Raw genomic sequence first — 122,280 nt, 5'->3', positions numbered from 1 at the left:
GAGAGGTTTACACATTCATCAGCAGATAAAGGCAAATGAACTTTTCTCAGGAAATTGTCCTTAATTTATTCCACAGTGTTACTCTTCTGTGCCCCAAGTCTGAGCCTTCTTTAATTATGAATTTGTCCCTCATTTAATGTGGTCTCTCTCTGTTGCTACAGATTGTGAGGTTTAGTGAGAAGAGGCACCCCCTTTCTGGCTTGTCCTTTTCTGGGCTGGGGAAGTGGAGGTATGGCAGTGGTTTGATACGTTTCAAGATGTTCTCAACTTGACAGTGATGCCCAGCTAAAAGCACGTACTCCAGACCCATGCCTCCTCGTTTTTTTTTTTTTTTTTTTTACTCATGTCTCCCATCTCGTGTTCTCCGAGGAGACTCAGACTGAAGGGAGAAATAGAAAGAAAACCCTGTATCAGCAAGTACCCAAGGAAATGACCAAAACCATACAGGTGAGAACAAATAGAAATGTTTCTGTGGAGCCGGTGTCTCAGGATTGGGCACAAAGGACAAAGAAAAGCTAGGGGCTTGGTGTCTAAGAACTGTGACCCAGGCTCGGTCCTGCCACACTTACTCCAAAATGTAGGGACTGGGTTTCTCAGCTTTCTTTGTAAACTGGAGTGTGACCCAGTACCTGCCCACAAGCAGGGGAATGACTCAAGGTCAGGCACATAGTAGTAGACAAAGCATTTACCAACAGCTTCCTTTGGGGGAAGGCCTTGGATTTTCTAGGTGACTAGACACCATGTTCATTCAAAGGAGGAGTAGCCCATCAGGATAGCCTACTCTTCTTAAAGTCCAGAGGCCTCAGGATCAGGGGATCTGAGACTGCATCCACCCATTCAGTCATAAAATTATCAAACTCACTTCTTGGTTAAAACCGTAGATCCTACCCTCAATGAATGCAATGCCCATGGTGAGACCCATGGATCCAAGGTACCTCAGATGCTGTAATGCTAGTCCTCTGTCTCGCTGTGGCTCTGTGACCACAGACTTTTCCTCATCTCCTGTGAAGATGAACTGCTGAATATTCTGGTTATGATTTCCCATGCTTGTTGCTTTAACTTTTCAAATAGAGTGCACAGGGACTTCTTTAGGGTTTTGCCCCGGGGAATTAATATAGTGGCAAGATTCTGAAGAGACTTAAGGAAAATACTTGCTGAATAAATTAAAAACATAAACAAATGGAACAATGTATTAATATTGTGCCCTTGAATTTTGCCCATAAGTGGTATCCAAGGCCCTAAAATGTTAGAGGGGCTTCCTGGAGCAACTGAGATCTAGACTGGGTTTTGGAGAATCAATTATTGGGCTAGTGACAGGTGTTGTCAGGACTGCGAATAGCATTGACATTAAGTATAAAATATTTCAGATGATGAGAGCAACTTGGTGGATGTAGGATGCTGACAGGGACAGAGTGATGGAAAGAAGGGAGATGAACAGTGTAAGAAAAATGTGCATCACTCAATCCTGGCCCATACATTGTAATATACATGTCTATGACTGTTATATATATGTTCTCAGTGTATCTCCTTTTCTTTGTATAGGAGCCAATTGTTGCAAGTAGGCCTGTGCCTCGTCCCCTCACCCTATACTAGTGATGGCGAAGTGGAGCCTGCACGTTACAGAAAGTCCTCGGGTCGGTGTGCAGATGGGGAAACTGAGGCAGGAAGGGGCAAAACAAGATCGCTGAGGGAGATTTTTTTGTCTGGATAGGTAATTTTGTGGCTATGTGGTGAAGAACATGAAACACAAGAAAAGCTTATGTAAGAACTTGCCTAAGTCAAAGGTTGGGACCATGATGGACAACACACCAGGTAGCTGTGGTGGAAGGAGGAGGAGCTCATTCTTCAGGTAAAGAATGTGGGGGAGACTGGCTGCATCGTGGGCTGGGCAGATGGAGAGGGAGGGGTCTGTTTGACTCACAGGTTTCAGGAAACAGGGATGCTGCTAATACCTGGAAGATAAGGACTTCCGAGTCAAGCTGGCAGGTTTTAGAGTGTTAACAGAGATGGGAAAACTTTAGTTTTTGAGGTGTGTGGCACACACAAGTGAGAGGTTCTTCCTGCGATTCTACATTCTTCTGGGTACCTGCCAGAGCCAGGGTGGTTGTCTGAAGTAAGGAGCACCCCCAGAACATCGAAGCCCTTGGTCTTGGTACCTGGACCCTTCTCAGACCCAGGAGGTAGTACTGAAAACTGCTTCCTTCAGGTGACAGCGTTGGACCTGGCCCCATCTTTTTGGGCTTGGGAGTGTGCGCCCAAGAGCCTCGCGGTGCCCTTGCTAAACTTGGGGAGAACAAGGGGTTGACTCTTGGCCTGTCATTTTTCTCCCTCGGTGATCTTGGAAAAACTTGCTTTGGCCCTTCCTGCCTCAGTTTCCCCATCGGCACACAGACCCGAGGACCTTCTGTAACCTGCAGGCGCCAGTTCGCCATCACTACCATAGGGGTGACGGGAAGAGGCGCAGGTTGCTCTGGCGCCTTCCTAGTCCGATGTCACCCCGGAGGCTCGCAAGCAAGGAGGCGAGGAGCCAGCTGTGAAGAGGCAGAGCTGCCGGGGTGAGACCGGACGAGCTGGGTCGGGATCAGCGCCGACTCCGCGCCTGGGGGCCTAGGCTCGAGCTCAGGGCGCCCTCCCCGCGCGTGCCGCGTTTCTGACACCGTCAGAACAAAAGTGGCCGTCTGCTCTGCGCCCTTAGCGTCTCGCAGGCCGGGCCCAGCGCCGCAGCCCGTCCCCTCACGCACTGCCGCCGCGCCTTCGACCCTTCCACCCGAGCGCGCTCGGCTCTTTCCGCCGCGGCCGGCGCAGGTGGAGGGGGCGGGGCGGGGGCCGTGCGTGGTGACGCCGCGGGGGGTGACGTACAGGCGTGCCCCGCCCCCTCCCCCTCCCCGTTCAGGCTCTGGAAAGAGAAGAAAAAAAACTTTCTTTTTTTTTTAATTGAGGAATCAACAGCCGCCATCTTGTCGCGGATCCGACCGGGGCTTCGAGCGCGATCTACTCGGCCCCGCCGGTCCCGGGCCCCACAACCGCCCGCGCACCCCGCTCCGCCTGGCCGGCCCGCTCCGCCCGGCCCTCGGCGCCCGCCCCGGCGGCCCCGCTCGCCTCTCGTCTCGGCCTCCCGGAGCCCGGCGGCGGCGGCGGCCGCGGCGGCGGCGGCACGGGGTGGGGGGGCCGCGGCGCGGCGGCGGCCCCGCTCGGCGCATTGTTTTTCCTCACGGCGGCGGCGGGCCGCGGGCGGGCGGCGGAGCCCAGAGCCCCCCGGTTGTCCGGCCGCGGGCGAATTCATTAAGTGGGGCGCGCGCGGGGGGGGGGGCGGCGAGGCGGCGGCGGCGGTACCACCATGTTCCCGGGCGCCGCCTGAGCCGCGGGGCCGGGCGCCGTCGCTGCCAGCCGGGCCCGCGGAGGCGGCCGGGCCGCTTAGGTGCCCGGGCCGCGGAGTGTCGCGCTCGGGAGGCGGGCAGGGGATGAGGGGGCCGCGGCCGGCGGCGGCGGCGGCGGCCGGGGGCGGGCGGTGAGCGCTGCGGGGCGCTGTTGCTGAGGCTGAGATTTGGCCGCCGCCTCCCCCACCCGGCCTGCGCCCTCCGCGGCCCGGCCCGCGCTCCTGCGCTCGCTCCTCGCTGGCTCGCCTGCTCGCAGCCGCCGGCCCGACCCCCGTCCGGGCCGCGTCGCGCCGCCCGCGCTCAGGGCTGTTTCCGCGAGCAGGTGAAGATGGCCGAGAACTTGCTGGACGGACCGCCCAACCCCAAACGAGCCAAACTCAGCTCACCCGGCTTCTCCGCGAATGACAGCACAGGTGAGGCTGGGGCTAGCTAGACTCGCTGTCAGAGTCCGCGGCGGGGAGGGAGCTGAGGGTCGCAGTGGCGGGAGACTCGGTCCCGGGCCTTGGGATGCGCTTCCCTGCTGGGGAGGAAAAGTGAAGCGGGGGCGCGGCCGAGTGTCAGCATGCGTGGCCGGCCGGGATGACAGCGGAGGGGACCTTGGAGGTTCGGAGTGAGAGAATGCGACCAGAGGTAATGAGGGCTTTCAGGATCGGACCCCCACTCTAGGCTGTGCAGTCGCGGACGCAGCTACTGCCTTCTTACGAGTTGCTACTGAGAAGTTTCTTGGAATGTGTTGCTTGGGAAAACGCGTAGTGGTTATTTAGAAACTCTTGATTTTTTTTTTTTTTTTGATCACCTAGTATTTTTTTTTCAAAACCCCAAACCTCATGTGCGAGTTGTCATCAAAGTTGCTGTGGTGTCTTTCATTTACATATGTAACCTTAAAAAGAAGCTAGCAGGCTTTTAAACGTCCATTTGGGCTCCAGTTTGCCTTTGAGGTATGGTTTTACAGTGGAGATGAAAAATTAAAAAAATTAAGGACTTTAAATCTTTCGGGGGGGGCGCGGGAAGCAAAATACTCTTAAATCTTTTTCCCCGGCTCACTAAATAGCTTCCATGTAAACTTTCTTAGGTGATCGTATCGGGTCTCCAAGAGTTTTCTGTTCATTCAGTAATTCAGAGTACTTCTGGACAGCTCTGTGCTAACCTTGCCAATTATTCGTATTTCCTCGTTTAAGCTCTCCTTCAAAATAAAAACTTGTGTGTGGTGCTGCGAACAATGCCGACTCAGCCGGCTCAGCGCAGCTAGCATTTCTCCAGTACGTACTTGTAGTTGTAGCGGCATCTGAAAATCAGTTTCTGATGAATGGGTCCAAATCAAATTACATTGCTGCCTGCAGATTGGTGCTAGACACAGATGATCAAGTTCTGGAACTCTTTATGTGACTTTAAACAAGTGTATTAAAAAATATTTCTACTGTTAAAACAAAACTTAGATTTCATGGCTCCAGTTTGAATACTGTTCTTGGAATCCAGTCATGAAAGTTAATGTAGAAATGAGAAGGGAATGTTCTCACTCCGCCATCATTTTTCAGAAGAGTTTTGTTGACTTAAAATTTGTTGAGCAGTAGGAAGGAGTAATGAAATGATTCACAGGTAGGTAGGGAAAAATCACTAATGGTACTTTTCTTTTTAAATGACAAGTTGTTTGATATTTATTTTCATAAAAATCTTACTTATTGAGGAAAAAAAATCTTGAAACAGTGGTTTAGGTACACCTGTGTAGAGCTTTCTTGCTCTAGTAATCTTGTTCTGCTTGAGCCAGAAGACTGTAATCATGTGAAATGTAGATCGTACCAGACAAGTTTCATCCTGAAGTTTATTCTCTGACACTGGTAACTTGAAGACTTTTCAGCTTTGCTGTTACTGAGTGAGATTGTTGTAGATTTTTTTTCTTAAAAGTGGGGCAAATTAGTAAGACCACAGAAAGACCTGTAGTATCTTATACAGAGGTTTAGAAGATCGAACCCAAAAGATGCCTTTTCTTCTTCCTTCTCCTCCTCCTCTTCCTTTTCCTCTTCTTCCTCCTCTTCTTCCTTCTCTCCTCTTCTTCCTCCTCCTCCTCCTTTCAGTGTAGCTTCTCTTACTGGATTGTCAGACACTTACTTACTGTACTGCTAACCAGAGCAGAACTCATCAGATAGGATGTTCTGCACTTAAGCACCTTGTCTCTTTCCCTTTCCATTTTTTACCCAGGAGAAGCAGAAGAGTACTTTCACATTTACAAATATATGAAACAAAGAGTAGTAGTTTCTAATGATTCTGATGTAAATGATCAAAGAATAAGATGGCATTCATATTTGAGTCTTTGATTACGTGAAATGCAACATCACATTGTCTTGAAAGGGAGTAAGGGTGCACTCTGAGGAAGGAGCCATTATTTGAATATATTAAACAAGGTGAAACTTTGTTAAGAATAACTGTTAGTCTACGATCTGTAACAAGATAAGACAGACCTTAAAGATGTAAATTAAGCAAATAAATGGCTGAGGTATTTATGTTAAATGTGTTTAAAGCAGTGAAGGCTGGGACAGAGATAAAAGGATAATGTTGAGAAAAATTGAACTTTGTTTTGTTAAGGGGATCTGGGCTAGGGTAGGCAAGGTGTGTGTTCTGAGCACAAGATCAAATTTGAGGGAAGGGAAGCAAGGAGAGGGAGCAGAGAGCCCTAGACTTTGAAACAGCTGATACTTAAACTATAGTGATAAAAGGCCACATCTTTGGGGACTGTGTTGTGAATCCATCAAGTACATTTTAGTTGTGTTTCTAGGGATGGTAGTGGGTGGAGAAGAGAGTGCCCTTGATAAAGAAGGGAGTCTACTAGGCCTACAGTGTACTTGAAGGGGAGTGTCCATGTGTGCATAAACCACTCCACTAGGGGCCAGGCAGCATCTGAGTGATGATCTCCTTTGTTACTTACGATGAGGAAGAACATACAGAGAAGGTGCCTGGCGGAGGGTAGCAAGAGGAAGGGGAAACTGCCTTTCACCCTACCACAGGCAGTTCTGGACTGGCAGAGTCAGATGGTATCAGATGTTGGTGAAATACTATTTTCTTGTTCTATGTTGAAGTGTTAAGCGCTTTGTAAGAAGCAGGGAACTTTGTGTTAAAAGTACGTAGTTGGTCATGTATTTTGGAAACTTTCTCTTAATATGTCCAAATTAGAATTTTTTGACACCATGGATTCATGATTGAACAGTAGAGAAGAAATAAATATTCAGGCAAGTAGACTTTTTTTTTCCTTTTTTTTTTTTTTTCTTTAGACAGGGTTTCTCTGTGTAGCCCTGGCTGTCCTGGAACTCACTCTGTAGACCAGGCTGGCCTCGAACTCAGAAATCCGCCTGCCTCTGCCTCCCAAGTGCTGGGATTAAAGGCATGTGCCACCACTGCCCAGCTAAGTAGACTTTTTTTTTAACATACAAAATTGGCAGTTCATACATTTATGAAGGTAGTTTTTTCACTGTTTATATTTTTTGTTTGGTTTGTCTGTTTTTTGTTTTTGAGGCCAATTAGTTCAGACTGGCTTGGAATTCGCTATGTGAACTCTCGATCCTTCTGCCTCAACCTTTTAATTTAAGTACTAGTATTATAGGCATACGTTATCACACTTAGTGACTTGGGAAAATTTACAGTAAACTTTGTGTTTACAAATAAACCATTTAAAAAGTGTTAGGGCCAGTAAGATGGTTCAGTGGGTCAAGAAAAGTACTTGCCATGTGAGCCTAGTGATCTGAGTTCCGTTCCCAGAACCCATACAAAGGTGGAAGGAGAGAACTGACTCCACAGAGTGTCCTCCAACCTTTAGGTGTGACACCACGTCATGAACTTGCACTCACTCTCTTGCTCACACATAATAAAATTTTATAGAAAGTTTTAAATTTGTTTTTTTCTTTTTTTTGAAAATCAAATAACAGGTATATTTTAGCTTGTGCTGTGGCCCTAAACTCTTGTGGTTGTATTTTATTGTGCCTGTGCCTTTTATTTTTTTAAAAAAAATACCCCTCCCCTTTTTCTTCTTTGAAACAAGGTGATGATGTATCCAGGACTGACATAAAATTGACTCTATATACTAGACTGACCTCAAATTTGTGATTCTCCTGCCTCAGCCTCCTAAGTATTACTGGCATTGCAGGCATGCTCTGTGATCACTAACAAAAAGTTCCTTTTTCAAGAGGCATAGTCTCACTGTGTTGTTTGGGCCAACCTCAACTCCTAGAATCTAGTGAGTCTCTTGCTTCAGCCTTCTGAGAAGCTACAGATGTCTTTAAATGCAGTTGGAAAGTGTATTTAAGAGCCTGTGGTAAATGTGATTAACTACTAACATCTTTTTGCTGGTAAATGGTGATCTTCATTGTGTGCAGTCCTTTATGTATCAGACAGTACTTTTCCCTAAAGCCATCTCAGCAGCAAATGAAGAGAAGCTGCATTTACTGCTGTTTTCTAGATGAGGACCCATGACTTACTCCAGAGCTTTAGACAGAACCAAACCTAGATGGTTAAAAGTCCTAGATTCAGGTGAGATGGCTCAGCATGTAAAGACATTTGCTGCCAAGCCTGAAAATTTGAGTTTGATCCCAGTCCTGCACATGGTGGAGGGAGAGAACTGACTCTTGAAAGTTGTCCTCTGACCTTTATACATGGGTTATGACATATTCATGTCTTTGTATATATGTACACACAAAAAATAGTTAAATGTAATAATATATTTAAAATGAACATCATAGGAATTTATTTTAGACATTTGTACCTCTAAAGAGTTTACTTGATTTTGAGGCTGGAGAGAAGGTTCAGTGGTTCAATTCCCTGCACCCACCTGGCAGCTAGCAACTGCTTATAACTCCAGTTTTAGGGGCTCTGGACTCTATAGATACTGCATGCACTTGCTACACAGATATACATGCAGGCAAAACACCCATACACATAAAAAAAGTTTTTCTGACTCATGGTCAGTGATATTTGCCAGGTTTCAGTAGCATTCACTTCAGCTGGTGAATTAAAAATTGTGCATTAAAAATGGCACATACCTGTAATTCCAGTACTCTAGGGTCTAAGACAGGAGGGGGCTAACCTAGGCAACATTATGAGTTCTGGACAACCTTGTGCTACAAGGCATTCTTAGTCTCTCTGTTTGCCTCTGTCTGTCTGCTTCTCCCTCCCTCCTTCCTCCTCTGTCTTATACATGCACAAACACATGCAGTACTTTTCAGAAAAATCTACAACGTATGGTCCTTATTATACTTTATTATTGTCTTGACTAAATAGGAGGTTAGAAGTTTTTATCAGGTAGGACTGTGTCCTTGCCATGAAAGTGTGAACCTTTTGGGTTCAGGGACGGGCTGCACTGGTAGCTCTTCAGACAAATACGGTGTAACTGTGAAGCACACCACTGGTAACTGCATACTGTCAAAGCAAAGAGCAGGGTTCTGTAATTACTGTACTTTTCTTTTTGTTTTCTCCTCCTCTTCCTTCCTTCTCTCTCTCTCTCTCTCTCTCTCTCTCTCTCTCTTTCTTTCTTTCTTTCTTTCTTTCTTTCTTTCTGAGACAGGGTTTCTCTGTGTAGCCCTGGCTGTCCTGGAACTCATTCTGTAGACCAGGCTGGCCTCAAACTCAGAAATCCACCTGCCTCTGCCTCCCAAGTGCTGGGATTAAAGACGTGAGCCACCACTGCCCAGCTATTTTTCATTTTCTTGAGACAGGATTTCATGTAGTTTAGACTGGCCATGAATTCCTGATGTTTCTGCTGTCACCTCCTGAGTTGCTGGGATTACAGATATGCTCTACTGTACTGCACTTGATTTGGTAACAGAACTAAAAATGGCTTATAAAGGAGCTGAGGCTTTATTTCTGCAGTTGGGAATCGATGCTTAGGTTGTAAGCCAGTAGTTTACCATTGTGGTTGGCTCTCAGAGTACCCCATTATATAGGACTCTGCAAATGCTGGGTTTCAGTGTTTTTATTTCATGTTTGAAAACAAAACAGTTTAAAATGAGGTGATTAATATGCTTTTCTTTGTTCAGATGAAATATTACGGGTGTGTAAAGCTTGTTACCTTAGTTCTTGGGTTTCATTAATGAGGGTGTTACCTGTCTATCTTACTCAGATCAGCACTTGGTCTGTATTTCGGGAAATTAAAGGGCACAAAAGGTGTTTCTCAAAAGGGGGGAGAAAAGGCTGGAGCTGGAGAGATGGCTCAGTGGCCAGCCTGGCCTGGTCTACAGACTGAGTTCCAGGACAGCCAGGGCTACATAGAGAAACTCTGTCTTGAAAAACCAAATAACTAAACTAAACAAACAAATAATAACTTAAGGGGTTTGTGCCCCATTGAGGTTAGTTCTAGCCTAAGAATTTTGGTTTTAGTCTCTCAGAGCTTGTGCTGGTGGGTACTGTGCACCTTCAAAGATCACACCTGAACTTCCCAACCTTCCTGCAGCTCATCAGCACCAGTAATACCCCTCAGACCCTTGACATGATGCATGGATCAGTAAACAACTTCTGTAAAAGACCAGAGAGGACGTATTTCTGGCTCTGTGGGGCATCTGGTCTCTTGCTCTAACAGTTGTACTCTGTCATTTTGGCAAGAACTCAGCCATAGATAGTATGTAGGCACTGTTGTCTCCTTTTAAACTTTATTGAAAAATTTAGCACCTGGAGAATTTTCCCTTGTTCTATAGCTTGATGATGTGAGTGGCATGGGACTCATGGTCTAAGCACCACCCATTTGGGAGTACTGGCCTGCTGTGCCCATTCCCAGCTGGGCATAGCAGTAGCACATGTTTTCTGAGACTTTTGCATCTGACCTGGACAGTGACTAGTAGGTAGGGTAGGATGACCACTTCGCAATTAAGAGGATCTCTTTTGATTTGTTGTTGCTGTTTTTGTCCTGTAATAGCTTTACATACGGTATTTGAAATCTGATACATTTTTTTAAAAGTTTTTTATTTATATGAATGTACTGTAGCTTCAGACACATCAGAAGAGGGCATCTGATCTTATTACAAATAAATGGTTGTGAGCCACCATGTGGTTGCTGGGAATTGAACTCAGGACCTGTGGAAGAGCAGTCAGTGCTCTTCACTGCTGAGCTGCCTCCCCAGCCCCTGAAATCAAATAAATTTAACAAGAAGCCCAGTAACTTCTTGTGGCTTTGTTCTTTTGCTGGCCATTTTGGTTCTTTTTGTAGCTCACAGCATTCTTTTCACTCCTACCATGTCACCTCAAGTCCTCAGCATCCTCCCTTTTTGTGAAACTAGATGGTGAGTGGCTCTTGTTAGAGCTGGTACAGATGTGCCACAGTTAACCCACTGGCACTGAGTACAACACAAGGAGGCTCACTTACACAGTAGGCCCTTAGGAGATGTTTGAGGTAAATGCTCCTAGTTTTCTCCTAAGACTCTGCTTTTACACTACTTGTCACCAGTCTTTGGCTCTCTCTCTCACACACACACACACTTGCGCTCTCTCTCTCTCTCTCTCTCTCTTGCTCTTTCTTTTTTTCTTTCTTTTAATTTTAAGTGTCACATCTCAATGTTCTCACCATTGATAACCTACCTGGTGAGTTTTGGACAGGTCTCAACTCTCTAACCTCAGTTTTCTCATTTGTAAAATGGAATGATGATTATATTAGTATTACAGTATTGTCTGAGGTGATGTCTGGAAAATTGCTGGCCTGGAGGAAATGCTCAATGAACAAGAGTTGACCCTGTATTTACTAGGGTATGTGGATGTGCCTTGTCTTCTGGGGATTTTTTGGGGATGCTAATCTGATCAGAATGTTAATGGCTGGAAACTATAGTAACTATGCCATGTTATCACACATTCCCATGTGTAGCCATGTCTACCCTCACTGGATATATAACCAGAATTCTGTAATTGGTACTATTTCATTTTCACTTTTTAAATGTAAGATTTATTTATTTATTTATGTATATCATGTGTTTTACCTGCATGTATGTTTGTGTACCATGTTTGCCCATTGCCCTTGGTGGCCAGAAGAGGACATCAAATCACCTGGGATTGGAGTTATAGATGGCCCTGTGGGTGTTGGGAATTGGATGCAGATCCTTTGGAAGAACAGCTGGCTAAGCCATCTCTCCAGCCCCTTAATTTTTTAAAACTAGAAACATGATAGCTATTGGAAATTTAAAATCTTAAAAACTTAAGTGTTCTGTAAACCCTGATAATTTTGAAACTTATTTCATGGATTTCATAAGTCTCAGATATGTGATACTATTCTGTTCCTTACTACTCTTGTGTTTAAAATGCAGTCTGAGATACCTGTTAGGCATTAACACTGTACAGAAGATTTTTGGTGATTCCTTTCAGTGGCTCAGAACTGTGTTCACTCAAACTTGGAAGCAAAACTAAGAAAATACAAAATGCAATTTAAGTGTGAAAATGTGGAAAGAGCAATCTAGAAGGGATGTATTTATTCCCTACTGTTCTGAACGCCTCAGTGTGTAGAATCCCAGGAAGCTGAGCTGAGGTCAGTGGTTTGGTAGTCTTCTCAGGTCTTGCTTAGCCTTGTACCATAGTGCTAATCAGTCAGTTGGGGGAGCCAACTGTTTTCCCAGATTTATGTATATCATGTGTTTTACCTGCATGTATGGTACACAAACATACATGCAGGTAAAACACATGATTTACGTAAATAAATAAATCTTACATTTAAAAAGTGAAAATGAAATAGTACCAATTACAGAATTCTGGTTATATATCCAGTGAGGGTAGACATGGCTACACATGGGAATGTGTGATAACATGGCATAGTTACGATAGTTTCCAGCCATTAACATTCTGATCAGATTAGCATCCCCGAAAAATCCCCAGAAGACAAGGCACATCCACATACCCTAGTAAATGTTTTCTTCATGGCTGGAACTGGGACCCTGACCGTGACTTTTTGTCTTAGATGTCACATACACATAGAAAGATATCTCTTGTATAACTCTTCTTCTGGTTGGTCTTGGATGTCCCTTAGAAGCCTTCATATTCCTGGGCATGCCCTCTGTCCTCTGATGTAATCCAATGTTAGTTCATGTACCCTTGCCCTTCATTCATTCCTGTTGTTTTGTTGTTGTTTTGTTTTTTTTCTTTTTGTTTTTGAGACAGGGTTTCTATGTAGTCCTGGCTGTCCTAGAATTTACTATGTAGATAGACCAGGGCAGCTTCAGATGTACAGAGATCCACCTGCCCTTGCATTAAAGCTGTGTGCTACCACAGCTGGCTCCCCTTCATCCATTTTTTTCCTTACATAATATATCCTGATTATGGTTTCTCTTCCATATACTCCTTCCAGGTCCTCTCACCTCCCTTGTCATTCCCATTCAGTCATATTAGAAAACAACCAGGCTTCTAAGGGGCGATAATAAAATAAAATATAATACAAGAAAAGAAAAAGTAACACGTCAGAATATGACAAAAGGAAACAAGCCACAAGGAATAGATACAGACCCTCTTGTTCACACACTCAGAATCCTATAAAAGCACTAAACTGGAAGCCATAATCTATATCAAAAAAGACAGGGGCAGGTCCTGCGCATGCTCCCTCAGTCTGTGTGTGGTTTATAGAGCCTTGTTTCTGTGGGCCCTCCATCCACTCAGGCTCTTACACTCTTTCTGCTTCCTCTTTCACAGGGTTCTCTGAGACCTGAGGAGGAATTTGATGGAGATAATCCCGTTTAGGGTTGAGTATTCCAGGGTCTCTCTCTGACTCTGGCTGTGAGCCTCTGTATTGTTCCCAGATGCTGCAGGAGGAAGCTTCTCATGATGGCTGAGCAAGGCACTGATTTATGAGTATAGCAGAATGTCACTAGGAATTATTTTATTACTCATTCTTTTAGTAGAACAGTAGTATTTGATTTTACCCCAGGTCCCTGGGCTATCTAGTTTCAGGTTCTTGGTCGTCCAAGTAGTATCACTTACTGATTTTGTCATGGAGTGGATCTTAAGTCAAATATGATATTGGTTAGTTGTTCTACAAGCTTTGTGCCACCATTGCACTAGCATATCTTATAGGCAAGACACCATTGTAGACCAGAGGGTTTGTGATTGAGTTGGTGTATAAGTTTTTCCTTTTGTATTGTTAAGAATACTTAAGATACTAGCATGTAGGGGTGAAGGCTCCATGTAGGCACCAGCTTGTCTTCTCCATGTTCAGTGAGTTGTGTAACTGTTGTCTTCGGCAATAGGGCCTTCCTGTTGCAGTATATCTCCAACCCCAATAAGCCTGTGAAAAAACACACAGCTCAGTTACAATATTTATAACCTGCACACCTAGATTGGGCAGATTTACCACCACACTACTCTTACTTCCGCCTAGGAGATGTCTTGCTACTTGTGGCTTCTCCGGGCCCTGTGGTTCTGCTCCATCTTCCTTTCACCTCCTCTTCCTCTGTCTTCTTCCTCCTTTTCCTCTTCCACCCCCCTTTCCTTTACCTAAGGAGAGAGGATAGAAAAGAGGAAAGGAAAGGTAGAAATCCCTGAGTCTAAGCTCTTTAGTTTCCTCCTTGTCCACAGCTACAACATTTGTAAATATCCCTTAAAAATGACAACATACCTATAACCCATAAAATAACCAGAACCATTCACCCCAGCCTAAGGGACTTGGGCTGACAACTCTCCATACTTCTTTCTGTTCAGTAGGGCGGTGAGAAATTCTTAAAAGGGGTGGAGAGGAGTAGGAAGGTTAGAAACTTTGGTTAGACATAACAAAGCTAGCTTTAGCTTTTTTAGCATGCAGTCTCTGCATGCTTAGAAGACTTTATTTTTAAATAGCAGCGAAATATTCTATTGTATAAATGTGCCACTTTTTTTTTTTTAATCCAGTCATCTGTTGAGTGATATCTAGGTTGTTTCCAATTTCTGGCTGTTATGAATAAAGCAGTAATGAACATGGATGAGCAAGTGTCCTCGTGGTAGGATGAAGCATCTTTTGGGTATATGCCCAAGAGTAGTACAGCTGGATCTTGACATAGGTTGATTCCCATCTTCTGAGGAACTACTGATTTCCATAGTGGGTGTACAAGTTCATAGTTCTACCAGCAATGGATAGGTGTTTCCCTTACTCTGCATCCTTGCCAGCATAAGCTGTTACTTGCGTTATTGATCTTAGCCATTCTGATTGGTATAAAATGAAATCTCAGTAGTTCTGATTTGAATTTCTCTGATTGTACATGTTGAACATTTCTTTAAGTGCTTCTCAGCCATTGAACATTCTGTTTAAATCTATACTCCATTTTTAATTGGCTTTTTAAAAAAATTTTTATTTTACATATATGAGTGCACTTAGCTGTCTTCAGACACACCAGAAGAGGGCATCTGATCCCATTACACATGGTTGTGAGCCATCATGTGCTTGCTGGGAACTGAACTCAGGACCTCTGTAAGAGCAGTCAGTGCCATCTCTCCAGCCCCCAAGGATTATTTGTTTTCTTGATACGTAGTTCTTTATATATGTGAGTTCTTTATATATGTGATATTAGGACTCTAGTGGATGTGTAGTTGGTAGAAATCTTTCCCATTCTATAGGCTGCCACTTTGTCTGGATGATAGTGTCTTTTGCCATGCAGAAACTTTTTCATTTCATGAGGTCCCATTTATTAATTGTTGACCTTGTTGTCTATGCTAATGGTGTTCTGTTCAGAAAGTCTTTCTTGCGCCATTGAGTTCAAGAATATTCCCTACTTTTCTGTTCCCTACTTTTCAGGTTCAGTGTATCTGGTTTTATGTTGAGGTCTCTCATCTATTTGTAGTTGAGTTTTGTGCAGGGTGGTAGATATGGAAGGAACTATGTGAATTTTTATACATGCAGCCATCCAGTTTGACCAGCACCATTTGTTAGAGATGCTGTCTTTTTTCCAGTGTTTATTTCTGGCTTGTATGTAAAAAAAAAGCAGGTGTCCATCAGTATGGGTTAATGAAGTCTGAACCTTCCGTTTGATTCTGTTGATCACATTTCTGTTTTTGTGTCAGTACCATGCTGTTTTTATTACTAAGGTGCTGTAGTATAATTTGAAGTTGGCGATGGCCCTCACCTGATTGCTTCTTGGAACATATCTGTCAGACCTGCCCTGTCCTGACCTCTTGCTTTTTATAGGGAAAAAGATCATGCCTTCCTATTAGTCTCAAGCTTACTTTTAAGAGAAAAACTCGTACTTTGATGCTGAAATGTGTACCACTCACTGCTCTGATAGTTGTGGAGCTTTTGCATATTCTACTTGCCTTGGGTAGTCCTGAGAGTCCTGCATGGGTGCTCCTCAGCTTGCTTGGACCTTCTTGAATGGTTCTGGCCAGTGTACTTCATAGACACAGAAAATGGGGTGTGGAAGGCTTGGAAGTGAGTGAAGTGCCCTTGCCCTTTTAATTTCTAGACAGTATATAAAGAAAGACTGTAGCTGTACTAGAAAAGCTATTGGGGTCTTTTCTGGTTCCCTTACTAGGAAGACTGTTTTTGAGTTCTGTGTTTAAAAGTTGAATTCCTACTAAAACTTACTGTTAAGAAATACTTGAATATTATCTCTAGTGACATTTCCCCCCAGTGTTTTGTTTCTGTTAATCAAAAAGAATGTTTAGTTGAAACATTGCTGAGGATAGTAAACTTTGCAGTGAAAATCTTTTTTCTTTCACCTCTTAAGTGTCCAATATGTTATGTTTGGGAATCTCTTAATTTGCCAATCTTTACCTGTGCCTTGTTTTTATAATAACAATGTATACACAAGGTATTTCAATTAATGTTTTGAATTCAAACAGCTTGTAATACAGAGAATGGTCTGTTTAATGGGGCTATACAGTTCTCTTGTAATATAAATTATTTTAAAATAGAAAAGTTTCCTCTCTTAGTTCCCCTAAATAGTTCTGCGTTTTCCACTACCACCTATACATGTTTACTATTTGATTACTTTGTCTGTGTGTGGGGATGTGGTGTGGGTGTGTGTGGATGTATGTGTGCCATGACACTTGTGGAGGTCAGAGGACATGTGGGAGTTTTTTCTTCCTCTGTTAAATGGTCCCATGGATTAAACTGGGGTTATCAGGTTTGGCTGCAGGGCCTTTACTTGCTGAGTCATTTGCCAGCCTCCCCTTGCTAACTTTACAGTTAGCATAGCCAACGAAACAGCAGAAAAATAGGATAACCTATGGAGAAGGCTGGGGTAACATTTATATAGAATTTAATAGGTTTGGGATTTGATTATGAGTTGAATGATGACACTCAGGATGTATAGAAATCCATCAATAAGTAGGGTTTGCATTGATAGTTATGGACTATGAAAGCTTGACCCAGTTCTTTTGGATTAAAATATTTGGAGTATTTGTCACCTGATTAAAAGTAGAACCTTCTAAGCATGACTCAGAGTTGAAGGAAATGTCAGAGCTTTTTATACTGAGAGCCAGCCATGTGTGCTTGGGAGGGAGCCCTGGCTTTGGCTCAGTGGACATGGAAGTTTTGCTCCCAGCTCAGCAGCTCTGTGACTGGGGCCAGAAGCTTCACATGTTAGTCTTGGGGACAAAGGGAGGAGGCAGAGCTCTCTAAAAGGGAGCTTCCCCTTGCAGCATTCTACCTGCATAGTTTGATTAGCCTTGTGTGTATTAGGCTGTTATGGAGCTTGGTATGTAGCCAGTTGAGGCAGCTATTATTGTTTAATTAATTGAGAACGTAGTGGACATTACTTACCTCTGGGACCAGGGAGGATGGGGTGATTGATACAGGGATGAGGCCCTGACCCAGACCTAAACCTATATTGCTTCTCACTAGGACATTGTGGTAAATTGCTGTCTTTCCCTGTTTCACTTTCCGTGTCATATGGGGTCTAGTGCAGTTTCAGCTCCAGTCTGTAGAAAGAATGAACTAAGAGCTAAGATTCAGAAATCCTACTTAAACAAGCAATTGTGTGGCTCACTTTACTCTATCTGTTCTTTATTGGGAAATTGAACTCTAATTAAGTGGAACTGGTTTCTCATTATAGTTTCAGAACAAAGGTTTTATATGGGTTAGGACTTACAGAGTAAAAGGAAATCTGAGTGTAGAGAAATTTTAAACATTGGGAGAGAGAGACAGACAGAGACAGACAGAGACACAGGCCTTGGGCTCCTTGTGCAACTTGTCAGGTGGGCTTTTTGAGAGGAGTGCCAGTAAGACCTTAGTCATTCCTCATGACCTTAGTCAATCCATTCATCCATGGATTTCGAGGGAGCATGTCCAGCTCCGTAGTAGTATTGTGGGGTTTCCTCATCCTTTCAGACTCAGTGATGGGAAGTTCTTTCATTGGGAGTTATTATTTTTCCATTCTCTTCTATATTTGAGCTATGGAGATGTATGGCTTTTTACTAGCAAAATTTGTCCCACAGTGGACCAAGAATTTTCCCTTTAATTTGCGGGTGTCATTACAAATTAAGACTTACAACCTAGTTAACAGCTAATACTGAAAATAAAACCAAAGGTATATGTAAACTATAGGGTCCTATACACTGATGATCAGGTGTTGTTTGTAGAGCCATGGTTGATCTTTTTATGAAACCTATTCAGGGACCATGAAGATGATAGGAAGAGAAGTCAGTGTGTTGTAGTTCTCATGATGGCCTTCTTAGTGCCTGAAGTGTGGGGAAAGGGGCTGGATATTGCCTTTGTTCAGATGACGTTGGTGATCTAGAGTCTAGATCAGTGTTGTTCAGTAGGAGTTAAAAGCCCACATGTACTACCATCAAGTACTTGAAATAAGTCTGATATAAGAACTATTCAATTTTATTAAGTTATTTCTTTACTTTTAGTTGTTTGAGACAGGGTTTTTTAGTAGCCCAGGCTTGCCTCAAACTCACTGAGTAGCTGAGATTTGCCTTGAACTTCTGATTCATTTGCCCCCACCTTTTAAGTGCTACACTTTTATGTGTAGGCCACTGTGCCGGGCTAAATTTTTAAAGTTTTGAAAACAGTTAAGTAGATGGCTTTGTGTAACCAGGGGCCATTGTTCTTAACAGTGCATCTCTAAGTGCATTTGCTTCTTGTATTTGTCTAGAGTTATCTTTAAGATAAATGACTTCAAGACAAAAATCCTTTTAAAAATGGAGGATACTTTGAGAAATACTCATGGCTTAGGTTAATTTTTCAGTGTTATTAACTGGGGTAATAGTTGTTATACTATGGTGTGGGCCCTGGTTGATTGAGTGACAAGACAGACCTAGACTCTGCCTTCATGGGTGTACTCACGCTGGAGAAAGCAGATCTTGGGCAGTCTTCTGTTACAGCACTCAGAGTGGAGCACTGAGTTTGTGTTAACACCAGATGGGGCAGAACTCACTCTGAAGGGTCTTGTGGGCTGAGACCTGAGGATGAAGAGATTGCAGTTGGTTCTTTTCTGGGCATGGGGAACAGCATAGATGTCAAGTGTGAAGGTATAACTCGTTGAACACTTTAATAATAATTTGGAAAAAATTCAGTTTTGTTCTTGCCTTGTTTACTGGACCACCCTAATTAGGAACCTTCAATGGCTTCTGGGACCATGGGCACAGGTGGTGCAGTTTTACCCTCGGAGTTGGTTTCAGCTCCACCATTTCATTGTTTTAGCCAACAAATATTTTGGTGCTTGTTGTGTTTATTTGTGAGGGGTGGAGATGGATGTTTGGCCGGGTCATGATGATAACCAAGGTACAAAAGCTGAAGTTCTTGCCTGGTGGAACTGAATTGAGTGGTATGGCTAGCCAGTTTGCCAATTCCCAGCAGTGCCTTTATCATCTCTCTACCTCTCCCAAAAGGTTTATTTTGTTATTTATACATGTGTATGCCTGTCTTGTCCCTCTGGATCACCAGGGTCCACATCACAGTATGACAACCTTTTCCTTAGTGAATAACCCTAAGAAACTAACATAAGCCATGCATATAAAGAAAACTCACTTTAAAACTCTCTCTTCTCTTCTCTTCTCTTCTCTTTTCTTTTCTTTCTTTTTTTTTTTCGAGACAGGGTTTCTCTGTGTAGCCCTGGCTGTCCTGGAACTCACTCTGTAGACCAGGCTGGCCTTGAACTCAGAAATCCACCTGCCTCTGCCTCCCAAGTGCTGGGATTAAAGGCTTTTTCTCTCTCATTTAGAGCTGTACTGTGCACCCCTAAGCATGTTACAAATGGCTTCTTTATACACTACCCTTGTACATGCTGGCCTATGGTAAACACACTTTACTGATGGATCTTAGAAGAATTAGAAGTATTAATATTGCAGGAGTAGGTAGGCCCCATTCTATCTTCTTTTTTAGTTTCTCACTGATGCATTACTGGACCAGTGTCTGTTTTTTTTTTTTTTTAAATGATGTCAGAGTTTTGGATATGAACAATATTTATAGTTCCATCTTTTAGAAAAAAAGTGTTACATGTAGATTGTCGTATTTATTTAGAAAAAAATTAATCCATCCTTAAAGTAATTCCCCCCCCATCATTTTAAGCCCATGTGAAAACAATATTTAAAGCTAATATTGAATCTATTTCAGGTTTTATTCTTTTAATAGCAAAGTCCAGCTGGAACTTGGAGCACCTGGAGCCCCTTCATTTGTTATCATGGGTTTGGAAGCTCATCACTGGGCCTGAGCAGCCTACAGTGAGGAGATCACCTTAAAAATACCAGTTTCCATAACTACTTACACTAGTAGTTTACAAGGCTCAGAAGTCAGGAGTGAAGTCTTCCTCCATTCTTCACCTCATATCTCTCAGGTGGCAGACAGGTGTTCCCTCTTCCTTCTTTCTCCTCACCTTTTCATTCCTGACCAAGGTAGTGTGTTTTGTACATGTGTCAGTACGTGAAGAGCTGTCATAGCATCTTCTAGTCTTGGTGTTTTACTGTTTGAGCTCCCACTGATGGATGTTTCAGTATTTCTAATTTTTTTCTTTCACAAACAGTGGTTTAATGTATAGCCCTATGAAGTTAAATGTGCAAATAAACCTGTAGAACAGGCAGATCCTAGATGTGATTGTTAGTTAAAAGCCGTGTGCATTTGTAATTTTTTCTCAGGTTTCTTTTTAAATTAAAAAATTACATTTGTTTACTTATTTGTAAGTAAACACAGCAGGGCCATCTGTGAAGGTGAGAGGATAACTCTTGGGACTGGGTTCTCTCACCAGGTGTATCCTGTGGACTGTGCTCAGGTTCTTGGCCTCAGTGGTAGGCATCACTTGCCCTGTCATTGTTGCTGTGTGTATGTGTATGTGTCTGCCTGCCTCCTCCCTCCCCCTCTCCCCCTCTTCCCCTCCCCCTCCCCCTCTCCCCCCCTCTCCCCCTCTCCCCCTCTCCCCCTCTCCCCCTCTCCCCCTCTCCCTCTCTCCCTCTCTCCCTCTCTCCCTCTCTCCCTTTCCTCCTCTCCCACCCCCGCCCCCTCCCCCTGCTCCACCCCCTCCCCCTCTTTCTCTCTTTCTCTCTTTTTCTCTTTCTTCTGTTCTGTAGCCTGTCTTGGAACTGTCTTGGCTATCTTGGAACTTTTTGGTAGATCAGGCTGACCTTGAACTTACAGATCTGCCTTCTGAGTGCTGAGATTAAAGGTATGTGCCACCATCTCTGGCTTAAACTTAATTCTTTAAAAACACATTTGTTGTGTGTATATGTAGATGTGTGTATGGGTGTGCACATTGCCATTTTTCCAGTGGAAGAGAACAGCTTGTAAAAAGTCAGTTTTCTTCTATTATCATGTGGGGGTCCCAGGAATTAAACTTAGGTTGTCAGGTATCCCTGACCTGCATTTGTAATTAAAATTATTGGTGTGCACATGCGTGCCATGACACATGTGGAAGTTAGAGGACAACTTTGGAATTGGTTCTCTCTTTTCCACTCGTGTGGATTTGGGGAGTTGAACTCAGATTGTCAGACTTGTGTGGCAAGCAGTTTTGCCTCTTGAGCTAGTTTGCTGTTTCTATAATTTTGATTTAATCAGATTTTCCTCCAAAAGCATGTATGTCAATGAAGTCTTAAAGCTTTATAAAAACAGCACGTGTGTGCTCAGTGTCAACATCGCTAAGTGGTCTATTTATATTTGTTGACACAGTTTAGTAATTAATACAGGTTTTTTTCTTTTTAGTTTTTAGACATGGTTTTATTATTTAGTTCAGGTTGTTCTTGAACTTTTGGTGATCCTCCTGCTTCAGTCTTTAATGCTGAGGTATTGTAGATCCCCTAACAGCACACAGAGCTCAATGCTCAGTTACTTCAGCTGACAATTTTCTGCCCTTCTGTGCCTCTGAACTTTTATGGGGGGAGGAGATGTTTTGAGACACAGACTGGTCTGGAACTTGCAGCAGCCTTAGCCTCCCGTGACACCTCCTAAGATACCACAGCCAATAATAGTTTCTTATGTATTTATTTACTCATTTATTATTGCTGTCATTGTAGTGTTGGGAATTGAACCCAAGGCCTTTCACATACGAGACAAAGCTTTCTATACCACAGAGACATCCCTGTGTTTAATGTATTATTTTTGTGCTTAATGGATTGATTTCATGTTTTGGACACTCAGTAGCCCATGTATACTTCTATATTGTGACACCTAAATTTGTTTAACATCCAGGATATGTTCTTGTCCTTTTCTCCTGATTTGATGTTGCTACCTGCTTGTTTTGTAACTCATGGCTATTGGCCTAAAGACTTAGCCTACTGTCCCCTTATTTAAGTGGCTGCAGAGTCTGAGTTCGCCAGGCAGGCATCTGGATCTGTGTGTTCACTTCTGTAGGGGTACATTTATAGCTGAGCTCACATTCCTCTTCTTCCAGGACTGTTCTTGACAAGATAACCATCTCTCCAGCAATTGGTTGAGTTGTAGCTTGAGCAGGTACCTGGTTATAATATTTCCCTGAGGTCTGAGTTCCCTTTAGCCATGCTGGCAGAAAACAGCCCCTTTTTCCTATCCTAGTTCCAGACAATCACCATAACTAGTAGGGTCACCATCCTTGTATTTATGAAGGTTTTTCTCTATTCGTCAGGGAGGTAGTGGACACACTATGTTGAAATAAACTTAAGCTGTGTTAGTCGTCTGAATGGCATTTGTGTATGTCTGTTAAGTCTACAGAATGAATATAGGAGGATGATAGTTTTTAGGATTTGATGGTTTAGGGCTTGACAAGTAACATTCAGATAAGTCAGCCTTGGGTTATTAAATTTTGATTTGTTTTATAACAAGGTCTTGTTAAGTAGTCCAGGCTGGCCTTGAACTGAAGATTCTCTTGCTTCCATCTCCTTAAAGATCTGTATTGTGGGCTTGCATTAACATACTTTGCTTGTCTTGGATTTTAAGATTTACTTATTTATTTTTTTATGTATATGAGTACACTGTAGCTGTCTTCAGACACACCAGAAGAGGGCGTCAGATGCCATTACAGGTGGTTGTGAACCACCACGTGGTTGCTGGGAATTGAACTCAGGACCTCTGGAATTGCAGTCAGTGTTCTTAACCATTGAGTTATCTCTCTAACCTGTTGTCTTGGATTCTTTAAGTGGAAAGTTAAACAGTGTTCATGAAACAAGCTTTCCTGTTACCCTAGTGGTCATGACATGCATCTGAGAGAAACAAAATGCTCATATTTGATAATCATATAAAATAGACTTTATCTTTTCCAAGTCAAATCTTAAAAATTGTATTATGTTTTCTGCTTTCTTTCTTTTTATTTATTTATTTATTTATTTAATATTTTATTTACATTTAAGATGCCATCTGCTTTCCACATTTCCCCTCCCTAGAACACCCCGTCCCATGCCCCCACTTTCCTTTTTGCTTTTATACGATTTTTAAAAAAATGTTAATCAAAGGATTTATAAGTTTAGTAATGCTCAATCAGAAGCGTAAACCAATACCCAACCTAGATATAAAAACTATCTTTGACTGGTGGAGACATGTGAACATCTGCCTCCATGCCCCCGCTCTCTTTCTCTCATCACCTAGCTTCTTTTCTTCATCTTCTCTCCTTGTTCCATCTCTTCTTCTCAGTACTCCTTCCCACTTAGCTCCTCCTACATATCACTCTTCCTGTTAAAGTAGAACTTTTCTCTCAAAATACAATTAGAGCATATTTATTTCTAATTGTACCAGTGAGGTACAAGATAGTCCTAATACCCAGTCCATCATTCTGTTGACTAACCAGAACCTCTGTCATCTCTTCTAACTAAAACACTTATTTTTGATCCTGGCTTTTTGGCTTTAGAATGAATGTCAGCTGAAAACCATCTACTCAGATCTTTTCTCTCAAAGTAAATAGCCAGGATTGGTTATGAGACTATAGGTCTTCAACCCCATCAGAAATCCAGAATGACTGCGTTAACTGAAGTTATGGGAAGCACTAAGCATAGCTTCTAAAACTTAGCCAATTTATAGAGACCACTGAACACCTGAGAAGCCCCTATACTACCGAACGTTGGAGCATCAAATCTTCAGCCTTCTGGCCCAGAATCATCTGACAGACCTTAGTGATGCAGGATTATTAAGGGCTGATTACTCTGTCTAGGCAGATATAATCAGTCGACTATTCTGCATGTGTGTCCTTTTCTGGACAGTAATTTGTCTGTAGATGGAGAGAGGCAATTCTTGCCTAGTGGCTGTCACCACACAACTGGAGTATCTCCAAGGATGCTCAATTTCTTCTTAGAATCCACGACAGGAAGCTGTCAGGAGCAGACAGGTCTCATTTTTAACCACATTAAAAATTGTATTAAGTATGTTTTCTGCTTTCTTTATATTTATGTTGAGACTGGGTCTTACACTCTAATCCTGCTCCCTTGGGGCTTTCTGTGTAACACTGCTTGGCCTCAGCCATGTTGGCAAGCCTCAGCCTCCTAGCTAGGGTTTTAGGTATTAATCAGCACTATACCTGACTTGAAAGTGGAAAAGTGGATTTAAAAAGTTTTTTTTATACATTATTAAGAGTGTGTAGTGTACATGTATACATCATGTAGGTTCTGGGGAGCACGTTTACTTTGTCAAGCTTGTCAGGAGACACTTTTTCCCAATGAGTCATTTTTGCCAACCCTGTAAAGCACATTTTTAAAACTAGGTATTTCCTCTGTGATTTACACTATACTTTGTAAGGTTCTGTGTTTTATTCAGTGATTACATACAATGAATACCTTGCTTGGTTTTCTTCTGTTCACTTGCAGTAGTGTAGTGTGTGTCTGATATAAATACTTTAAGTACTTTTGAGGTGGCTTGTCACCTTAGAGTGCCTCTGGATGGAGTCTTCTGTAACATGACTTATCAAACACTGACATAAACCTGGCAAGTCATTTCTGTAAAGGGGACTGTCCAGGGCAGGTGTCTTGTGCTCCACTTTAGGGAGGGCTAGGGAAGGAACCCACTGTCAACCATAGTGGAGTCAATCTAACAGATTTGTTATTCTGAGGAGAGATGAAACTTTTTACACAAGTCACTATTAAAATGAAAAGCTGGGCATGGTGGTACATGCCTTTAATTCCAGCTCTTGGGAAACAGAGATAAAAGAATATCTTAACTTCGAGGCCAGCCTGGTCTACATAGTGAGTTCCAAGATATTGTGAGATCCTGTCTCAAAAAACAAACAACCAATAAAGTAAACAGACAAACAACAAAAAAAAAAAAACCAAAAACAACCAACCAAACAAGCCAGAATTAATTAAAACGTTAGTATTCTGTAATAATTATATGGTAGCATGTCTGCATAAAAGCCTGAATTACAGAAGATTTTAGAGAGATTTGCTTTAATTATTTCTTAACAGTCACTGAGAAAAAGTTCACTGTCTTTTGGGAACTTGTATAATTGCATGGATAAACTGCCATAGTTGCTGATAAAACTGCTTCCTTCTACCCCATCATTTCAAGAATTATTCCATTATATATTTGTATAATTACTAAGGATGTCCAAGTCTAAGTAAGCCTCATTTCTTCTAGAATGGCTACAAGTCATTCAGGCTGAGAATATTCTCAGCTATATATTGAGCTATAAAGAATATAGTAGTCATTGGCCCTGCTCTGTACAGGGGTGAGTGCTGGGACCTTGACAGTTATGGTCTTAAGTTGAGCCAATAATGTTTATTAAGCTCTTACTACATGCTAGGCTCGATGTACCCAGTTAATTATTGAGTTCCCTCATCTGGTATCCTGTAGACAGTTTGCCTGTATACTCTCATCTTGCCAAGGAAAGCATGATGAGTTCGGGAGGCAGCAGTGGTGATGATTGTTGTCATTTGAACCTAGACCCACTGGGACTCTTCTTCACTACACCAGACAGCCCTTCCTGTTTGTGTATAAAGAGTCACATTTGAGAAAGTACAGCATGGTCCCCATGAAAGATTTTAAAAGAATTTGAGAGGAACACTTTGGTAGTCAGTTATAGTACAAGTGAATGTCAAAAGAAAACCTAGAGGATTTTGAAAAATGAAAGAAAGCAGCTACTTAGCTATCTTTAAATGTGTCCTTTTATAGTATGTCTTATTCCAAGTCTTTTTTGAGACAGGGTTTCTCTGTGTAGCCCTGGCTGTCCTGGAACTCACTCTGTAGACCAGGCTGGCCTCAAACTCTTTATTCCAAGTCTTTTGCCAAAAAAATGTTTTAATTTGAGCCAACTGTGGCATATGCCTTTAATCCTAGCACTTGGGAGGCAGAGGCAGGCTATCTCTTGAGTTTGAGGCGAACGTAGTCTATATAGTCAGACCAGCTAGAGTTACACAATAAGACACTGTCTCAAACAAACAGAAACTCCCAAAACAAGCCCCGAATTTTAAAATTAACAAAATATATTTATTTTGTTATATATGGTAAAATATATATTTTATACATATGTGTATGTATATCTGTGTTTGTGTGTGTGTGTGTGTTTTGGACTGGTTTAATTGAGTTAGTAGACATGCATTACCTCACATTGTACCCATAATTTGGGAATTAAAAAATTTCTTTTTAGTTTTCCAGGGTGGTGCAGTAGAGAAGTGTTCAGCTTTTAAAAGATTTGAAAGGAACACTTCAGTAGTCAGTTATAGTATAAATAAATGTTAAAACCTAGAGGATTCTGAAAAATGAAAAAAGTAGATATTTTCACAGATATAGAAAGAAACAAAGAATGAGTGGAGAGACGAAATACTCCCAAGAAATGACTTCAGTCCTGCAATTAGGGGAAATATGAGTGTAATAAAACAGTCTTGGGCTGGAGAGATGGTTCAACAGTTAGGAACTTTTGCTGCTTTTATAGAGGATACAGTTTAGTTCCCAGCATTCACACTGGTTGGTTTACAACAAGTGACATGCAACTCACCTCTAGGGGATCCAGTGCCCCTTTTTTTGTTATCTGAAGTCATATGCATTTGTGTGTACAGACCTCTTCCCTTCACATACACATAGTTAAAATGGAAAAAAACCCACATCATCTATTTCTCTCACTACCATTTCTTCCTCTATGGCTAGCCTTTGTGTCAGCCTCAGGATCTAGGATCATAGATGCTGAGGTGTAGCCATAGAGTGAAGGATTTCACTAACTGAACTATCTCCCAAGCCCCTATTTTTATTGATTATTTGACTTTGTTTTTTTGAGTTTTGAGGCAGTGTCTCGTGTAGCATCGACTGGTTTTGAACTCTTGATTTTCCTCTCATCACCTTTCAAGTGCTGGGATTATGTATGCTGTGCTAGGCAAGAAAAGAGGATATTTTAGAAACCCAGAGAAGGTGTTTTGTGTGATTTGATGGCTGGTATAGGTTTGTAACTGCTGTCAGATATTGTTGGCTGCACACATTGATTCAGCCACTTAACCTGCCTTTCTGTTGATTGTTTGGGGTTCTGAGAATTTAATTCAGGACCTTGAATATGCTAGACAAGTGTTCTACTGCTGAGCCGTATCTTTAACCAATTTTATTTTATTATTTTTGGTAAATTGACAAAACCTTGAGCTTTCGATTCTGTCTCAGCCCCCTGAATAACTTGGATTACAATTGTGTATTTCTGCACTTGGGTCTTTTTAAGGACAGTCTCATTGTGTTGGTAATCCTCTGGATTCTGCCGTCTAAGTGGCTAATACTGTAGTCACAGGCCTTTGTGCTTGGCCAATCCTGGTGGTTGATTCTGTGAAATGAACAGTTTTATTTTCTCTTAATATCTGGCAGTAGTTTTTCACTGTTAAATTTGAGATACTGATGTTTCTGTCATTGTCTTTTTCTTTTCCTTCATTCCTTCTCCTCTTCCCTTTTCCTTACCTCCTTCTCCCCCTCTCCCCACCCTTCTCTCTCCTCCTTCCCCTCTTCTTTCCCCTCCATCTTACGTTTCTTTTCTTTCTCTTGGGTTTGTTCTGGCTCTTCTATACAGAGTCTTGCTTTGTAGCCCAGACTGGTCTGTACCTTGTAGTCCTGTAACTAGCCTTGTCAGTGCTGGGACTATAGATGTGTACCCACCTCTTCTGGCTCACAGCTCAGGTAGGGTACCATTTTGAGTGTTCTGAAGTGATTGGTACCTACCTGAGCAAGGTCTACAGACATGATTTGGGTTTCTGAACTAGCAGTGAAGTGTCCTTTGTTTATTTTACTTGGCTGTGGCTTTGTGTCCTAAGTCCTTATACTTTCCTCTTTCCACATATGTACCTCCTTGGCTTCACAGTGCTTCAGTAGAAATGGGGAAACTGTAGCTCATTTTCTAGTGTATCAGCTTATTTAAAGGGATTGATTGCAAGTTGATAAGACAGGAAGCCTCATCATTGGGAACATTCTTGTCTGTAGCCCTGAAGTGTGACAAGAGATGTTGGAATTGGATGTGTGACCTCGACTTCTGCTCAAGGAATAGGTCCTGGAAGGAGGTGCCCTTTTGTCTGTGCAGCTTGAGCTTTGCATTCTCCCAGGGCTTTGGTGATTGTATCTGGGATTGGAAATGGTAGTTCTGAGCTGACACTTAGCCAGCCCTGGGTTTGTTCTGGCTCTTCTTACTTAGGGACTAAAGATGGGTTAGATTATTGTCTCTCAACTCATTGGTGGGACACTTATGTGCAGAAAGCCTAGGTGTGCTTTGTCACACAGCTATGTACTGGCGCCCCACTTTCACACATAATCGAGGCTGAGGCAGACAGATCTCTGTGAGTTAAGTCAGCCTGGTCTACATACCTACTTTGTGAGTTCCAAGCCAGTCAGGAGTACATAGTGAGATGCTGGCTCAACACAAACAAAACAAAACAAACCAACCACACACACACACACACACACACACACACACACACACACAAAAACCAAAAACCAAAGCCACACCTAAGACAATTAGTTGTACACAAATTCATATGTTTTAACTGGTAAATGAGGATGCAGTAATTGCTCAACTCTTGCCACACCCAAACTGCTGTAAATGTTTGGATTGTTGCACCCTTTAATCCCAGCATTTAGGAGACAGAGGCAGGTGAATCTCTTGAGTTCTAGTCCAGCCTGGTATACAGAGTGAGTTCCAGGACAGCCAGGACTACACAGAGAAAAGTGATCAACAAAGACAAAATGGGAACAGGTTAGTAAAAACTGAAACCAAGGTAATTATTAGGGAAAGCACCATTCACAATAATAAAAGTGTGCATTTGTTAAGTAGTAGAATACTATGTAAGTGGAAACTGGTCTGATTGTTGAGCGGTGGAGTGTAGGCAAATAGTAAAGATACAAAATTGTTAGAGTGAATTTGTACTTAAGGTTTTTTGTTTTGGTTTTTGGTTTTTGGTTTTTTTGTTTGTTTGTTTGTTTGTTTTGGTTTTTAGATTGGGCTTGACTATGTACCCCTGGCTGTTTTGGAACTCACAGAGATTCCTCTGCTCCTGTCTACCCCTTGGACATGGGACATTAAAGGTGTGTATCATCACACCTCTTTGTCTTCAGGGGATTATAAATTAACCCCTGTCTGTGGCACCAGATTTTCTAGTCCATCTTTTGTCATTTTGTAACTCTTTCATGTGATTGTCTTTTCTTTGTAGATGAGGTGTTAGAATGAAGAAAAGAAATAGTTTGTACCAATGGCCAGGTGTTAAGTGTTAAGTAGAGACCTGAACTCTTGGCTTCAGCTTTTCCGTTGCTCTCTATCAAGCAGGGGCCCTGATATGGCCCTTAGGAATTTACTGGAACATTTCTTTTGGCTTTATTTCCTGTTCTTTGTCTTCATCTCCCTCTTTGGGGAAGAATGCTTAAAATGCTTACAAGAGTACATAGAAAATTTTTAGGTTGCCACAAACTTAACATATTTGAATTGTGTTTGCTGAATGAATCACCGTGTTTGACATGGTCTCCTCATCCTCATCCCAGGCAGATTGGAAGGAAACCTGATTTTGCCATAATACTTAACTGGTTTGGATGAAGTTCCATTTTCTTGGTAAAGGATTGAGGAGAACTACATTGAAAAAGGGAGTTTGAAGAAGTGCTGGCTGAAGCTGGAGTCTAGTGCTGATTAGTCAGGAGAGTCTTCTGGCTTGTCTGCCCTTCCAGGATCAGATTCCCTTCTTGAAATTGACCCTGAAGAGGCACCTTGTATGAAGGAATTTCTGCAAAAACAATTGGCTGGAAAGATAGCTCAGTTAAGAATGGGTACTGGTGTTGGCCAGTACCCAAGCGTATCCAGCACTCAAGAGGCAGAGGCAGACAGACCTCTTGAGTTCAAGTCCAGTCTGGTCTACATACATTCTAGGACAGCCAGGGCCACACAGTGAAACTCAGTCTTACCCATTTCCCCACCCCCACCCCCCACCCCCCCAAAAAAAGAAGGACATATACTCTTGCAAAGGAGTTTGGTCCCAAACACCCATATTGAGTGTCTTATTCCAGCTCTTCTCTGGTTCCCTCCTGTACTGAACGAATGTATACACCTCTCTTCCTGCTACATACACATAATTAAAAATGAAGCTTTTTTTTTTTTTTTTAAGCACTAAATAGAGAGTAAGTGTGAACCTGTGTGTGCATGTGTGTGTGTCAGAGAGAGAAATGTTGTAGGATGGGGAAGCAAAGTCTGGAAGGCACCACATAAAATATTACCTGTAGTAGAAAGGGCTTATTATGAATTTGACAAGTGTATGTGACTATGTATAAAAAGATGTTCTTAGATGACATACTGAAGTCCTTATTCCTGTTCACAACTTAGTCTGTAGTACTGCAAAACCCATCTACCTGTGTGTGCTCCTTCTGCAATTAGTACCTCACTCAGTATAATCAAGTGGGAATATACAGCTATGTGGTAGAACTGGCTTGCTAGGCTAGTAGGTTCAGAGAATGTTAGGGGTTAAAAAGGGACTTGGCACTTCTGTAGGGAAAGCCTAAAGAAAGTCTGCATAGTTATGGTTGAGTATCTGTGTAGAGCTGGGAGTGTGGTTTCCAGCCAAGAGCGGATACAGAAGGATTACTGATCTACATGGCATCTCTAGCTTGTGTTAATGGCTAAAAAATAGTGTGTATTCAGAGGTACTGGCTAAAACAACCAAATCAAAAGTACAGGTAAATGGTTTTAACTCTACAAAGTGTATTTTCTCATAAAACAAGATACTTGAAGGTAGGAAGTTCCAGGAATAGATAATTCAACAGTCTAGACTTTACCAATTCATTTGTTAAAAATACTTACTTTGGCTGGGCAGTGGTGGCACATGCCTTTAATCCTAGCACCTGAGGCAGAGACAGGTAGGTCCCTGAGTTCAAAGACAGCCTGGGCTACACAGAGAAACCTTTTTTTGAAAAATCAAACTAAACCAAAACTTTTTTTTTCTTTTTTTTATTGGTTATTTTATTTATTAACATTTCAAATGTTATCCCAGTTTTCCCCCTCACAAACACCCTGTCTTTCCCCCACCCCCATTTTATTTCTTAATTTTGTGTGTGTATGTGTGCACATGTGCACTCCTGTGAAGGACGAAAGCATTAGATCCCCTTGGAGTTGGAGTTACAGGCTCTTCTGAGCTGTCTGATGTGGGTTCTGGTACTTAAACTTGGAATCTGGAAGACCAGTGCATGGTCTTAACTACTGAGCCACCTCTTCAACCTTATCAGTTAAGTCTCTACTAACTTAGATGTTGCCATTTTTCTTCTTCTGTCCTCATCTACAGTATGGATGGATGGTGTTGACTTTTCTTCTGATTGCAAGATGGTTTCTATAGCCCCAAGGAGAAATCTAATGGTGAAAGGGAGACTTTTTTTTTTTTTTTTTTTTTTTTTTTTTTTTTTTTTTTTTTTAGCAACGCTTGCCAATAGGGAAGAAAACTTTTAACAGATGATCTTGGCTAAGATGTTTAGCCTCCCTTAGGTGGGATTGTGTTTCCTGCACCAGAATTTGGTCATAGTGCTTAGCTTATCTGCCTATTTTTTCTCCTATGGCCAGGGGAGATGCTGCCCTTTCTCAAAGCAAACTCACAGGCAGCCACCTCAGAACCCTAGAACCCCATGGGTTTATCTTCTGTGAAAGGTGGTGGTGGTAGAAGAGGATTGGGCAGCTAGAATGTATGATCTGCTACCCTGGAAGAAAGGTTCTTAAATTTCTAAAGGTGAGGTAATGGTAGATGGGTGTCAAGCATAAAGATAACTTCCAAATTTACCATTGCACTTGCTGCCTCATTGTGTTACCAGTATTTACATTAGCCATTGTCTAATCTCACTTTAGTGACATTTGTTTACACTTTACCATTTTTATGCTTTTCAGTAACATACACATTCTTATATTTCTATAGTCGTCATAATTACTTAAAACATTTTTATAACGTATAGTTATTAAGCTTTGTAATAGCTACTTCTTGTTTCAAGACAGGGTTTCTCTGTGGCCTTGGCTGTCCTGGAACTCACTTTATAGACCACACTGGCCTCAAACTCAGAGATTCCCCTTCCTCTGCTTCTTCAGTGCTGGGATGAAAGGTGTGAGCTACCATAGCCAGACTGTAAAAGCGAATTCTTGTTACGTTTATATTACTGAGAGGGCTCAGTGATATCTATTCATTAGTTCATCTAGTACCCATAGCACCCCTACTTATATAGGAGTCATTATTGCTCTGTCTTCCAGATGAAGAGAGTGAGATACAGAAAAGGCTGAGTTAGGTATTCAAACTGTACAGCTAGTGTGGCGACCTAGAGTAGAGTTGGGGTTCTGGTATATCATCTGTATTCATTAGGTTGAATTGCCTTTAGTTATTGCTATTTCGATTTCTTTTTTTTTTTTTTTTTTTTCCTTCCTGTTACAGCTAACATTGTGGTGTATGTAGTTTGTACACTACATTCTTTACATTTGCCTAGACAGGCAGCAAGCTGAGGAGTACATTGGAGATTGGGTAGTGAGGGAATAGAGTTGATGCATGTAAAACTACACTGTACAGGAAGGTTACTCTGAAAGGAGCCAGAAAAAGGAAATTGCTTGTATTTTAATTTGTTTGTTGACCAAGAAGACGGATGTGTTTACTGTATCATCTTCCTTTGGGATGGTTGCCTGCTTTTATGCCTTGCCCGTTCATATAGGGAGTCACTGTGCTCTTCATTTTTCTATGTGATTATTCGTCTAATGTAGTACAAAGATCTTTAAGATTTAACTTTTTTTTTGGGGGGGGGGGGTTGAGACAGGGTTTCCCTGTGTAGCCCTGGCTGTCCTGGAACTCACTCTGTAGACCAGGCTGGCCTCGAACTCAGAAATCTGCCTGCCTCTGCCTTCCAAGTGCTGGGATTAAAGGCATGCCCCACCACTGCCCGGTGGTTTAACTATTTCTTAACCACTTTTTGTTTCTGTATTTTTATACGTGTATCTTCAACCCTTTGAAAACCACTAATACCATTTTCTACTATGTTAAAAAAACAGTTTGACTTTCAAATATGCAATAATGTAGGTTGAATTTAATTTTCTCTACTTTGCTATTCATAGAACTTATTGTCTAACTGCTTTTTTGCATGTCTCCTTTTATTTTTTGAGATGTAACCTCATGTAGCTCAAGATGGCTTTGAACTCTGTAATTACCAAGAATGGCTTTGAAATGCTTCTCTCATTTGCATGCCACGTGCTGGGATTACATGTGTGTATCACCACACCTGGCTTCATACTTGCGTTCTTTTTTTAATACTTGTAATCTTCAGATCATCTTAATAGTTTACTGAATTTTTTAAAACTCATATTATACTTGTGTATCTGTGTTTTTCCTCATGCCATATTACTTAGTTACTGTTTTAGGATATGATTTTTGGGGGGGGGGATATGATTTAAAAAAAGAGAGAGAGTTGGCCCTTTTCTCATTATTGTTTAATGTTTCCTTTTTTTGAATTTGAAAAAATATTTTTTCTTGTTTTATCTCCCCAAATAATGTTTCATTATTGGTTTAATACTAGACATGCTAGTAGTCTGTGTGAAATGTTCTATTATGTTAAGATTATAATAACATGACAGTTGGAGAGCTGTTTTCTTAAATTCTCATTTTCACTTTTGCTTAATTTCTAGATTTTGGATCATTGTTTGACTTGGAAAATGATCTTCCTGATGAGCTGATCCCCAATGGAGAATTAAGCCTTTTAAACAGTGGGAACCTTGTTCCAGATGCTGCGTCCAAACATAAACAACTGTCAGAGCTTCTTAGAGGAGGCAGCGGCTCTAGCATCAACCCAGGGATAGGCAATGTGAGTGCCAGCAGCCCTGTGCAACAGGGCCTTGGTGGCCAGGCTCAGGGGCAGCCGAACAATACAAACATGGCCAGCTTAGGTGCCATGGGCAAGAGCCCTCTGAACCAAGGAGACTCATCAACACCCAACCTGCCCAAACAGGCAGCCAGCACCTCTGGGCCCACTCCCCCTGCCTCCCAAGCACTGAATCCACAAGCACAAAAGCAAGTGGGGCTGGTGACCAGTAGTCCTGCCACATCACAGACTGGACCTGGGATCTGCATGAATGCTAACTTCAACCAGACCCACCCAGGCCTTCTCAATAGTAACTCTGGCCATAGCTTAATGAATCAGGCTCAACAAGGGCAAGCTCAAGTCATGAATGGATCTCTTGGGGCTGCTGGAAGAGGAAGGGGAGCTGGAATGCCCTACCCTGCTCCAGCCATGCAGGGGACCACAAGCAGTGTGCTGGCTGAGACTTTGACACAGGTTTCCCCACAAATGGCTGGCCATGCTGGACTGAATACGGCACAGGCAGGAGGCATGACCAAGGTAAGTGAGCTGGAGTGCTTGAATGTTTCTTGAATGATGATGGGCATTTACCTTCAAATAATATGGCAACATGGGTCTATGTGGCTCCTTTTTATCCCTTCTCTTGAAAGTTTCACATGTTCCTTTGAAATAAATATCTACCTCCTATCTTTAAAATAAGAAAAAAAAATTTCGGGTGGTGGTGGTGGTGGGAATTTGCTTTGAATTCCCATGAAGCCTAGGTTGTCCTCAGTTTATGGTTCTCCTACTGTAGCCTCCTAAGTGCTCAGATTACAGGTATAAGCTGTTGATTTTCAGATTTTAACTTCTGAGGAAAGTATGTAGAAATGGCACCACACAGTTGAAGAGCAGTTTCTGCTGTGAACTAGCTTTTTAATGCATCGGGGATCTGGTAAAGGGTGCTTCTTTACTCAGCTGATGAAGTACATCCTCCTGATTGCTCTTTTCTTTATATTACTTGGGAATATGTTTACTGTCACAGTCTCCATTTTATTCATAAAGAAACAATGTTTCAAGATGGTTAGCTTCTTGCCACTGTTGACAGTGGAGAGAGGGATTTGTAGAACCTTGTGTCCCAGTGAAAACATCAGAACAATGGTTCTCAAAATGGGGTCCTCAGACCATCAGTACCAGCATCATTTGGGAGCTTGGCTTGCACACTGAAGTTATATTGCCTCATATCCTGGAACCCTAGGTAGTTCCAGGGCACTTCTATATGGTCTCTCTTGATTTAGAGAAAGGCCTGAGGTGGAGTTTACAGCTACCAGCCTTGCAACTTCTGTGTATAACAGGATCTGAACTTGGAGAAAAGGACCAGTGATACCAAGATAGATAGGAAGTAGCTTTAAAAAAAAAAAAAAAAAAAAAAAAAAAGATTGACACTGAAGAGAGAAAGGTACAGAGAAAGGAAACCCAGACTGATTGCCATTCAAGCACCAAACCTTATAGAGGCTTTGTAACCTAAGGTTTCTGAATGGTAGCCACTGGATATACCTATTTTGTGCAGTTTAACAAATTCCAGGTAGAACTGTGGATTTGATTAGACCTGAAGAAGGGAAAGGGAGAGATTATTAGAATATAATTTCCTGGAGGGTTGAGAACATGGTGAAATGGTATAAAGTCTTGAGGCTATTATAGATAGATTTTTTCTTTTAACTTAAGAAATAAAAGCAAAGTAATTTCCAACATTAAAAGTGCAATTACCTTTTTTGAAAAGTTAGTAGTGGGAGAATGTAAAGTTAAGTTATAGTTGTGCTTGGCAGAAGAATGGTTAGTTACACGTCTGTACCCTTTTTACAGTTGTATTGGAAGGAGAGTTTCAGTGAGCTTATTGCCTCTTGGTAGAGCAATTGCTGAACCCTTTAATTCATATTCCAAACTAATCAGTTTAAAAAGGATTTTATTTTTGAGAATTGGGATTATGTTTAAAAATACACATAATAACATTAATGCAATAGTTGTCAAACTTTTTGGTCCCAGAATTATTTAATAACCTTAAAAATTATGAAGGACCACACTTGGTTTTTTGAGAGAGGGTCTCATTTTGTAACCCTGTCTAGACTAGAATGATTCTATAGATAGATCAAGCTGGTCTTGAACTTGTCACTGACCTCCTGCATCTGCTGCATTAAAAGTGCTCTTATTACAGGGAATTGTCATCGTGCCTGCCTAGTAAGTCTCTTGAAAACTATAGTGAAGACAAAGTGTTTTAAGAGATTTATTTATTTTATGTAGATACATCTTTGCCTGGGTGTATGTCTGTGTGTCACATGTGTGCAGTGCCCATGGAGACCAGAAGAGAGTGATGGATCTCCTGAAACTGGAGTTATGGGTGATTACAAGCTGCTATGTAGGTACTGGGAAGTGAATCCAGCAAGTGCTTAATGGCAGAGGCATCTCTCTAGCTCCTATTTATAGGAAAAACTTAACACTAGCTCACATTTCATTAAACATGAAGTTCAGTGGCATTATATACCTATAAAAGATATGGACAACTCTATTACAGCCTAAGTTGGATATGGTTCTTTATTTGTAGTGCTTCATAAGACTGTAGTAATATCTGATGTGGTATAGGAGATGTGCTTTATGGACCGGATACTTAGATTGTTGCCATAGTTTTGTTTAAGACATATTTTATACATGTCTTCACATGTACATGTTTGTGCAAGTGAATAAGTAGTGGGTAAGTCTTTGGAAGTGTAGTTTTTTTTTAATTTATATGTATGTGTGTCTTGTGTGTATATGCTACATGTGTGTGCATGTCTGCAGAGGCAAGAAGAGGATATTAGATCCCCTGGAGCTTGAGTTAATAGGATCATGTGAGGTACTTGTTGTGGGTGATAGAAACTAAACTTCAATTTTCTAATAGAGCAGCAAGTGCTCTTATTGTTCAGCCATGGTATGAAAATTTTTAATGAAAGAATATTTAAAATAAACAGATACAAGCTAGGTGTTAGGTTGTACCCCTGCAGTTCTGGCATTCATGGGGCTAGGAGGATTATTGCCAAGTTTGAGACCCGCCTGAGACAAACATCAATTTCCAGGCCATCCAAGACTACTTAGTGAGACCTCCTCTAAAACAAAACCAAGACTTGATAGAAAAAGAACATAGATATTACTATAGGTATACATTAAAAAATATTGTACAAAATTTACAATTACCCATGTTGAATGAACCTGTTTAAATCCTCATCAACATTGAATGTAGTTAGATACCAGTATTCTTATACTTGTCATTCTAGTAAAATTGTTTTTATTAGGATGTTTCCATAAATTCACAATAATTGTTTTCTCAGATTATTTTATGTGTATGGGAGTGCATGCCTGCCTGCCTGCCTGCCTGCCTGCCAGAGTGCTAGGGGTCCAACCCAGGGATTTACATGTGTGTGGTGAGTGTTCTGCCACCGAGATATAGCTTATTGGTTTTTATTTATTAAACATTTAAGACTTCCAGTAAATAGTTTTTCCTCTTTTTAATTTATCAAATTAGTCTCATATGTTTACAATATGTCTGTCACATGTTTTGTCAGGGATATGTTTTTAGTTTGCGTGGAAACATCTATTTTTTTCCTTTTATGCTTTTCAATTGTATATCAAAAGTACTTTCCCTATTTCAAACCATAAATGTTGTTTTGTGTTGGATATGGTGACACTCACTCGTATCTTAACAACTTAGGAAGCAAAGATAAGGGGATGGCTTGAGCTCTGGAGTTGGACCTCAGCATAGACAACATAAGCACGATCTGTTGTTGCACTCACCCCCAAAAGGAAAGGAAAGGAAAGTATTCGCTGATGTTTCTTAATTACTTCTTGAATCTTGACCTCACTTTTGGGTCAGGGTTGTGGCATAGCACTTGTTTTAGTAAGCATGAGGCCCTGGGCACTCCAACCCTAGCACAGTGCTCTAAGAAGTGCCCCTCACAATTGACAAACAGAAAGACTCAGCAAATAAGTAAGTTAATTTTGACCAAAGATCCATCTAGTGTTGTTTTTTTTCCCAATTGATAGTAGTCACAGTGTACTTTCTTTAGTTATAGTGGCTTGTCTTCTGTCCTGTTTTGTGTTAGTTACTGACATTTGCCTGTACCTGTGCTAGAAAGTCATCTTAGCTGTTCCCTCAGCTTTTGTTCTTGGTGGTAACATTGAACTCTCAGGTGATTCTCAGCCCTGGCCACACATTAGAATTACTTTTAAAGGACTTTTAAAGTCAGAATCTCATTGTTGACCAGTTAGGTTAGAATTTCTGGGGCGTAGCCAGGACATGGCTACAGTTTATATTCTTCAGAGGAGCCAGGCGGTGGTGGCGCACGCCTTTAATCCCAGCACTTGGGAGGCAGAGGCAGAGGCAGGTGGATTTCTGAGTGAGAGGCCAGCCTGGTCTACAGAGTGAGTTCCAGGACAGCCAGGGCTACACAGAGAAACCCTGTCTCGAAAAACCAAAAAAAAAAAACCAACCAAACAGACAAACAAATATATTCTTCAGAGGATTTTTCACGGCAGACAGGAATAAGGGCTATTATTTTAGGTAAACACAGAACTTTTTCCATCTGCTGAGGTTGGTCCATCAGTAAAGTGCTTTCTGCACAAGCATGAGGACCTGAATTTGATCCCTGGTATTCACACTGAGCTGAGAAGGTAGAGACAAGAAGATCCTTAGGGTTTGCCGCCAGCTAACCTAGTCTGATTAATGAACACGAGTCCGGTGAAGTACCCTGTCAAAACAACCAAAACAGATTCTTAAAGACAAGTGACTACATTCTTTGTATAGTGCATTTTTGTTGTTTCTTCGTTTATTATAGGTTAGTTTACTATTGGGGACAAGTTCCATTTCATTATTTAATTGGCTCTTTTTAATATAGGGATTAATGTGCAGATGTCATTAGAGTCTGGGTACTTCATGAACTTTTTATCTTACTACTTCTTCAGTTGATTCTCTTGGGTGTTCCAAGAGAATCTTTTGCATTATTGATATTTTTGACTTTTCCTTGTGGATATATTTCTGCTCTTGGGCATCTCTTTAGTTTCTGATTTGAATGGAAGTTTATCTAGTGTTTTAAGTAAAATGTGAGCTTTAGTTTGCAACCCAAAGGCAATGATGTATTTTAAAATTAGGGCATAGTCTCCTTTGATAAATGCTAGGTTTTATTATACTAGTTTTGTACACCTGTAGTAATTAAGATTCTTTTGTAAATAAAATTTTTTGCTTTGGTTATCAGGAGATTTGTTCATATTAAATTGAGTCACACTTGTAATTGTAAAAATTAAAACTTAATGTAATTCCTGAACTTTGTGTTTCTTTAGGATTTTCTTTACATTTCATAGGACAGGTTAAGACATTGAATAACTTTATATAATTTAAGCCAATAAGTTGCAAAACCTTCCTGTATTCTACTCAGCCTGTCATTAAGCCTTGTTAATCATGAATTATGCAGTCTGAATATGGTCAGGTTGTAGAACTTATATTTTAATGGGAATTCTTTTCATTCATTAATTATCTTAAAATTACTATAAGTCTGGGCTGGAGAGATTGCTCAGTAGTTAAGAGCACTTGATGTTCTTTCAAAGCACACAAGTTCAGATTCCAGCACTCAAAATTTTCCATAGTTCACAACCATCTGTGACTCCAGCTTCAGGGAATCTGGCATCCTTTTCTGTCGTCTAGTGGCACCCATATATACTCACACAGATACACATAGACTTCAACAAAAGACAATCTTTTAAAATTTCTTAAAATTTTTTTAACATTCTTGATGGTGTAGATTATTTATAATTGTGTGTGACTATTTAAGAAAACGTGTTTGTTTTGTTTTTAAAGATATTAATTTGTGCCGGGCGGTGGTGGCGCACGCCTTTAATCCCAGCACTTGGGAGGCAGAGGCAGGTGGATTTCTGAGTTCAAGGACAGCCAGGGCTACACAGAGAAACCCTGTCTCAAAAACCAAGAAAAAAAAAAAGATATTTATTTGTAAGCTTAAACTAGCCTTAAACCTGAAACATAGGGTCTTCCTGCCTCAGCCTGCTGGAGGCTGACATTACAGTCATGCACTACCACCAGCAAGGAAACAGTTACGACATGTAAGTTGTTCTAAATAAACTGCCAGTAATAACAAAGCAAGGTACGGGGGAAACTTGGAGCAGATTAAAAACCATTTCTCCATTTGACTGTAGCAAAACCTGATGTGCTACTATTTTTTAGGGAGTTTGGGTCACTTTTGCTACTGAAAATAACCCAAATAGTGCCTGCATGTAGAAGGAAGCCCAAAAGACAAAGTTCAATGGGATTAGAAACCACACAGACACTTAGATTAATTTTCTTCTGTGATAGGTGCTGAAAATGTTGCTCCTTGGTGTTCTATTTGTTTTCTGTTGATTTGCTAAGTACTGACCAAAAGCAGTCTAGCAAGGAAGAGAAGATTTATTTCAGCCTGCACTTTCAGGTCACAGTCCAGTTGGGGAGGTTAGGTCAGGAACTCAAGCAAGAATGAAGCAGAAACTGTGAAGGAACACTGTTCACTGATGCTCTCTCTGGCTTCTGTTCAGCTCCCCTTCTATTTTCTGTCCAGAGATCTTGGTTCTTCCATATCAGCCACCAGTCAACACTCTCATAGACTTAGATCATAGGCCCAGATCTGATCTGGACAACTCTTTAATTGAGGATTTCTCTTCCAGATAGGTTATGTCAGCTTGACAATAAAAACTAACCAGCAAACCTGGTCAGGTGATCCAGATTCTTTCTGATTTTAAAGTTAATAAAAAGTTTACTATTGTATGTCACCCTAGAAACCCTTTCCTCACACAACTGGAAAGATAGTAAAATAAGTAGATACAGAGGGTTAAGAATAGGCCCATTTTGTTGTATGAGGAGACTTTTGAGATATTGCCCCTCCCATCCTCTCTTTTTAACAGTGTTTTCAGAAAGGTAGAGCTTAATACTGCCTGGGAGTCTTCTCCCTAGGGTAAAGGTTTTCACACGCATCCAGGTGCCAGCCACAGACAACTATCACTTTGCACCACTGGTTTAAAATCAAATCGGGGACATACACATAAAATGCCCAAGAGCAAGATAGACTTTGATTCACCAATTTTGGGGTGTTATCTGAGAATTTATAACAAGTGCCTCCAAGATGAACCTAATTAAGCCCATCAGAAATTGTGTGCTGGGAATATGTGTTCTTAAAGAAAGATGAACAGAATGTAGTTATTAAAGAGTTAGTTGAATCAATCAAGTTGACTGTTAAAGGAGTGCTTAGTCCATCCATTCTTTAGACAGTTGAGAATTTCTGGTAATTGGTAGTAAGTGAAACAATACTGTATGTGTCTGATGCTCTTCACTCTGATGTAATATCATCTAATTTTTTTGTTTCGAGTAACCTAAAGAATGAAAGGTAGCAAGATTTCTCAGTGTGTAAAGGTGCTTCCTGCTAAGTCTGATGGCCTGAGTTCATCCCTGGGAACTTATACAGGAAGGGACGAACTGACTCCCTCAGGTTGTCTGTCCTCTGACACACACACTCTCACACACCTTTCCCTAAAAATGTACTTAAATTGAAAAATAATGCAAATAAAATGGAATTTACTATTCAGAAAAGAAAAATCGTAATTTTGTCTCTCTTAGAGGATCATAGCAGAGATAAGTAGTTTGTAAAATAAACCTGCATGGCACAGTGAAGTGTGCTGCAGTGAGGAATGTATGCAGCCTGTAGAGGAGCACCTTTTGGGTAGAAGTACAGAGCAGTTTCAAGAATCTTACTGTAACTGCAGAGGAAGTCTAAGCTTCAAGAGTGGAGCTTGGGTTCTGAAGTGAGCTGCCTAGGTTCACATGCAGGTTCCAAATGATTACCTGCATGAAACCACTCTCCCCCCCAATCTTTTATATGAAGTTAGTAATAGTACCCACCCCCAAGAACTGGTTTTGACAGTTTTGAGGGGATATAGGATTTGGTAACCATTAAATGAGATGTGAGAGCAGTTCTCAGCATACTGCTTAGGTGGGGTTCATTTTGGTTTTTTTTGTTGTTGTTGTTTTTGTTGTTGTTGTTTGGTTTTTAGTTTTTAGTTTGTTTGTTTGTTTGTTTTGAAATTGAGTGCTGCTTTGCTTTAGGACATGAGAATAGCCATAAATGTGTAAAGTTACCAAATGAGACTCTTTTTGCAATGTTCTCAGTGAATGTTGTTTAAATCATAAAAGTAGTTTATTTTACAAAATTTAAAAGCACGGGAATTTCTAGAGGAGAAAACATAATCCCATCCCTATCAGTCCTCTGTGTTATATTTATTCATAGTAGGTGTGAGCTTGAATTTGTGGAAGTAAGAGTCTGTGGGAGTTGGTTCTCTCCTTTAAGGGTGTAGGCTCCAGGATGGAACTTGGGTTGTCAAGCTAGCCTGCTTGACAGGGCTCACTTATATGCATAATTATTTGTCTTTTTAAAGTCAGAGTTCAAGTCAGCTTTTTTCTTTTTTGGTTAATTACAGATTATTCTCTGTAATACAGTGTGAATGAATATTTGTATATTAGCAACACTGAAGATTTCTTTACTAGCTCTCAAAGACCAATACTTGTAGAGGGGATGAATAAATAGAATAGTCAAGGAATTGTCTTTTTTATTTTGTCAACTAACAGTCAACTCTTACAATCTGGAATTTAAGACACAGTATTGTTAATTTTTAATATATTTTAATGTTCTATTTATATTTCTGGAAATATAATGCACGTTGAATGAAATGAACAAATCTTGTATCTGTCATAACTTATATACCTTTGCTGTCAATCCTTCAAGATGTAGCACAGTTCTCTTACCTAGAAAATTCCTTTGTACCCACCTTCACCCTGTGTTGCTTACTTTTCCCATCATTGCAACAAAACACCCAACAAAAAGCAACTTTAAAAAAATGAAAAGTTTATTTTAACTCAGAGTTCCAGGGTCATACTGGCAGGAACTTTGAGGCAGTCCGTTGTCTTACATCTGCAGTGGAGTGAAAGATGAATCACTAGTACTAAACTAGCTTTCTTCTTATTTATGTGTTCCAGGATCTCATTCAGGGAATGGTGCTGCCTGCTTTAAGGTTATCTTCCCCACTTTAATGAAGCTAATTTAGAAAATACACCACAGATACCCAGAAGCTTGCCTCTTCAGTGATTCTGGGTCCTGTCAGGTTCCACAACATATCTTGTATCAGTTACTTTCCTTTCCATGTTGATAAAACACCCTGATCAAAGCATTCTATAAAAGAAAGGGTTAAACATCCTTAAATAGTACTACCAACTGGGGACCAAGTATTCAAATGCCAGATATTATGGGAACATTTATCATGCAAATCATTTAAAATTACACCATAGAAAGTAGCAGACTTCTGCGTACTGTGTTTGACTCCAAAAATTGTATTTGTTAACCACCTTTCTATAAAACAATAAACTATATAAATGCCCTTTTTTTCTGTATAGATCAGGCTTCCACCTATACAAAATGTGTAGAAAATATGGCTATGAGAGTCATTTCCCAGGGTTATTTTTCATTGTATGAAAGGATTCATTACTTACAGTATAAAAAGATGCATCCCTGTGCACTGAGGTTTTCCTGACCTCTGAGCAGGCCATGGCTTTCTAGTTTAAGTGTCTGTTCAGCAAGTCAGGTTTGCAAGGCCTATAAGAACATAGACTCTCTATAAATAAAAATATCTTCCATTCATTTAGCCATTCATTCATTTTATTCATTCATTTTTGATATGGTCTCTTTACAGAGCCCTGACTGTAGAACTCACTATGTAGACCAGGCTGGATCCAGACTCACAGTGATCTGGCTGTATCTCCTTAGTGCTGAGATTAGAGTTGTGTACCACCATACCTAGCTAAATATCTGTCTTTTAAAAATACATATATTTATTTTTATGTATTTTGGTATTGCCTGCTAGTGTGTATCATGTACATGCAGTTTTTATGGAAGCCAGAAGAGGGTGTCAGATCCCGGCCACTGTTGGAGGCACAGAAGAACTCAACCTGGTTCTCTGCAAGAGTAGCAAGTCTTCTTAACTGCTGAGCCGTCTGTCGTTTTTTATCAAGTAATGGCAAAGATAGGTTTGATTTGTAACATTCTGAGTTTTGTTTTTTGAACATTTTTTTAAAATTTTATTTTATGTGCATGAGTATTTTCCTTGGACATATGGATGTGTGTACACAACATAGGAAAAATATAACCAATGTTTGTATTTTTATTGGTCAAAATTAACATCTTGACATTTATCTTACATTTTTTTTCAATTTATTTTTCATTCTCAAGTAGTCTGTAATATTACTTTGTAGTGCTGTTTTAGATTTATAGATTTTCAAGATAGTGCAGAAGGTCCCGTGTTTCCTTTTCCCTTCTCTTCCACTTGTCTCATGATCTGGTGGTACAGTTGTCTCAGCTATTGAGATAGAGCTGACACAAGATGATTGCCACCGCAATACTTGAATCTGATTTCCTGGATTTTGTTTTTCTTCTTTATATCTTCCTGTTCATAGAGCCCATCTAAGATACTATATATACCATATGTAATTGTCATAGTTCTTTAAGTTTCTCTCTCAGAGGTGGCATTTTTCTTCAGTGTTTCTTGTGTTTTGATGACCTTGACAGTTTTGAAAACTGATTAGGGATATTGCTGAATGTCTCTCTTTTTGATATTTCTCTGATATTTTTTTCATAAGGACTGGAGAGGTGGCATAGTAGAAAGCACTTGTTGCTCTCAGCTCCCACATGGTCCCAGCCATCTGTAATTTAAGGTCCTTGGGATCTAAACCACTGATGCACATAAAGTAATGCCCCCCCCCCTTTTTTTTCTAAAGAACAGAGTCATAGAATTTGTAGAAAGCAACTTCAGTCAATTGCTACTTACCTCTCATCCATCAAGGGTACATATACCATCAGCATGACTAATTACCATATATGATGTGGCCTTTGATGCCTGGCAGAGTTTGGATTTGGTAGGTTTCTTTGCTATAACATTATTCTTTTCCTCCCTGAACTGTCATACACCAGAGGGTGGGGATTATGTTCCCCTTCCTTTAAGGTGGAATGTCTATGTAACTTATTTGCACAGATTTATCTTTTCATAGTTTTTCACTAAACTCAGTTTAAAATAGAAGATACATGTTTCATCTTGTTTAAAAACTTGTTATTGGATGGTTGTGTTGGCACACATCTTTAATCTCAACATTCAGGGATCAGAGACAGGTAGATCTCTGAGAGCAAGGTTAGCTTGGTCTTCATAACAAGTTTCAGGCCAGCCAGCATTACATGAGTTACATGGTGAGATCCTGTTTGAAAACAACAACAAAAAGCCTAACAACAATAAAACTTAAAAACAAAACTGTGTAATCATTAAAAACTATGCATATTGATTTATTTTAACTTTTTCATGACTTTTTGAATTACTAGGGTGTTTTGAATTACAGTTTTCTGTTGATCTTGCTTCTGAGGGTATTCACGACTTCTTATAGGAGGTTCAGCTAGGAAGTACGGGTTATTTCAACAAGAGACTTTTGCCTTAATAATTCTTTTAAACTTTAGATATACTACATTGCACAAATGTGACAGGGTGAAAACTCAAGGCCAACCCGGGTTAGTCACACAACAGCCATGTCTTTCACACAGAAACATACTTAAAAATTAGCCTTACCTTCAAGCAGATTTGATTATCTCACTTACCTGTGTGATGTGTGTTCTGTCATGTAGAAATTCTTTTTATGTTCGGCTGTGGGCAGAGAAAATTTTAAACTCTTCTAGAATATTATGAAACAAGCATCTAGAATTTTCTGACATTCCTTGTTAAAAACCAGTAATTTTATGTTGGTAACATTTTCTTATTAGGAAGTAAAAATATTCATCTGTAGATAGGAAAATATATAAAACAATGGGTAATGAAAAAAGGCATGCATTTGAAAGGGAGCAAGGAGGGGTATATAGGAGGCTTCTGAGAGCAAAGAAAAGGGGGACATGATGTAATTATGTCACACACACACTCACACACACACTCACACACTTGTTTGTAGGGTCGTTGAAGACCCAGGGGGCTGCTTTCTTAGCCTTTCTTTAGCCTTTGTCTGTGCTGCTACTACTGTTACCCCCACAGAAGGTTCTGTAAACCAAGGGGAAGAGATGGCCAAGTCTAGCCAATTGACTAAGTCCTTAGGATTTGATTGGCAACTTTGAGAAGCTGTTATCTTGTTAGTGTTGTGAATGATATTTTTTTCTGAGATGGTAGTCCATCATTATTGATAGCTAGCTCATTCTTGTTTCTTGTTTTCTTCTTCTTCTTCCTCCTTCTCTTCCTCCTCCTCCTTCTCCTCCTCCAGAGAGAGAGAGAGAGAGAGAGAGAGAGAGAGAGAGAGAGAGAGAGAGAGAGAGAGAAAGAAATTGATCAACTAGTTTGGAACTTGGTGTATTCACCAGGCTTGTCTCGGACTCAGTCATCTGTCTGCCTTCTGAATGCTGGGATTAAAGACAGGGTTCAGGTTTAATTAAGACTTTGGGTTTTGCATGGGGTAAGGTAGCCTAGCAGACCTAATAAGACTATCTCAGCAAAACTACACATTAAAAAAAAAAAATCCCCATTTTTCTCTAGATAAATGGTTACATTCTTGTGATATTATATAGATGTTTAGGTTATTGGAGTAGATACAAACTGAAACTGTAAAAATGGTAGAGATCCAGGATTCTTCCTCTAGTGTTTTACCATGTTCTCTTTCATGCTGATGGTATTGAACATTATTGTTGTATAGTGGATGTTCAAGGCCCAGTTTCAGTGTGGTCTGATGGGCCTGACTTCTTGCACTGGGAATCCTCTCTATTTAGTGAGCCATTCCACAGCCAGTGGACAGCACTCTTGTGATTTCTTTGGGTCTTGTATCTTTTACCTTGGTCTTGAGAGTACTTGTCCTCTTGTGTAGTACTCTTACCACTGCATAGCACCTTCTGAAAACTAATTAATAGGTACTTCGTTGTTGGTTGGTAAATGTGTGTATGATCAAAGCTGACTCAGTTTCAGGTAGGCTAGGCTATGGTCCCACATAGTCTCATTGCTGGAAGAGTCTGCCCCTTATAGAAGCTGAGTTTTGTTTGTTTGTTGGTGTTAATGATTGTAATGACACCTTGGTGTTTGAACTTGGGACTAAGTATATTCAGGTAAATCTCACTCTCGTCTCTTGCTTAAGCTCTCCAAAGCTCAGGTACTAAATAATTCCTAATGAAGCAGCATCTCTGGCTACCAGAATTGAACCAGAGTTCAGATAGCAGATGGCATTGTACCTTTGTTGTACCCAGAGCCAACCTGTGATTGCTGAAACAGTAAACTGAACAGCACACAGTCTTTGGTGTCCTGACTACACTTGTTTCTGTTTTCCCTCCTTTCCACCTTTTCTGCATTCTGGAGATAAAGATCTGATAATGATGGCCAAGCCTCATTCATTCAACTATTTTTCTAGTCTCATTAAAATACATTAGAGCAAGGTGGGACAGTTTATAACCATGTAATAATCTCTGAACCATAATGAGTTTGGTTTACCTAGTTGTATTTAGTACCAGTGACAGCTTCAGCTAGTATTTTAAATATAGTTTTGCAGCCAAACAGTGGATCATCTTGTCATTTCAGGTAGTCACAATGTTTGAGTACAAATGACTTTAAAGAACAATTTCTCCTTATGATAAAATAATTCTTCTGATGGGTATTTTAAAGAATACAAATTTTTTTTTTTTTTTTTTTAAATCTAGAACTGTTGAGGCAGCTCAGAAGGTACTTGCCTTGCAAACCTGATAACCTGAGTTTGGTCTCTGGAACACATGTAGAGGGAGAAAGGAGAACTGACTTCACAAAGTTGTCTTCTGGCCTCTGCGTGCACACTGTTAACATGTGTACATGTACACACATTCATCACAGACAGACAGACACACACAGACACACACACCTCTCTCTCTCTCTCTCTCTCTCTCTCTCTCTCTCACTAATAATAATAAATAAAATGGAGTTTAAAGAAAGAAGGAAAAATGTTTTTCCAGTCGACACTCCTCCCCCTTGCTCTGTGAGTGTCCATGTTTCTTGGGGATCATATATTTTATGATCTCTTTTTTTCCTTTAAACTTACAAGTGCTTCTCCCTATCAGTAATCAGATGCTGTTTTGTACTATGAGAATCATCTCACTACCCTACCAGTCCCTTAATACTGCTTTCCCACTCTTCTGCACTTCTCTGGGTCTCCTCTCTATATGCCGAATGCTAAATTAGCTTTCTCTGAACCTTCTAATAAATAAGCAGTTATCTCTAGTTAGGAGACTAGAGGACAAACATTGTTTATCCATGATCTTTTTAATAGAGCCTTTCACAGTTAAATATTTGTTTGATACTGCTATAGAGTTGTTTGCATGTTTTAAAATTAGTCATTCTTGAGTGTGCTTTATGTATGCTTCAGGTGATGGCAGTTATAGAGTTCTGGGTCTACCTTTATCAGTCCTCCTGTGTCACTGATATATAAAGCTTGTCAGGAGGGGACAGCACAAAACCTGTCTGTATCCCTGTGGCTCTCTCTCAGAGCTCATCCTGTGAGCTGTTCTTTCACTATCACAGTAAAGCTAACAGCCTTTTTCAAGAACTTGTTCTTGGGACTAGAGAGATGGATTGGTGGTCCAAGAGCATTTGCTGGCTTTTCAGGGTACCTTATACACTCGTGTATAACCTCAGCTTCAGGGAGATGATAGTTCTCTAGCTTCCATGGGTACACCTGCACAGAACATATGAATTTTAATGAGTGTGCCCTCCTCTAGTATCCATTTGCCATTTTCATCAGATTTTGTCAGTTGTGGAGGATGGCATCTGTCCTTTGTGTAAGAGGGTTTGGGCTACATGTAGTTCATCAAATGAGATCTGTTCTGCTGTGTCATAATTGAACTACAGTGTGAATTAAATTTATATAGATAAAAGAAAATGGTATTTTCCCTCATGTCTCCCATTTATCTCCTCTCCCCCTTTCCTCTTCCATTGCTACTGTGGGCCAAGCTTAATCCTGAAGAGGCTATGCTTCTGCCCTGAGAGGGTATTAGGATTTGTAGGAATTAGGCAGAACAATCCACTTACATTTTATTGTTCCTTTTAGATAGTCTTATACGCCATCATACTTTTTGTAAATTACTCTGGACAAGAATACAGAGAATGTGAAGCTTGGATGCTTGATTCCTGTGCTGTGCAGATAGCAGGATGGTACCCTATATGATCTTTTCTAATGGCCATTGGCCACATTGAGAATATCACTGATACAAGGCCCTTCCAGGCTCCCCAGATATTTGGAATCCCAAATGGTTCCCCACTGTAAATACCTGCGTCTCCCAGCAGTAAAACTGTCAAGTAAGCTTAGTACTGATTAAGACTAAAAAAAGATAAGACTTAGAATTAGAAAGAACCGTGAAGGTTCCATTATGATCATCTTGAGTTTTCCTGTTTTACAAATGAAAAAATTAAAGGTTGGAGGCAAGAGGTTCATTCCTGCTATGTGGCTCATTCAGAGCAGAATTCGAAACAGATTTCCTACTGCTCCTTGCCCAGGGTTTTGCTTGTGAATTAATATAAATTGCACCCTGTAGATAATGGTGTCTCCAAAGGTCATGGCCTGCTGAGGCATAGCACTAATATTAGAGTCCTGGCTTCATTACCAAAAAGAAGTTAGTGTCCTAGACCTGGAGTTCTTATTACACCCACCCCCCCCACCCCCCAGTACCTTAAAAGAAGTCTTATTCAAGAGGAAGCATGAGAGGGACTTGAAACAGTTTTGCAAGGAAGGTTTACTGCTGACAAGTGTTCAGATCTAGGGCTGTGTCTTCCCCAGCGCTGCCACAGTGGGGCTGTTACCTGCCCATGTCAGCCCACCTAGATTTGCTTTTCAGGTGTGCTCTGGTTGGTAATTGTGGCATTGTCATTACTGGTATATACATCCCTCAACTTTCCATTCATCAAGTAGAGGTACTGGAAGGATTCCAAGAACAAGTGGGTGATAGTTGCTGACTGAATATAGCCAAGCTTTTCCATGAAAACTGCTCTTGGCTTTTTTCCAGCAATGGTAGGTTGCCAAGAGAGAAAGCTTTGGCTTTACAAATGATCTAACCATAGTCTAGGCTAGTAATGGTTCATCTTTTTCTTTAGAAAGAATGAATATTTCTGGTCCTTAAATTATTTATGTTTTTTGTTTTATATGTGTTAGATCATATTGTTTATATACCTTATATAAATCTGTGGTTTAATGTGTAGTCCACTACATAGAGAAAGATTGAAAGTACCTGCTTGATACACTGTCCGGTTAGACTGAAGATGGATGCACCACGTGAGCAGTGGCTGTATGTGACCTGCCTTCGAGCAGGAAGCACACTGGGCATTTTTGTTCATGTTTAAGTTTGGTTCACATCTCAGTTTGTGTGCATTATACTAGTATATTCTGGTCATGCTGCTTATGATATTTTATTTTTCTTGAGACAGTCTTCTACATTGCTTAGTTTCTGATTTCTCCTGCCTCAGCTTCCCAGATCCTGGGATCTTCAGTGTGGAGTGCCATACCCAGGTGCTTCTTAATCCATTTTAAGTTTGGAATGGACAAAGGGTTTTGTTTTGTTTTGTTTTTCAAGACAAGGTTTCTCTGTATAGCTCTGTCTGTCCTGGAACTCACTCTGTAGACCATGCTGGCCTCGAACTCAGAAATTCCCCTGCCCCTGCCTCCCAAGTGCTGGGATTAAAGGTGTGTGCCACCACTGCCCAGCCAAAGTTTTTCTTTTTAATAATTTATTTTTATTTCATGTGCATTGGTGTTTGCCTGCATGTATATCTATGCGAGCATATCAGATTCCCTGGAACTCGAGTTGCAGACAGTTGTAAGCTACCATGTGGGTACTGGGAATTGAACTCAGCTCCTCAGAAAGAGCAGCCAGTGCTCTTAACCTCTCCAGTTCCCTATGAACAAAGTTTTTAAGTTGAAAATATCTGTGATTTACTGGGATAGCTTGAAAATAATTGTCTCTTCATAGTATCTGTATAGGTAGTGAACCTTGATCTCTCATCCTAATGTGTTTCATAGTTACCAGAACACATCTCATAATCAGATGCGGTGATCCCAGCTGTCCTCGATCTGCCAACTTGTGTGTAAGCTTCTCCCTATCATCAGACATTCTCAAAACTGTTTTTATTTTATTATTTTTGTAGATAAACCTTGGAAAGAAATCATATTTACTGTAATTTGACCCCAAAGCCTCAGAATAGACCTTAGGGTAGAGGTAGCTAGCATTTGTGGACTTTGTGTATGTCAGCTCTGATTTGGAATGCTTTATGAATGTGATTTTTTTTTTTTTTAAATCCTCACACAGCCGTTAGAGGAGGTGTTTTCATCTCCACTGTATATCAGTGTATAGATAGATTTTTGCCCAAGGAAGGTCACACATACAGCAAGTGGCAAAGCCACCATTCAGACCGAAGTAATACCCAAAGCTCACTGGCTTGGCTCTAAGGAATTACCATCTCTGTAAATGACATCTTACTTGGGGGTATGTACTAATAAGATTTGTTGTGTTCTTAAAATCAGGCATACTACCATTACCTCACTGGCTATAGTTTGTCAGTATCTCTGTGCAGTGGTACTCATTTCATTGTGGTGTACTTAGAAGATGTAGTTCTATGCACTGGGAAGGTGACAGGCCTTATGCTGTAGGACAGTGTCCCTGGATTGGACATGTGGCACTTTGAATGAAGTCTTGAGCTGAGCTTAGTGTTCCTGTACTTTCTAGGCAATCCTTTGCTTGTCTGTGAAGTTATAGTGAGCTTACTGCTGAAAGCCATACTTGCTTTTTGTTTATTTTCTGTCACATTTCCTCCAAGTGCTCTGCTTTGTGATTTTTAAATATATATAAAATTAGGGGAAAACTAAAGTCCATTTTTTAAAAACTAACTTGTGGTCTTACTGAAATTATATTATACTTGCCACAGGAAACATTCCATAGCCCCACTGAGTCCTTGTGAGCTCCTGCATGCAGGACAGCATGTATCTATCTCCCTGTCTTTCCCTTCCTCCTGCTGGTCACATGGCCTATCTCATCAGCTGTGTAGCTTTGGTCATATGTATGTGGCATTTCACTGGAGGTGGACCCACTTTTGAGTATTTATTCTGAGAAATTAGTCAGAGTTCATTTGTTGTGGCATGGTTGGCTTCATGGGGTTGTCTTAGCTTGAGCTCATTTTCTCATGGGCAAGCAATATCCATTCTTAGGAGCTCTTAGGAATCCTATTGAACTTCCTTAGAGAATTTAATAATGTATCTGTTCCCTCAAAATACTACCACACAAAACAGGACAGACTCCTCTGTCCTGGCCCTGCTCATGATTCAGCTTGTACCTACCCATTGTTTCAGCCCAGTGTAGTGAGGGAGCTCTTCTGGAAGAGGAGCTCCACTAATGTGACTTTATTGTGGAGAAAATGCCTCGCTGGCTTTCCATTCTACAGAGGAGCAAGAAGGTAGATCTGTAGTATTCTATACTGTAAACCTTGGAGAGGGGCCTCGTTTGCAGTGGGCTACCTGTATCTTTCGACTCCACAGCCTTTCCAGTGTCAGTGTCATTGTGCCTTAGCCCTTTAGTTTTTAGATTCTCTGTCTTAACATTTTGATGCTTAAAAAGTATGTTTGTTATCTTTTTGATGTGGATCTTGCTCACTGAGTTGGGAGAGGAAGTTCAGTAAATCCAAGAGAAACTAGGATCCTCTATTGGTTAGTGTAGTGGAAAGGATCTTGGTGCTCTTTTGGATCTCAGAGCTTGTTTTATTAATATTGCAGTAGCGGTTCTATCATTATAAGTAGAAAATAGCATTTGTTCCTCATTAAAGCAAACTGAGGACTTTTGCAACCAGAGGTACTTACCACTGAGGCTAACGGGTCAGTATTTTGGTGCCTAGGTTTGTTTGGTTTGGGGGAGAGATATCTAGGTTAGGGTCTTGCACCAAAGCCCAAGGTTGGACATAGGAAGTAAGGTAGAGAACACTTGCTGTATATATGGCTGGAGACTGTCTGTGTTGTGATGAAACACAAAACTGCCATCATGTAAAAATCAAGGTGAGGTGCCAGTTGATAACTATCTAATAATTGAAAACCTTGAGAGTTTATTATTTTATATTGTTTATTATTTGTTTGTGTGCATGCATATGTATGTGTTGATGTGGGTATGGCTTACAGATGCTTGCTACTGTGCCCAGTTTTACATTGGTGCTATGGATCTGAAAACTCAGACCCTCAGTGCTTGTGCAGTCAGCACTCGAGCAACTGAGTCATCTTCTCAGGTCTGCTTCCAAAGTCTAGGAGGTAGAAAGAGGACAGCTCTTCTCCCAGTGCTCCCTAGCTGCTGTGCTGTTGTGCTCTGGCTTCAGTGACTTACTTTCTCCAGGGTTAATTTAAGCTTTTGTTCCTGGAGGTTTCTTGAAGTGGTGATATTTTAGAGTGGTTATTTATTTAGTTGCCCCCATAAACACTAAGCACTTCAGTATAAGACAGATGTTTGTAGGGGGCAAAATGTGGTTTTACGTCCAAGTGGGACTCAGCATGCGTGAGCATAAGCACTGTGGTGTCAGGGAGCTCTGGAGTTGAGTAGTAGTGCTCTGTGCTTTCCATCATCTGTCTGCCATGGGATCTGTCAGTGTAGAAGCATAGCCTGCCCTTCCTACCTTCCACTGCATTGGGTGTTGTCAGTTGATTATGTTGTGCAGCCTAGGACCTGAGCAGCCTTTGGGTGGTGGCTGGATAATTGCCAGTTTGGCCCAAATGCCCTTGTGTCAGTGAGCAAAGTTTGTATGGGTATTCTCTGTGGCCTGCAGGCCTGCCCTTCCCTTACTGGGTCTCCTACCTCGGCTGAGTACCTTCTCTGTTCTGCTCTTTCTTCATTCGTGGGGGCTGCAGTTTACATGTTTTTATTCTTAGTAAAGAGAGACATTACTGGACAAGCAGATTGTTGAATGACTGACCAGCACACATGATCACAGTGCTCTTTCATGGCAAATGGACAGAGTTGTGATTTAATAGGTATTATGTTACAAGAGATTTTGTTGTTGTTTGGGGATTCTACTGTAATTAACTTTTCTGAGGTTGGACTTGAATTAAGTACTTGAAGGGGCTCTATTTGGAAGGACAGGAGTAAAAGCACACTTTTCTGTGTGGGCTACTGGCAAATGAAGATATTAACATTTGACAAGTTTTATTTTGTTTACAAACAAATTTCATGCTCACTGAAAGTTACTTTTTTGCTTTGGATTTTACTCAGCTTCAGTAGCAGATTTAAAACTAAATCTGATAAAATTTGAGTTGAGAATAAAGCTAAGTTTATTAGCTTATTAATAAGTAACTGCTAGGAAGTTAAAAGGACTAAGTGGGTTTTATCAGTAATTGGATTTAGACATCCTAATTTTACTGTTTGATTTTTGAGCACTGATGGTAAGCAGTGTGTTAGCCCTAGACTTGGGGCCATAGATAATGATTTCATCAACAGAGAATAGATACAGAATTAGAAGCCTAGAAATCTAGACACTCTAAAAGTGAATGGTTTTCCCTAAATCTGATCTGTCACTCCTTTAAAGATGGGACAAGCTATAGCAAAATGAGCTGTGGTAGTCCTTGGGGCCTATGTCCATTTCTTTGGCCTTAAAACTTTAATTAATTACTAGCTGTGATCTGACAGAGAACAGGCTGGTACTGGAAGTGAGCATGGTGCCAGACACTCAGGTTCTGGCCTCCGTAGTTAGTCTGGGTATCCTTTTGTTACAGACTCAGGATAGGAATCTCCTAGCTTTCAAACTGTGTAATGAGTTTCTTTAAACTGGATATCTATAACATGTTGTCCATGACCTTAGACTTTGTCTATGATTCTTACCTTTGGGAATTGAAGCTATGCTGAAACTGTCAACTTGCCAAGGAAAAAAGATGAAATTTCCCAAAGAAAGCTGAGTGTGGTAGAACACACTAGGCTGAGATGGGAGGATCATGAGTTCAAAGCCAGCCTAAGCAACACAGAAAGATTATATTTTAGTAGTTTAAAAAGAAAGAAGGCTGGGTATTTGGGCACACACCTTTAATCCCAGAACTTGGGGGCAGGGGGCAGAGTCAGGTGAATCTCTGAGTACCAGGAGAGCCAGCAGCTACACAGAGAATAACCCTGTCTCAAAAAAATCAAAACAAAAAACAAAAATTGGGCCAGAGAGCTGGCTCAGCACCAAAAAGAAAAAGACAAAAGCTGTTGGTAATGGGAGAAAAGAGAGAGGGAGAGGGAGAAAGGGGTAGGGGGGAGCAAAAGGGGATGGGGAAGAAAGGAGTTTTCCAAAGAAACCTATCAGAGTGTTTCCAGCCATCTTATTACCTCTTGAAATCTGATCAGGACCCTGAGAGAAACAAAGCACTTATGGAGTAATTAAATATTAGCTGAAAGGTTCCCCATGGTCTTTATCTTGGAGCCTTTGCTGTGTAGGACTGGCTGGGACAGGGCAGGGCTTTGGCCAAGTGGGAGGGGAGAAAGTGTTGCCTCTCTGGGGTGATGGTTAGGACAGGGATGATCGATTCTTTAAGTCACTTCATTAGCCTTCTGTCTGTAGCATTAAGTTTTTTAGTGAAACTTGTCCTTTCACAGTTCTAAGGAACTCTTGACAATGAGGCTTTCATTTGTAACTGGAGGGAGGGTTTCACAGGGAATCACACCTTGGCATCAGTGGGTCAGGCAAGCACTTCTAAAGTCTGTTTTTCATGTATGATTGTGTTATGGCAGTTGATGGTTCCTGTTTTTGTTTCAGATGGGAATGACTGGTACCACAAGTCCATTTGGACAACCCTTTAGTCAAACTGGAGGGCAGCAGATGGGAGCCACTGGAGTGAACCCCCAATTAGCCAGCAAGCAGAGCATGGTCAATAGTTTGCCTGCTTTTCCTACAGATATCAAGAATACTTCAGTCACCACTGTGCCAAATATGGTAAGATGCCATTTATTTTCTGTGCTGAGGGTCTTGGTGGGTGCTTAGACATACGAATTTTATGGTGCTTGCAGTGAAGAGCTGTAACTAACTGAGTGTGCCATTGGTGATAGAATCATAACCCACCTCCTAAGAGCAGCTCTCTAAGTGAGCTTTTCGTTTTTTGTTATGAACTAGCAACAAGAAGGGCAGGGAAGGCTGATTTAGCTGCTCCTCCCAGATTCCCTTTGTTGATGGAGAGAATTAAACACGTGAATTATTTTACTGTGCTTTCCCAATTTGTGAATAACAAGACTGGCTTACTTGTTAGTGGGTTGAAGCTGTCAATAGAAGCTTGATTTATGTTTCAGTCAAACAAAAGACTATTTTTTTTATTACAAGAATTACTTTGTGCTGATGAGATGGTATTAGGTCTGACTTGATAGATGATTATATATCTTCATTCTTAAGAGTTTCCAGCTATAACAGAAATTGTCCATGAAATCTCTAACGTAACAAGCCAATGGGAGTATCTCCTTTTGCCCAGAATAGAATCTGTTAATTTAGAACACCTAAGACTAGTGTCTCCAGTTGAGAGTGGTACATCTCAGCTGCTGAAGGCATAGTATGCAGGTGATGGCTGGTTAACCCCACAGCCACTTCTCTTCTTCCTTATGTTTGTTGATGACAGTGGACCCTCCATACATACATACTTCCATGGACTTCTACAGTACAATGACTTGGCAAGGCTTAGCGAAAACTGACCATGCTCTTTAGAAAGTTGTCTTTTAACATTGAAAAACTTGTCATTTTTAAATACTAGTAGAAGAATTGCTGAGTAGTCTCTATCTCCTCCCTCTCCCTGTAAGATCTTCTCTGATCTTAGTATGTGCCAAAGAGAAGAGAATGACAGTGTTTACAGCATGCAGTGTTTTCAGGCAAGTGTTGGGGCCTTTTCTCCATTAGTGTACAATCAAAAAATGGGAACAGTGGGGAAGAAAACATCCTCCTACCCCCTTTTAAAGCTGTAAAACCTACCTATTTTCAGAACCACTGATGATTTTCTGTTCTTTGTTCTTATGACAATCCCCTTAGCTCTCCTAGTCTGCTACCTTCCTTTCAGTAGCTTTTGGTTGCCAGGGTTGTGGGGACAGTGTTAGCCTCTGGGATCTTAGACTCAGCTTATATACTGCCTGGCCTCCCTCTTTCATGCTTTGTTTTCAGTTCTCCGTGCAAAGACAGTGGCATGAACTCCAGGGCCAGCTTCATTGCCTGTGCCTGCTTGGTAGCTAGGCAGACATTTAGACTTTAATGAAAAAAAAATTTTTTTTTTTATTTTTCTATGATGGTTTCTGTTTTATACACAGGAATCCCTGACAATCTTCCCCTCCCATTCCGCTTTTAAATTTCTCCCTAGGTTCTCTGTTCCCTTCTCCACTACTACTCCACAGAATGATAAAGTTCCTGTACTCCAGCTTCCTCTGCAAGCCTTGGCTGCTACTTTGGAGACCTAAACTTGCTAAGTATAGTGTGTCCAAGGGTTGTACAGAGGGACTAGGCAGAGGGCCTGGCCTCCTTTCAGGACTAGAGCAGGGCTCCTTGCAGCTTCAGCAGTGACAAGTACAGAGCCACCTGGAACCTTGGTAATGTTTGGCAGTAACCTGGCCTACTACCCATAGCCCTTTGTCCTGGTTGTTACAATCCAGTGTCTTCAGGCACTGACAAAATAGGTTCTTTGGGGTACAGCTTTTCCTGTTGGGAACCCCTGCTTTGAAGACGGTCAGGAGGAACAATAGCAGTATGTCTCATTCTTTTGTTTGTTTTCTGGGATTTTGGAAGAATTCAGTCAACACTGTATTCCTTAACCCCCTCAGAACCATAGTAAACTAAGGAAGCATTTTGTCTACAGAAGCTGGAGTGCTCACTCAGGCCATCTTTCTTATAAAGGTCAAGTGGAGTTCAGAGAAAGATTCATAGATGCCTTTGGGACGTAAACTAGGTCTTTGCTGCCTGGACTGTTTATTCTTGAGGTACAGAGTGGGCCAGGCCATGTCCAGGCCATGTGCTCATGAGGATTAGCCCTCGGTGGAACACTGATGTGGGACTGATAAAGGGGTCAAGGTACAGGCTGCAAGTGTCTTTATTCCTGCAGCGGCTTCTTGAGGAATCATCAACAGGTCCCATTTGATGTCGAGAAAATTAAGGTTCTGAAGGAGTCTCACTTGTTCATGGCTATGTGGCTTCCTTTTTGCAGAGTTCTTTTTAATTATATACTCAGATGTTTTAGCAGCCCTGAGTCCACCGGGAGTGCCATTTCTAACCTGTGCTTGCACAATTTGTTTGCAGTTTCTTGACCATGTTTTGTGATCTTTCTTGAATTTTCTCTGTTATATCTGGTGTATTAAAATGACAGATTTTCACATGACAAGGAAACATTGTTACAAATATAGATCTTTTACATTAAAAAGGGAAAATATGCCCTGAACTTAATGACCTTCTCCCTTTTTTGGGAGATGGGTGAAATATACTTTGAGAGTTGTTTTGGTTGGTTTTCTATTTTGGTGATAAAGGATCAAAGTAACTTGAGGAGAAAAGGCTTTGTTTGACTTACATTTCCACATTACTGTCTATTATTGTGAGAAGCCAAGATCATGTAAGATTGCTGCTTACTGGCTTACTCCCTGTAGCTCCTGTGGCTTGCTCAGTGTGTTTTTAAAAAAACAACTCAAGTCCACCTATAAACATCACTTAAAATGGAGCTGGACCCTTTCACATCAGTCATTAAGAAAATGCCCCCACAGAATTGCCTACAGGCCGTCTTTGTAGAGGTATTTTCTCCGTTGAGGTTCCCTCTTTTCAGAATGTCCTGAGCTTGTCTAAAAGTTGATTTAAAAAAAAAAAAATAGCCAGCAAAAGAGCTAATTTTTAGGGGTTGATTGACTTTGGTACCAAACAGTTCAGGTTAGGGACACTGATGCCAGCTTATTTATGCAGGTTAAGTTCTTCATGGGGTAACTGAAACCTCATAGACATGAACCAAGGGACTCTTTTTCTCTCTTCTTGCATGACTTCAGCATTTCTGTCTAGTGTTGAGAATGGGAAGATATTCACTCACTTATTTGATTCTTTTGTTTGACATGTTTGCTGTACCCTACAATGGCCTTAGGTACAGGAGGAGAGCCTACAGAAGAAGGTGAGTTTGCTCTTCAGTGGAGAACAATTAGAAAACCCCAGTTGCCTGTGTACCATGCAGTAGTTGAGATGGACACAAAGACTTTGTTAGGTGGAAGCATCAGAAAAGGCCTCATCAAAGCAAGGAGATTTGAAGATGCCGCCACAGAGACTCTAGAACAGTGGTTCTCAGCCTTCCTAGTACAATGACCCTTTAGTACAGTTCTAATGCTGTGGTGACCCCTAGCCATAAAATTATTTTCATTGCTATTTCATAACTGTAATTTTACTACTGTTATGAATCATATTCTAAATATATATGTTTCCTGTTTCTTCATGGTCTTACGTGACCCCTATGAAAGGGTCATTAGATCACCTCAAAGGGGTCACGACCCACAGGGTGATAGAAGGGCATTGGCTTTTGTAGGAATGGTGGAAAGCCAGTACTTTTGAACGGTGACTCTTAGGAGGGGCTAAGTAGGAATGTACAAAGTTGGGGGCCAGGCAAAAATCATTTTGCAGTTGGGGTAGAGAAATGGCTCAGCAGTTAAGAGCATTGGCTACTCTTCCTCAGTACTGGGTTTTAATTCCTATCATTCTTATGGTGCCTCACAACCATATAGTTCCAGGGGATTTCATGCCCTCTTCCTAGCCTTCATGAGCTCCAGGCATGCATATAGTGACAGACATACGTGCAGGCAAAAACACCCATAAGAAATACATACATATTTTTTAAAAAGCTAGAGTGAGGATAGGGATCTTGAGTTGAAGGAGAACTGTCAGTTTACAGGGAAATAAGCTGGAATTTTTGCTTTTCTTTCTAAGTCATTCAAAGGTTTTTTGTTTGTTTGTGTTTTTCAGCTACTTTGTTTTTTTCAGCTAGTGGCCTGGATATGGTTGGTTAGGAGTGGGTTAGGAGAGAAAACAAGGTTGTCACTTAGGTAGATTATCTGCTAAGAAGGTGTCCTGGTAGAGAACATGTGAGAAGGTGTTCTTTACAGAGCTGGAAGAGGAGCAGCAGGCTTGAGGGAGGGAGCAAAGGTGTATGTGCAAGTGACTGAACTCTGCATCCCAAGAGCGGATGGCAAGTAAGTGGGTGGTATGAATGAAAGGGGCAGCTGCTGCCCATCTTGGAATCACTGGCAGTATAGAGACAACTTAATGAGGTGGCCCACGAAGAGCATCAGATAGATCTCCAGCTAGGGACAAGAGGGAGAAGAGATGGTATAGGAGGTGATAGGGAGATGATAATTCACTACTAGTGGAGAAGGGATCTTTGACACATGGATTGGGTGTCAGCTGAGATTAAGAGAAAGGCTAAAGAGCATCATTAGGACGGGAAAACCACCTAAAATGGTCTGTCCTGTGCTGATGAGTATGTGTGACTTGCATGCTCGGAGACTTTGGGATCACCTTTCTGTGATACCGAGTGCTTTGGTTTTGGGAGCTGCAAAGTGTTACAAACTAGAGACCCTGGTAGACGTGTGGTAGGGTCCTTATTTGAGGATATATTCAAGGGGAAATAGGAATGTTCTTAAATTTTCAGATATTTCTCATATTACTTCTGGTCTTTTTATTTATAATCTATATAGATTTTTGAGGTTTGTTAGTAATGTCTTGCCATTTTATGATTCTCAGAGGCACTTTGCAAGTACTTCTCCGCAGAAAGATAAATCAGGATGCGTATTAGACTTAGTCACACATTAAATTTAATTACAGTATGTATACTGCTTTACATGTTTGTAAACTAGTAAGACTGAAATATCAAATGTATTTACTGTATAATGTTCTAGGACATTTAATGTGGGTCTAAAGATTTTTAAATTACTTATAATTTATTGCTAAAGGAAGCAATTTTGTCAGAGGTGAAAAGTATGTTCCCAATGTGTATTTTGGTTTTGAGGTATGTGGGGACCTTTCCTGGAGAGAATGTATGCACAGGAACAGTGTGTTGCTCTCCATTTTCAAGAAAAGCACTTGGTTCCAGTTGACATTTTGCTCTAAGCTTTGGATTGGGTTTTCAGCCATTTTCATAGAACAGTCTGTGAAGTAGGACTTGTCTTAGATAGAAAATGTTTAAGAAAGAAGCTTCATCTCCATGGCCCATGAGGTCTCTGTGGAGTTAATTTCTGATAGGAAGTTCCTATATGTGTTTTTTTCAAATAAGAAAAATTAAAAACAACACTAGAGATTTTAGCCTTCTTATGGATATGCGATGGGAGATTCATCTTGTGTGCTGCTTGCTTAGCTTACTTAAAATTGCTCATGAGAATGATGTTATACTTTGTTTTGATTGTGTGCTAAAATTCTGAGGTAGAGGTTTGGACAGGACCCAGACAGCTGCTGATAGACAGCTATCTCTAAATGGAAGGAAAATGTGGTGGATCAGAGGAATTTTCAGACAGAGAAGAGTTGTAGCACTGTCTTCCGGATCCTGCCAAAATAGCCCAATTGATACAGTGATGCTGGCAGCATCTGAGTAGTAAGCCGTGGATGCTGGACTTTCTTGCCATATGTCCTGGACTTCAGGAAGTAGCTTTGCGTCTCAGTGCATGCCGATGATGGGGCATTCTTGAGCCTTACTTCATCTACCAGATTCAGAATCTTTCAGGAAAAAGGCTAGAAATTTGTTTCTGTGGTCACTCTGAAACTTCATTGTGTTTCTTACTTAGTTTCCCAGCTTATGGTACCTAAGCCCCTTTGATGAAATTCAGATACTTCTTAAGTAGATGGCTGAGTAGTCCTTTCTTTTATATTAGAATCTGCAGTTATATATGTGTCCCTATAGTATAAGAGCCGATCTAAATAAAGTGTATGACAGCTGTTGTTCACTACGATGTTGGCCAAGTGGCAAGCTGTGTCCTGGGAATGGACTTACCTTACTCCCTCAGCTTTTATTTGTTATGGTTTTGTTTTCTTTCTCTTGGGTCTGGTTCATGATTTGGGCATTGGGAAGGACCCTGTTTAGCAGTAGAGCTCATGGAGGCTAGCATCTCCTCTGTGAGCACACTTGGCCTCTATCCATGGATCCAGTAAATCTCACATGGAAAAATAAACTTTATAATTGTGTCTGTGTGAACTGTGTACAAATTTTTTTCTCATTTTCATTCTCCAAACAGTATGGTATAACAACTATGTATTTAGTATTTTCATTGCATTTGGTTTAAGTAATCTGGAGATGGTTTGCATAATCATGTCCAACCTGCAGCCTATGGGCCATATGTATCCCAGGACACGCTTGACTGTCATCCAACAAGTTCTTAAATGGCACAATCATGTTACAGTGTCAAAAGACTGGGCATCTTTTCCTAGAGACTACAGGAGGTATGCATAGGTGTATTCCCATCTCACCACTTCAGAATCATTGTCTCTTCTTCTAGCTAACAGCTGTGGTGGTTCTGTGTTGACAGGCAGTTCATACATACTATGTAGCCCAAGCTAGCCTTGAATTCCTGCTTCAGACTTCTGAGCATTGAGATAACAGGTATGTGTATGCCATGATGCTGGGCCTTGGCAGCTGGGTAGATTTAATGAACACTTTCTGTTTTATGCCTCAGCTATGTATTCCCAGTGGTTTCAGGGTCCTGAAAGGAATCAGAGCAAGCAATACCAATGCTTGAGTCAGAAGACCTTGCCTATTCTTGAACATTTACTAGAAAATAACTTCTTTTCTATGAGGGATGGCAAGATAATCTTGGTTTTTTATATCTGTATATCTGCAGGGTATAGAGCATCTTCAATAGTTTTTCTAGTTGATATTTTGATTTTATATCCAGTGCTGAAAATGCCACTTTGTGTAAATACACTGCAAATGGTAAAGCTCAGAGTCACAGAGATGGGTGCTTGAGGGCTTTGGTTGTATCATGTGTGGAATCAGGAGCAGAGAGCAAAGGATTGTATTCAGCTCACTTCTCCACTCTCACGCCGTGCACTTAGGGAATAGAACACCCATAGTGGGCACTTTCCCACTAGATTTAATGTAAAAAAGATGTAAATTTAAAAAAAAAAAAAATGTCTGTAGGTCAATTTGATCTACATTTCCTCACTGAGATTCTCTTTCCAGTTGGTTCTGAACTGTATCAAGTTAACAAAACTAACTACTACTTTAATGCCGAGATAGTGTATGCTAGTAACCCCAGCACTCATGGGGTAGAAGCAGACAGGTCTCTAAGTTATTGGCCAACTTGGTATACATAGTTAGTTCCAGGCCAGCAAACTGTCAAACCTGAAGATGTGCTGCAACATGTAAGAATGTTTTAGTGAAGTCTACCTGTGTATGAATGGCTGTGTTCTGATGTGTCTGGGTCAGTGAGTTCTGTTTATTTCTCAGTAGCTTACTCTTCAAACTAGCATGGCTCTTATACTGCACTAACTTCCTTACATGTTTATCAAATGATACATGTGACGACTTGATGTGCCAGGGTGAGTTAATACACACATATCATTTTTCCCCATAACTCCTTTCACTCACCCCTCCCTAGTGCCTCAGCTTAGTGTCCTCTTTCATATTTTTAATAATCAATCAACTCCAGCTTGTACTCTCGTATATTCCACTGGAGTTATGGTTGACATCCTTTAAGAAAACCTACTTTATTTACCTGATGCCATCAACAGTGCATGTGAAGTGTGAACTTAGAATGTTGACTGGCTTAATCTGGTGCAGACAACCATTTCCTCTGAGTTGATTGGTGTAGCAGTCCTGTCAAGTCCAGTTCCTCCTCAGCCTCTGGCTCTTGCAGTCTTTCCTCCCATCTTCCAAGACAGTCCCTGAACCTTGTGGAGATGATATGATATAGATGCCCTATATGTGACTGGCCACTCCACTAACAGTCACTGCACTTGAATAGTTGTGAGGTTCTGTGTTAACTACTGTCATTTAAAAAATGATTGTTTATGTAAGAGAGTAGGCACAGATATGCATGGGTGCATGTGCATACTGAGTCCAGAAGAGGCTGTCAGTTTACTTAATCTATCACCATGCCTATTAGTTTGAGTCCGAATCTTTACCTGGAACTCTTGCTTGCATTTTGTTGGCTGTTTTCATCCCCCACAGAGCTTGGGTTACAGGTGTGGCAGAGTTTGTTATCTGAGTGCTGGGATCCAGCTTTGCTCCTCAGAACAAGCTCTTAACCACTGAGCAATTTCTCAGAGCTTTTCCATTTTTTATATTCAGTTCTTCGTCGTTTTCCTTTTTTCATCTTTGTGTGTATATTCACATATGTGAACTCATATATAGGGTGTGTATGTGCATGTGCATATAGAGACTAGAGGTTAGTGTCTGTTACCTCCTTAATCACTCTCCACCGTGTGTGTGTGTGTGTGTGTGTGTGTGTGTGTGTGTGTGTGTGTGTGTGTGTTGAGTCCAGAGCTCACCAATTCAGGTAGGTTAGCTAGCTGGCTAGCTGAGAAGCCTCCATCTCTGCCTTCCAATGCCTGCTTGGCTTTTTATGTGGATTCTGAGGATCCAAATTCTATGCCTAACACTTTATTCATTGAGATCTCTTCTCAGCTTTAATTCTTTACATTTTCTAATGATTATTATAATTTATTTATATATTTATCTATTTTCTTTTTCCTTTCTGGGTTTTTTTTTGGGGGGGGGTTTGTTTTTGTGGGGCTATTTTTGTTTTGTTTGGTTTGGGTTTTTTTGTTTTGTTTGTTTGTTTTTGTAATTTCTCCAAAGAAGATTTGGTTATAAAGTAATGAATAGTTCTGTAAAACATTGATATAATACATTAATTTTGGAAAATTAAATAAAACTATACCCTGAAACACCCTCCTGCCACGATAGAACTAATACATGATTTTGTCAGGGTTTTTCTCAGAAAAGATACAGACTCAGAGTTAATAGAGGAAAATTGAATGGCCATATAGCAATGTGCTAAGTACTAGATTTCAAATATACTTTTAGCAGCTTTTTTGTTAAAACTTACAAACTGGGTGGTGGCAGTGGTGGGTGTCTTTAATCCCAGCCCTGGGGAGGTGGAACAGGTAAATCTCTGAGTTTGAGGCCAGCCTGGTCTATAGAGCAAGTTCCAGGACAGCCAGAGCTACACAGAAAAACCTGTTTTGAAAAATCAAAAAACAAAACTACAACTTTACTTCGATATTTTTGGTTGTCTTAAGTACTAGTAATTTTATGGTTGTTTGTTGTTTTTCCCCCCAAGACAGGGTTTCTCTGTGTAATAGTGCTGGCTATCCTGGCTGAATTCACAGAGATTCTCCTACCTCTGCCTCTAGAGAGCTGGGATTAAAGATGTGTACCACCACTGCCCAGATTTTAAGATGTATTCTAATTTTTTGTCTCTCAAGACTTTAGGTAAAGCTGACTAGTACATTCTAATACTCCATAGCTGTTTTACTGAGGTTATTTGAGGTCATATTTTTAATGGCTGCATACTGTTTCAGTATAGATTTGTTACAGTATTTATTTAGTCCAACTTTGATAGGCATTTACATTTTTCTAATTTTTTATTGATAAATGTGATGTTTAACTTTACTTTTATATACATTGTAGTATATCTTTCTCTGGTTACTTCTTAGCAGTGAGTTAAGTGGGTTTATAGAGCCAAAGGAATATATATATATATTGGGCTGTTGGTGTAATTCAGTCATAAAGCACATATTAGCGTTTATGAGGCCTTGGGTTTAGTAACCAGTGCCACTAAGAAGAAAGGAAAGGAAGAGAGGGAGGGAAAAATGAAATGGAATTGATGATGGTGGCACCTTCATATAATCTGAGCATTCTAGAGGCAGACTCTGGGTTACAAAGCAGACATTGTCTCAACCCCTACTACCTACAACCAGAAGGACTGCACATGTTTTCTTTGATAGTGTTCTTTTCCAAGTCTGAAAGTTTGTCTTTTTTTTGAAAGTGTAAACTCAGCTATATTTTTAGCAGAACACTTAAGAGTACTTTTCTTACATACCCTCACCAACCACAGTGGTTGTTTTCTGTACCATCCATACTGATGGGTAAAAACATGTTTTATTTAATGACCAGTGATGTTTTAGAAACAGATTTATTGAGCTAGGCATGGTACTAATTGTAGTACCTGAGAAGTGGAGTGCAGAAGGACTAGCTAGCCCAGACTAGGCTACATGAGACCCTGTCTCAAAACAACAACACAGCTAATCAAACAAGAGCTCAGCTTTTAATAAGACACCATTCATACAACATTCTTTCTTGTAAAGTACTCAGCTCAGCAGCTTTGTGTAATAACGTTCTTAGTCAGATTTGGATATTTCATCATTCCAAAAGGAAACCCTGTGCTATTTAGCAGCTACTCTTCCAATTCTCCAGAATCCTCAGCTTTAGCCAATCTTAGATCTATGTTCTGTGTTCCTTTCCTGTGCATTTCTGGACATTAAACAGAAATGGAATCATACAGTGTATATATGATGCACGCATCCCCCTCTTACCCCCGGTTCCTGGCTTTTTACGCTGAGTTAGGGTTTTTAAAGTTTTTATTATAGTGTCATTTCTTTTTTCTTTGTTGATTCATTCATTCATTCACTCTACATCCCAGTATTAGCTTCCTTTCTCCTGCCAGTCCCCCCTCACACAGCTCTTCTCTCATTCTCCTGCCCTTTCTCCTCCAAGAAGGGGGAACCCCCCCATATCACCTCACCCTGGCACATCAAGTCACATGTGTCATTTCTTTTTTCTTAAGAGCATACATATGTTTATTTTCTAGGTAACATTTTGATAAGACACTATCACCTGTGAAGTTACACTCAAGAAACGTGTATCAAATTGCATGTGTCATTTCTTAATGATTAGAAAAATATTCTAGTTTGAGTAGAACACATTTTATTTTTCCCTTGATGAACACGAGTTGTTTTTTGTTTCTGGTTGTTATAAGTAGTACTGCTATGAACCACCCTCCCTTTTTTTTTTTTTTTACACACATGTTTGTGTATGAACATGTCCTTTTAACTATCTTGGATACGTGCCCAGGAGTGCAGAGTGATGTACTGGTTTGGCTTGAGAAACTGCCAGACACTTTCCCAGCAACTTAGGTTCTTTCCCGTGATGTGTCCAGGTCCTCCGTGCCCTCCTCTGCAGGACCACTGCTGCTGTTAGCGTCCATCTCTTGTTGGTTCTGAAGCTATACTCTGTGGCTTTGATCCTCCCCTGTCCTTTTTTTTTTTTGTATTTTGGGTTTTTGTTTTGTTTTGTTTTGTTTTGTTGAGATAGGGTCTTTATACGTAGACCTGACTGTCCTAGAACTAACTCACTATGTAGACAAGGATGGCCTCAAACTCACAGAGATCTGCCTACCTACCTCCTGAGTACTGGCATTAAAGATATATAATGTCTGTATTGGTCATTTATATACATATTTGAGAAATAGCTAGTCAGCTCCTTTGCACATCTTAAAGATTGCCTTTTATTAATGGATTTTAAGAGTTTGTGTGTTTTGGTTTTCTTCTTAGTGTTTTTGGTCCCAGCTGGGTATTAGTAAGACCTATGATTTACAACTAATTTTTCCCCATTCTTTTCTAATTCCACTGGAATTTTCTATGTAGATCAAGCTGGCCTCAAATTCACAGAGATCTGCCTGCCTCTGTCTTCTGAGTGATGGGATAAAGGGAGGTATCACCATACCCAGTTCCTTTTTTTTTTTTTTTAAATAAAAAGGTTAAAAATTGCAGAGGCAGGTAGATTTCTGAGTTCGAGGCCAGCCAGGGCTACAAAGAGAAACCCTGTCTCGAAAAAAACGAAAAAAAAAAAAAAAAAAAAAAAAAAAAAGGTTAAAAATCTGTATGACTGTTTTACCTGCATGTTTATATGTATATCTCACATGTGCTTGGATCTTCTGGAATTGGAGTTATAGACAGTGAGCAACCTTGTGGGTGCCAGGACTCAAAATTCCTGTCCTCTGAAGGAACAGTCAGTGCTATTAACTGTTGAGCCATTTCTCTAGCTGCCCCTCCCCCTTCTATTTTTAACCATTCTTCAAAAAAAAGCTGTTGCAAAAATTGTACAAACTGTGTGGGTTACTACTTAGTTTGTGCCATTCTTTAAAAATTTTTATTTGTGCGTGCTTGTGTATGTGTGCACACATGCACATAGTGTGGTTACATACAGGTGTGTTCATACTATTTCATGATGCATGTGTGAAGGTTAGAAGACAATTTTGGGGAGTTGGTTCTCCTTGCCACTGAGCCATCTTGCCACTTTTTGTGCTTTAAAGGGAAGTTCTTGTCTAAACCCCTTTCCTCTTTTGATTTCTTGGAGATTTCCTGGGTAGTAGGGACTGGATGTTTAAGTTAAAAAAGACTTTAAACTGGAGGTTTAAGTTCAAAGGCCGTCTGTAGCCCTATGCTACTTGTTAAATGCCAACCTGAGAGAAGCAATTAGATCTGCCCCTCGGTTTCTAGGAACTTGGACCAGCCAGTGCTGGTGAGATGGCTCTGTTAGTAAGTGCCTACATGAGTATTTGAGATTAGATCTAAAGGACCTACATTTTTAAATCCCTGTTTAGTCTAGTGCTGCTAGGATAGATAAGAAGATTGCTGGAGCTCACTAACCAGGTATTCTACCTGAAACCACAGCTTCAGGTTTGGGAAAAAAATCTCTCATTAAGTAATGTGGAAAGCATCCGCACTGTTAAAACCTGGCTTCCATACACACATGTGAACATAACACTTAATATTTTTACAATTTTTCTCTCCTAATTGTGTATACATAGTTAATTTTTTTTAATTTAAATTGAGGCTGGAGAGATGACTTAGTGGTTAAGAGCACTTGTTGCTCTTCCAGAGAATGCAAATTTGCCTTCTAGTACCCATACAGTAGTTCACAATCATCTGTAGTTCTAGTTCCAGGGATTCTTATGCATCCATCTGACCTTTGTGGGTGCCAGGTGTGTGTGCACATGGTACATATATACATGCAGGCAAAACACTCACATGTAAAATTAATAAATCTAATATTTTATGTTTAATTGTTATGTTTGTGTGTATGGAGGTCAGGTCAGCTTCTATGTTGGTTCTTTCCTCCCATCATATGGGTACTTGGTGATCCAACTAGTCATTAGCCTTGGCAGCAAGTGCCTTGCCAGCACCAATGTTTTTTTTTGTTGTTGTTTTTGTTTTTTTTCTTTCTTTCTTTCTTTTTCTTTTCTTTTTTTTTTTTTTTGGTTGGGTTTTTGTTTTGTTATGTTTTTTTGGCTTTTTTTTGGGGGGGGATGGGGTTTTTTGGTTTTGTTTTTTTGAGACAGGGTTTCTCTGTGTAGCCCTGGCTGTCCTGGAACTCACTCTGTAGACCAGGCTGGCCTTGAACTCAGAAATCCGCCTGCCTCTGCCTCCCAAGTGCTGGGATTAAAGGCATGTGCCACCACTGCCCGGCCAATGTTTCTTCTATTAAAATAAAAAAGATAAATCAGTGTTAGTGAATCAAATTGGGATTATCAGAATATTTAAGGATCAGAAACCCTTGGTGTATAGGTGATGTAGTGTATTTTATAGACATTATAGTTTTGTTTTGTTTTGGTAAGCCTATATGAAGAGTATTGGTGATCTATAAAGAGCAAGAGCCCATAGGCCTCTTTGTCCATTTGCCTTGTAGTCAAGAGTTAATGCTCATCACACTTGTTCAGACAGATGGAAACAATCCAGCTCAGTTTCTGTAGGTTTAGTAGTTTGCCAGATATCTTTTATGGGTAGAAATTTAAATGAAAGACAAAACACTTTTTTTCTTAAGAAAGCTTTAAAAACCATTCTTGATTGTTGTGTTTTCAGTAAGTATATCATGCCTTTCTAAAAGTGGTGAGCACAGTGAAATGAAACTGCACGTGTTGTCCTCTGCATGTGTGACAATGCGATGTAAAGGGCACAGAGGGTGGTGCAGGGACAACCTTCAAGCAAAGGTGCTGTAATTCTCAGCTGTGAGCTGCACTTCTTCAAGGCAGTCTTTGTTAGGTTGAACTACACAAAGTTGCCGACATTTTGCTCTCTGGGACCTAAATAAGCAGCAGTATACTTTGGGTCAGCTGACACATGCTTTCCTTCCACTGACAGGAGTTTACAGCTGGGTAGATTGAGTTTGTGTTGCTGCAGTCTTGAACAGGTGGTGTTTCTGGTTTTTGTTATTTGGATGATAATTGTATTGAAATGAACGTGAGTCAGCTTTGCATCTGAGTTAGGTTGATTTTTGTGTTTGGAGCTTCTCAACGTTTTGGTAGATTAAAAGAAAACTATACTAATTCTTTTGGTCATGTTGTTCGTGAGCTTTCCTAATAATTAGAGTGAATCAAAACTCTAAAACTTAATAAGATATTTTTGTTACTTTGTTTTATTTTAGTCCCAGTTGCAAACATCAGTGGGAATTGTACCCACACAAGCAATTGCAACAGGCCCCACAGCAGACCCTGAAAAACGCAAACTGATACAGCAGCAGCTGGTTCTACTGCTTCATGCCCACAAATGTCAGAGACGAGAACAAGCAAATGGAGAGGTTCGGGCCTGTTCTCTCCCACACTGTCGAACCATGAAAAATGTTTTGAATCACATGACACATTGTCAGGCTGGGAAAGCCTGCCAAGGTAAGTGCCCTTTTCTGAACTAGTGGCTGTCGTTAGAGTGGACTTTGCCTTTATTATTTTTCAGCAGCTTTGGTGGTTGGAATCCTACACTGCCTAGATGCTGTCCTCCTTTTGGTGTGACCTAGAATATGTTGTTCCCACAGTCCCCACATGTGGCACTCAGCTGTCCCTGAAAAGCTCACCTGCTGAGGGGACAGGTGATTTGGTGTTCTGATACTCGGAACTGCTCCTGCATCTGCATGAGGCTATGCCCCGGGTTTGTTCTTTTTCTCCTTTCTTTCATGAAGGACTTCTTTATTACTTCTTGAGGACTCCTTGTTAATATCTATGTTGTGGTTGTTTGGGGCAGTAATACACACAGGCAGGTACACACCTTTTTCCACACCCCCAGCATCTGTCTTGTGGTTGTTTCATGGATTTAGACTATCAGTTGGCCCACTACCTTGCTCCTCTGCCCTCTGTCTTGAGGCTGCTCTGATGGCATCCAAGTCATCATCCCTAGGGAGGGAGAGAATTAGGTACATTATTTATTTTTACCATGTGCCTCAGTTTCATGGAAGGAAGTATTTCCTGTCAACAGCCATGCTTTCTTATAATCTCTTCTTCTCTTCTCTTCTCTTCTCTTCTCTTCTCTTCTCTTCTCTTCTCTTCTCTTCTCTTCTCTTCTCTTCTCTTCTCTTGTTCATAAACCTTGGCTGAAATATCTCCCTCTGTCCCATGGTGCCTTTGTGAATCCCTGGAATAACCCTGATCATAATGGACACACAGAACAGGCCAAGATTAGACTTTAGAATATGAAGATGGGAAATATTCAGGGTCAGTTACTCTCTCAAGTACTATACAAAGTAACCCAAGGAATTTTAGAATCTCCACAGACTTCTCATTGGCTTCTCTATCTGTATTTCTTCATTGGTAGGTCTTAGCTAGTTTCATCCTTAAATATAATTTAATGTTTTTATTTTTAATGGTGACATTGTAGAACTCTGTTCTGCTGTTCATTGTAGGTACTGTCGGTATTTCAGAGGTTGGTGGCTTTTGTTCCATTTTGTGGGCAGAACCCTAATCACCCATCATTCATAACATTGCTTCTATGGGAATTTTTTGGCTGGAATTACTGACAGTCAGCTTACAAACTTTTTGGACACCTGTTTGTAAGTTAAGGACTGCCTTTACTGTGTTATGGTTACACTTGTTACCATTTTTTTTAATGGAATCTGGCATTATAATTTAGGTATAATTGAAAGTGTGACGATTTGGATAGAAAAATAACATCTCGTTGTTTTTCTGGTCATAGTTGCCCATTGTGCATCTTCACGACAAATCATCTCTCATTGGAAGAACTGCACACGACATGACTGTCCTGTTTGCCTCCCTTTGAAAAATGCCAGTGACAAGCGAAACCAACAAAGTAAGTGAGCACGGGGACAGAGAAGCTTGGAGATGAGAATAGAAACTGTTCTTAAGACAATGCTGAGAGTAGGGAGCTAGCGGGCAAGAGTCACCTGCACAACATGCTGGGTGAGGTAGGGCTGACAGTGCCTAGTGCAGCCAAGCTCAGGGGGTAGATGGGCCCTCCGTGAACTTTGCAAATAGCCACAGCCCTTCTGAGCTTTCATTTCCCTCCACCAACTCACATGCATGCACTTGAATGAGTGCAAAACAACAAGGTCATTTCCATCAAATGGCTCTCAAGAATATTTGGTATTTTCTGACAAATACTTAGTATGAGGATTTGGATGTCAGGTTACCCACAAGGATAGTGACGGGGGGGGGGGGGGGGGTGCAGTAGAGGGACATCTTTCTTGTGAATAACCTGTTAGGTTATATCAGTATAAAAGCCTGGTAAACTTTTGCGTAAGCCGTTTCCACATCAATTCATTGAGCTTTAGACTTGGAATCTAAGGCTCAGGATTGACACACCCTGCTCATCTCCATTGTTCTGTTGTTCTGGATCATCTGTGCAGTCCTTGATATGACCTGTTCTATGCTGGTTGCTCTTTACTTCATGTGGCCCCTGGGTCCCTGTTGTTTTTAGGCATCAGAGCACTAGGAAGGATATGAATACCTCTTCCCAGTTTTAAGACCCTTTGCTGTCATTTCAGAGACTAAATTGTGCTCTTTGGATATGTCCCTCATTTGCACATCTAGAAAGTGCCCTTGGGTGGGCATGCTCTAATTAGAGGCATACCCTTCTTTAGTGATCTTTCAGAGTGGTACAGTCTTTCTCATCTTTCGCCATCTTACTTCTCCCCAATGTTCTCGGCGTTCTTCAGAAACTTAGAAAATGTTCTTGAACATCTTCACAGGTTCCCGTTCTACCTGGTGAACATGTGCTGCTTTCTTCCTGGCTGGCTGTACATGGCAAATCACTCTAATCTAAGAGTGCTATGGAATGGAGTGCCATTGCTGGCCATTTGATCTCTTATGAATCCAACTTTTCTTCCTGTGAGCTGACTCACAACATATAGCATGCTTCATTGGGAAAAAAACAGGGTGTTGGGGCTTAGTATCTTCTTCTCTTACAGATGTACCACAAGTTTTCTTTGAAAACTTAGTTTCTTGAATCAGTTAAATTATTTTTTGTGTGTATGTGTGTTGGAGGGGGGTATTTGCTTGTGTGTGTGAGTGAGTATGGTTACTCATTTGCCATGGTTTGTGGTATAGGTCAAAGGTCAGAGAACAACTTTAAATGTTGGTTCTTACCCTTTACTTTGTTTTGAGGCTAGGTCTTTGTTGTTTATGTGTGCTGTATATAAACTGGGTAGCCTCTGAGTGTCTAGAGATTCTTCTGTCTCCACCTGACATTTGAACTGAGATTACATGCAAAACTGCCATGGCTGGTTTTACACAGGCTATGGGAATTTGAACCCAGGTCCTTACATTTGCCTAACAAGTACTTTAGCCTCTTAGCCATCTTCCTAACTCCTGAATTTTTAATATATGATTTTTTTTTCTGGACATTTCTTATATAAAATAAAGTTTTGGGATACTGAGTCTTTTTCATTCCATGAATAATGAGCTAGGATTTCATTTTTACATTTTAATTTGGGGATGTGACTATGAGAGATCTTTTGAGCTTAATATGTATATACTGTTATAAAAATTGTAAACCTTTGTGATTTATTTTTTTAAGAAATACTTAGGTGGGTTTTGTTCAAGAGAAAGAAAAAAAAGAAATGTGGTTTTTTTTTTAAATGTCCTTATAAGTTTAAGTATGAAAATTGATTCAATGCATGCTTTCTCAAGTGGTGAACCACAATGTTTCTACTATTCATAACGTGAAGTGTTAGTGGGATAGGGGTGGGGGTTGATAATGTAAAGTCACAGGGAGAGTCGAGATGATCTCTGCACAAAAAATTTTAATGAAAAAAAAAGCAAAAAAAAATGTAATGCTCCTTTTTAAAATTTTATTTAGTGTGTGTATCTATAGGTGATTTTGCTCATGTGAATCTGTGGAAACTAGAAGTCATCTGGTGTCTTGTTCTAATCACCTTCTATCTTAAGAATAATAATAATAATTATTATTATTATCATATTATTATTATTGTTGTTATTATTATTATTATAGTTTTGGCTAGATCGATGAGTGATCCCTGGAATCTGTTTGTCTTTGCCATCTCGGCACTGAGGTTGTAGACACGCACTGCCAGCACAACAGTGTGCTTTGTTATGTGAGTGTTGGAGACCTGAACTCAACTCCTCATGCTTGTGCTACAAGCACTTTCCCTACTGAGCCGTCTCTCCTAAATGTTTCTTAAACTATGTTTCAATTTTGAGTGTGGCCTTTTGGCTTTATATTTGTAGATGTGTGAGATAGAATTAATTTATGTCACCAGGGAGAATGTGCAGCAGTACCCCCTTTTCTCTAGAAAACTGTGTTTATGGTTTGTAGTCTTAGATTAGGAACTAGAGAAAAAAGTGAATCCAACCCTTCAGTGGCTTCAGGTTGAATTTCAGAGACTGAAATATATATCTTAAAAAATTAGTGTAGTTGCCGGGCGGTGGTGGCGCACACCTTTAATCCCAGCACTTGGGAGGCAGAAGCAGGCAGATTTCTGAGTTCAAGGACAGCCAGGGCTACACAGAGAAACCCTGTCTCGAAAAACAAAACAAAAAAAAATTAGTGTGGTTGAACATTCTAGTACTCTAGAAGCTGAGGCAGGAAGATTATGAATTCTAGGCTATCTTAGAGTATATATTGCTAGACCATGTCTCCTCAAAAAAACCAAACTAAAACAACAAAAACCCTACTATTGTTGAGTTAATTTGTACTTGATATTAATTCAGTGAATCATGAGTTTCAGTTTTATGCTTAATTTTTAATTTAGGAGAGTGGCTTTTCTAGGATTTTGGGGGTTGCTGCTATGTCTTATTTTTAAAAATAGTAATGGTTTCTTTTAAAGGATCAAGAATATGCGTGAAGTATTCTTTGTAGGCCTTATGGGATGGAATGAGAATATGCTTAGACCTTCATAGAGAAAAGTGGTGCTCATGGAACCCAGGATCAACAAAATTACAATGGCAATAAGTGCCAGCAGAACACATAGCCTGTTAGGAATAATGCTGACTGGGCATGGTGGATTAAATAAGAACACCCCTCCATAGGCTCTTGTATTTGCATGCTCACTCGTCTTGGAGCAACTCTGTTTGAAAGGATTAGATATGTCCTTGGAGAAAGTGTGTCACTGGGGTGTGCTTTGAGGTTTCAAAAGTCCAAGCCAGGCCCAGTTGCTCTCTTCCTGCTACCTGGGGGTCCAGATGTAGAATTGCAATCTACATCTGCTTATGTGCCACCATGCTCTCTGCCGTGATGATAGTGGAGTAAACCTACTAAACTAAACAAGCCTCCAATTAATTGCTTCCTTTTTTAAGAGTTGCTGTGGTCATGGTGTCTTTTCACAACAATGCAACAGTGATTGAAACACTAGGCTCAGAGATAACTGTGCTGAGGCTCACTCTGTGGAGCTACCAACAGATATGTCAAAGCTCTACCTTCTGAGCATGTATTTCTTACAGATACTGACCAGTGCCCTCTCCTTGGTATGTACATTTTTGGCTCTTAAACTTCTTTGTCTTCTACTGACAGAATCTTGAGGAATTTATTAAGGCTCTAATATGATACTGCTTGAAATGAAACCCATATTGTTATTTTGGGGTCTGCTTGATTTTTCTCTTTTAACTGTAATAAGTTACCCACCTATCATAGAAATAGTTAGTTGTTCAGTTATTAGTGCTTTTCCATTATCAGTCCTGTTCTGGTGTCTTTGACTTTTAGTAGATTCTGTGTAACATGTGCTTGAGTCTTCCCCATATTGGAACCCATGAGTCTCTTGATACTCATAGTTGATATTCCAGACATGCTTTCTAAAAATGGGGAAATCTGGGCCCCACCTAGTCTTCTTGTATTAGAACCTATATTTTGAATAAATTTTTAGCATTTGGTGTATACATTAAAATCTGGGCTGTAGTTCTTTGGGTAACTACAAGTGCTAGGTTTTTGTCAAAGCTGTAGGGAAAAGGATGGAGTTATTCTCTGAGGAAGATCCTGACTTCTCTACCTGAACCTCACAGGTATTTAGACCTGTGCTTCATGGACAGCCCCAGGTCCAGCCCCAGACTTGGGTTGAACCACAGAACAACAGTCTGTAGTGACTATGATAGCAGTCCTCTAGCTTATTGCTCCAGTGTCCTCATCACCTTGGCCATTACTTCGTGGAGCGGCTCTTTTATCCCATTTCTAGCACATTTTGCATTGCTTAAAACACCTTTCACCACCATTTGTATTATTATTATTATTATTATTATTATTATTATTATTACTACTACTACTACTACTAATACTACTATTATTTCTATATTGAGTTAAACTCAACCTCAAAATTTACTTTCATAGAGCCACCTCCTGGGCTCTACCTGATCAGGCTCTCAGTTCTGCTTGGGAGCCATGAGGTCTCCAGATGCCTCTAACAACATACCAATAGAGATGGGGTTGGGAAAAGAGGGCCTGGATAGCTTTACAGAGTAAGAGAGCCAGGAGCTCACTGTCCCTTCCTTGATCAGAATAGCTGCTTCCTCCTGTGTGTTTTGGCTTCTGAGGAAAGCCACCTTTGAAAACTTGGGTACTCCAGACTTTTGTTTGTTACTGTGCCCTGCATTATTCACAGGGAAGATGCTGTAAGGTGGTACTTCTACTTGTCAAAGATAGGTACAGATCTGAATGAACCTAACACTGTCTTGTTTTTAATGTAGCAATTTTAGAATGACTAGAATAACTGCCTAGCTTGTATTTTGATTTGTCTTCCACCACTCTTGACGGAGTTTGAAATTTAATTTGTGTCAGTTTTTGTTGGATTTTCAAATTGTGCCCAGTTTTATTGGAAATGATTAGAGCCTAATGTTGACTGGCTAATTGACTGTTTTAAGTTAGCAACATATACTTCACAGGGAAAAGACTGTCTTGCCCCTATTCAGAGATTGATAGGTGAGTCTTGTATAGAATGAACGTGGCCTTTTGTTTCTTAAGCTGTGACTTCTTACATTAGCTACAACAGAAAAGGAGTAGTGACGCAGAAAAGGTACTGAACATACATTACAAAAGGCAAACACGTGCCAGAAACCTTGGCTCTTGCCTGTAATCTCTATACTCAGGAGCAGGAGGATTGCCATGAACTTGAGGCCACCTTGGGCTGCATAGTGAGTTACAGGCCACCTATAGCTATATAGCAAAACTCAGTCTCTCTCCCCTCCTCAAACAAACAGACCAAAAAACTCCTTAAAGATGTGCCTCGGTTCAGGTGTGCCACCTGCTAAATTAGCTAGCATATTGGGACTCCTTAGGGTGTAATATGACATTCATGGGACTGGTGATGTGTGTATCACAACATTAAACTTCAGAAGAGAAAAGACCATGTAGATAGTCTTCATTAGCATTGCTGCCTTTAAGGCTCTGTTTATTTTTGTTCATCTTCAAGGTGCTTGGAGTGGGCAAGGGACAGATGGCTACAGATGTCTACAGTACATCCTGTGGCACTTCACATGCCCCATGTGGCAGGTGAAGAGTAGACTCTGACACTGACCCCAGCTACAGCAGCCCCGGGTGACAAGAGTAGGTGAAGAGCATACTGAGTCTTATGGAGTCCCAGTCTGCAGAGATGTCCAGGATCACATGAACGGGTTTCTCTGATTCATGTCTCAAGTTGTGGATTGATACGTACGTGTTGGGTGATTATTAGATTACTCTTGTTTTCCCCAGCAAGTTTAAGCTCAAGGAATACATAGACTATTTGCTAGCCAATGTTTCTGGGAGCCTAGTATGAATGTTAGTACAAATGTCTAAAGATAAACAGACCAGTGGGCCCTGTGGGAATTTAGAGAAGGATATGGATGGAATATTGGTAGCTACTTTTATATGACTGCTGTCAGTCCACCCCCCACTGTAAATTCCTGTAACCCTAGATGTTAGGGCTTTCCATACAGGAACGTTTTTGGGGCTCCTGTTGTTGTGTTTCAGCGTCAGGTCTCTTTGTAGTTTCTTCCTTTTCTTGGTTCTGGACTGTTAAATTGCCAAGTTCCTAAATTCTACATGTTTTCTGCTAGGTATATTTTGTTTCAAAATGAAAGTAATATTTGTATTTAGGGAACATGTTTTTAACATAAACACAAAGTAGAGTGACCATGTCAATAGCACCCATCAGAAGGTTTGGTGAATGAGACAGTTGACTGTTTATGTGGTTCTGGGTTTAGGAATGGTATTCACCTTGTGGTGGGCATTTTATCTAAATAGATGACATTTTAGGATGTGGAGGTGAAAGAGTATAGTAGGACAAAGTCACTAAAGCACAGCCATTGCATCGTCACCTAGAGAGGGCGGGCCAGCCTATCCTTTCTTAGGCTGAAGGTGTCAGGTAAACTGTCCTGGCGTGGGGTTGAACACTTAAGTAGCATTTGTGAGAAGATGGGGGCAGGGGCCAGGCTGAGGAAGGGAGAGAGAGGATGAGGATAAATATCTTGGTGGTGAGTGAGGCCTGTGAATTTTGTCATACAAGGGAACACCAGATAAATTTTTTTTCTTTTTCTATATCATAACTCTTTTTGAAAAGTTACCATGATGACTGGTTACATACTTATTTTCAGGTGTGATCTTGATATTGTATATTTGACTATTTCATCTATATTCTTGTTAAAGGGTATATTAGTAATTGTGTTTTATTTATAATGAGTTGTTTTGCTATGTTTAAGTGTATCTAGTGAGTGTTAATGAGTTTGAGATTTGACTGTCCTTATAGAAAAGTTAATGGTATGGAATGGATAATTAGCACAATTTTTTTTTTTTACACATTTCTGTTTAATTAAGTTAATCTTATAAGCATTTCAGTTCTATATTATTCTTGCCTAGATGTTGGCTGTAAGATTATTACTAAAGAAAGGCTTTATGACTGTTTCATATGTTAGAGTCATATAACAACTTTATAAGCTTAGTACATAAAGCATGTCTTTGTGATTTTACTTCCAACATGACTTTAAACTTGGTACAAGACTAAAAGAAAGGACCTCATTTAAAAAAAGAAGAAGAAGAAGGAGAATAAATAGTGTGACAGAAAACCTCTGCCATACAGAAAACTCTTCAAATGGATGGATCGTATGGGTGGGTGGATTGGTTAAACTTGAAATGACCAAAGATATTTGGGATGAGTTTATTATGTGGACACTGTTTTTTCCTTCTAATTCCTGGGGTTAGACAGCCAGGTGAGACAGCTGCTCTGTGTGCTACTTGTGGCTTTGGGTCGGTACATGAGGTATATCTTCATCCTGAATATCAACTGAGGTGACACCTAAATAAAGCTCATTTGGAACCTCAAGCCTCATTCCATCTGTTAATTTTGCACAGATCTGTCAGTCAGTCAGTCAGTCAGTCAAGTATAATATAGTCCAGCCTGGTGCTGTCCTGGAAAAGAATTCCACAAGAGGGTTTTTTAAAGAAAGACTGTCTGTTGTTAATGCTGTCGTTACACAAGTAAGTTTAGAGAAATGCCATTTGGTAATTTAGAGGATCACCTTATAGATCTATTGATTAAAAAGTGTCCAACCAGGTTTTGCCTTTCCTGTTTCTCTCAGTTTACAGAAGTGAATACTAAAAGATAGGAGGGGCAAGGCTCCTTCCTTGTCTAAGAGGTAGTTGTCATCCCATTCAGAATCATACACTTTGTCATACAGTGACACTTCTTGTAACTGACTTCCTAGCTATCTCTAGACTTTAATAAATACTAATTTTTACTAATATGTTTTGTTGCTTTTAGACATAAAGGGTGAATTTGCTTTAGATTTTTGTTCCTGTAATTACTGCTAGACAAAAGTGGATGAGTTCCATACTGCTTCTTTCTTGCTAGGTTTAATGCCTAATCTTTGAAAGGCGTATTTGCTTCATATTATTTACAGTTTATTTGTGAGCCTTTCTCCTTTACTTACCTTTTTTGCTTATCTGTCTTTTTGTTGTTCTAGCCATCCTGGGATCTCCAGCCGGTGGAATTCAAAACACAATTGGTTCTGTTGGTGCAGGGCAACAGAATGCCACTTCTTTAAGTAACCCAAATCCCATAGACCCCAGTTCCATGCAGCGGGCCTATGCTGCTCTAGGACTCCCCTACATGAACCAGCCTCAGACTCAGCTGCAGCCTCAGGTTCCTGGCCAGCAACCAGCACAGCCTCCAGCCCACCAGCAGATGAGGACTCTCAATGCCCTAGGTAAGTGAAGGAGCACACAAAAACTAACTTCCTTCATGTATATTGTAAAGATGAGGGTACTTAAGGAACTCAAGGCTGTTTCCAGTTTGCTCTGACTTGAGATCCCTTGCTTGGATCAACAGCCTTCCAGAGAAAACTTGAGGTATACATTTTCAGGGAAGATTGTATATGTTGTAAAAAGAACATTGTCAAGTGAGGCAGTGATTTGCTGTATGTGTACCACTTTATCTAGACAGTTTGTAAAGGACATTGTGGCTTAGAATGCAGAATCCAACCTCAGTGATCTCTTAAGTACACCACTTATTTAATAAGGACTTGGTAGGGTCCTGCCATGTTTTTTTGTTTGTGGTTATCTCATCTTTGGAAGTGACCATGTAGAATCAGTCTGGTTAGCAGTAGACACTCAGCAGCTACCGTCACCTGCATCTGGGTAAATCGGTACTTTCTCTGGTCACCATAGCCCATCATTTGCCAGCTTTAAACATTTGTTGATAATCACAATTTTTGTTACTTCTTAGTGTAGTTTCCTTAACATTTTTCCTCTGTCCTTTTAATACCAGGCTCTCACAGGGTGAGCAGTGCTATCAGTGAAGTTGTGACTGGTGGCACTAGCTTTTTAGATTCAAAAGTGAGTCATTAAAAAAATGACCAGTTAAGATTAGGGATGTGGGCCACTGGTAGAGCCCTTGTTCAGTGTGCACGAAGCTCCAAGCTTGGTAGCCAGTAGTGCAGACAGAGATAAAAAGAGGTGGAGATGAAACAGTTCAAATCATCCCTGTGTTACTTTCTGGAAACCACCTAAATGATTATCCATAGTGTCCCAGATTCTATCTACTCCCCTCCTGTTTGATGGTGCAGTTTTGGAATTATATTAATCTCTGAGTTTGCAATTTTTAAAATACCTATTTTTCGCCTAAACTTAACTTTTATTAGTTTACTCTCTGACATGTAAGAATAGCTCCAACACACAGGTATGTGCCAGGCAGGTCAGTGTAGTTGTTTGACACTAAGGGAATAGAAAAGCTGAAGGCATCAAATGAGCAGTGATCAGTTTCTCAGCAGCCATAGAGTACTGTTAGGACACTGTGTAGCCTCCAGAGCTCATTCTCTTCAGGTTCTACAGAAGAAGAGTGAAAAGTACAGCTTCCAGAGCCTCTGTCCTTCTGCTATTCTTTATATGAGTTCTTTATATGCTCACTTTTTTATCTATTATAGGAACTTGAAGTGTTTATAGTATAGGGATTGATTTCATTTTTCTTTGTCTTTAAAGGAAACAACCCAATGAGTATTCCAGCAGGAGGAATAACAACAGATCAGCAGCCACCAAACTTGATTTCAGAATCAGCTCTTCCAACTTCCTTGGGGGCTACCAAGTAAGACCAAAGCTTTAGGTAACTCCCTATCTGAAGCCTGGTCCTCTGAAAGAGAAACAAGCACTCTTAACCGTGGAGCTATCTCTTCAGCCCCTCTTTCTTTTTAAAGTGATAAATGCAAAACAACCAATGAAACAGTTTGAATTTTGGTGGATATACATTACTTGCTTCTTTTAAACTTAAGTCATATGGTTGAAGAAGGTGAGTACATTTGGTTCACTCGAGTAGCTGGTTGAAGTTTCCTTATTTCCTCTTTAGTCCACTGATGAATGATGGCTCAAACTCTGGTAACATTGGAAGCCTCAGCACGATACCTACAGCAGCACCTCCTTCCAGCACTGGTGTTCGAAAAGGCTGGCATGAACATGTGACTCAGGACCTTCGGAGCCACCTAGTACATAAACTGTATGTAACCTTATGAACCAGAGCCATAGTTTACAGCTGAGGGAATTGTTGAATCTTTGTGGGTGTGTAGATGTTTGATTTTGTTTTTTATCTTCATGTCAAACCCCAATTTAACAGCTCAGAGCTGTGCAGGGTCTGTGCTTGTTTCAGAAAGTCATCCCCACTGCTAAGAGACTAGGAAGGCCAACTCTTTCAGACTCTGGTCCCCATTGTGTAGTGGCATCAGAGAGCATAGAGATATGACCTGAAGCCCATCCTCTTTGCTTTTGAGCTCAACCATGTTCAGTGACTTGATACTAGGTATAGAGCTCCCTAAAACTTGGGGAAATTTTGGTCTGGTAAGTACAGATGGTATGACAGTTATTTTATGTACAGAAAGTTAATGTTTTCATACTATCTGTCCTGAGTTTAAATAAAGTTAATCAACTATAGATTCTTCTTACTTTGATGTTTTTTTGATGCATAGTTTCAAAATAGCAATTTGGAATCATACTATTTCTTAAAATGGTGTGCCATATATTTGTGTTTGGTATGTAGATACTGGGTGTGTAGATGCAAGGTTAGTATTGTTTGCTACGTTCATGCACAAGGGATGAACAGTGAGATTTGGGCCCCTACAGGTAGCTAGCCATTCCTGGTTTTAATTTTTTAGTTCTCTTGTGACCACCTTGTTGAAAGCAGGTTGATAGAAAACATTGTCTTTTCAGCGTTCAAGCCATCTTCCCGACTCCTGACCCTGCAGCTCTGAAAGATCGCCGCATGGAGAACCTGGTTGCCTATGCTAAGAAAGTGGAGGGAGACATGTATGAGTCTGCTAATAGCAGGGTATGTTGCTAAGCAGCTGTTGAACCTATAGGTGTTTGCCTAGTTAGTTATCCAGAATTAGGAGAATCGCATGGTCTAGGAGACACCTGACATGTCCAAGTAAGAATGAGTTTCCTAGACACCTCTCTTATGAAGCACAGTGTCATAGTATAGGAGTATAGACTATGTATAAAATCAACCTGTGTCCTTGGGACATCTTTTTTTTTACAGAGTGTTCTTTAGGATTCTTGCTACTATTATTATTGCTACTATCAGTGAATACCAAAGAAAAAGTTCAGTTGCACAAAAAAAAAAAAAAAAAAAAAAAAAAAAAAGTAAAAGAAAAGAAAAAAATGAAAAAAAAAAAAAGCAATGTTAGCACCTTTGGTTTGTTATGTTCAGTAAAGTCATTAGTTCAATAAAGTGAAAATTAAAGGGTATGCTGGTATCACTAGGAATTTAGGTGGGGCAGAGGGAATGGGTTTTTGCTTTGTCAGATGTGTCAAACCTCTTTGTCATTGCACTTAAAATGTGCTCAGGGTATATAGTACCTGCTTAGTACACACCCTCTTAGTACAGTTCCCAGAAGCAAAATGTGAGTGACAAGTGAGTTCATTAGTTAGAACATACAAAATAAATGATTGGTTCTCAGATTTTTCAGTACCTTAATATTAAATATTATTGCTTTTTAGGATGAATACTATCATTTATTAGCAGAGAAAATTTATAAAATACAAAAAGAACTAGAAGAAAAACGGAGGTCACGTTTACATAAGCAAGGCATCCTGGGTAACCAGCCGGCTTTACCAGCTCCTGGGGCTCAGCCCCCTGTGATTCCACCAACCCAGTCTGTGAGACCTCCAAGTAAGGACTGCATTTCTCTCTATCAGTCCTTAACCTGTTTGCTTAGTGTTCTTTTAGATTTGGGGGTATATTTCTAAGAATATAGACTTATGTTCTCCAAAAATCTGCACTTTGAAAGCTCTTTGTATGGCAGTGGCCTGTGGGGACATCGAACTTGCCTTATGGAAAGGCTTTGTTTTTTGTTTTGTTTTTTGTGTGTTTTTTGGTGTGTGTCTCTCCCTACCCAATTTTTTAAGACAGGGTTACTCTGTGTAGCCCTGGCAGTTCTAGAACTCACTCTGTAGACCAGGCTAGCCTCAAATTCAGAGATCCCCTGCTCCTGCCCCTGCTCCTACAGTACTGGGATTAAAGGTGTGTATCACCACTGCCCAGTGGGGGGGGGGGGGGAGTCACGGATATCTTGCAAGTGTGTGCTGGCAAGCGCTTTTAAGATTTGAATGTATTTCGTGTGTGTGTGTGTATTTTTAATTACATTTTGTTTGTGTTTGTATATATATCTGTATTTATTTTTAATTACATTTTTCCCCCTTATAGATGGGCCCCTGCCTTTGCCAGTGAATCGCATGCAGGTTTCTCAAGGTATTTAACTATTTATTGTCAGCTATATTTTACCTTAACATTCAGCAGCATCAAACATGTCCTGCCCCACCCCCATTTTTCCTTTTGTGTTCTTTCTTTTCCTCTTTCTGATGAGAATGTAGTTCACCAAATAATGTGAGTCTCATGTTTAAAAATTTGGAAATTATAGGAGAGTTTTCTAAAGAGGTCAGAAATAGGATTTTGTACTGACACACAAACCCACCACCAAAACAGTGGTAACATTATTAGATTACATGAAATAAACACATTCGAGGAAGGAAGGGGTCTTTCTGAATACTCAGCCGGGGAGTCTGTGAGCCAGTCTGTGGCAGGCACTTGTGGGGGACTGAGAAGGGACGATGCTGCTCCAGGCTGTCAGAAGCCTCAGGAGACTATGTGTAGAGCTTCACGCCTTCCTGGGGTGGTGATAGCTGTCTGAACCATAGAAGGCTCAATTCAAGATTCTGTGGTTACTTGGGCTTCAGGGCTTGGGGGCCATTTGTAAGCTTTTCAGCTCTTGACATCCTGAGACCTATTGCTCCAGGTTGTGCAATAAAAACGGGAGCATTTTCCAGATGGTAGAGAACGGTGTTGCAGTCTACAGAGCAGTTTGAGAGGGAAGGGACATGATTTAAAGTTGTGACTGTTAGTGCACACTGAGTCAGACACTGGATAAACTGGCCAAGAACTTGTTTGGATGGATTACATTTGAAGGGGGATTAAGTTAAGTGGTTGAGAAGCTGAGCCATAGCAATGTGGCTGAATATTGTTGGAGGAACGTGGGCATTGCTGCATAGGGAGTCAGGCTGACTTGGGCTCTGACACGATAACTAGTGATAGAGAGATATTTTCTGGGTCGTAGTTATCAGTCTTTTTTTGCTGGGTGTATCAGTATCTGTGAATGTGGGTTACTTTCCATGCTCTTTTTTTTTTTTTTTAAGTATCTGTACAAAATTGGTAAGGAGGGGATACTTTTATGTTCATTATATACTCCATAGAAAGTCTTCTTGGGCCTTGTCTGCATGTGGTCATTTACAGGTGATAGTTTTGGATAGTTGCTGAAAGTATAAGAAGCTCCTCTTCGTTATAGCAGTGGTAAGGCAAGCTTCTCAAAAAACTTCAAGGAGTCTGTTAGATTGCAGTAATGGGCAGAATAACAACTTGAACTGAGATTTCATTTAAAGCCCATGGTTTGCAGTTTCTATAGAAAGTTGTAAGAATTAGCCCCTGTGATCTGAAGATGCTTCCCAGCTAAGCTTTAGGCATTGTTGTGGTATTTCTGCAAAGTATTAGGCCTTGGGCACTTTCTACTAAGTATACATACACAAATTGAGAAGGTGTTTTGAGTCTTAGCACAGATTCTAACCATAGTATCAACTTAGCTAAGAAGCTAGGAAGCCTGGAATAATGTGAGCCAATTGCTGATAGGGTCTTTAAGTGAGGGTGTGCTCAGATAGATGGGGCAGGCTCAGTGCTGACAAGGCTTACTTGTCTGTCATTGCTTCTGTGCTCCATGCACATTAGTTGTGGTTAGTTCTAGCCTGCCCTTTTGTCCTCATCTCACTCTAGCTTCCCTTGCCCTCCCACCCGCTGTTCCTGTCAGATAAGGAAAGGCTACTACAGTCTGCTCTGATTTGCTTGCGGGTTCCTCTTTATTGTCAGTTACCCATGTGTCTGTCTTAAGAGTTTGTTTGATGAGTGCATTTCTTTTCTTGTGCATGCTTCTGTTAACTATTATTACTTTTTGTAGGGATGAATTCATTTAACCCAATGTCCCTGGGGAACGTCCAGTTACCACAGGCACCCATGGGACCTCGTGCAGCTTCCCCCATGAACCACTCTGTCCAGATGAACAGCATGGCCTCAGTGCCAGGTGTAAGTACTTCTCCTCTCAGTGCTTCCTCAGTAGAACGCTCTCTGAGGGGGGATCCTCCATTGTTTCCTGAGAATTTAGGGTACTTACTCATTTGAATTTGAGCTTTGTTTTATTTCCTTGTTTCTTTAAAACAAACAAGCAAACAAACAAAACTGTTGGTATAATGAGGACTATTTGAATGCCTTTTTTTTTTTTTTTTGAATAATAGCTCTGTAGGTATTTGCTGTTGAGTGTGGAACAGGCAGCCAATGGCTTATATTGTTGGTGTCTGTTCACTTCAGCTTGCCCTCCTGAAATAGTCTTCAACTAATTAAAGGCATGATTGAGTTTAAAATTAGAGCATGCTATTGATTGCCATTCTGAAGACAGCTCAGCATTGTCTTCCTCAGGAGATTGCTTGAGAAGTTGTAGAAAGTGCCTAGGAACTGAGGAGTCCTTGTCAAGTGCTGGTCTTTAAAGCCAAAGTGCACTAGATTTGTAAGGCTTTAGATTTCCATTTCACTGTGTTATCTCTTAAAGACTCTGGCCTAATATTTGAATCTTGTTTTATAGATGGCCATTTCTCCTTCCCGGATGCCTCAGCCTCCGAATATGATGGGCACCCATGCTAACAACATTATGGCCCAGGCACCTACTCAGAACCAGTTTCTGCCACAGAACCAGTTTCCGTCATCCAGTGGGGCAATGAGTGTGAACAGTGTGGGCATGGGGCAGCCAGCAGCCCAGGCAGGTGTTTCACAGGTACACTCAGTGTGGGAGCCTGGTCAACAGTGTTGTGTAGCCCCAGCCTCTGGAACGAGATCCTGTCTTAGTTTATGGAAATTAGAATTCTAGAATATATATCTTTCCATTTCCCATTTTGCCCTGTAATTTTTAATTTGTTTTTAATTCTTTTGTGTTCTCTCTAGGTGAACTTCACACAAAAAGTAAAATGGATTGTGGTTGTGGGGTTTTTGTTTGTTTGGTTTTTGGTTTTTGTTTGTTCATTTGTTTTGTTTTCTTACTCTTTATATTTTTATCTTTGGATTTTGGTTGCTGTTTGTGTGATTTAGAAATCTAAGATTAACATGTTATTCTGAGAAATATTGGAACTTTAAGGAAGGGTGAATTCTCTTTTAGTGACTCAGTTTTATGTGTCACCCAGTTTTGCGTGTTGGGGTGTCAAGGCTAGCAGGATCATTGGACTAGCACTCTTCTCATGAGCATTTTCAGTTACTTAAGTTAAAGTTGAATTTTCCACCCATTTTATTACTTTCCCCCACTCTGGTTAATTGTAGCTTATCAAATGTCAGCCGAATATAAAGTATTTAAAATAGGCTAAATCTTTCTCAGACTATAAAAATCATGTCCCTTTAAGCAGTTAGCTGGTGCTGAATGAGTTGTTGAATATATTAGGTTTATTCAGTAGTGATCCAGTTTCTCTGTCAGCTCATTTTGTTAGAACAGAGATCAGGAAACCAACTTTCTCCCTTTCTAGAGTCTCTTTATGTAGCCCAGGCTACACTCTTTCTATCTCAGCCATATGCCACAATGACCAGCAGTAAACCTTTTCTATTCAACAGCCAGATAGTAAATATGTTCTTTTTTTCAGGGGCCATAGTCCTAGTCTTAACTGTTTAGCTGTGCTCTTACCGTGTACAAGTAGTTACAGACAACATGTAACATGTAATCGGTTGTGGTTGTCATCATGTAAAACTGTTTTTGGTGCCTCTGCCAAACTTCTCTCTGGAACAGTTATCCTGATTTTTTTTTTTTTTTTTTTTTTTTTTTTTAGAGTCAGGGGTCTCCCCAGTGTTCTAGTGTCTCAACTTATTTAAAGCACAAAAACAAAACTCTTTCTGTGGTCTAAGTTAAAAGTAGATGTGGCAAAACATGAAGTCAGTAAACTAAGTAAACATGTGTCTAAGCCATGAATATTGTAACCAGATATTGAAGTTGTACAAATATGAGAAGCATTTTAGTGCTAATTTTATTACATGATGTGGTGCATGCTAGAAATGGTTACTCTGAAGTTTTACAAATGTAATATCCTCATGAAACTAGCAGAACTAATTAAGAAACTAGAATTAAATTTTTTAAATTTTTTTTTCAAGTTCCTTATGGTTTCTATTGGGTAAAGTAGTTTTACTGTTTCTTCTAGGGCCAAGTACCTGGAGGTGCTCTTCCTAACCCTCTGAATATACTGGCGCCTCAGGCCAGCCAGCTGCCTTGCCCGCCAGTGACACAGTCACCATTACACCCGACTCCACCTCCTGCTTCCACAGCTGCTGGCATGCCCTCTCTCCAACATCCAACGCCACCTGGGATGACTCCTCCCCAGCCAGCAGCTCCCACTCAGCCATCCACTCCTGTGTCGTCTGGGCAGACTCCTACCCCAACTCCTGGCTCAGTGCCCAGTGCTGCCCAGACACAGAGTACCCCTACAGTCCAGGCAGCAGCACAGGCTCAGGTGACCCCACAGCCTCCAACCCCAGTGCAGCCCCCGTCTGTGGCTACTCCTCAGCCATCACAGCAGCAGCCAACACCTGTGCATACTCAGCCTCCTGGCACACCGGTGAGCCTCTTTATCATCATCAAGCCAAACTTGTACAGGGTACCTTCCCATAAGAATGGTGACCACTCAAAGTACAGGCAGGCTTATCTTGTGAGCCAGAGCTAGAAAGTAAAACTCTGTCTTAAAAAGACCATTCTGTCTGTCAGGATGCTATAGCAAATTGCTCTGGTGCCGAAAAGTGTGTGTGTCTCTGAAATTGCAGTAAACTGTGATTTGTTTCCCCTATTGGCCCTAAAGGTATGGCTTACAATTTCCCTTGGTCAAAGTGGTTTATAGAAATCAATAGTCATCAGTATATCATAGCATGGAAAGAACTAATTGAACTGTATGTGCTACCATTATTTTACCTGTTTTCTGTTCTAGAGTTATGCTGTCCAGGTTTGACAGCTTTTGTGCTTAGTTCTGTGGGTTTCTTAGTTCTGTGGGTTTAGTAAACATGCTGTGCTCCAAACTAAAAGATCTTGGCTAATCAACCTTCTTTCGGAATACATGACTTTTTTTATTCATAATGAAACAACAGACCCCCTCCTCCCAGGTTTGCATTAATTCCATTCTTAGATACTTAGGATATTTGTAGAATAACAAATTATTAATTAAACCATTGTAAGTTAACCATTGTCACATTTGCAAAGATGACATTACTATTTTGCTTTCTCCATTAAGGACATATACTTACTCTCTTCGTTTTTTTGTCTCTAATTAGTGATATTTCCTGTCTTCAAACCAGGGCTTTACAAACACTCTGCCACTGGGCATAGTGTCCTATGCCCTCTAGAACACTTCTATTTAATTTTTTATCTTCCTATATTAGTTTATGTAGTGTTTCATTGGGTAAAGCTTGTTACTCTGGTAGTGGAGTGTTTGCTTACTTGACCACCAGCAGTATCCTGTGATAGATGCTTCATGTAGGCCACCATTTCCTGACCTCTCTATAAATACTTAAGTGTTTATAGTTCGCTTGTCTCCATAAGTAGAAATGTTAGTGAAGAGAAATAATGGTAAAATAATCTAGTCAGAAAAGCAGAGAGAAAATAATTTTATGTCAGAATTTAGAAAACTGTTCGTCGAGCTATTCCTTTTTGGTAAGAAGTCAATCATCGTGTTTCTGATACTTAGTGACTTACTGTTCAGCTCCCTCAGGGAGCTTCTGCCCTTTAGTGTTCATACTGAGTACTTTGGTTGTAAGGAGAAATACTAAGCAGACTGCGGTTGGAGGATACTTACGTTATCTGCTTTACAGAAGTGAATGGTTTTGATTTCTTTGCAGCTTTCTCAGGCAGCAGCCAGCATTGATAATAGAGTCCCTACTCCCTCCTCTGTGACCAGTGCTGAAACCAGTTCCCAGCAGCCAGGACCTGATGTGCCCATGCTGGAAATGAAGACAGAGGTGCAGACAGATGATGCTGAGCCTGACCCTGCCGAACCCAAGGGGGAACCTCGGTCTGAGGTAGATGCTCCTTCAGCCTTAGTACATGGCTGTGTGTGGCAGCTTTACTGTATATCCTCAGGACCTCGCATGGTGTTTGGATATTCATTTTAAATGTTCCAGTTTTCCACAAATCTTTTTGCTAATGTTCTTCATTCATTTTTTGTTCTGCAGAAGGGGTGGTAGATTCATTTACTGACTTAGAGCAGAAGTTGAAGTAGGTAGGCCAATAGCCAAATACAGCCTGGGAATGTGTTTTTGTTGGTCTGTTCAGTATTTTAAAAATCAGGAAGTTGTAAATAAAACTTTAGATAGTCTGGTTTTTCTCAAATGATGAGCAGCTGTCATCAGTACCCTTCTTAATACTCCCTTATGGCAGCCAGTGTCATAGCTGATGTGGGTGTGACATGGTAGTGGCATGGGCTTTCCAATTAGTCCAAGTCTCGTGTCACACTCTTCATCTCAGAGCATGGGGTCTTGATCCTTATTTTGATTTTCCAAGGCACTCTTATTCTCCAGCTAGATGTTTCAATATTTTATTGAGCATGTAAACGTACTTTTATATTAAAAAATTGAGTTAGAATTATGATTATACCAGTGCTGTATAAAGTGACTAAGTAGACCCCAGATATTTTCTTCCTTTTCCTTGTGGGGGACAAAAAAGAATGTTTACAGGTGTCTTTGACTAAAGCAACACTTGGCAATCCTGTGTGTGCCAGGAAACCTAAAGAGTAAAGCTACAGGAGTTAAAGTTACAGGAGTCTGATAGTCACCTATCTTCTGTGGCTCTGTTTTTCTCAAGATGATGGAAGAGGATTTACAAGGTTCTTCCCAAGTCAAAGAAGAAACAGATACGACAGAGCAGAAGGCAGAACCAATGGAAGTAGAAGAAAAGAAACCCGAAGTAAAAATGGAAGCTAAAGAGGAAGAAGAGAGCAGTGCTAACGGCACAGCTGCACAGTCAGCATCCCCTTCCCAGCCACGCAAAAAAAGTAGGTCACATTTTCTGTAACATGTAGAATGCATGCAAAGACAGCCTCTCCCTCATCCACACATACACATAGAGAGAAGTGACAGTAACAGACTGCGGCTGGGGAACACTGGGGCCCTGAGTTGTGTCATCTTGAGATGAGATGTCACTGACTAAAGAGACAGAGTTGGAGTGCTTCTGGATCTTTTGAGCAGGCTAAACAGTGTAGGTTCTGCAGAGACAGAGACAGGAAAAATAGCTGGTGAAGGATTCAGGAAAATGAGCAAGAATGCTGTAGTTTGAAGCAGAGGACCACTGTCAGTATGTGTGTGAGCACTGGAGGAGCTGGGACTTGGCATAAGGTGGGAATGGGAAGCTATAGACAGATGTGCGCAGTTAGCTCAGGACAAGTAGAAATTGGATATATTCCAGTTAAGATGTGACCACAGTGAAAAGCAGTAGTGTGCTGGAAGATTGTCAAGTGACCCTTGCTTAACAGGACTTTGAAAGTTGAGAGCTGCAGGTAACAGACAAATTTCAGAAAGAGTGCAGAGAATGTCGGTGACTGAGGCAGTAAAGTTCCACAGCTAGGAAAGGCACTTCTGTCCTCTATAGTTGACTGGCTCAGAGAGTTGTTGAGTATGTAGACTATCTTGTCATTACTTAACCTTTTAAGAAGTAAACCTGAGAAAAATATTTAATTAGTTTAAATTAATAAGTCTGTTAGTGGTACCATTTACCACACCCCCACCTGGAGAATAGAACCAGTCTTCTACCTGTGATATTGCTAGCCTCATTTAACACATTTTTACAAAAATATTTTTTCCTAGCAAAAATAGTCCAAAAATGTGACATTATTTTGTAATCTTTGAATATTTTGAAGAGAGTTAGGCAACTGAATTAGGCTCTTTAAGAACTGCTCTATGTTGTGCTGTGTAATAATATTGTTTGAGCTGTGTGAAGAACATCCATCCTCATTCCAATAACTTGTTAGTGAAGAGAAGAGTGATACGTGGCTCTTTGGGGTAACTGGGGACAGACACTCTGCTTTGATAGATGCTTCAAGAGACAACAAGCAGAGGTTCTTGACGGTGAGTTGGCGTTATCCAGAGTGCTGTGTCATTTGACCAAGTACTGACATACCTGATGCTGTAGTATCAACACACACACACTCCCCCCCCCCCCCCCCATACACATAGTGTATTTCTGCACTACTGGGTAGTTTAATCTTAGAGATTCCCCCACCACCCTCCAGTGAGGCTTTGCACAGTGCTAGAACAGTCTACAGTGATAGATATGTCACACCTGTGCTTTTATTTTGTTGACTATCTGCCATGTAATTCTTAACTACTTTAAGTTGTAATGGGTGATTGGGAAACTGAATTGTTTAGTTTATGTAGAATTGCTTTGTTGAACCTTCAGTACCACATATTTCTGGTTACTACCACACTGGACAGCATGAGGCTTATGACCCACACACTTTGAAGACTGTCTATGGTCTACCATTGTTACTGAAGTAAGGCTTTGATGCTAGCAAAGTGGAATGACACATTCTGTGTCACACCAGCTCATTAGTTGTTGCAGAGACCTTGGTTCTGATACAGCTACTGACTTCTCTGTGAGCCCTTGTGGAGTCTTATTACAGAGTATGGTAAAGATAGGAGTTTGAAAATACTTTACTTGGCATAGACTTTAAATCATTGTCTAATTAGTGAATAAACACAATGAGACACATTTAGTCATTTCAGTTATCACTGGGGGGAGAAATGAGAGTGGTCAGACCTTTAAAGATGTGTGTGTCTGTTTCTTGTCCCTGTGTCTCTGTCCACAGTATCAGGCTTAGCAGCAAATGCTTCGTGTACTACTGCTCCATCTTATTAGCCTATGACCAGACTTTTTTTTGACATAGAGTCTCACTATGACCTGGAATTTACTTTGTAGACCAGACTAGCCTAAATTTACAGAGACCCATTTATCTCTGCTTGAGTACTAGGATTAAAAGCACACCCTTGCCACGCCCAGCATGAGCAGAGTTCTTTTTAGATAAGGTCTTTCTCTGGGTAGGTCAGGCTGCTCTGCTTCTTCTACCTCTCAAATACTGGAAATGTAGCATGTCCTGTTAAGTTCCACCTGTCAGCAGGCTTTTTTCTGTGAAAGGCCTAGGTGACATTTCAGACTTTATACCTCTCTGTTAAAACTAATCACCGCAGCAGCAGACAATATGCAAATAAGAACATGATTGTGTGCCAATAAAAGCTTAATTTATTTTTCTTTTTTGAAACTAAAACTTGAATTTAATTTTCATGTGTCATGAAAAACACTTGTCCCAGTCATTAAAAAAGGTAAAGACCTGGCAAGGCAGTGGTGGTATACGCCTTTAATCCTAGCAGGCAGATCTCTTGTGAGTTGGAAGACAACCTAGTCTACAGAGCCAGTTGCAGGACAGCCAGAACTATACAGAAAAACCCTGTCTCAAAAAAAAAAAAGGAAAAAAAAAAAAAAGGAAAGACCATTTTGAGATCTTGACTCAGACAGTGCAGAGAGCTTACCAGATTAGGGGGTTTTGTATAAAAAAATTTAAGGGGCTGTGGAGATTGCTTAGCAGTTAAAGTACTTGGTGCATAAGCAACAAACATGCAGACTAAATTTCAGAGCTCCCAGACTCCATATAAGTGACAGGTGGGAGTATTGGCTTGACTGTATAATTCAGGAGGTAGAAGAGAAGGGGTTCCTGGAAAAAGCTAGCTATCTAGACTAGCCATTCCTACAAGTTTTGAGTTGACTTAACAGAACTTGACTTTGTGAATAAAGTAAAGAACAATCAAGAAAAATGATGTCAGCTTTGGACCTGCATATGTACACACATACACTGCATACACATGACACAGATTACTCAAGGATAGTAGATATAGTTAGGCATAGTGGTACATGCCTATAATCCTAGCACTGGAAGACTGAAGCAGTAGAAAAAAAGAGTTCAAAGCCACCCTGGGCTATGGAGTCAAATATAGCTATATATACTAAGTCCTTATCTCAGAAGATACAACTACAGAAATATACCAAAAGAAAGTCAGGTGCTCTATTGTAACTCTCTTTTATAAACAAAAGAATGAAGTTAGCAAGAGAAATAAATATTCATGTATTCATGTACAAGGCTACTGGAGGTATGTCTGCAGGATTGAGTGGGCCAACCTGAGTGTTGCTGAGTGCTGGGGGAGTCTTGCATGCTCATGTAGACCTTAAGCCAGTACTACAAAGGTCGCAGCAGCCAGGTGTCCTGTAAAAGAGGCAGTGTCTGTAGCAAGGTGCTCAAGAGACCTGATGGGTCCTGGCTCTGAAGGGAATAAATTATGGGGATTTGATCCCACTGTTTACAAGTCTAAAGTGAGGATGTTGAAATTTTCTGTTAACTTTCTAACTTTTCATATAAGAAAAACAATGAAGTAAAGTTCTAGAATTTGACAACTTAGACTCCCCAAATAGAAAAGATGACAGATATATGCCATGGCCCACCTGGAATTTTTGTCTCACTATGTGATCTCTCACCCCCACCCCATATGTCTTTTATTTACCCCCAAAGTGTAGGTTTCACTGTGTAACCTTGGCTATTCTGAAACTCACTCTGTAGACAAGGCTGGCCTTGAACTCATAGAGATCCACCTACTTCTGTCTCTCACTATGTATTCTTGATTGGTATAGCCTGGCCTGGAACTCACTATATACACCAAGCTGACCTTGAACTAACAGAGATTTGCTGCTGCCTCTCCGTATGCTAGGATTAACAGAGTTTGCATCACTTACTATACCAAGTCATCAGAACTGCTTTGACATATGTCCTTCTGTTGAGTTTCTTTTTGGAAGAAAAGTTAAGGGTTATGACACACTAACCTGCACACTAAGGACTGTCATAGTTATGTTCCCATGCCATGCAGACTTAGTTCTTCTGACTGTCTCATCTTAAAGGTATTTGGCAGCCATCTTATTTTTAATTTTTTAAAGTTTTTGTTGGCTGTCTGGCTTACTTTGAGACAGGGTCTCACTCTGTAGCCCAGGCTGGCCTGGATTTCACTCTCCAGTCCCCTTGCTTCACTCTCCTGAGCACTGGAATTACAGCCTTATGTAATGGTAACAGCAGAGTAGGTAGGAAATGTGATGGGTAAGAGGTAAGGGCAGTGGGCACTGACAGATGTTAGAGAAACACTATCAGACTTTTAGAAACTTCTTATTTTTTTAGTTCGGTTATTGTTTGCATTTGTATATGAGGGTGAACTAGAGCCAAGTGAGCCAAGGATAAAAAAGCATCCCCAGAGGATTCATAAAGGTTCTCACAGTGAAATAGTTTTATTTATTGCCCAATTTGACCAGGGAAACAGAGTTGGGAATTAGCTTCGTTTTCTATTCTAGCAATACTTAAATATTAGAAATTTTTGTTGAAACAAACTCCTTGGTGGTGTGTTTTTTCTCATGGACAGATTTAAAGGCCCCATTAATGTGTTTTTAGTAACCACAACTTAGACCTCTAGTTCAAGGAGTCCGATGATAATGAAGTGCCAGAGAAAGGATTGTGGCGGGAAGTGGAAGACACCAAGCTAACAGTTTGAATGTGGTAATAGCTATGTCTGAGCACCCATTTGTAATTGTTTTTGTGATTTTTTTTCTCTTTAGTCTTTAAACCTGAGGAGCTCCGCCAGGCACTTATGCCAACTCTAGAAGCACTCTATCGACAGGACCCAGAGTCTCTGCCTTTTCGTCAGCCTGTAGATCCTCAGCTCCTAGGAATCCCAGTAAGTTGATATGAAAACTATGTTTGAGTATCTATGGTTTCATGTCCTAAAATTGAGTAAAACAAACTGGGTATTGGTGGTACATGCCTTTAATCCCTGCACTGAGAGGCACAGGCTTTCTGAGTTTGAGGCCAGCCTGGTCTACAAAGTGAAGTCCAGGACAGCCAGAGCTACATAGGGAAACTCTTGTCTAGAAAACCAGGGATGGGGTGGGGGGCAGGGAGAGAAAAATGATTAAAAAATAACCTTGCTCTGAAGATTATTTTTCTAATATAAAAGTCAGTGTCTGTCAGCAGTTACTGGTGGATCAGAAACACTTGCTGGAGTTCAAGCCCACTTACCTCATAGCACAGAGACCCTTTTATTTGAGGGTTTGTGTACAAGTTTTATCTAAAAGAATTGGCTTGAAGAATTAAAAAATCAACTATGCTATCCATCAGTTCCTATCTGATATCCCTGGAGACTTGGAAAGGCATGTGCCCCCACAGGCCCTGAACAGCAGTAGTTTCAAGGTTGGTTATGTTTTATGTAGACCAAAGGGAATCTGGAGACGTATACATTTTAACTCAGTAAATTAAAATTCTCATTTTCATTAAAAACAGGTTCTGATAATCTTTTCACTTTTTTTTCCTTTAGCTTATAGCCTTTGCAGTAATTTAACTACACTTGCTCTTACCAGTTGCCATGTTAATGAGTTAAATCAGAATATTTGGGATTATTTTCTTTTCAGTTCCATTTTTTTTACTCTTGGGAACAAAATGTCTGGTATTTTCTGTATTAAAATTTTTGGGATACACTCACGGAGTTGACTTTTTTTTTTTTTTTTTAAAGGATTATTTTGATATTGTGAAGAATCCTATGGACCTTTCTACCATCAAACGAAAGCTGGATACAGGGCAATATCAAGAACCCTGGCAGTATGTGGATGATGTCTGGCTTATGTTCAACAATGCTTGGCTGTATAATCGTAAGACATCCCGGGTATATAAATTTTGCAGTAAACTTGCAGAGGTCTTTGAACAAGAAATTGACCCTGTCATGCAGTCTCTTGGATATTGCTGTGGACGAAAGGTATAGTATTTCTGGAAGTCCAACTTTTCTGTCTAATCCAGCCAAGTTAATGTTGGAAGTTCAAGGGCATACTGTTGACCTTGGGTTTTTGGGATGTAGTGTTTTGTTTTGTTTTAATGTTTTGAGACAGGCTTTCTCTATGTTGTCCCTGGCTTTTCTGGCTCTGGCCTTGAACTCAGAGATCCACCTGCCTCTGCCTCTCAAGTGCTAGAATCAGAGGTGTGTGCCACCACTGCCTGGCTAGTGTGGTCTTTGTAACAGTTGAATTCCTGACATGATGTCATAGTCAACGTGACAGGAACTCTCTGGGAGGGCTGACTGCCTGTGCCCATTGCGCCCATTGCATCTGTCTGTGGTACCTGAAACCAGCGCTACACTAACTCTGTCACATTAAGTCCGAAAATGTCCTGAAATAGTTATGAACATTGTTAGAATTTTACCTTGTCTTCTAGTTAATAACCAGTTGGGTCTAATTCCATAATATGCTAGAATATTTGAGGATGGTAAGTTGAATGTATGTTTAGTATTTTCTTCTTGTTTTTGCAGTATGAGTTCTCCCCACAGACTTTGTGCTGTTATGGAAAGCAGCTGTGCACCATCCCCCGTGATGCCGCCTACTACAGCTATCAGAATAGGTAAGCATCATGCAGGACCCTGCATTCCAGAAGAAATGAAGGTGTTAGGGCAAGGATCATGCATGTGATCATAGCCCAAAATGTGTTCCTTATTTCCTGAAATTTCTATAAAAAGTGCTATAGTTTCTGTACCTCTTGGTCAGTCAGGTAGCCCCTCAGTATCCTGATTTTAAAGCATAAATTTGCTGGGCATGATGGTGCAGGCCTTTAATCCCAGCACTTGGAGGCAGAGACAGGCAGATCTCTGTGAGTTTGAGGCCAGCATGGTCAATGTAGTGAGTTTTAGGACAGCCCCCTCTCTGGAAAAAAAGGCAAACATCTATAATGAAAAATTGTAATCTTACTTTAGTCTGAGGCCATAGTTCTGTAATGAGTACCTAAAATAGAATACTGTAACCAAGAAGCTAAAGTTGAAACTAACCTTGGAAAAGCCCAAAATGACTTTTAAGATACTCACAAAATAGAAAGTTGTATTTTATTCTACAGCAAATGCATTATCTACATCACTTAGAATTGCTGGTCTGGTAGAAAAACTTACTAGTTGAAAAAGAAAAAAGCACACAAGAATATTCTTTTCTAATACTACAATGTTAGGAAGGGCTAGTGTTCTTTATTGAGTTCAAGAATAACTCCCTTGTTGGGCTTGTTTGTAAACCTGGTACCACAGCAATTGGAAGGTGAGGCAAGAGGAGAATTTTGAGTGTGAGGCTGGTCTGAGCATGGCAAGGCCCTGATGTTGTTTTTTGTTTTATTTGTTTGTTTTAAAGAACACTTTTGTTTGAGATACTGTTGTCAAGGCTTTGAGAGTAGTAGGCCTACCTGGAAAATAGTTGCCATTCTTCTGGAATGTGAAGGTGATTAGACCAGAGAAGGTCTCCTTACTTAGAGGAACAGCGAGATAATAATAATAACAAGAACAGCAATCCATAGTTTGGGTCTTACTTGAAAATTGCTTATCTGGATTTTTGCTAAGATGAAGTTGAAATTAAATTCCTTTCCGTCAGTTCTGTTATGAAACCTCTCATTGCCTTGTTGCTGCAGCACAAAGGCTTCATGGCTGGAGCCTAAGTTATGACTTACACTGAAGGCAGTACTGTTGACTCCATTTTGTGAGCCAGAAATGAGAACATCTGTGTGACCAAGAGGGAGCTTCATGCGTGTTCTCTGTCTTAGGCTTAAGCATTGCCTCAGGGTTTACTGCTGTGGCTATTCATCCCTTTTCTTATTTGGGGCATACTAATAAAAAAGCAGGCCGTTTATTTGTTCAGAGATATATAATGTATATAGACCTGACAAGTTTGGAATTTTGAAATTTTTTTTCTCAAGTGTGTTTTTTTAAGTTATGCTCATAATTTTCTTTCCTTTTTTTTTTTTTTTTTTTTTTTTTTTTTTTCATGGCATGGGGAGGGGAGTTGGGTAGTAGAGACAGAAAGTCAGAGAGAGAGTAGAGGCTGGCCATGAGCATGTGGAGTGGGGAGGAGAGGGAAAGGGCGAGAAGACAGAGTAAGAAGGCAAGAGAACAATACTTGTAATTTTCAAAAAGTATAACTATCTCCATGATGGCTCTTATGCAAATGTTTTTCCCAAAAAAGAACTTCATGTTAGAGTATCTGTTGTCAAGCTTCATGACCCAAAAGAGTTTTATCTCCACTCTTACACAATAGAAGAAGAAGACTACTAACTCCCTCAGGTTGCCCTCTGATCTCCAATACACATATGGACACACAAATAAATAATTTTAAAAAGCAAAACTCTAAGCCTGTGTGACCAACCAATCAACTGTTCTCCCTCCTGGCTTAGAGTCATCTTTATTAGAAATACAGAGTGAACAACTTGTGCTACTGAGTACTCAACGTATAGCTGGGTTTCTATCTAAAAACAGGCACGCACACACACACCTTAAATCCAATGTTTTGTTGAGGATGGTGTTGTGAAGGTTTGGTTTTATCTTGTGGTCTGTGGTGGTGGTAGGGTTAGTGCTATGAATAGAATCCAGGACATTGCTCATGCTGTGCCACCCTCAGCCTTTCAGTAGAAACATTGGAAGACATAATTGAAAAGGATGCCGTAACCTCCCATAATGGGATTCTCCCACAGTGACCATGTATTATACAGGAGTTCTGTCCTCTTCTAGCACATCTCATGATGTATCAAACTTAACCTTGTCCAAGATAGAGGCTCAATAGCATCTTGGATAACAGGCTCATGTCCTGTCTTCAGTGGATTAGTATATAGGAATGTACTTTGAAGACCATTGTGATCTGTATAAAGTTTTAAGTTGGTTTGTTTTGTTTTGTTGAGACAGTGTCTCATCTGTAGGTGCAGATGGCCTCAAACCTGATCTTCTTGCCTCAGTCTCCTGAGTACTAGGATTACAGGCAAAGACCACAACACCTGGCTTTAGAGTTACAAGATTATATGGATTAGTATTAGTTATGCCATGAAAAATACTGTGCCTGATACTTTTAGCTAGCATAATTTTGATCTAGAAAGAAGACAAGAAACTAGCCACTTTCTGTAAATGGTTGGGCTCTTGCACTGTTTGTCTGTCCTGGATGCTTAGCAAACAGTGCTTCTGATGAATTACACAGACCTGAGCCCAATCCACTAAGTATAATTAAAGGTAAATTGAACTGATAGCTGTGATCAAGAAAAGTTCAGTCGTAAAGGACAAACACCAGAACTATTCTGGAAGTCCTAGAATGCCTAATTTTCTTTTTTGTATAGAACTCCACTTTTACTGAACAAAAGTGATATATTTTTCTTAAGTGAAAATGAACATATAGGAGTCTTACCCTGTGTCTGATACATTTCAAAAGCTTTTACCATTCCTTCTGTGCTCTTAGATTGAAGAATATAAATCAATACTCCACATTCCTAAGAAAGGAACGGCCAAGTTTTGGATTGAACATTCTAACTAATTGCTTGTGATTTTTTTTTTTTTAAATCAACTATAAACAAACACTGTTGTGTTCCAATAAATAATTGTTTTGTCACTTGTGTGCTAAATTTTTAGACACCTAAATCAGTAAAACATTGTATACAACATTTAAACAAGTGAAACTCTTAATGTATATATATGATTACATTTTCACTTGTTTCTACCCTTTTAAAATTTGGAAGTAACTCACTTTTAGGAAACTGTTGGAGCTTTTCTAATAATTCTCTGACGATAACATGGAAATATCTGTAGATAACTAAGTACTGATAGAGTTCTTAAAACAATCTGCATTTGAAAAAGTCATAAACTACCCTCACAGCTAAACCATATAGTTATATGTGCCAACCTAGCAACCCAGATGTGCATTGTCATTGATGACATGAAATAGTTCTCCTTGGTGCTTCCATATTCATCACACTACTTCCTTCACACTTGACAAAATGTTATCTAGCCTGTTACTGTTAAAAGTGAACCTCTGAATTTTTTTTTTTAGGGAGAATAAAGTTTAAACTGTCAGAATAAGACAGTCTGCATTGACATCTGTTATCCAAGACCAGACTTGTTTCCTCTTCTTTAGAAAGATGCCTGTTCTGCACTGTCCTCCTCTCCGTGAAGTTTGATGAAGTGAGGCCATGGGCCTAGCTTCTCACCTTAATGAACAGGCTTGATTATCTGTACTTTCACTGCTAGTGCTTTGGGACAGATGCACTATCCCTTAAATTTTGTGACCTTGACATTCTCGGGACTTGGTCACATACCTTAGAGAGCTTAGGTTTCCTTAGCCACTCTTGGGGCTGTCTCTCAATCATCAGTGCCTCTTTCTACATTAGTTTCTACCAGTGGAAAATGATGGGTTCATATTTTTGTGTCCTGGATGTTGCTTGGCTATAATGACTGACTAAAATAGCTGAGTTTTTCCAGGTTTTTAACTTGAGACTCAGCTGTGACTGCGTTGGTTTCATTCCACACTGCTGAGTGGTCCTTGCTGGACCCCAGTAGGACGTTTGCTTATAGAATGAATGGATCACTTTGTTTTTAACAGTAAAATTTTTGGCTTGAGGGAATGTCTGCTCTGTACCATGTCCTGCTGTATGTGGAGGATTTTCTTAAGGATCTCTAAGAATATTTACAAAATAGTGAATGACAAAGACAATACTATGGTTCATTTTAAAATATACAAAACTGCTATCTGTCTGTTCCTACTCAATTTTTAATCTTGTCCTGGCAAGAAATTATTATCAGCCCAGTTATCTGCAGTGAATCTGCCCTGTTTATCAACAGAATGTGAAAAATTGGATAACCTCGAGATATTATGAATGCTCTGAATGAAGTTTATGTTTTAAATTGGCTACATGTGTCAGTGAAGTCTATGAACAAAATGCTCAATGTTTTAATGACAATGAAAACTGGGACTTGTGGGGGCCTCTCCTCATGGCTCATTCTATAGCTGAGTGAGTGATTAAAGGAGTGAATGAGCATGCTGGTGAGTGGTGAATGAGTCATTGAATGAGCACAGTTTACTGCATCTCACTCTGCACTGGGGCTCGGCTCAGCGCTCCAAGTCTCATCAGTGTCCCTAATACTAATCCTTCTTGGCATCATGTAGATGTAGTTTTGAGCTAAACCTGCATTTGATTGTACTGCTGCTGCTAGCTTATGCTCATCTTTTTGCCTGTGTAATTTACCTCCATTGAGCTTGTTTATTTTATAGTATTTTTGTGTACTCATCTTGTTTTATGCAGAGTTCACCTGCTTTTTGTTAACTTCTCATTCATGTCCTTTCCAAACATTTAATAGTCTTTATTTTTAATTGTATTCACTTACCAGCATGAGCCCAGGCTCTATATTATCACACAAGAAATTGGGATGATGGAGAATTTTTCAAATGCAGATTGTGCTATTTAAAGATTAACTCTCTAAATTGCTTAACTTGGGTTGTTACCAAGTCAGAACAGTCATTCGCCATGTATCTCAAGATGAATGATTGGTCCCAGTACCAAAATTCATACATCAAAGCTTAGAAATGAATCAAAACTTTTCAAAATTGTTTGTGGGTTTGCATATATTGTATTATTTATACAATATATCAGTTTTTCTCTGTATATATTTATTAATAAATGGCTGGAAAGTCTTTGACCCTGACTGCATTTCTGTTAAGTGTTTGTCTAGAATATGGATTTGGTTTCATTTGTATTGTAACATAATTAACTCCATGATTAATATGAGAAAAATAACAACTACAAAAAAATGGTTCTGGGTGCTCAACATTGTCACACATTGAAAGATCTGGCTTAATACTGGAAATAAAACTTCTCATGCTGTCAAGCATAAAATTTCCATTTTGGAAACTAAAGCTATTCCAGTTTAACTTGCTTTTTAAAGGCTTTTTTCTCATCCTGTTGTTGAAAGAAAAATTTTCTATTTTAAACCCTGGCTCAATATTTGATTTTATAACAAAATTCAGATTTCTAAATTTAGGCTCCATGCAATCCTAGTATTAACTCCTTGAAAGCATTTGCATTTTGGAGCCGGATCAAACCTGTCGTTGTTAGTGATGATGGCCTATGATTCGTGCAATGAGACCGAATGCTAATCAATGCTTTGCCTTGGCTTTCTGCTTTGTGTTGTCTGGTGTTTGCGTCTTACCTCTGTGTCTGTGCTATTTGTCCCCTTCCCTGTTCTCTAATCCTGCCCTTCCCCACCTGCCCCTGTTCCTTTCATTGTCCTCACTGACCCATCAATCAACCAACAACGCCCCCCCTTCGTCGTGGTGCTCTGCCCTGCTCTGATTGGTGGCTTCGTTGCTTGGGTGGCTGTATGTTGTGATGGACCAGTTCACCCAAGTATGGCCTTCTTGCTGACAGGTATCATTTCTGTGAGAAGTGTTTCACAGAGATCCAGGGCGAGAATGTGACCCTGGGTGACGACCCTTCCCAACCTCAGACGTAAGTATGATCTTGTCATCCTTCCTTATGTTCATGACTGCAGAAGAAGCCAGAGTGTACCATTTTGAGTTATGTACAATTTGTGTTTTGGTTCTTTTTCCACATTGACTATACCCACATTTAATGTAAACTGGTTGTATGAACAGAGACACTTAGACATAAAGATGTAGGTGTCAGCCAGACAGCTCCATCCAAGGAAGTATTAGCTCATTTAATCCTTGACCTTCATATATCTCACTGACAAGTAGATCTCTTCATGGTGATGGGCAGCCTTTGCTTGAAAAATGTTAACCTCAGTTATATCTAAGAAGCCAGGCAGCCTTATCCACAGAAAGTAAGTTTCATATACATATCATCAACACCACCTTAAAAAAAAACTTTTGGAGTTAAACTTAACCTTTTAAACCTTTGGTCTTTTTAAGCAACTGAGCTAATGCAGCTTAGATTCTAATTCTCTATCCACGTTTTCTAGTATAATGTAAAATATATATATCATTCCTTGCTGGTGGCCTGACTCTTGCTTCCTAGCTGCCTCCAGCTTGTATGTTAACCCATTCCTGCATATATCTGCTTACCTTATGGTAAAGTTCCTTTTGAGTGTTAGCATAACCAAGCTATAACAAGAGAAATGAAAACCACACTGTTTGTTCAACTTTTGTGAAATACCCAAAGGCCCCCTGGCCTGCCTTTAATCTGCCTTTATCTGCCTTTAGCCTGCCAGACACTTTATGGTTCTCTCTTTCTACATACTAAGATCCCTAATCTTCCGTGTTTCTGGTCATGTTGGAAATCTTGCTCCTTCATAGTTACTAGGTCTCAAAAGCAGGAAATCCATGCTCCAGAAATAATTCATTACCCTTGTCTTAATTCTTTGGTCTAATTGGAGTTAATCATTGAATTGTTGGCGGTAGGACTGAGAGAAGGCTTATCAATAAGTGGTAAGGTTCAGTTAGATACCAGCAAAAGCTGTGGAATACTCTTGCACAGTATGGCGACTGTAGATAGCAGTTATGTGTTGTATATTTCAAAAAAGCCTACAAGGAAGAATTTTGAAAGTTTTTGTGCACTCCTCCTCCAAAGATAAGTGTTGGAGGTAGTTAGTATTTAATTTAAGATTTACACAGTGTGCACAAGTGCCAGATACTGTATCATTGATATGTCCAACTTAGAAAGTTTTTGTATGTCACGTAGAATAAAAACTAAAGCTGCAGAAAGGGGGCAGTGTGATGAATTGATAGGTACAGGCACTTTTCTTGCAAGCCTGGCAACCTGAAATTTATCCCCGAACCTACACGAAGGTGGAAGGAGAGAACCAACAACTTGACAGAGAGTAATTGACATACATTCAGTTGAAACCCAAATAATCCACCCTTCCATAGTGGGAACTCCTCCATGGATGCTCTCCCACCTTGCATTAAGGGTATGTTGCCATTATACTGTGGTCTTAGTCCAATTTAGCCACTATTTGCCATATGAACTTGATGAAAATAAACATGTTTAAATCTCAACACAATTTTACCATCATATACTGATGAGTCTTAATTAAATCTTAGAGTAAAGCTAATAGTTGTTCAGAACAGATATTTTTAGGAAAAAAAAAAAGTTGGTAGAGGAATGTATGTCAGTCAATTAAGATGTTTATTTTTCTTTTAAATAAGGACAATTTCCAAGGATCAATTTGAAAAGAAGAAAAATGATACCTTAGATCCTGAACCGTGAGTATACACACACACACACATACACACACACACACACACACACACACACACACACACACCCCTACCTTTTGTTTGTTTGGGTTTTTTTGTTTGTTTTTGAGACAGGTTCTCTCTGTGTCTCTGGTTGTTCTAAATTCATAAACCCTAAATCGCTTTTGCCTTGAGGAGTGGTGAGATTAAAGGTGTGCACTACTCTACCTGGCTCTTTTTCACCTTCAGTCTTAGATGAGGAAAGTTAGTACCTGTGATTAGATTGTGAAATAATAGAAGTGGACTGTCTTTTGGGAAGTTACTTAAAACTTAATGTAGACTTCTCTAACATAGTCTCCTATTGCTGGATTTTAATAGTGATAAGATTATATGGGTGTTTCAGTTCTGATGACACATCTCGAGAGTTTGGTCATAGGCATCTTTAAGGACTGCTCACTGTTACTCTATAACAAACAGAGGTTGTAACTTGAAGTGCTAATATCGTCCCAGAGAAATTCCAAAATGAAAACATCATGGGACCACCACCTAAAACTCTGTCTTGTGCCACTGCCTTCACTCATGAGAATGCTTCATTTACAAATTTTGATGTTTAATGGCTTTTAAAGCTTGGGATAGGTCTGAGACCTAGCAGTAATTACTTTGTTCTCTTGGCCCCAAATCTCCCAGATCCAGAGAGGTCAGCTGCTCACCACCCATGCTACATTTCTTTCAGGACGTTTACTTCTTCTGTCCTATCTGATACTTAGGGACAGGATTGTATGCCTAATGAATGCTGGTGTGTGTGTAGAGATGGTCCCACAGACACACTTGTACCTTTAGCGACAATTTAGTTTTGTTTCTGATTTTCCATGTTATGTTGTCATGTCACTGTCATCCCTATGTTAATGATGTATTTATATGTATCAGTGTTTGCCTAAATGTACAGGGCATGTGTGCCTGCTGCCCTTGGAGACTAAAATTGGGTGTCAGAGTTACAGGTGGCTATGAACCACCTTGTTTGTTTGGAGGAGGTGAACTTGGGTCCCGTGTTCTTCACCCCTGAGCCATCTCTCCAGCCCTTTTTGTGTGGGTTTTTGTAGCAACAGATGAGTGCAGGCAGCAAGAGGCACAGTGTGCTTAGTTCAGTAGGTGAAGGCTTTTAGCATCGGCACAGCAGCATCCCTGTTGGGGTTGGCTTCCTGGAGTCAGTGATTCTCACCTAAGAGCAGGTGCTAGAGAGGAGGACAGAACATTTTTAACATAAAGGAAAGAACACAAGATACTCAAAACATACATGCCACAGGAATGATTGGCCAGTCAAGCCTGAGGGTAAAGATCTACTCCCATGGGATGTGGTGATAGAGGCTCTTAATGAATTTAACCACATGTTTTGAGAAACAGTTTCGATTCTAGTGTAGAAAGGCCACCTCTACAGCAGGGTGTAGTGGTACTCCCCTCTATTCCCAACAGTTGAGAAGCTGGAGCTAGATGGCTAACTAAGATCCTGTTTCTACAAAAACTTAGAGACAGAGAGAGACAAAGACACCCCTAGACCATTTGAGTGGGCCTGTGTGGGGATCATGAAGAATAAGATTTCAGTCTCCGTAACTCCTGGGTAGATTTAGGTGCAGCCTAGGCAGGAAGTCAGCTCAACTAAAGCTGGACCTGTTGGAGGGAGAAGAGGCAATATTGTAGAAGTGAGAGCTCCATAGTAAGTGCAGTGTCATGGAGGAATTGTCACAGACACGGAACAGTTTTGGTATTTTCTTTACTGACGATGGAGGGAAGAATTGAATGGGCTCTCTGTAAAGATAGGGTGAATCAAGTGAGTTACTTCACCTCAGCACGGAGGCCAACCAAGCTCACTTCAGAGATGGGTGATACACTTAGTTGATGGGACATAGCACTGGAGGAATGGAGTGAAGGCCATAAATGACCAAGTGGTGTATGGTAAGGGGTCTCCACCATGACTTTAGCTGCCTTGTCCACAGTGTTCCCTGTGGGTTCCTCTTCCTGAAGAAGCAGCAGGGAGGCTGAGTAGGATATACCATAGCTGGATGGTTGGACAGCAGGTGTGTTCATGATGAAGGGACAAGAAGAAACTAGGCATTATCAAGAGCTTGGCTTCTCTCAAGGAAACTCGGATGCTTTCTGGTACCCTAAATTTTCCTGCTATGTGGATTTTGGTAGCAGTGAGGTAGTAAACTAAAAAGCAAAAACCATTGGATGGTTTGGTATTGCAGGTTCCTATTGGAGTCTGCTCTTGGGAGTGAGAAGAATGCTTTTGGAAGTGGCTGTAGCTAAATTTTTTAAGTGGTACCAGGAGACTGAGTGTACTCAGAGAAGCTTATCCGCTTTCTGTTAGCGTTGATGCCTTCTGTCACCAACTCAGAGCAGACGTTTCCTGTGCTTCAAACCAACGAGGGCTGCTAGCATCTAGCTACTTTTCTTTCTGTAGCTTTGGGGTGGGTGGGTCTGAGAATTAGGAGCAAATATTTATAACACTGAAAATACTTTTCTGTTTTTTAAGCCCATTTAGGTGCTTGAAATTTACATAGAGAAAGAATAGGTCTTGAAAGGGCACAGTAATGTTAGAGTCACTGGACTGAAATATACTTTTATCATAGTAATGTTTAAAAATAAGGTTTCAGGAGCTGGGTATGGTAGCACACAACTTTAATCCCAGCAGAGGCAGGCAGATCTCTGTGAGTTTGAGACCAGCTTGATCTACAAAATGACTGCAGGATAGCCAAGGTTCTGTTACACAGAGCCCTTGTCTGAAAAACAAACAAACAAAAGTTTTGGGAGTCAGCAAGATTACTTAATGGATAATGGCACTTGCTATGAAAATGGGACAACCTGATTGAAATCCCAAGAATCCAAATAAAGAATCATGGATCAGATGTTAAAGGCCAGGCTGGACTACATGGCCAGATCTCTTTTTCTCAAAAGAAAAAAAAGGGGGGGGGGGGGCAGTTTCTTCCCTAATAAAATTAACTAATGTAGGTGACTGTGCAAAGCACATCTGAGTTTCTCAGCACCTGCATGATGTCAGAACTCCTAACAGCGGCTTAGACAACAGTGTGTGCCATACATTTAAACTCCTGTTGGAGACTATGGCTGTGTAGCTCCTGGTGTATAACTTAGTTTTCTTGTCTCCAGTTTTGTTGACTGCAAAGAGTGTGGCCGGAAGATGCATCAGATTTGCGTTCTACATTATGACATCATTTGGCCTTCAGGGTGCGTGATTGATTTTTTTGTGATCTCTGGGAAGGGGGAGCAGCAGTCTTGGGGGAGGTGGCTGTGCTCCCAAGTCTTGTTCATTGTCAGCAAGAATTCAGCAATTAAGGGGGGTGACAGTTGGTTCTAAATTTAAGCCTTGTGTTTGCCTGCTTTACAAATTGTAGACTCCAAAACAGTCTGTCTCCTCACTCTTTTTCCAATGATGTGATTTCAACTGCCAGCAAGATATCAGTGCTGCATTTCACTGGTTTGGCAACATACACTGTTGAGTATAATCTGATCACATCCATTATTTGTTGTGCAGTTTTGTGTGTGACAACTGCTTGAAGAAAACTGGCAGACCTCGGAAAGAAAACAAATTCAGTGCTAAGAGTAAGTTTACTGAAGATTTCTGTTTCCTGGATTGTGTGCTTTGAACTTCTTTAGATTCTCCTGTCTTGTTTTGAAACCTCTCAATGTGAGGGTTCAGAGCTCAGTGGTCATCAGTTCTCATGGGTAAGTTTTTCTAGTGCTCTGTACATTTTCATTGGAGTCATTCAGCTTGATCCACTTATGATTGGCTCATGTTTTCAATATCAGTTAAGAAAGCTTAAACAGTAAGTAGATTTCAGAAATACTAAGAGAACATTTGTTGCCAGATCCTTCTCAAGCAGCTCAGAACCAAGAGCCCTATCCAGAAAGGGTGCTTCTATCACAGACTTTTTGGGTGCTGTTTTGGATTTTGAGCTTCAGGCTGTCTCCTTTGGGGACAAAGCTTGCTGTCCTAGAGCATATGGGTGAGAATGAAGAGAATTTCCTTCAAGAATTTTAACAAGAATGATGGTCTTGTGAGGTCCTTTGGCCCTACACCTGTGCTTATCAGAATAGTCACTCAGCCCTGAAGGCAGTAAGCAGTCCTTGGCTGATGCTGTATCTCAGCCCAGGTGTCCTAAGCTCCACTTTAGACTGCAAGTGAGCTAGGTAGAAGGGAACTCAGCCACTGACTGGGCCAAGGGTGTGTCATGTTCCTTGTTGCTGTTAAGAGTTCTTCAAGTTAGTTCTGGAGTCATGGGTAGTCTGCCTGTTGGCATCCTTGAGATAGTTCACAGAAGACAAAAGTAAACTCAGCATAGGTCCAGGGCAGGGCCTGTCCAACAAGTTTCTTCTGAGGTACCCAGGACTTGAGCATCCTGTCAGATTCTGGCCATCTTCATGGCTCTCCTGTCCCTTACTGTTAGAAATGGACAGATAACTAGCTGATGAGAAACATGGTACCTAAGTCTTATATCTGCTTTTCCTTCCTAAGACACTGATGTCACAGGATGGTGCTCTTCTGTTCTTACAAAACAGCTATTAGTCCTTGAAAGTAGCAGAGGTGAAATAACCTCAACAACATGTTGCTCTGCCTAATCTAGTTCATTCAAAACTGTTTTAGGGCTGCAGACCACACGATTGGGAAACCATTTGGAAGACCGAGTGAACAAGTTTTTGAGGCGCCAGAATCACCCTGAAGCTGGGGAGGTTTTTGTCAGAGTGGTGGCCAGCTCAGACAAGACTGTGGAGGTCAAGCCGGGAATGAAGTCAAGGTTTGTGTTCCTTCTTCTGTCCTAGACTGTGAGTAGTCCCTATCCCTGTCTCTGTAGGACTCAAAGTGTGATGTCCTTATACAGAAGCTCTATGGCAACTAGCATGTTTTCTTTTCTGAATCCCAATTTATTAGCAGAGATGTTACTCCCTTCCCAAAGAAACAGAACCAGGAAGAACTGCAGCACAGCCTGAAACTGCTATGAGTGTTGTTGCAAGGGGTTGCCTTGAGCTCTTCTACAGAGCAGGTTTAGCTCAAAAGCAGTTGGAATACACATTTGTAAACACCAGGCTTTGGCTTGTTTCAGGTTTGTGGATTCTGGAGAAATGTCTGAATCTTTCCCATATCGTACCAAAGCACTCTTTGCTTTTGAGGAAATCGATGGAGTCGATGTGTGTTTTTTTGGAATGCATGTGCAAGAATATGGCTCTGATTGCCCCCCACCAAATACAAGGTAGTCTTCCATCTTACTTCTGAATGTGTCTTTTAGCCCTATTTTGTATGATCAAGGCTCAGGTATCTTAGAGCTGTATATTTTGGTGCTAGATTAAAATAAAGTCATAGTGAATTGACATAACCAGTTAGGTTGTTTTGTTTTGTTTTTTGTTGCTGGTATTGTTTTGGTTTTGGTTTTGGTTTTTTCCATAAATTCTCAGGAGATGAAAGGTCTTGGTGGTAGTGTGGCATGCTTTTTCTGTGTGTGGCCTTAAATGTTGTTTTGTCTCACCAAGATGGTCACTTGGGAGCCAGAATAGCAACAGCTAGGTGCCTCTGGCCCAGAGTTAGTTTTAGTCTAGATTTTGGGTCAGTGGGGCAAAGAAGTGGATTCTCCTAAGTTGCCCCCTCCAGGGGGAGGGGGTGGGATTTCCATATTTTTTGTTGTACAGCAGGATATTATTTCTATTTCTTTAGTTTTCAGCTGGGATTTTGGTTAGAGTTTTTCACATCCTGTTATGTGGCCTGTGTGACTACTATCAAACCCTATTTCTGGGGGCTTTTAGGTGTTGGTGTTTGTTTTCAATCTTGAGGGTTACCTGGAGTTAAAAATGATACCCATTGCCTCTCCCTCACAGGCGTGTATACATATCTTATCTGGACAGTATTCATTTCTTCCGGCCCCGCTGCCTCCGGACAGCTGTTTACCATGAGATCCTCATTGGATATCTAGAGTATGTGAAGAAATTGGGGTGAGTCTGGATTATTCAGAATCAATAAAAACATTTTTGTCTATTTTGTAAAATAGTAAGTTTTTCTCATTTAGTTTTATTCTAATATATTGGTTCAGAAGTTTGCTGAGGTTCCCACATGCCTGACTCCAGAGCCTGGTATCTCCTCTGCCTTTGCTTGCTTTTCCTTTTCTTTCCACTTTATTGAGGCATAATCTTCATGTCATGCTTATTGCCTCTATTTCAGGTCTGGGGTGTCAATGGTTTTTAGTGTTCTTAACTGGTGTGACTATTCCCGTTAATCAGTCTCCAAGTACCTCACTCCCGCACAGAGTTCTGTGCCTGCCCTCTTGCTGGTACTCCATGTCCCACCTGCCCCTTGCCGCAAACGACCACTCATCTACTTTGTGTCTGTATATTTGTCTTTTTTGGTCTTCTATTATAATTGGCAATCATGATTCAATACACAGTGCTTCTGTTTCTATACCATACTTGTCACATTTGTGTCCCAAACCTGAAAGCATTTGCTGAAGAATTTGATGAATTACTTGCCTGAGCTGCCTTTCTAGTGCACAGGAGGAAGTAAGGAGGAAACCAGTGTTTCACATCCCTTAAGTGCCCTGCCAGGCTCAGCTCCATGCATGTCCTTCTGAGAACAAAGTGCTCAGAATTGAATCCAGGGTTGAATTGGCAAGTGCTGAAGATAACACCTCCACCCCTGCTCCATTCACATAGTGGTTTGGAGCCCAAGTATTTATAAGACTTACACTAGCATTATAGTCATATCTTTTGTTTTTATCCTCATATTTATTTCTGTCCTTTCTGAGTTCCTTAAGTTCTTAAGCTACAGTTCATCAGAAATAGATCTGAATTCACTGACACTTCTGTCTGGCTTGCTTCGTATGTCTTGTAGGTATGTGACAGGACACATTTGGGCCTGTCCCCCAAGTGAAGGAGATGACTACATCTTTCATTGCCACCCCCCTGACCAGAAAATTCCCAAACCAAAACGACTACAAGAGTGGTACAAGAAGATGCTGGACAAGGCATTTGCAGAGAGGATCATTAATGACTATAAGGTACTCCTGCTGAAGGAAGGTGCTGGGTTTGTCACTGGTGATTGACAAGCTTTGTCTATTTTCCTCTGGCACTCTTCTTTATAATTATGATCATTTACAAGAAATAGAAAGCAAGAGCCTGGAAGCATCTGGTGAAACTGCAGAATCAACTGTACAGTTGGTCAAAGCAGTGGGCCTTTCAGTCAGTACCCCACAGGACCTCACTCCACCTCTGTTCTGCTTCCTCCCAGGACATCTTCAAACAAGCAAATGAAGACAGGCTCACGAGTGCCAAGGAGTTGCCCTATTTTGAAGGAGATTTCTGGCCTAATGTGTTGGAAGAAAGCATTAAGGAGCTAGAGCAAGAAGAAGAAGAAAGAAAAAAAGAAGAGAGTACTGCAGCGAGTGAGACTCCTGAGGTACAGCCCCAACTAGAACTGTGCCACCAGAGTTGCAGGCTGGACAGTATACATTTGCTGTTGTCTTACTTCTGTGGCAATTGTCTCATTCACATACATAGAATAGCACCATCAACAATGATAAGTGGATGTGATATTTCTATACAAGAGGTATTTCCTGTGGGGCCTAGTGGTTAGACCTGGAGAGTAGAGGGGAGAAGGAATGTCTTACTGGAGCCAGTAAAGTGCACTGAAGAAGGTGGGATTTACTTGCTAGCATTCTGGAAGTACCGCTGGCCTTTTGTGCTTCCTTCCTTCCTTCCTTCCTTCCTTCCTTCCTTCCTTCCCTCCTTCCTTCCCTCCTTTCGTTTTCAACTTGTTCCCTGTTTGCTATCCATGTGCACCAGGGAGTATAGAGTGAACTAAACAAGACCTTATTCTGCTACAACAGGTGTCTTACACTAGGAGGACTAGGAAGGGACTGAATAACTACATAGTGTGTTTTTAGGTGATAGGGAAATCTAAGAAGAAAGGAGCTTAAGGTAAAGAAGACAGCAGGTGGTCCAGGGGTGGCTTTGAAACAGTGACATAGGGATTCCATGTGAGTTGTGGGGATGGGATCTTCAGGGGAGCAGAGGAAGTGTGCTGTATTGAAGATCACAAGGCACTGTGTGAGCTCACAGTTGTATGTAGTGGTATGTAGTGGTTATGGTTGTAGGTTCAGTAGGTGTGCACAGTTAATTCTGTGGAGGATGCTTGGCATATGAGAAGTCATGAATTAAGTAGTGTGTTGTGTGAAGCTGGTACATTCTCTGATGAGGGAGAAAACAGAGTGGGCTGTGATGATGCCTGCAGTGCCCTAAAGGAAGTGGTTGAGACTGGGATCCATCAGGGCTAGAAGAGCTGGCAGCATGTGGCCACACCTGGAACAGCAGGTCAGCATACATACTCAGTGCACACGTGATTTGTTGAGTGGTAGCAGCATGCCAAGCACTGGGCATATTGAGTAATGTCTTCAAAAAGGCAGCTTTAACAGAGAAAGCACAGGCTAGATGAAGCAACTTTGTGTCCCTGGTGCTTCCCAAGAGCTCCCAAACTGTCCCCATTGTCCAACTTCCTCTCACTGGTTGAGCCATCCTTTCATCTCAGGAACTTGACTGGTCCTCAACAAAGTGTGGTTTCTTACTCTACTGCAGAATGGTTCAGAAGGAAGCTGGAAAGGGGCCATGTTCAGCCTGGCTTTAAAAGAACAAGCAGGTCTCAGTGGCTGGCACAGGGTATACTGTTGTGGAGACCAAGAGACCACTGGCCAAACCATGCCTCAGAGCAAAAAGGTGTCCTGACCTAGAACAATTTGTCTGGACTTATAAAGGACAGTAATGGTGGCATCCCTTGAGGAAGTGGAATGTGGGTCCAGCTTTAGGAGTCCCCGGTGCACAGCACAGCAGAGCCACAAGGACAGCTGTGCTACCAAGGGGAAAAAGACTCTGAGAGAATACAAAACAAGCTGAGCCATCCAAGGTAGCCTCTGGCTTGGTGTCAGTAAAACTATCCAGAGGACCTGTCTTGTGCCTAAGCTGGCCTTCACTGGCTACCCAAGGACTTAGCATGTGCTAGGGAAAGGGTTGACCAGTCCATCTGCTGTTGTATGCAGTTGAGGTGCTGAGGGCAAGGACTTGCCTTCCTCAAGGAGATACCTACAGCCTCTTAGCGGGGCTAACTTTAGGTATGGCCAACACTTTGTAGGGGGATGCTGCTGTGCCATTAAAAATCAGATTCTCTGTGGGGAGGAAGTGGGAGTAGAATGCTTAGTCAAACATACTATATGCATGTAAAATTCTCAAACAGTTAAAAATAAGAATAGAATTTCAAGTTAGTGGAAATAGAGGTATGTTTATGGTGGTATTAAGTAGGGGAGACAGGACACCATATCATGTATTCAACCACAGTTTGGGAAAAGAAAACTCTACTGGAAAAATAACCAAAGTGCATTGCACAAGATGATGGAAAGTAATTTCCTTCTTTTTTTTCTTGTTCTTGTTCTTTTTTCTGTGACGGGGGTCTGTAGCTATGTAGCTTTGGCTAGCCTAGACTCAGAGCTCGGCTTGTCTCCTGAGTGCTGGGATTAAAGGTATAAACCACTATCCCTGCTCTGTTGCTTTACAACATTGACGTGAAGCTGGATGTGGCGTCCTACACTTTTAGATTCAGCACTTGGGAGATAGAGGCAGGCATATCTCCTTGAGTTCAAGACCAACTTGATCTGTCTACACAGTGAGTTACAGAGCCACATACCGAAACCCTGTCTCAAGAAAAAAAAATCCCAAATAAAATTTATTTGAGAGCCACCGAAATGGGTCTACTAAGAGTACCTGCTGCATGTGTGATAGCCTGGGATCCCCATGGTAGAAGAGAACAGTCTCCCTAAACAAGTGCTCTCTGACCTCTGTATGGGCACTGTGGCACACTCAGAAATACACACCCATGCAGTAATTTATTTTTAAAACAAAATTATTTATTAAAATATAATTTGACTCAAGAACCTGAGGCAGGAGTGATGATTTTGAAACCTAGGTTCTATAGCATCCATTAAGGAAATTCTATTACGGAGCTGAGAGCATACTTTATAGTTCAGTGGTAGAGCACATGCTTAGCATATGTAAGGTTCTAGGTTTTACCCTAGTACTACAGGATAAAGAATGTCTCTGGATCAGATTAGCTTTTCTGTATTTTATTCTAAATGGGTGACACTCCAAGTTCTTTTCACAGTAGGATCACTGGAGTACTTGAATTAGGGAACAAGTGAGTCCCTTTTAGACTTCAGCTAAGTCTAATGAATATAGTAAGAGCAATAATGAAAGTAGTAACAACAGCTTGCAAGACAAGCTTAGACATATTCTACCCTAGTGGAGGTAGTGAGTGGGAAAGATCTTCCTGGTGCTACCTCCCATTTACACTTTCCCCATGTCTTCTGAAAATTCATATAAATGAGCAGGTTTTCCCAAGGCAAAGGAACAGGCACTGAGCTTGCAGGATGGAACATAGCACTTCTGCCAGTGGAACATACAGGTGCCATGGCTAGGCTGGGAGGATTCCATTCTTAGCCCTCTGGCAGGAGCATGTGGCCCAGGTGCATATGAGGTCTGTGGAACCTCATAGCCTAGGAAATAGGTGTTGGTCTGACAGCTTTCCATATGGTTGCAGGGCAGTCAGGGTGACAGCAAGAATGCCAAGAAAAAGAACAACAAGAAGACCAACAAAAACAAAAGCAGCATTAGCCGCGCCAACAAGAAGAAGCCCAGCATGCCCAATGTTTCCAACGACCTGTCACAGAAGCTATACGCCACCATGGAGAAGCACAAGGAGGTAGTGCAATAGGCTGGTGGGGGTTCTAGGGTATTCAGTATCCAAAGAAACAGCAGGCACCTGCCTGTGGGATTGGGCTTTCCTGCACAAGTCTGAGACAGGAGGAGGTGGAACAATACTTTGTTAATATATTGTTTGGCTTTTTATCAGTTAAATTCCATCCTAGGAAGCCAGAGTCTCAAGCAGTCCCTGGGTTTGGTTATCCTCCTGTTCCACAGGAAGATGTGGCCCTGCACTTGGCATGCACTGCTTCTCTGTGGGGTTAATGCAGCTCCTCCTTTCAGGTCTTCTTTGTGATTCATCTGCATGCTGGGCCTGTCATTAGCACTCAGCCCCCCATCGTGGACCCTGACCCCCTGCTTAGCTGTGACCTCATGGATGGGCGTGACGCCTTTCTCACCCTGGCCAGAGACAAGCACTGGGAATTCTCTTCCTTACGCCGCTCCAAATGGTCTACTCTGTGCATGCTGGTGGAGCTGCACACACAGGGCCAGGACCGCTTTGTCTATACCTGCAATGAGTGCAAACACCATGTAGAAACACGCTGGCACTGCACTGTGTGTGAGGTAAGCCCTACCACCTACCTCCCGGTCTTTTTCCTTATGCAGCATTGTCCCAGGATAGGGGTGTTACCCTTGTAGTCCTCTTTCTTAATCTGCTCCTGTCTGCCACAGCTACAGACCATATGCCGAGGCAACCTGACTGGAAAGAGCTTCGCAAAACAAGGATTCCAGTGCATTTATCTCTTTCTAGCCTTGCCTTTCACCCTTCTGGCAGGTTGGCACGTTTGATCAGGTCCAATGGTGGGATTGCAGAATGTGGTTAGGAGACTTGCTGTAAACTACTGGCGGTTTCACTGCCTCCTGCCCTATGAGTAGCTTGTCTTTACCCTTGTAGAGCTTATCCTGGTCAGTTCAAATGTTGCCTAGCCCTTCCTTCTTTGTCTATCTTTGAGTTCTTGTTCCCTCATATCCCCTCTTACCATACACACACACACACACACACACACACACACACACACACACACACACACACACACACACACACACACACACACCCACCCCTCTCTCTCAATCCTCTTTCTGCCTTGCTGATTTTAGGATTTTGTGTGTGCTTTCTGTGAGCACAATTTCTAGGCCCAGCCATAGGACTTCATCTTCAGATGTATTCTGTGGGTGGGTGTGAGTATGTTATTGATGAGTAAGCATATTTGTGTGTATGAGCACAGAGGCCAGTAGAGAATTACTCTGTAGCTCTTTACCTCATTTCCTTAAGAAAAATGTCACTGACTCTTGAGCTAGGCTGGTGACTGACCAGCAGTCCTCTTACTGTCCTGTGCTGCTGTTAAAGCACACTGCCATACCCAGATTTTTCTGTGAATACTGAGGAGGTCCTCATATTTGACCATCAAATCCTCTTCCCCTCTGAACTATCTCCCAAGCTCCTAGCCTTTAGATTTAATGCTTCCTTTTCAGTTTCTAAGTTCAAGTATCAGCCACTGGGGCTTCTATTGTTGGGGAAGAGTCATGTCTCCTAGGGATAGTGTCTCACAGTGCCTGCCCTGATAGGGCCTGGAGGAAATGGCCCCAGTGTTCTTAGTCCTTGCTGTTAAGTCTCAAGTTCTAAGTCTTGATACTTTTCCTAAAGCACATGAAGGAAAGAAGGGAACAATTAATAACTGCTCAAGCCTTGGTCCTATAATGTGCCCCATGCCTAAGGGTATCTGCTTATGCTGGGCCTGTGCTAACGCTGCTCTGTTCTCTTGTCTACAGGACTATGACCTTTGTATCAATTGCTACAACACAAAGAGCCACACCCATAAAATGGTGAAGTGGGGGCTAGGCCTAGATGATGAGGGCAGCAGTCAGGGTGAGCCACAGTCCAAGAGCCCCCAGGAGTCACGGCGTCTCAGCATCCAACGCTGCATCCAGTCCCTGGTGCATGCCTGCCAGTGTCGCAATGCCAACTGCTCGCTGCCATCTTGCCAGAAGATGAAGCGAGTTGTGCAGCACACCAAGGGCTGCAAGCGCAAGACTAATGGAGGATGCCCAGTATGCAAGCAGCTCATTGCTCTTTGCTGCTACCACGCCAAACACTGCCAAGAAAATAAATGCCCTGTGCCCTTCTGCCTCAACATCAAACACAAGCTCCGCCAGCAGCAGATCCAGCATCGCCTGCAGCAGGCTCAGCTCATGCGCCGGCGAATGGCAACCATGAACACCCGCAATGTGCCTCAGCAGAGTTTGCCTTCTCCTACCTCAGCACCACCCGGGACTCCTACACAGCAGCCCAGCACACCCCAAACACCACAACCCCCAGCCCAGCCTCAGCCTTCACCTGTAAACATGTCACCAGCTGGCTTCCCTAATGTAGCCCGGACTCAGCCCCCCACAATAGTGTCTGCTGGGAAGCCTACCAACCAGGTGCCAGCTCCCCCACCCCCTGCCCAGCCCCCACCTGCAGCAGTAGAAGCAGCCCGGCAAATTGAACGTGAGGCCCAGCAGCAGCAGCATCTGTACCGAGCAAACATCAACAATGGCATGCCCCCAGGGCGTGCAGGTATGGGAACCCCAGGAAGCCAAATGGCTCCTGTGGGCCTGAATGTGCCCCGTCCCAATCAAGTCAGTGGGCCTGTCATGTCCAGCATGCCACCTGGGCAGTGGCAGCAGGCACCCATCCCTCAGCAGCAGCCGATGCCAGGCATGCCCAGGCCTGTAATGTCCATGCAGGCCCAGGCAGCGGTGGCTGGGCCACGAATGCCCAATGTGCAGCCACCAAGGAGCATCTCGCCAAGTGCCCTGCAAGACCTGCTTCGGACCCTAAAGTCACCCAGCTCTCCTCAGCAGCAGCAGCAGGTGCTGAATATCCTCAAATCAAACCCACAGCTAATGGCAGCTTTCATCAAACAACGCACAGCCAAGTATGTGGCCAATCAGCCTGGCATGCAGCCTCAGCCCGGACTTCAATCCCAGCCTGGTATGCAGCCCCAGCCTGGCATGCACCAGCAACCCAGCCTGCAAAACCTGAACGCAATGCAAGCTGGTGTGCCACGGCCTGGTGTGCCTCCACCACAACAGGCAATGGGAGGCCTGAACCCCCAGGGACAGGCTCTGAACATCATGAACCCGGGACACAACCCCAACATGGCAAACATGAATCCACAGTACCGAGAAATGGTGAGGAGACAGCTGCTACAACACCAACAGCAGCAGCAACAGCAGCAGCAGCAGCAGCAGCAACAACAAAGCAGTGCCAGCTTGGCCGGGGGCATGGCGGGACATAGCCAGTTCCAGCAGCCACAAGGACCTGGAGGCTATGCCCCAGCCATGCAGCAGCAACGTCTGCAACAGCACCTCCCCATCCAGGGCAGCTCCATGGGCCAAATGGCTGCTCCAATGGGACAACTTGGCCAGATGGGGCAGCCTGGGCTAGGGGCAGACAGCACCCCTAATATCCAGCAGGCCCTGCAGCAGCGGATTCTGCAGCAGCAGCAGATGAAGCAACAAATTGGGTCACCAGGCCAGCCGAACCCCATGAGCCCCCAGCAGCACATGCTCTCAGGACAGCCACAGGCCTCACATCTCCCTGGCCAGCAGATTGCCACATCCCTTAGTAACCAGGTGCGGTCTCCAGCCCCTGTGCAGTCTCCACGGCCCCAATCCCAGCCTCCACATTCCAGCCCGTCACCACGGATACAGCCCCAGCCTTCACCACACCATGTTTCACCCCAGACTGGTTCCCCTCACCCCGGACTCGCAGTCACCATGGCCAGCTCCATGGATCAGGGACACCTGGGGAACCCTGAACAGAGTGCAATGCTCCCCCAGCTGAATACCCCCAACAGGAGTGCGCTGTCCAGTGAACTGTCCCTGGTTGGTGATACCACGGGAGACACGCTAGAAAAGTTTGTGGAGGGTTTGTAGCATTATGAGAGCATTGGGTGTTTGTTTTTTTTGTTTTTGTTTTGTTTTGGGGATTTGGGGGGCTTTTTTTTTTCTTTTTTCTTTTTTCTTTTTTCTTTTTTTTTCTGTTTTCTTTTTTCTCTTTGTTTTGTTTTGGGGTTTTGTTTTTTTCTCCCCCCCCCAACCCCCCTTTCATGTTTTTGGACTTTTTGTACTGAAAATCCAGGCATTTGGGCTCTTTTTATTAAGCCTAGATGGGACTGTGACTCCCAAGCATGGAAGGGCAGATTGATGTTTAAAGAAACAATACAAAGAATATATTTTTTGTTAAAAACCAGTTGACTTAAATATCTGGTGTCTCTCTTTGTTTCTCTCTCTCTCTCTCTCTCTCTCTCTCTCTCTCTCTCTCTCTCTCTCTCAGCTTTTTTCTCTTTTTTTCTGTTTTGTTTTTTGGGGGTGGGGGGTTGTTTGGATTCTTTTTGTCGTCATAGCTGGTGACTCATGCCTTTTTTTAACGGGAAAAACAAGTTCATTATATTCATATTTTTTATTTGTATTTTCAAGACTTAAACATTTATGTTTAAAAGTGAGAAGAAAAATAATACTCAGAAACTGGTTCCAGAAATAATGCATCTTATAATGTGTCCCGATAACGAGCTGATGTTGCGGGAAGATTTTTTCTATAGTGAACTCTGTGGGCATCTCCAAGTATTACCCCTGGACGATAGGAATTGACTCCGGCGTGCACACATGTACACACCCACACACATCTATCTATACATGCTGGCTTAAGCCAACCTCTTGTCTTGCAGATGTAGAAATTGTTGCTTTGTTTCTCTGATAAAACTGGTTTTAGACAAAAATAGGGATGATCACTCTCTTAGACCATGCTAATGTTGATAGAGAAGAAGCATTCTTTTCTTTCTTCTATGTGAAACTTGAAATGAGGAAAAGCAATTCTAGTGTAAATCATGCAAGCGCTATAATTACTATAAATAAGAAAATTCAAGAAGATTCAATCACTGTATAGAATGGTAACGTACCAACTCATTTCTTATATCATATTGTTAAATAAACTGTGTGCAACAGACAAAAAGGGTGGTCCTTCTTGAATTCATGTACATGGTATTAACACTTAGTGTTCGGGGGTTTTTTGTTATGAAAATGCTGTTTTCAACATTGTATTTGGACTATGCATGTGTTTTTTTCCCCATTGTATATAAAGTATCGCTTAAAATTGATATAAATTACTGAAGTTTTTAACATGTATTCTGTTCTTTAAGATCCCTGTAAGAATGTTTAAGGTTTTTATTTATTTATATATATTTTTGGAGTCTGTTCTTTGTAAGACATGGTTCTGATTGTTTGCTCAGAGTGGAGAGGTCGGGGCTGCAGTCATAGCTGCAGTGCAAGTGGCAGCTGGGCACTGTCCCAGACTGTGGCCACTGAGGGAGGAAAGGGGAGCTCCTTGCACAGAGAGTGAGGGGGGCAGCTCAGGACCACCTTGCATATTTAGTAATCACAGGTGAATGTCACCCATGCCAGGAAGGACTATCACCACTGGGTCAGAAACAGCTCTTTGCCTCCAGCCCACTCTTCCTGTCCTCCTTTTTGTTGGTCAGCTGCCCCTGTGGGGAGGGCTCCTGCCCTTTTTTTTTTCCAGACAGCCCCCTTTCTCTACCCAGATCCCACAATCAATGCAAAGGGTGCTCCAGGGACTTGAGGTGGTTCCTGACCTCCCCTCCCCAAAAGTTCAGCCTGCCCCATGTGGCCTCATTAGGGCCTCGCAGGCCTGGTGCCACCCTGGGGGCTGCTACTTGATGGTCTTAACCCACTCATGGAGTCATGGAGTTACAGGTACCCTTCCTGCGCAGGGGATGGTAGCTCCTGAATACTGTAAATGTCACTCTCAGAGGAGGACCACTGACGGGGGACTAAGTTACCCCTAGTCTGCTGCTCCCAGGGAACTATTTTTTTTAAATACCTGTCTTCCAACAAGAGTGGTCTAGATGGGGGTGGGGGGCTGCTAAATTTAGAAATCATGACCCAAATAGCCTTCCTTTTGGCCTTTTAAGTTCACAGAAGTATTTTCAAAATTTCTAATGCTTGGAAATCTAAACTTGAAGGGATTCAAGATTAGAGTTTTCAATGTAGAATTTTGAATCTTGAATTTTGATACTGTGGATAAGACCAAGTAAGGAATAGACCATCATCTAACATCCCCAACTAGCCCTGTCCCAAGTCCTCCAGAGGTGATGCTCCGTCTTTGCTCAACTTGTTGGGTCCTTGC

The 122,280-nt window shown here is 41.1% G+C and overlaps 1 protein-coding gene across 3 annotated transcripts; it reads left to right on the top strand.

Annotated features, from left to right (window-relative positions):
- Positions 1 to 3,482: 3,482 nt before the first annotated feature.
- Crebbp (CREB binding lysine acetyltransferase) lies at positions 3,483 to 120,159 on the top strand. Of its 3 annotated transcripts, none has more exons than XM_034505817.2 (31): positions 3,483 to 3,790; positions 33,737 to 34,446; positions 55,759 to 55,935; positions 70,397 to 70,637; positions 71,932 to 72,045; positions 80,136 to 80,378; positions 81,649 to 81,751; positions 82,010 to 82,156; positions 82,864 to 82,981; positions 83,653 to 83,824; positions 84,359 to 84,403; positions 86,154 to 86,278; positions 86,832 to 87,020; positions 88,420 to 88,833; positions 90,101 to 90,280; positions 91,062 to 91,251; positions 95,895 to 96,013; positions 96,845 to 97,084; positions 97,631 to 97,719; positions 103,525 to 103,605; positions 105,264 to 105,320; positions 108,456 to 108,533; positions 108,841 to 108,908; positions 109,951 to 110,101; positions 110,408 to 110,554; positions 111,174 to 111,287; positions 112,180 to 112,345; positions 112,576 to 112,743; positions 115,927 to 116,088; positions 116,373 to 116,654; positions 117,861 to 120,159. In XM_034505817.2, exons 1-31 carry the CDS (start codon positions 3,706 to 3,708, stop codon positions 120,009 to 120,011), a joined length of 7,326 nt encoding a protein of 2,441 aa, XP_034361708.1. In that variant the 5' UTR covers positions 3,483 to 3,705; the 3' UTR covers positions 120,012 to 120,159. The 3 variants fall into 3 exon arrangements, with proteins under 3 accessions (XP_034361708.1, XP_076793415.1, XP_076793416.1); XM_076937300.1 differs by having other exon boundaries at positions 3,566 to 3,790; positions 86,832 to 87,005; XM_076937301.1 differs by lacking the exon at positions 55,759 to 55,935 and having other exon boundaries at positions 3,566 to 3,790.
- Positions 120,160 to 122,280: the final 2,121 nt, after the last annotated feature.

Source organism: Arvicanthis niloticus, chromosome 6 (genome assembly GCF_011762505.2).
Source record: "Arvicanthis niloticus isolate mArvNil1 chromosome 6, mArvNil1.pat.X, whole genome shotgun sequence".
Lineage (NCBI taxonomy): Eukaryota > Metazoa > Chordata > Mammalia > Rodentia > Muridae > Arvicanthis > Arvicanthis niloticus.
This window is presented reverse-complemented; position numbering and strand designations above follow the sequence as displayed.

Coding starts and splice junctions, on each gene's coding strand:
- Crebbp (XM_034505817.2), top strand. CDS start 3,706: ATGGCCGAGAACTTGCTGGACGGACCGCCCAACCCCAAACGAGCCAAA. Junction 90,281..91,061: donor AGGGGGAACCTCGGTCTGAG/GTAGATGCTCCT, acceptor GTTTTTCTCAAG/ATGATGGAAGAGGATTTACA. Junction 112,744..115,926: donor CAGCGAGTGAGACTCCTGAG/GTACAGCCCCAA, acceptor ATATGGTTGCAG/GGCAGTCAGGGTGACAGCAA.